Source organism: Sciurus vulgaris (genome assembly GCF_902686455.1).
Source record: "Sciurus vulgaris genome assembly, chromosome: 17".
NCBI classification, from domain to species: domain Eukaryota; kingdom Metazoa; phylum Chordata; class Mammalia; order Rodentia; family Sciuridae; genus Sciurus; species Sciurus vulgaris.
Window position 1 is genome coordinate 27577540 of NC_136478.1, and position 130083 is coordinate 27707622.

General features: G+C 53.2%; 2 protein-coding genes and 1 long non-coding RNA gene across 10 annotated transcripts; all 3 read right to left on the bottom strand.

Annotated features, from left to right (window-relative positions):
• Nucleotides 1-3371: 3371 nt before the first annotated feature.
• NLRC5 (NLR family CARD domain containing 5) lies at nt 3372-88730 on the bottom strand. 7 transcript variants are annotated; one of them, XM_079117754.1, is made up of 49 exons: nt 88314-88730; nt 56912-57028; nt 53970-54276; nt 52860-52907; nt 51437-51505; nt 48639-50310; nt 47528-47611; nt 47303-47386; nt 45919-46002; nt 45719-45808; nt 44606-44665; nt 43163-43228; nt 42698-42781; nt 40894-40977; nt 39938-40027; nt 37775-37843; nt 36937-37005; nt 36189-36272; nt 35784-35867; nt 34210-34299; nt 33069-33113; nt 32107-32196; nt 31047-31130; nt 27293-27376; nt 25202-25291; nt 24970-25032; nt 22991-23074; nt 22154-22237; nt 21641-21730; nt 21244-21312; nt 19749-19832; nt 19580-19663; nt 16928-17014; nt 15938-16018; nt 15120-15182; nt 14812-14901; nt 13114-13197; nt 12516-12599; nt 10274-10357; nt 8411-8494; nt 7930-8013; nt 7492-7575; nt 7326-7403; nt 6627-6710; nt 6473-6544; nt 6134-6217; nt 4826-4909; nt 4438-4521; nt 3372-3721 (listed from the first exon to the last, which is right to left on the bottom strand). In XM_079117754.1, the coding sequence occupies exons 3-49, from the start codon at nt 54262-54264 to the stop codon at nt 3685-3687; spliced, it is 5505 nt and encodes a 1834-aa protein (XP_078973880.1). In that variant the 5' UTR covers nt 54265-54276; nt 56912-57028; nt 88314-88730; the 3' UTR covers nt 3372-3684. The 7 variants fall into 7 exon arrangements, 6 of the variants coding, with proteins under 6 accessions (XP_078973880.1, XP_078973878.1, XP_078973879.1 ...); XM_079117752.1 differs by having other exon boundaries at nt 3372-3657; nt 88314-88725; XM_079117753.1 differs by lacking the exon at nt 88314-88730 and adding an exon at nt 62672-62762 and having other exon boundaries at nt 3372-3657.
• Nucleotides 88731-93742: 5012 nt separating this feature from the next.
• Nucleotides 93743-112903, bottom strand: CETP (cholesteryl ester transfer protein). The gene is made up of 16 exons (XM_079117758.1): nt 112244-112903; nt 111137-111251; nt 108810-108944; nt 108650-108720; nt 108345-108432; nt 107297-107366; nt 107006-107066; nt 104969-105060; nt 103741-103920; nt 102929-102979; nt 99710-99877; nt 96013-96149; nt 95471-95504; nt 94961-95033; nt 93981-94066; nt 93743-93826 (listed from the first exon to the last, which is right to left on the bottom strand). The coding sequence occupies exons 1-16, from the start codon at nt 112359-112361 to the stop codon at nt 93752-93754; spliced, it is 1554 nt and encodes a 517-aa protein (XP_078973884.1). The 5' UTR covers nt 112362-112903; the 3' UTR covers nt 93743-93751.
• A 1706-nt stretch (nt 112904-114609) lies between these two features.
• LOC306647813 lies at nt 114610-123733 on the bottom strand. 2 transcript variants are annotated; one of them, XR_013760177.1, is made up of 4 exons: nt 123477-123733; nt 116902-117416; nt 115781-115885; nt 114610-115624 (listed from the first exon to the last, which is right to left on the bottom strand). It is a non-coding gene; the product is annotated as an uncharacterized lncRNA (long non-coding RNA). The 2 variants fall into 2 exon arrangements; XR_013760178.1 differs by lacking the exon at nt 123477-123733 and having other exon boundaries at nt 116902-117797.
• Nucleotides 123734-130083: the final 6350 nt, after the last annotated feature.

Sequence of the window (130083 nt, forward strand, 5' to 3'; positions counted from 1 at the left end):
TTTACCTTTTGGATCCAGGGTTGGAATCTGAGCCCCACTAGATACATCCAGGGTGACCTTGGGCAAGTGCCACACTCTCTCTGTCCCTCATCTGTAAAGTGGGGAGATCGTTGCGGAGGTTGTAGTGATAGGTCTAGAGGTCAGGGATGGTGATTCTCTGTGAAATACCCAGGGAATCCAGAACTCTCCCCGGGGGCCTCAAGAAATTAGCCAGAAGATCATCATTGCAGCTGAAGAAAAGAGGTCCAGAGCCTTGTCTCTTTCTGCTCATGATACAGATGAGGAAACTGAGGCACTGAGGGCGTCAGAGTCACCAAGGGCTGGTTCAGTGACAGGTGCTGCCAGTTACTGACTTTGTGCCTTCAAGAATGTTAGAAAAAGCCCGTAGGGCTCGGTGTCCTCATCTGGGGAGGGAGGGTCACCGGGATTCTCAGGAGAAAACAAGAGGCCTAGGTGTAAAGGCATGGCCGACCCTCCAAGGGACAGCCTACTCTGGAGCAGCGGCTCTCCCGTGGCTGCAAATCAGAAGCACTCAGGGAGTTTGCTAAATGCTGTTTTTATCTTTTCCCTGGTGCTGGGACAGAGCCCTGGGACGTGCCAGGCAAGCACTCTACCACTGAGCTCCATCCCCAGCCCGATCCACGTACAGAAAGCTCCCCAGGTGACTCTGCTGTGCAGCTGGGGTTGCCGTCCCCTGACATTCCTCGGGGGAAATGCAGACTCCCAGGCTCTGCCCCAGAGCACTGGACCAGGATCCACATGTCAAAACGATTCAATGCGCATTACAAATTTCTGTAAGTGCAACTTCATAGCTTGGGAAGCACTGGCCTGGATGGTGGGTTTCAGGCAACAGCGGGAGGGAGGAGGAGAGAGAAGGCGATTGAGAGGCAGCCTTGAGGCCCGTGAAGATGGGAAGGGAGACACTGTGGCTCCCGTCAGAAAGACGGATGTTTAATCTGTAAAACCCCAGGAGGGAGGCCAAGGACAGAGTAGCACCACGAGCCTCTCCAGCTGGGCAGGCAGACCTGGGTGCTACCAGCCCCATCGTCTCCTTGGCTTACCCACCGTTTTGATTGACACTTACTGGCCATGGCTCTATTGTTCTTTGAATTTTGTTTTCATGTCTATATTTAAACTGAACACACTTTGGGCAGGGAGATTGGACCCCATTAGTGTCAGACAGAAAATGAGGCAGGTCCAGGAGAAATGCCTCTTAATACAACCATTAGGGCCCTTCCACGCCAGCGGGGTGGGGGCCAACTGGGCATCCGGTCCCAGGAAGGGGAGACAGAATTTGGGTCATAAGGTTTTTAGGTACACTTCTTGGACCCTCTGCCTCCTGCCTGCCTCCCTCATGACTAGGCTGATGGATGGTGCCATTTGGTGCCAGGTGTGCCCTGACCTGGCCCGATAAGGATGTCCCTGTGCAACCTGTGGGTGCTTGGCACTTGGCCAGAGGACTTTCTCCTCATTCATTCTTGGCGGGAGGCCGGGGACAACATGGAGGTCGGCAAAGATCAGGACCAAGCTACCCTGGTGAGCCACAAGCAGGCTGGGACATCCCCACCTCCTGGCCAGGTAGGAACAGCCCCTCACATCCCTCACCTTCAGGATCCACTGAAGTGATCTCAGGGATTGCCAGTGGGCTCTCCTGCCCTCCTGTGGCGCTCAGCTGTAACTGCACCCTCCCATCCTGGCTTCTCACATTGGCCCAGAAGGCTCCCCCAAAGCAGCACTTGCTCCCTGCCACAGGCAGGTCACAGGGAGGGGGTGCTGTTATTCTGTCATTTGGGGCATTTCTCCACCCCATATGATATTCAGCCCTAATAGGGAAATGGAACCGTCATGGAACCAGTGCTTATTTCTTGTACCAGGGACTTTGCACACCTGGTCTCCCTGACCTCGTCAATAGTGTGTGTGTGTGTGTGTGTGTGTGTGTGTGTGTGTGTGTGTGTGTGTGTGTGTGTTTCTGTCTGTCTGTCTGTTTCTACCCAATGTGCAGAAACAATTCCTGCCTTCCAAGATAGGCAGCAAGGAGTCAGGTCACGTTCCATTCCATGCCCACCTGACTACCGAAACCGTGTTCCTAACCTGCCACGCACCCATGGAAACCCTCCGGGCCAGGAATTTGCAGGCTGCAGCAAGGACCAGGTGAACTGTGAAAAGCAGGGGTGGAGTGATGGGTGTTGATAGAATGGGGAGTGGCAGGACTGCAGCACCCGAGGGGTGTGGGCCCCATCCAGAGGGCACAGCCACGTGGCCCCACACATCACCCTTGAGTGGGAAGGCTGGACCAGCCCTTGGCAGAAGTCAGAGTCTGGATGTGTGCGTCACAGTTCCAAATTTCAAATATAATTAATTTATAAAAAGGGTTTAATAGGATGCAAGTCAAATAAAAAACGTTAGGTTTTTAAACATTTCCCACTTCCATAACACCTCCTGTTGCAGAGTCTGAACTTGGACCCAGAGGCAGAGTCTGAACTTGGACCCCTGCCTCCCGACTCCTGGGCCAGCACCCCTCTCAGCACACCTGTTGTCCGCTCTGTTCTGCAGTCCCTGGTTCAGGGCTGAACCATTCCACCCTCTGGGGTAGCAGGGGACATCAGACTCAAGCTAGGTGCTGGAAGACAGTCGCAGATTGACCATCCTTGGCTCTGCTTGAAATCACAAGAATACTGTGGTGCCCCCAGAGACTCGCCTGGACCCCCGAGGTAGTGGACAAAGGCAGCAGCTTTGCCTAATGTTTTGCGAGTGCCCACCCTAGTGCCCTTAGACCGGGCTTTTTCCTTAAATAGGACAGAATGGGCCTGATCTCTCCCAAGGTCAGTTGGTTCTACCTGGACCTGGGTCCAGAGTCCTTAGAAACCCAGCACCAATGGGGGCAGGTCGCCTCGTTTACAGATGGGAGATGGGGAATGGAGGCAGCAGGGGACTTCATGCTAAGTCCCCAGGGTGGCCCAGAGCTCTGGACGTTGGTCCACAGGGCCAGACAGTACTGAGATAGTCTCTCCCCGGCTCAGGCGGGGAGTCTTCCTGGAGCAGCTGCTCTGGAAACACAATCTATAAATAAATGTTTGCTTTTTAAAAAGTAATAAATTAGATCCTGCACTGGAGGTCATCTGGCAGGCCGTGTGTCAGGTGACATGAATGCATCTCATGTGCCGTCTACGGCAGGGCCAATCGTGTGTCCTGCCACTTGTACTGTGAGGACTTGTGCCACCCACCAGGTGACATGTGACAAGTTCCCCACAGGACCACATGTCAAGAGTCCCTGCCTTGTGTGACCTTCCGTGTCACAGCAACATCATGACACCCTCACTGTGCCACACGTCCCCGCCGCTCACGCAGGTCGTGCCTAAGGCAGGGCTCCCAGTCCCCCAGAAACGTCCTCCCTGAGGGCCAGCAAGACGAGCCAGCCCTCCCGCTGGTGCGGGGCTCGGGCGCAGGACAGCCGGCTCAGGCTCTGAGGCTCGTTCCCAAGCCCTCTCTCCTGGAGGCTGAAGTGGGCATTGCTTGGCTGGACCCTGAGGGTCTTCAGAGGGCCATCAAGTACCCTGAGGGGCCTGGGGCTGCTTGTCAAAGAAGGTGAAGTCCAGCCTGGGCTCCTGGCTCTGCAGATGCTGGGCCACGTCAGGGGGGACGGGGTTATTCCAGAGGCTGCGGGGCAGAGACGGGCCTCAGCGCTCAGAACTGCCCCTTGTCCTCCTGCCTCCGCTCTGTCCTGCCGACAGATCAGGGGATGAAGGACCCCAAGCAGAAGAGCCGAACCGAGTTGTCCAGCAGAGGCCGTCAAGACCCACATGCTGCCTTGGGAAGACACTGTCCCCCACGCCCACCTCTGACTGCTCCGCCGCTTCTTCCCTGTGGTCCCAGCTCATATGACACGTTTGTGCAAACAAGCAAAAGGCTCCCTTCTTCGAGATACTTCACTTCCACTGTCTGAATCTGTCTTAATAGACTGACGCTGACTGAACGTGACACTTTACCTGCACCTACTAGAAATCTAAGGTGGCTATGATGTGAATGAGGTGCTTACATGCAGTGCCCTTGCTCAGTGTGGAACCTACTCAACTGTAGGTGGCAGTGATGACAGCTACCACCTAGGTGCTTCCTGCCTGGCAGTCTTGGTGCTTTACATGCTCACTTAGTCCTTACGACTACTCCAAAGTAGATACTACCATTATCCCCAGTTCACAGATGAGGACATTGAGGTTTAGAGAAGTTGAGTGAGGGATGCAGAGTTAACAGGACTGGCAAACAGCACAGCTGGGATTGGACCCAGGTCTGCTTGTGGCCAGATTCTTGCTGGAGTGGTCCAAGTCTCCTTCCATAACCCTCCCCCCATGCCCTGCCCTCCTCCTGCAGGAAGCCCCCTTGGATTGTGGGGGTTGATGGCGGCCTCCCACCCGCCAGCCCTGCCCTCCGCGCCTCTGTTACCGGATGACTTGGATGCCAGGCCCCTGGGCCAGGACTTCTGCCAGAAGCCAGGCTCCACAAGCTGTGATCTGATTCTTCTCCAGGCTTCCCAGGGGACAGGGGAAGGGTGGGGGGAGAGAGAGAGTCATGAGATGGGGGAGGGGCTTCCCTATGTCTCAGGCCAAGATGGGACCCCCTCCCCACACTACCAACATGCAACAGAGGACTAGTGGCCGGTGTAGCAGGCAGGCTGCAGGCTAGATCCCAGGGAGAACTAAGCTTGTAGGAAGCAGGCAACCAAGGGGGCTTCCTGGGAGGCAGGGGGCTGACCCAGTGGCCTCTGGGCTTTTCCGGGACGCAGGTCCCCCGCCCCGCAGCCCTCCCACCCCAGAGTGCTTGTCTCTCATACTCCACTCTCTTCAGCCGGCCCATCTGGGGCAGAACCTGGGCCAGCTCGGCCGCTGCCTCGTCCCCAAGAAGATTCCAGGACAGCCTGCAAGGTAGGAGCCCGCGGTCAGCAGTGGGAGAGCCGGGGGCTGGGGAGGGCTGTGTGTGCAGACGCAGGCGAGGCCACCTCCCTTGGGGACTTCTCCGGGCACAGGTGGCTCCTTCCTCTCTACGCATCCCGACTCCCCAGAGGGTCTGCCCTCAAGAACCCAGACATCTTAAGAGCTGGCTGTCCTGAGATTGCAGGCGTGGTCTGGAGCTCAGCCACCATGCCGTCTCCCACCAGGCAGGCGCCTCCTGGTGATTTTGCCACCCCGTGCATCTTCTGTATTATTATGTATGTCACTGTCATGCTTTTAAGTCAATCCTCTTTTTTTATACTTAAAAAATTAATTTTTTAAAAAGATTTTACTTAGAGACAGTAAGTAAAGTTGCTGAGGCTGGCTTTGAACTCCAGATCCTCCTGCCTCAGCCTCCCAAGCCACTGGCATTACAGGTGTGCCACCGCGCCTGGCTAAGAAATCAATCTCAGCAGGAAATGTGATTGCTGTCAATGGGAGCCCCGTGGGAAGGACCCTACGCGGAAGGCTGCCCACACGGGTAAGTACAGGACAAACAACAGTGGCAGCTTCTGGCTGAGACCCATGTCCTGCCTCAGGTGCTGGGGCTGGGCCCTACGCTCTGGTTCACAGGAGGCTGGCGGGCATGCGTTAGCCTCGGCTGAGACCTTCTCTTTGGTGCCGTGAATGCAGTTAAGACCCTTAGGATGCAAACCAGAATCCTCTTGGGATCGCCTGTGGCCTGTGTTTTCTTCCACACCTTGGAAGGTTCCCAGGCTACTCCCGGCAGCCTGGCTTGCCTGGTCCCAAGCCGGTGTGACTGACAAGGGGGAGCTGGGTCCAGCCAGTGTGGAAGGTGAGGGGCCAGGGCGTGGATCGGCTTAGGTGCTCTGCACCGCCAATGGTGGCTTATAAAGGGAGGCTCCATAAGCCAGGAGGGGCGCCTCCCACAGGGAAGCTCGGAGGTAAAGACCCCTCAGCGACAGTCCAGCCTCCTCCCCTCCCACCCTGCAGGCAGGGGAAGCCAAAGGCTGTGCCCCACACCATGAGGCTCACGCGGAGAAACTTCCACGAGAAGAGGTCTGGGCAAGAGCGACGTTCCCATTCATAGGTGGGACCGTCAGCCAGCCGAGAGGAGGGACAGGCTCTGGGCCACACGGCGTCCCCCCCCAGACGCCTGGCTTCCCGGCTCGGCTCCTCCAGGCACTCACAGGATTTCCTCAAGGGCTGGACAGAGCATGAAGCTGGCCACGAGGCCCTTGGCGGCCTGGTTGTCAAGGTCACAGGAGACCAGGCTGAGGGGAGAAGGGGGTGGGATGAGGGGGCGTCCAGGTGGGGGACAGCTGGAGCAGGACCCCGTCTGTGCGATGGGAGTCCAGGGAGCCACTGCCTGGGCTCAGGGCAGGTTGGGGTCCCCAGAATGCGCCCCTCCCACTCGGTCCCTCCCTCGCCGGTGCCAGAGGTCCCTGCCCTTCAAAGGCCCTCCAGGCACCAGGCTCCAGAGGGGCGCTGGCCCCCGCGGGGCCCGGGCAGCCAGGGAGGCTACTCACTCCAGCCTCTGGAGCTTCAGGAGCCCCTTGCAGAAGCGTGGGAGCCCTTTAGCCAGGCTGTTCTCCGCCAAGCTGGGGAGAAGGGGAGAGAGACTGTGAGGAGCCCCCAGGCCCCTGCTGGCCTTCCCCACCCCGCCTGGACGGTGCCCCTCACCTGATCTCTTCCACGCATGGGCATCCGTCCAGGGCCCGACAGAGGCTCAGCGCCCCCTCCGGACCCAGATGGCTGGAAGGCAGGCTGGCGGGAGCGGGGAGCGTCAGGAGCCCGGGTCCAGCTGTGCAGACTGGGGCCTTTCCAGAGTCCCCTCCCCTCGGCCCCCCGCCCTGCAGCACCGACCTCGGGCCTCCGGTTAACCACGGTCCCAGCCCCTCTCCACGGGCACCTTAAGTGCCCGGGCTCTGGGGTCTGAGGTCCCAAGTTCAAGGCCTGCTCCTTTGCGCATTAGGAAGGCAAGCTCTCCCTGCCTCTCCAGTCCTGAGCTCCCTTCCTGGAAGGGCAGCACGGGGACATCCCAGCCCCAGAGGGCTGCAGGCCCCCATGAGGTGGGCGCCCCTCCCACACAGCGCTTGGCAGACACCCTCGTCCCCCCTTGGAGACTGGCTCACAGGGCAGGCTGAGCTGGGGACATTGCGCTCTTTTTGAAGACGAGGAAACTGAGGCTCAGAGGGGCCAGGGCTCACAGGGGCAGGGGGCGGGTGGCAGGACCAAGCGGGGCTGGGCCTCCTGACTTCCCCACCTGGACACCAGAGGCAGCCCCAGAACATGCCATGGTTTGGTCTCAGCAGGAGACCCCCATTGCTCCCAGGGTCCCCTCCCTGTGACCCACCATGCCCTGGGGCAGGGAGCACTTACTGCAGGACCCTCAGGTGCTGGGGCAGTCCCCGAGCCAGCCCCAGGGCAGTGGGGTCCCCCAGAGCATTGCAGCCAAGCCTGAAAGAAGAGAGAAGGGGGGGCTGGGCCTGGCTGACCCGTCGGGAGCCCCGCCTGCCCCAGGGACATCCCACCAGGGCAGACTCACACCAGCTCCTCCAGCTTCCTGCAGAGAGGGAGGGACTCGGCCAGCTGCGCTCCCCCCGCCAGGCCGATGCCATTCGCTGAGAGGCTGTGGGAGGGGAAAGCCATCAGATCCTGACTCCCCTCCACGCCCGCCCGCCCTGTGCGCAGGGTCCCTGAGACCCCGCCACACACCGTCCCTGCTCTGCCAGGCCAGCCTCAGCCTGGTTGAATGCCAATTTCATGTGGGTTCTACGGGTCAGAAGGACCCACAGAACAGGGAGCGAGGCGGGGGGTTAAGGTCACACAGTCAGAGCCAGGACGTCACGTGTCCCCCTGCCCAGATACTGGGACTGGGGGAGGGGAGATTTTCCAGTGCTGCCTGGAACCAGGGGCTGGTGTCCTCTGGGAGCAGGGGTGGCCACTGTGGGCCCCTCTCCTCTTGGTAGGGCTGGCCACTCACTCTATCTTCCTGAGCTCAGGCAACTTTGGGAGGATGGCGGCCAAGTGCTGGGCCCCGGCATCTCCAATCCTGTTGTGGCTCAAGCTTGGGGAGAGAATGACATGACGATCAAAACACCAGCCTTCCACCCGCATCTCGTCCGCACCCACCTCCAGAACAGGAGCAGAGGCCGACGTCCAGAGAAAGGCCTCCGCTCACCCTGGGAGAGCCCCGTCACCCCGTGTTAGGTGAGGGTTCCCAACTTTGGGCTTCTGTTTAAGATGTTTTTCTCCTTGTTGTCTGACCTACATCCCTCTTGCTGCAATCTACTCTCTCACATTCTGTCTTTGGGTCTCAAAATTCCAGATCGGGCCATTGGTCAGGCAGCGTGGAGGCGCCAGAAGGGGACGTGACTAAGAAGCGGAGAACCTACTGGAGCAGCCCTTGTGCGGTCTCCCTTGCCAACGTTGACGAGGGTCCGAGGAAAGGACAAGCCACTTACCCCAGCTCCTCCAAGCTGGTGGCAGCTCTGAGAGCTTTGGAAAGGTGGCAGCAGCCGACGTCACCAATGCTGTTCCCGCTCAGTCTGGAGAGGCAGGGGACAGGCCCAGGGGCCTTAGACAAGCGCCTCAAGGCCTTGGCAGGTGCTGCACTGCCTGTGTGCGCCCAGGGCCTCGGGACAGCTCGCTCACAGCATCTGAGGAGGGTGGCAACTGGGACGGGAATGAATGTCCCCAAGGTCCAGGTAAGGACCGAGGCCTGGCGGTGAGCCACGACTGGCCAGACTCAGTGACTCGCAGGCAGGGCGGACGTGAACCCCAGAGCCTCGCCTGGCAGCAGATTCTGTGTGGCTCGGCTTTGCCGGGCAGGGTCTCTGGACAGCCGGCGGGAGGCCGGTTTCACGTGGGTCCTCCAGACCAGGCCGTCGGCTCTCCAGGTCAACGGTGCTCCCACCCAGGCGGGTGGGGGCTTTCCTTCCCTGCAGCCTGACCTGGCCCTGGCTCTTGCGCGTGTGGGGAGAGCAGACCAGAACGAAAGGGCCGGCCAGCTGCCTTAGCCCCCTGCACAGGAGCCGCCTGGAGGCTGTTTGTTTTCTTGTCCTTTGCAAATTAAAGCTGACTGAAGAGCCAGGGAATTAATTTGGGGCAGAATGACGGGGTCCTGTCCGCCACGCCCTCCGGAGCTACCCCACCCTCATGGGATCTTTCTCTCCACAGCAGGAGTGGGGCAGGACTTCGTGCTGCTGCTTTGATTTGAGGCCCCGTATTTACTATTTTGCAAAGCCACATCAAGAGAGTGGTATTTAGCCGGGCGCACGCCTGTAATCCCAGCAGCTGGGGAGGGAGGCGGAGGCAGGAGGATCACAGGTTCAAAGCCAGCCTCAGCAGCAGTGAGGTGCTAAGCAGCTCAGTGAGACCCAGCCTCTGTATTCTACCAAGTTGTTGGTCTGTGTCTTGTCAGGTGACAGGAGTTCTAGAAGATTTGTAGATATATTTTTCCTACTTTTTTACCCTGATCTGCTCCTAGGTACTTTTTACCATGCACATTTTATGTTGTTGTGTTTTTTTTTTTGTTTGTTTGTTTTTTTTTTTTTTGGCTGTTGTTGTTACTGAGGGTTTCTTTCTGACTTCTGGAAACTGAGGTATAATTAAGCCTTTCCCATCCAAGGCAATAAAGAAGTTCTACATAGAACGTGGCAGGTCTCTAGCTAGGCTTGGTGGCACACGCCTGTAATCGCAGCAGCTAGGGAGCTGAGACAGGAGGATCGAGAGCTCAAAGCCAGCCTCAGCAAAAGCGAGGTGCTAAGCAACTCAGTGAGACCCTGTCTCTAAATAAAACACAGAATAGGGCTGGGGATGTGGCTCAGTGGTCCAGTGCCCCTGAGTTCAATCCCCGGTACCCACCCCCCCAAAAAAAAGAGGGTGGTATTTGTTTATCACAGCGAGCAGAGTGGGAGTCACAGGGAGAGGCTGCCAAGTCTGAGCTCAGACCCTCACTTCTCAAAGTGTGCCCACAGCACCCAGACAGGCATCGCCAGGAACGTGCTAGAAACAAGAAGCTGGGCGCTCGTGCTGTGGGGCCTGGATTTGCATTTTAATAAGACCCCAAGGAGAAGCATGTGCACAGGAAGGGCTATTTGGGGACTTGAACCCAATCCCTCCAGGTCACTTCTGTCACCAGGAGGAAACTGGTGGCACCAAGAGGCAAGAGCAGTGGACGTCAACCTGGGAGGGCACAGCGATGTCCTCAGGAGGAGCCACAGAGGGTCCTCAGGGAGGTGCCTGGTGCTTCCCTGGGCCATGTCCCAGTGGAGCCAGGCAGTGTGACTTCCCGCTCCTTCCCGTGGGGTCACTTGGCCACTCACCGGAGGCTCTGCAGGAGGGTCATGTGGCTGAGTCCTTGCGTGAGCTTGTCCAGCATGGAGTCACCCAGCAGAAGGTGACTAAGGCTGGAAGGGAGGAGGCCAGATGAGCTTGGAGCACTGGTGTGGGGTCTGAGGGGCAGGTGGTGGCCCTGTCCGGTCCAGCCAGCTGAGGCCTCTGGCTTAGCAAGCCCAGGGACCAGCAAGACAGCCACTTGCACCCATGCAGTGTGAAGCCCCCCACTGGGCAGTCTAACTGCACGAACTGTTGGGGTCCCACAGGGAGCGGGTCTGAGTTCTGAACCCCACGAGACCCAGATGGATGTTAAGCAATAATGGCCATCGTGCCTCAAACAGATAATGGAACCGAGTCCTGGGCTCCGGCCTTCTGGAAAGGTTGTCTATGTCACCTCTGGTTCACAGACGAGGAACACTGAGGCTCAGAGACAGAACTCTCTCCAGGCTCCACCCAGAGCACAGCAGCACCCAGAGCAGACTCTCCTGGGCCCCAGGGCTCACCCAGCCTCGGCAGGAGAGGGAGAGTCACAACATTCACTGCTAATGACACTGCGCAGCCTCTGCTCGGAGCTCTTACCAGGCATTTTTTAATCCTCCCAATAACCCCAGGAAGACGGGACAGTTTTTATCCCCAGAGTTGAGGAAGCACACTAAAGCACAGAGAGGTTTAGGGATTTGCACAAGCTCACACAGCAAGAGTCGGACCCAAGAGGTGATCCACTGTCCTGGTGTGTCTAGAACTAGGGTTTTCCAGGACAAGCAACTTTCAGCACTGAGGCTGAGGCAGCCCTGGCAATTCAGAAGAGGTGATCACCCTACCGAGAGCTGACCCAGATGGCCTGGCTCCTAACCATTCTGCTGCAGGTGGACAGCTGGAAGAAGCCAGCTGGACTTGGGGGAGCTTCCCATGGGAAGAGACTCTCGAAAATGACAGATCTGGAATTCAAAGAGGCCCCTGATCACTAAGGAGTCATTCTTCTTTTTCAAAAGGGAAAGGACAAGTGCAGGCCATATAGCCCACCTCGTAGAGTGCCTGCCTCTCATGCTGGAGGCCTGGGTTCGAGTCCCCAGCACTGTGTGACTGTGGAAATCACAAACAAACAAAGGACATCATTATGCCCACTTCAAAGGCAGACTGGTGCTGGCACTGGGACTGTGCTTCTGGGGCCCCCAGCTGCTAGTCCTGGCCCAGGTGCCCGTCAATCTCTGTCAATGGGCCAGGGAGTTAATGAATGACCTCGTGGGGCCTCTAACTCCCAGACAGAAATTTCCAGAAAGCCACAGAGAAGCAGGCATGTGGGAGGAGGGCAGAGAGAGCCCTGTGAAGACAGTGGCCCTGTGGCCCAAGGCTTCTCCATCCTCCCCACCCCCCAGGATGAGCAGAGAGAAGCCAAGCAGAGGATTTCATTGCTGTGACAAAAAGTCAAAGGTGACTTTTAAACTGCATTTGAAACATATGCTGAGAAGAAACCAGAGAAAAAGTCACAAGTGGATTGTTCCCGGGAGGTTTCTTAAGGGAGCCTCATCTCCAGGGGATTCGATGTTCTTCGTAACTTCTTTCCGTCAGGATGGAACTTTTTATAACCAGGAGATATTTTTGGTCATCAGAAAAACTTCTGAGAGAGTAAAAGCAGGAAATGCTGCTCATTTTTTTTTTTTTTTCCCTCGATGCTAAGTGGGAATCTCTGTGGAGATTCTTTGAGGCTGGCTTGTAATCTGCATCTGGCCAGTGAGAACACTTTGTACTTAGAGCCACAGTGATTGGTTTAGGGGTGAGTGTGTGACCCAAGCTAGTCCAATGAGACTCAGTCGAGGGCCTTTTGTTATACCCATAGGGACAAAGGTGCTCCCTTTCCACTAAGGTGGGAGAAAATGAGCCAGTAGCTGTGGGACAGACTGCCTGAGAAGCAAGCCGACAGGGGACGGGGAGAGGGACCTGACCAGCAGCCAGCACCTGGATCCAGCCATACCTGAAGTCAATGTCCTTGTAATTTTCCATGACAAGCCAATAACCTCTTGGTCTGAGTTTCCTGAGACCAATTACCTTGATGACAGAGTCATCTTGGGAAAGGCATTTAGTAAAAGGTCTTGGGAAGGCATTTAGCTCACCTGGGTCCATCCTGCGACTTGACAGTCTGTGCCCACCAGGGTTCCTAGCTCCCCACACCCCTCCCTGCTGACCCCTCTGCGCACCTGCTCCCGCTCCCCATTACCCACGACCACTCACTCGAGTCTCTTCAGCCTGCACATCCCCTGCAGAGCCCCCATCAGTGCCCTGGTGCCCTCCTCACTGAGCCAGTTGCTGGAGAAGCTGGACGTAGCACAGGTAGGAGTTAGGGAGCCTGCCCAGCCCAGAGCTGAGCTACCTCCACCGCCCGGCCCGCAGGCTCCTGCAGACCCCAGCCAGCCTCGCTGCCCGGGCTCCCTGGGGGCATTCCTGTTCCCGAAGGCCTGGCTCTGGGGTCCCCAGGGCAGCCCCGCTTGCCCTGCCGTGAAGACACCATGAACAGGGCTGCAAAGAGGAAGCCGGGGACCAGGGACACGCGTGCACACACGTGACGATCCTCCTGACCTTAGCCCTCTGCACCCTGATGCCCACGGCCAGCCGAGGCAGAGCCCAGGTCATCAGCCTGATTTAAACGCGCGGCAATCCCAGCCCAGGGAGGAAGAGCCACTGGGCCAGCGACACTCCGCTGAGACCCAGAACACAGGGCCCCGCCCCACCGGGCATGAGCAGAATGGCTGGGCTGCCTCAGGAGACCCACCATCCTCCCCGCCCCCTGCCTCCCCTGGACCAGCCCCTCCCGGGTCACCCTGGGACTCACTGCAGCTCCTCCAAGTGGTGGCAGTGGCCCAGGCCAGATGCCAGGTGGCTGAGGCTCTCGGGGCTCACGCAGCTGGAGGTCAGCCTACGGGGATCAGAGGGCAGCGGGTCAGGCGGGAGCCCTGTGTCTCAGGCGCTCTGGAGGGCGGGCCGTGGCTTCAGGTGCAGGGGTGGGACCTCCTTGTCTTTCTACGTCTCTCCCACGGGGACCGATTAAGCCAGGATCTAGCTGGAGGCAAGTGCTTGGGTGGCAGGCACCGTGGAAGGTCGGCCGGGGCTCTTCTCCATCACTGCACTGCATCTTTAAACCAGTATGTGGTGGGGGCCAAGGACCTGTGGCCCCGGAGCATTGCTTCATGAGGAAAATCAGCTGGGTGGACTTTAGAAAAGCTTCATTTTGCAACCCTCGTACTGATGAGGGACAGACTGAGGAAGCAGGCACTCACGGTCTTGTTTGTTTTGTTTGGGGATCGAACCCAGGGGTGCTTAACCATGAGCCACAGCCCTGCCCTTTTAGTTTTTATTTTGACACAGGGTCTCACTAAATGAACGAGGTTGGCTTTCAACTCATGATCCTTTATAAATTTTTTTTGCAAAGGGGAAACTGTAACTTTACGCATGAAGAAACCTCTGAGACATCACCTTCAGCAGGCGACACAGCCTCCCCGGGGGGACACACAGACATGGTGCCCCCGAGGCTAGGCGCTGGGAACAGCACAGCACCGCTTGTGAGTGATTCCCACCCCAGGTGAGACTCTGCCTCTAAGCACAGGACTCAGCAGGGACACACAAGGTCCAGGATATTCTACAGAAAAACTGGCCTGTAAATGTCAGGGACAATGTCACAGTGGACACAGAAGGGCTGAAGATCTGTTCCAGATCCAAAGAGACTGAAAAAGGAAAGCCACCAAGAGCCATGTGTGACCTGGATTGGATCCAGGATGGGAGCAGGAAGAAATAAAGAACATGATGGAGCAATGGTGGAACTGAAGTGGAAACTGTAACTTAGAGGACAGCAGAATGTCCGTGTTCAATTTCCTGGATTTTACACTTTTCACCTTATTATGGGAGGGAGGGCCTTGTTCTTAGGAAAAGCACTGAAATATTTTTGGGGGAGGGGCATGCTGATGCACTTTATCCTCCAGATTGTTCAAAAAATGGGGGAGGGGAGAGAGGAGAAGAGAGAAGAGATGAGTTAACATGAAAAAATATTGACAAAAGGTGAATTTGGGTAAATGGTATATGAAGGGTCTCCTTAATCTTGCCTTCTTTTTTTCTTTTTTTGGTACTGGGGCTTGAAACCAGGTGTGCCTAACCACTGAAACTCATCCTCAGCCCCATTTTATTTTTTTATTTTGAGACAGGGTCTCAGTGACTTGCTTAGGGCCTCGCTAATTGCTGAGGCTGGCCTTGAACTCATGATCCTCCTGCCTCAGCCTCCTGAGCTGCTGGGATTACAGGCATGGGCCATCTTGACACTTTTGACTAGTTTGCAATTATTTCAAAAAGAAAAATAAAAAACAGCATTGGAAAGGGAATAACTCGGTCAGCCAGAAAGGTCTTGTCTAAGACCCCGGCCCCCAGCGTCTTCTCTAGACCCTGGGCCACCTGCCCACTGGATGGGAGACAGAGTCCCCTGGGCCCAGGGCTGGGGGATGCGGGAAGTGCCGGGACCCTGGGGGAAGTCTTATCTGCACACCGGAAGCTCCTCAGCTCTGAGACGGACAGCAGGAGGCTTTGCAGCAGGGAGCTGGCATTGCTGGTGTCACGGAGGTCAACCTGGGATAAGCTGGAGAGACCCAGAACGTTCCAGGGTTGCAGGCCGACCTCTCTCGGGGTCATCACACACAGAGCGGGAGGCCAGGAGAGGGGAAGGACCAAGAGAGCACCCGGGGCCGCTCAGGCCCTCCTGCCCTGGCCACAGGGAAGCCAGGAGGCCAGTGTCGCAGGTGGCCTGGGGCAGGTTCTGGTTGGCCTCAGGGCCTCCGCCTGCATTTCTGCACTGACCTGAGCTGCCGCAGCCTGGCACACGTCTCTATCAGCTGTCTGACAAGGTCAGAGTGAGCCAACCTGGAGGCAGATGGAGAGGTGGCAGTAATAACACCTGGTCCAGTAGGGAGGATTCAGTCTCCATCTACACGGAGCTTATGGCATAGGGGTAAATCAATGCCCGCAGTTTGATATTCAGTTATAAGAAGTGCTAAGAAGCAGGGGTCCAGATGGACCAGCTGGTACGGCTGTGCAGGTTGTTCAGTGCACAAGGGAGGGCACCCAGCCAAGCAGGTGAGTTGGGGCTGAGATCCAGTCATGCTCTATTCCCCAGAAGGTACCCATGCAAGGCTGCATCCACTCAAAAGTGGTGGCGTTTTAATTTCCAAAAATGTGCTGTATGGATTAGGGGTGCTGTGAATCTGGGTCTCTGTGAGAGTAGATAATGGGAAAATGTGACTCTTTTGGGGATCCGAGTGCCTCCTTGAGAGGGTGGCATTGAAGCTGCACCTGGAAGGGTGAGTAAGTGCAGCCAGGTGGAGTCAGAAGGTAGTTGAGAAAAGAACACTTTGGGCAGAGGAAACGGTCTGTGCAAAGACCCCGAGGTCAAAGAGAGCCCAGGGGCATTCAAGGAACTCAAAGCTGGGGGAGGTGATTGCAGCCGAGAACAGGTTTGGGTGCCGATGGAGAACACGGCAGGAGACCTCAGAGGCCTGGAAAGGCTGGGCATCAGAGGACTCTGAGCAGAGGCACGAGGAATCTTGGTCAGAAGCGGCCAGACATCCTCCGTCCCTACCACCAGATGCTCGCTTGGGGCCCCAGCAGCCGGGTCCCACCTGAAGGCCACAGCCTCTGGCTTCTCTTCCTGGCGAGGAAAGTCCAGCTGGACACAGAGCTGCTGCTGGGTCTCGGAGATGCTGCCGAGGGCAAGAGGAGCCAGGTGAGGTCCGCAGCCTTCCCTGGCAGGCTGAGCGGGGCCTGGGGCTGCCAGGCCTCCATCAGAGCTCCTGGGCCCTCTGCCCGGGTCCCTTCCTCCCAGCCAGGACCCGGATCAGGAGCACAAAGCAGTTCCTGCCCTGGGGGACACACCAAGAGTGAGCCTTGTCATCGGTTTTAAGTGACTAAGCAGAGGCTTTCCAGACCATGACAGAGAGCCCCTACAGGTATCCAAGGGCAGTTCCAGAACCTTCCAAGGCAGGTCAGGGCCACAGCGGGGAGGAAGCCTGGGGCAGGGACCTGTCCGCAGGCCACATTTGTACTCTGACTCGCAGGCTTTGCCTGAATGTCAGGCTTGCCAGGTGGGAGGTGCCTCTGGGGAGAGGGCTCAGGAGGTGCCTGAGTGTCCCTGGTCCCTCCCAGGAGAGCAGAGCTGTCCGAGCAGCTCACAGAGCCCTCGGGCCTCCAGCCCTGACGGGGGACACGGGACCCCGCTTTCTGGAGCAGGAGCTTGAGGCCAGGGAGGCACACAACGGGCTCAGAGCAGAGGACACCCAGCTGGGGTCTGAGGCCAGGAGGCACGGCCAGGGCCTTTGCTCTCAGCCGCCTTGCATCCTGTCACCTCTGGTCACAGAGCAACCCAGGGCTGCTCTCCATTACCCGCCCAGGCTCCCCGCCCGTCCCCAGCAGCCTTGTATCTGGGACGGCCTCCCTGCAGCCCACGCTGCGGCTTGACAATGGGTGTGGCCCTCAGGCAGGCCGGGAGCTCCACCAGGGACCCCGCTGTCACCCACTCGGGACCAGAGATCAACATCTGAGAGAGGATCGTCAAAAGAGGGTCCCGAGTGTCGTGGGACGAGGAAATCCGGGGGACCACCTTCCCGACTCACCGCAGCGCAGTGACGAGGCCCGAGGCCTGGGCGCAGACCTCCAGCAGGGCCGGCAGCCCAGCGCTGCCCACCCACGGCTCCTCCACCCTGTCACGGAGGGACACTCAGGTAAGGCCCCCGGGCCGCAGCTCACCTGCACTCTTGGTGCTGGTGACAAGCAGGGGACTTTTTTGGGTTTTATTTTAAAACTCTAGGATCACTCAATTAGGAAGAAGCATAACACGGAAATGAACGTCACCCTCCTCCTACAACAACGCCCGGCGAAAATGTTAAATTTTAAAAAATATCCATATGATGTTCACATGGCAAAGACAAGGAAACCACCCGGAATATAAAATGTGACCCTAATTTTATATTTAAAGAGGGAAAAGTATACCAAGAGAAGGAGGGAGAGGGAGGCAGGAGGAAGATACATTCAATATTTGTGGCAGTTGTTTAGATGGTAGACTTCACCTGTTTTTTATCTTATTTTTCTTTGGTTTTCTGTATTATATAATTTTTTTCAATACTAGGGAGTGACCCCTGGGTGCTGTACTGCTGAACTACAGCCCCGGGTGCCCCACCCCTTTTGATTTTTATTTTGAGCAATTCACCAAGGCTGGCCTCAAACTTGTGATCCTCCTGCCTCAGCCTCCCAAGTCACTGGGATTACAGGTGTGTGCCACCATGCCCGGCTATATTTTATAAACTTTTTGCAAGGTGCATTCATTTAGAAGGAAAAAGAGAATGATTTAAATATTCTTTCTTTAGAGTTACGTTACATTTTTTGAAAAACTATTTTCTTCTTTATGCTCTTCTGGATTTTCCACAAATTTCTACAACTAGTGCATGCTATCTTTAGGCTTAGAAAAGTTTTATTTTAAGATGTTATTTTTGGGTGATCCAACAATTCTGAGCATATGCCCAAAAGGATTGAAAAAAAAAAGACATGAAGACATTTTTGAACACCCATGTTCATAACAGCATTATTCATATGGCCAATAGGTAGCAGCAAACCTAACATCTCTCAGTAGATGAATGGGTGAACAAATTGTGGTCTACCCATATAGTGGAATAGTATGCAGTCTTAAAAAAGGAAGGTGTTCTGACACAGGCAACCCCAAGACAGAACCTTGAGCACATGATGTTAGGTGCTTAAGGTCAAACATGGTCTGATTCCACTTAGCAGAGGTCTCTAGAGTATCATATGTGTTCACAGAAAACAGAATGGAGGTTTCCAGGCATCGCAGGAAATGGAAGTGGGAATTATTTATTGGGTACAGACTTTCAGTTTTGCGAAATAAGTTCTGGAGCTTGATTGCTCGATGTACTTAACATTCCTGAACTGTCCACTTAAAAATGGGCGAGAGGGTACGTTTGGGACTGGGGTGGTGGCTTGGTAGCAGAGAGCTTGCCTGATATGCAGGAAGCCCGGAGTTCTATCCCCACTACTGCTGGGGCGCGGGGAGGCAAATTTTGTGATGTGTATTTTATTACACTTTTTAAAAACGGTGGTTTGGGAAACAACTGGATCTCCTGTGCCTTGTCATGGGCTGTGAGGACGGTGCTGTCCGGGAAGTCGATATGTGACCTCATCCCCTGCAGTTTTCGGTCTAGCCTCTAGCCGACAGGACAGTCAGGAGTTAGCGGGACCAACTCCACGGCCTCCTGAGAAGGTGACCGACAGAGCCGGAAGGTGGCAGTCTGCGGCACAGAGGCCACGACTGGAGAAACCAGAACAGTGAGCCACCCTGTGCAAATGTGGACTGTCCCGGATCCTGTCCCAACTGGGGGAGAATGGAGGCGATTTTAGACTAGACCAGGAACTGCTGTTGAGTTTCTTAGGTGTCCTGGCTGAACTGTAATGATGTAGAAAACGTCCTTGATTTTTAGAGATTCATGGTGAAATATTTAGGAATGAGAGTTCATGAGGTCCGTAATTTAAAATTAAAAATATAAGTGAATATGGAAAAATATCAATGGTTGTCTCACCTAGGTAATGGGATTGAGTCTTAAAAATTGTTTTCTCTAGCCAGGTACAATGGCACACAGCTGCAATCCCAGCTACTCAGGGAGGCTGAGGCCGGAGGATCAGAAACTTGAGGCCATCCCCAGCAACTTAGTGAGAACTTGTCTCAAAACAAATGAAAGTCTCGGGAGGCTGAGGCAGGAGGATCAATGAGTTCAAAGCCAGCTTCAGCAAAGCGAGGTGCTAAGCAACTCAGTGAGGCTCTGTCTCTAAATAAAATGCAAAACGGGGCTGGGGGTGTGGCTCAGGGGTCGACCCCCTCCTTAGCAGGTGCGAGCACCTGGGGTCAATCCCCAGTACTGCAAACAAAGACAAAACCTCTGCTTTCTGGTACGTTCTTTTTCTGAATGTTTTAAAATTACGGTGACTATAAAAGCGTTTGTTTTATGTTATTTTAACCCTTGGTTGGCTATCCTTTGGAACTTTGATTTCTTAAACCCCAAAGCAGGGCCCCACCCTGGGGAGGGACAGCTTCTCTGTGTGCCCAGGGGCGACCCTGGGACAGATGGGCTGGGTCTGTTCTGGGTCCAGGTGGTGGGGTTTAGGGTGCAGGAAACGGCCAGGGCCGTGGCTCCAGGGCCTGGACTCCAGTGCCCGCCGCCCCAGGCATGGTGGCCCTCTGGGGAAGGCGGGGAGGAAGGTACCTGAGGCGGAGCAGCCCTGCCGGTAGCCTCAGCAGACGCAGAAGGAGGGTCAGCTGCTTCAGGTCCAGGCAGCACCGGCTCAGCCTGGGGACAGAGGTCAGTCACTGGTGTGGATCAGGCAGGGTGCCCCACCTCTGAGCTGTCCCGGCGGCTGGGCCCGGTCACTCACGTGACATCTGTCAGCTGGTGGGCCTGGCTCAGGCTGGTGGCCAGTCTGGGCACGTGCTCTGACCCAAAGCTGCACTCGCTCAGCCTGAGGGCAGAAGGCAAGGGCAGGGCCTGGTGGGCCTGCGGGGCCACTGGCTTTGCTCCCACCCAGTCCTCCCAGGACCTACCAGGGGAGCCCCCACTGAGGCAAAGGCCTGGGCCAGGGCCCGTGGGAGGCTAGAGGCAGCTTCTGCTTTGGGACCTTCCTGTCTCTTTATGGGGGACTCCTGCCCCCAAGAAGGTGTTACTTGTTCCACAAGTAAGTCCCTTGTGGAACCCTGGACCTGTGCCAGCCCCCGGTGCCCAGGGCTGTGTCACGGATGGCCTGACCAGGCCACCAGCTGTCTGCACCCTCCCCGCTTGGTCAGAGGCCCCGGCTGGAGGAAGGCGGCCGGGATGTGCTCTCAGGGACCCTCAGCTGGCGCGGGCAGGCCAGGGCCATCGCTCTGATGGGACAGGACCTCTCCATATCGCCGGGAGGCTTCCAGGAGGGCCGGCGTGCAAGCTGGTCTTCAGGGGTTCTGAGAATCTTCTCTCAGAAGCAGCAGGGGAGACTGGCAGACGGAGGGCCCAGGGTGAGCAGTGGCAGGGTGTGCTCACGGACAGAGCAAAGGCCCTGTGGCTGCAGTGTGTGAGTGTGTGTGTGTGTGTGTGTGATTGTGGGGGGGGGGGGGGGTGGGGGTGGGGTAGAGCATGGTGGGAGGTGCTCAGACTGAGGAAGGTGATCAGGCAGAGGAATCTGAAATTTATCCTGGGGGCACTGGGGAGCCACCGAGGAGTCTAGAGCAGTAGAGTGGCATGGCTCTGTGTGTGTGTGTGTGTGTGTGTGTGTGTGTGTGTGTCTGTGTGTGTGTGTTGTGGAGGTCTCTCTGGGTGCTGTGGGGTGAATGGATTGGAGGAGGCCAGGCCAGAGGCCAGGGGACCAGTTTGGAGGTCATGTTTAGAGCCCAAGGACAAGCTGGTGAGGCTGAGAGAGACAGTCCAGGGCCCCAGGGATCATCATAAGAGCTGATCCCCTCTCCAGGGAGCCAGGCCTTTCCAAACACTTTATACACATTGACTCATTTGATACAATAACCCTGAGGGGCAGGTTGTCCTACGATCCCTAATGTACAGATGAGGAACTAAAACAGAGAGGTTCAGTGACTTGTCCAGGCTCACACAGCTGGGAAGTGGCCAGACTGGGAGGTATTCTCAGATGACTCCAGAATCTCAACCCCAAGAAACCTCAAGACTCACAGTTAGGGTGTGGCTACGTGGTTCAGGACAATGTAAAGGCCCTGCCTGAGTCAGGAGGTGTAGGGCACCTGGGGCAGATGTACGGGACCAAACCCAGGCAGAGAGCTTGCAGCAGACTGAGGGGGAGAGGCCCCGGTGGAGGAGGCCTGGAGGCCTCCACAGGCCAGCCTCCCCTTCCCCTTCTCTCTCCCACCCCCATGGCCCCCACCAGGGATTACCTAAGTGTCATCTGCTTGGTCTCCTCCTGCTTGGAGAAGTGAATCCAGAAGTCCTGCGTGGAGCCCAGGCTGTAGAGAAAGGAGGCCGGGAAGCACAGGGCCACCTGAGCTAGCATCCTAGGCACCCCGGGCACACAGGGACACAGAAGGAAGGGGCACTCCCACAGGGACCAGGTGGAGAAGCCACAGGCGGAAGGGCCCTGGCCGACCACAGGAGATGGTCCTCCTCGGGATGGACGGAGAGCCTTCCCTGACCCCAGGAACCCCCTGCACCTGGGCATCAGGGGTGGGAAACTATGATCCCCTGTCCAGAGAGAGTCGGGGCGAGTGACGCAGAGGGAAGGCTGCCCAGTGCGGGGTCCTGCGTCCCCGTCGCCGGGTGCTGGCGTGGCCTTACTTCACGGAGGCCTCGCGGACCCGCGGGTGGGCGGGCAGGGTCTCCAGCAGCTGCAGCACGCCTTCCCGGGAGACGCCGTTGTGACTCAGGCTAGGAGAGGAAGGAGACTCAGGCGAGAGGACCAGGCGGGACCTCCCCACACAGGCGAGTCCCTGGGAGCTGCGCCCTCCCGCCGCTGCCCCTGCGCCCAGGAGGGGGCTGTGAAGCCCCACAGGCAGCGCCCGCCCGCTGGGGCAGGGACGGGGCTCCCAGAGCGCAGGGCTCGGTTGCCTAGCAACAGGTCAGCGCGGGCTCTGGTTGTCAAGTCACCGAGGAGGCGGGGCAGGAGCGCGGGCGACTTCCTGGGGACCCTCTTCCTCCTGCGGCCACCCCTCCGGATCTGTGTCCCACAGAAGGACCCCTTTCCTTCCCGTCCTGGTCCTCTGGGGTTCCCCAGCCTCGCCCCCTACAGAGGCCCCTTCAGCCTTGGCCGGGAGAGTCCGCCTCCCGCTGTCCCGAGGCTGCCCCACTTACTCAAGCGACCCCGAGAGGGGCACCTGCGGCAGGTGTTCCAGGAGGCATCTGAGCCCGTCATCGCCCAGCAGGTTTGCCGAGAGGCTGCAGGAGGTCAGAGTGGTCAGGGTGGTCCTCGTGCCGCCCGAGGCTCTGCCTGCTCCCCGCGGTCCCCAGGCCACTGTGTCCACAGTCACTGCTACCCAACATCACCACACCGTCCCCGGCGCCAGCACCGGCATTGTCACCGCTCAGCACGGCGGTCCCTCACGGGAATAGCCAGCGACTCCCACGTCCCACTGCACCCCTCCCCAGTCCCAGCACACCCGTCCCCAGGCTGCCCGGTGTCTAGTGGCCCTGCCGGGGCCTGCACCTCAGGAGTCCCGGGAGTTAGAGAGAAGCCAATCCCCGTTTCCCCACCCTTGGCCCGTGTCAGGAGCCACCATCTCCAAAGGAGGGTAAATTCCAAAGGAGGGAACGCAGGGACCCAGCGGGCTGCTTCTCTCCTCCTGGCACCCTGGGAAACCTCCGCCACCCTTCCTCTTCCCCTTCCTGTGGCCTTGCGTGGCTTTAGCCACCGTCTCTGCACCAGTGCAACCAGCTGGGGCAACAGGCGCAGGCTCAGGGCCCAGCCGCGTCCCCTTCTGAAAGGCTCCTGGGCACCACGTTGGGATTGGGCAGGGGCGAGAGACGGTGTCCAGGGAAGCCTTAGGGACGTGACCCGGAATCTCACGCCCCTCCTGACAGCACGTCCTGAGAGGCGCAGGTGGGCGCACGAGCGACCCCGCCCACACGGCCCCGCCCACGCCGGCACCCCCAGCCCCAGGTGCCAGCTCCCGCCCAGCTCCGCCAACGCACTCCAGCTGGCTGAGGTCTCCGCACTTGCTCAGCAAGCAGCACAGGGGCTCCACGTGCTCCAGGCTCAGGCCGCAGCTCCTAAACCTGTGGGGCGAGGCAGGCGTCACGCGGGGGCCAGGTATTCAGCGGCTCAGATCCCCTCCATCCTGGCTGGTCCCGGTGAGGCCTCCCAGCTCCACCCTGGATCTTCTGACAATATCCAGCACCCCCTGCTCCCACTGCCACCCAGGTTCCACCTGGCACCCCAGTTGTGTTGCTGGAGATCAAACCCAGGGCCTCTGCAGGCTGGGCAGGGCTGTACCACCAAGCTGCACGCCCCAGCCGGTTCTTCACTTCCTAACCCTTTGCAGAAAAAGCTGCCTGCCCCTGAGCTAGGAGCACATGTGGGCTTGGGCCCTGTCCCTTACTGCTCTGTGACCACAGCTGGCAGCTGCCAAGAGTGAATATCCACGAGGTTCTTAAAATGGTTCAGTAACAGAGAATTAGAAACTGCTTTTACTAAAAGCACTGACTCTCCATTTGCGCCTGCCGGAGCCCAAGGAATAATAAAGACATCTCTGCTTCATTTTGTGTCTGTCTCTTTTGTTAAACGTTGGGCCAGGTCCCTGCTCACCTCTGCACATGAGCATGTCAATCACTCAAGGAGCATGCCATGGGTTTTCTAGCCCTACATTCACATACCTGTCCCATTCCCTTCAAGGCTGAGGACAGCGAGATAAGAGTAACTGAAGTGTTTTCAAGGTTTGCAGGGACATTCAAATGCCAGACCCTTGGAGTGGCACCTAGAAGTCTCCAGTCATTGTCCTAAATCTGTAGTCACCTTGGATTCCAGGAACAGCAGAGCCTCATGGGCAGATTGCTACCCCCCATAATGAGATCACCCTGCTCTATGGGAGCAATTATCTCACACCAGTAACCGAGGCCGCCCTGGAAGCAGGAGAAATCATCGCATGGGAACTGGATTGGCCCTCAAGCGACAAGGACATCTCCAGAGCTACCTTGCTGATGATGAGCAACCAGAAACTGGCCTGACCAGGGTGACCAGCTCCACCAGCTGTGTGAACCCCAGCCACTGCCCCAGCTCCCCTGTTCTGTAAAACCTCAAAGTTCCTGGAAGTCCCTTGAAGACAGATCTTTGGTCACTGTACCCCTATATCTGCTCTTCCCAGCATGCCCACGCTGGTTCAAATTCCTTTCTCGCCCTTCACTGCTGTCCATCTTTTTGATGGGCATATTGGGAGATGTGGCAGAGCCTGGTCTGCTGGGGCCAGGGCCTTCACCCAAGGGCTCCAGTGACCGTGCCTGGCAGGTGCTCAGCAAATGTGAGCTGTTCCTGATGGTCACTTGACAGCTCAGGAGACGGACAACCTTAACGGACGGGTTCCAGTCTCACAGGAGAGCTGGTGATATCGAGTAGGTACCAGAAATATCATCTCTGCATTTGGGGGTTGCTCTCTTGCTCCAGGGTTCTGCTTCCAGTTTGACACCTTCCTCCCTCTCCCCCGTGAGGCACCCATGGAGCCTGGGCTGGGCTCAGCAGGGGAAGGACCCTCAAGTCTATGGGGGCAGCTGCCCTGGGCACTGCTTCATGCAGCTTGGCAAAAGCCTGCAGCACGGTGGCTCCCTTCTGCAGCTGCAGACTCTGAGGGTCAGGAGCTAAGCTGCTTGCCCAGGGTGCAGGCTCTGATGGTCATTTGACAGCTCAGGAGATGGACAAGGAGGTGGGGCCAGGTTTGGACAGCAGGGAGCAAGTGGGTACGCCCCGCCAGCAGTACAGCCCCCGCGATCTGCCCAGCGAGCAGACTCCTTGTTTCCCTTCGGACGATCCCAGCTCTCTCTGGACCTCCACTTCTTCGTGTTGGGTGAAACAAGTCTCCCTGCAGGATCCTTCCGGTCTGCACTCTGGTGTGACCATCCGAGAGCCAGTCTACCTGTCCCCAAAGCCCATGGGGTGCTGGCACGTGGTTCAAGGGTCTTACCCACAGCACACGCCTCCCTTCTCCTCGCCAGGTCTGAAGTACAGGGCTGCGTGAGACAGGGACCTGGAGCAGACAGCACCTGGCTCAGCCACTGTGGCCACAGGGAGCTCCCAGGGGACAGGCGTCCTCCTCCAGAGCACAGCCCGTGACATGCTTCCCACCACCTTCACCCTGCCCCTCATACCCACCAACCCTCTAAGCCCCATCCTGGTTGTTGCAGGACGATGCTCACCTGAGATCCACCTTATGAACGCGTGGGCACTGGCTGAAGACATCGGCCAGCAGCAAGGGGCTTCTCGGGGACAGCCCTGTCGGGCTCAGCCTGAGAAGGATGGGAGCAGAAGCAAGATCATGGACAAGAAACCGGAGAAGGCGGAGGCCAGGGGAAGAGGGGAGTGGAGGGCTGGGGGCCCTGCGGGACAGCAGGGAGGGAGGCAGGGACTCGAGAGGGGCTCGGAGGCAAGCAGGCTTGGATTTGCTGTGACCTTGAATCAGTTACTTAACCTCTCCAAGCCTCGGCTTCCTTATTTGGAAAGGAGACCCAGTCGTGGTCTAGCTTCCTTTCTGGCGTATGGGGTTCCTTATGCCCAGCAGGCCCGCGCCTGGCACACTGCCCATGTGTACTGTTATTGTAAGGCTGTTGTTGGTGCCCACAGCACAGACTGCACAGGTGAGTCCTTACAGAGGGAGCAGCTTCAGGCCCTTGGAGGGGAGCTTCTTTACGTGAACACTACTGACATCTAAGCTCAATACTTCTTTGTGGTGGGGACTGTCCCGTGCCCCGTGGCATGTTTAGCAGCATCGAGAGCTTTATTCCTCAGAGGCCAGAGTGCCACTTGCCACCCCTAGGCATGACAAACTCAATATCTCCACTGCCCAGTGTCTCCCAAGAGGGCAGAATCAGGTCAGCTCTAAACCACTGCCTTAGAGAAAGTGTGCGGTCCGCCTTGCCCTTGGGGGCCCCCTCAGCCCTCCATAAACCCCATCTGTCTCCTAGCATTCTCCCAACGGCCACTGTGCGCTGGCCTCACTGGGCTCTATCTTGACTCTGTCGTGCCTCAGGGCTTCACACATGCTGTTCCCCCTGTCTAGGATGCAGTTCCTTGCTCTTCTTAACAAGGCTGGCTCCTTCTCTTCTTTGGAGCTGCAGCTCAGCATCCCCCCTCAGAGATGTTCCCTGTCACTTCTGCCTTCTTCTAACTCAGTTCTTCAGCCACTCATTTGCCATCAGGAAAAAATACCTTATTACTGGCTGCACTTGTCTTATTTGATTTCAATTTACAGATGGCTCGGCTCCCTGAGCTCCAAGAATCAACGACCTGATCATTTTCTTTCTTTTCTTAGCTATGACTCAATTGGTGCTTGGCTCACAGCAGATGCACAAACACTGTGAGTTGAGCAAAACACAGTTTAAGCCCTGGTAAGGGGCAGGCTGGCCAAAGACAGATGAGGAACTGGGACAGATGCTGTGTGACTTAGGCAAAGAAAAGCCCCTGTCTGGGGTGAGGATTCCCACCTGTTCATTTTAACCTGATATGTGATTAAAAAAAGCCCTTCCTGACCCATTCTGTCCAGGCAGGTGGGACCACAGAGGGGCCATGGGTTGGCCCCAGCTGTTGTGCAGCTGTGGACCTCTGGGCTGGTGCCAGGACTTCCTTGTGCCCATAGGACTGGAAGATAAGCAAGACCCCAGATGGGAGCCGTCCTGGGCATCCCAGACCCCCAGCCTTAGGAGTCAGGGTGCTGTTATTAATATTATGATTTAATTTCCTGTTGTATTTTTCCATCTCAACGGCAGCTGTCTTCCCCTCTGCTGGAAGAATATTTAAAGTAAATCCTTTAAAAATTCTAACCAGTCTCAGCTGAAATTAGAAAATAGAGTTTTAAATACTTTGGGAGAGGCTGCTTCAATTGCTCCCCTTTGACGGAGTTAGACGTGACCTTTACACAGCGGGGCGTGACACACGCGTGGCCTGCATCTCCTCAGGCCCTTTCAGGAGTTGGAGATGGTAGTTTCTTGGCCATGCTGTTCCATTCCTCAAGGGCTTCTGGAGCAACTGGCTTGTTTGAACCCCAGCCTTGGGGAAGGACTGGAGAATATTAGACCCATTTGTCAGATGAGGAAACTGAGACCGTGCAGGGGACAAATAGCTCCCCTGCCCCAGGTCGACAGAGAGTTAGGATAACACTGGAAGCAAATTTGCGTCCCCAGTTGTGCCAGATGAAACTGTGAACCTGCCCAAGGGAAGGAGGGAGGAGGAAGAGGAGACGGCTTTGTAATGCAAGGCCCTTGAGTGATGGGAAGCAGAAACGGTTGTCTTACTGCAGCAGGCGCAGCTGGGGGAGCCGGGGCAAGCAGTACAGCAAGGTCTCCAGGCTCTGGTCGCTCAGGTTCTTGCAGGATAATCTACAAAAGAGAGCATCCGAATGAGGAGGGGGAAGCTTCCAGAAAAGCAGGGAGTGTGGCCTCCCAACCAGGACCTTCTGGAGATGGGACTGAACCAGGGTTGCTTGACACATTCCCCACCACGCTGGGTCCTCGAGTTGGCCCTGGGGCTGGAAGCTCGCACAGATCTGGAAAATTCTGGGAAGGGCCAAATTCAACCACCATTGCAGCAGGACTCCCCGAGCCTTTAATACGCTGCTGTGCACTGTGGACGTCCAGGGGCTCCTTCCTCTACCTAAATGGACCAGCGGGGTCATCACCCGAGGCCATCTTAGAAGCCAGCCCGTCAAAACCCACCTTCCAGCTCTTCACTCATCCAGATGATCCAGCAGGACCCCCTGCACTCGGGAGAAGCTCCTGACACCTGCCCGTGGACCTCCGCTCCCTCCGAGCACCCTGGGATTTACACCTAGCCCTCAATGCTGTCCCCAGAAGCCTTTGGGCTGTGTGTTCTCCTGCCTCTTCCCCTGTTGTCCCAGTGGTCTGACTGCAGATGGGGACTCCTGGTGGGCAAGGCCCCTGTCCCCCAGAGCCTGGTCCTGGGCATGCTAGACAGTTGATGCCTGAATGTTAAATAACCTAAGAGTCCTTGCAGCGCAGAAAAGAGCCTGGAAGCAGCCTGGATGGAGTCTGAACTCTACAGAGGCCGGCGGAGCAGCCGCAGCACGGCCACGCCGCAGAGGGTCAGTGTCAAAAGACACAAACACAAACGCTCTGAAAAGAGACGATTGGGAGCAACTGGACATCTATGGGATGTTTGACGATTTTAAGGAATCACTGTTGATATTTAGGTCTGATAATGGTTTTGTGGTTATGTTAAAAACAAAGCTATGCATGCTGAAATCTCTACAGAGGCGCGCATAAGGTAACTGGGAACTGATTCAAAATATGAGCCCGGTGCAGCGGTGCACGCCTGTAATCCCAGCGGCTCAGGAGGCTGAGGCAGGAGGACGCGAGTTCAAATCCAGCCTCAGCAACTCAGGGAGGCCCTAAGTAACTGAACGAGGTGCTGTTGTTAAATAAAAAACAAAACAAAGAGCGCTGGGGATGTGGCTCAGTGGTTCAGTGCCCCTGGTTTCACCCCCCAGTACCAAACACACACACACACACACACACTCACAAACTCTGAGTGTGTGGGTTTGCTGAGGTAGGTGTAGGCCACCTAAGTGTCCTTGGCACTATTCTTTGCATTTTCATACGTGCATCAAAGTCTCTACAATAAAAATGCTGTTTAAATTAAAATGCGACTTTGCAGCGGGGAATCTGACTAACACAACCTTGGCCAGGTGATCAAGTTCAACATTAACAGCAGGAAGTCGAGGGCACCGGCCCTGAGAGGGTGTGCTGAGAAGAGAATTTGCCTTCGTGACATTCTTCCCCCAAGCCCAGGTTAACTATGAGAAAAACAGACAAACTTCAACCAGACATCCTTTCACAAAGTAGCTGACCAGTCTGCTTCAAAACTGCCAGGACAGGAAACTGCCAGGGACCAGAGGAGGCTAGGAGCTTGGAGTCTCAATGCAATATGGGGTCCCGAATGGGATCCTGGGTCTGAGCAAGAACAGGCATTAGTAAAAGAGCCGAAGTTGAGTTAGTGGTCACCTGCTGAGGTTGGTTTCTTCACTGCGACAGGCACACTGTGGCCCTGTGAGATGTTAATGGCAAGAGGATGGGGGTTCAAAGCCAGCCTCAGCAACTTAGTGAAGTGCTGAACAACTCAGTGAGACCCTGTCTCTAAATAAAATACAAAATAAGGCTGGGGATGCGGCTCAGTGGTCGAGTGCCCTGAGTTCAATTGCTAGTACTTAAAAAAAAAAAAAAAAATCTGAAACTCTTCTAAAAGAGCTTGTTAAAAAATGAGCTGGTGGCTGGGGATGTAGCTCAGTGGTGGAGCACTTGCCTAGCATATGTGAGGCCATGGTTTTATCTCTGGCACAGAATAAATAAATAGAATTAGATTCACAGGTCTTGATCTTCAGGGAAAACCATGTTGTAAGTTAGGAGTCAAAAACTAGCTGCAGAGAGATCTTTCCTGCATGGTAAGATCCCTGTCTGTCAAATGAAGTAACCCCCTGCCTCAGTACCTGTACATGTCTGAACACAGAGAAGGGTCTGGGACGGACTAACGCCAGGTAGTCAACATGGATTATCTCGTTGGAAAGGCTGGAAGGGCATCTGAGATGAAGCCAAAAGCAAGACATGGCAAGGAAGTCCTGGCCCAGGACTGCAGATACGGGTGAGCACCCCTAATCCGAAAATCCCAAACCCAAATGCTCCAAAATCGGAAGCTCTCTGAGTGCTAACTGACATGATGCCACTGGTAGAAAAGTCCACATCTGACCTCACGTGAGGCTGCAGTCGAAAGCGCAGGCCCGCTAACGACGTCTAGAATCACCTCCAGGGTATGGGCACAGGTGCATGTGAAACGTTAATGAATCTCGTGTTTGCCTTGGCCCTCATCCCCAAGATATCTCCTTATGTCTCTGCATAAATATCCCCAAATCTGGAAAAGTCCCAAATCTCAGACATGTCTGGTCCCCAAGCAGTTCAGTAACTGGATACTCAGTTCTGGGTAAAAATGGAATATGCAAATGGGCGTGGAGGAGATGGTGTCGTGGACAAGCGGCAACGTGGATCTGGTCAGAGAAAGGGGTGGTGTGGGCGAGGCAGACCGTCTTGAGTCCCTTACTTCAAGGTGATTATCGTAATACCGCGACAAGGACAACTATCGGCTGGCCACCGGCTTTGCAAGTGAGGAAGCCGAGGCCCAGGGTGTTAAAGTCATTTGCCTAAAGTCACCAGGCTTGTAGGTGGCTCAGCAAGATTCCTGGGTGCAAGTCCTCACTCACAAACCTGGGTGTTCCGGGTCAGGGAGGGGGTAGTCCTGGGGGTGTGGTACCCTGAGTGTTATGGTTTGGAGGTAAGGTGTCCCCCAAAAGCTCATGTGTGAGACCATGCAAGAAGGTGCAGAGGAGAAATGATGAAGAGTCTTAATGTAGTCAGCAAACTCATCCCTGATGGGGATTAACTGAGTGGGGCCTGAAGTGGTGGGTGTGGCTGGAGGAGGCAGGACTGGGCGTGGCTTTGGGTGTATATTTGTATCTGTTGAGTGGAGTCTCTCCCTCTCCTTCCTGATGTGAGCTGCTTCCCTCTGCCACACTCCTCCGCCATGTTCAGCCTCCCCTCGAGCCCCAAGGAATGGAGCCGGCCTTCTATGGACTAAGACCCCTGAAGCTGTGAGCCCCCAAATACACCTTTCCTCCTCTATAGTTGTGCAGGTCAGATCATTTAGTCACAGCGGCGAAAGAGCTGACTCAGACACTGAGGAAGGGTTTTTAGAGGTGACAGTCTTCAGCCAATAGGTGGGCCCACCTGGGTACCTGGGTGGGGACAGACGGGCTCCCAGGTGTCCTGGGTGAGTGGTGTGGAGCTGAAGGTCCAGATGGCAGGTCCCAGTGGGAAGGGCTGGGGGCTGCTAAGGACAACCAGCTCCTATCAACAGACCAGGGACCTCCCGTGGGTGAGGGCCAGCAGGGTCTGCAGGGAGGGACTGGGAGAGACTTCTGTCTCCTGAATGGGAAGCCCCACCCCGGTCACATGGCGCCCTCTGGGGCTGCGTCTTGCCACTTACTGGACTCCCAGGGGCCCTGGACACTGCTCCAGAGTGGCACAGAGGCTGACGAGGCTCAGAGGCTCCAACTGACACTCCTTGAGGCTGACAAGGGTTAGAGGGCAGGGCAGGGGATCAGAGGGCCCAGGGCCCTGTCCAGCCTGGGTCCCTGTCCTCCTCCCCAGCTGCAGGCTGCAGGCTTCTTCCTCCCTCCTCTCCCAGGGGTCCCCACCCCCACAGACTCCTGCTCCACCACCAGGACAACCAAGGCCTCTGATTGCCCAGCTGCCCGGCCCACATCCCTCCATCGCTCCACTGCCCTGCCTGAGCCTGGGCCAGCATCCTCACTCACCCGCACCATCTAACACCCTCTGGATTCTCCTTTTGCCTCCTAGACTTCCTCCCCACCCTTAAAGTGTCTCATCTTTCAACACTGCAAATCTGACCAGGCCTCTCCACTTGCTTAAAACCCTCTGTGGCTCCCTATTACCATTAGACCAAGAGCGAATGCCTTTCCCACAGCCTCCCTGTCCTCTTACACTCCAGCCACAGGGAAAGACTTCCTGAGAGCCAGGTGTTCCTTCTTCCGTCCCTCCTGCCTGGGGCACCCCTCACTCTCTCCTCTCAGTAACTCTGTTGGGGCCTCGGCTTAAGTATCTCTCTTAGGGAAGGACGCTGAGTCCCAGCTGGGGTCTCAGTGCCTGGGGACAGAGATGGGAAGCCTTTGAACTCCCAGGCTCCAGCAAAAGCCTTCTGCCTTTCTTTCCAACCCCACCTTTCTTGTACATGGTAGTTTCTTTGGGGAGAGAGGTAGCCCCTTTCTGTAAATAGCTGTCCCCAAAGCAGATGGCAACCCCAGGCACTGGCGACTGGACTTCCCTGGAGGGCTGGGCTGCCCTGACTGCTTCAGAGAAGTGTGCAATCTGGTCTCTAAGGGTCCAAGCCGCCCTGCCCCTGTTACCTTCTCTCAGACTCTCCTCTCTCTTTCCCAATTCCCAGCTTGGCCCTCCTGTTTCTACCCACTCCCTAACCCCCCTCTCCCATTGTGGTTACCCCCAAAACAAGAAGTGGGAGATAGTACCAGAAGCTCCTGCGGATGCTGCGCTCACCAAACCCCAGGGACTGGGCTCCAACCGGGCACTCTGGTGAAGAGCCACCCATCGATGCCTCTCTGAAAGGAAAGTTCGGTGCAGCCAGATTGGACCCCCACACCCGGGAAGTCAGGGCTGCAGGGAGTCCCACAGGCAATCAGCCACTCGGTCCTGGTCCAGCCTCTCACTGTACAGACCGGGACACTGAGGCCCAGGGCAGGGGAACCAGGGTGAGAAGAGCAGGCTTCTGACACCTGCCTGGGGGCAGCACAGAAGGTGCAGGGAGCCAGGACAGAGCCCCGCCCCGCTCTGCTCATGGACTTCGCAGTTCATGTGATTTCTGCCTCCATGTGCCCCCAGAGGTTCCTCAGAAACAGAGACCCTAGCTAGGGAAGCAAGGCCAGCTGACATGGCTGCCCCTTCAGACAGCCCACCTGACAGGGCGATGCTTTTCCCACCCGGCTCGCAAGCTGTGATGTCACTGCCCAGCTGGCCCCTTCCCAGCAGAGCCCAGGACGCCCGTCTCCACTAGGGGGCAGCCATGGACACCTGCAAAGTGCTAGGACCGTCCGGGTTGACCGCCAAGAGGTGGAAAGTGTTTTCAAGAGCACTAACGATTCTCAGAGTGTGGGAGAGCAGTGAGCACACGACACCCAGTCGGCAGAAGTCCTGAGATCAGCAACAGCTGCCCCTGTCACTGCCACACGGCAGCTGTCACAGGTAGCTGCTCAGTTCTGGTGGTGGTCAGGCCCTCCCAGGAGCACACCACCCTCCACCAGGGCCCTGGGAGGACCCGGGGCAGGGCGTTTCAGAAGCAGGTGAACTCCAGCGCACCTGACCGGGGAGGCTTACTCAGGCTGAGTGGTCAGCATGGGTCTGGGGGTGGGGACCCCTGGGGGAAATGGGGATCAGAGCAAGAGGGGAGCCCACCCCTGGAACACCCCCTCCTCACCTGCCTCTCCTGTCACCCTGCAGGAGGATCTGCTGGCTCTCCAAGCTGGAAGCAAAGAGGAGGCAGCTGTCTGAGAAAGGGCAGAGAACCTCCTTCCCGGCCCCCTGAGGCCAGGCCAACCAGGTAAAGGAGGGCTTGGGGACAGCCTGCTTCCTCAGTGAGTCCAGCAACCGGTAGGTCACGTGGGAGCACATGGCCATCTTACTGGATTCTCACAGTAAAACCGTGAAGGTGGGGGTTATTCCCAGTTTCACTCTAAGGTGAGGTGCGGACAAGCTCAAGGACCTGCCCAGAGATGCGTAACTGGGAGGCGACGGAGCCTGGCCCGTCTGCCACGCACCTCCCGTTCCTAGGGGTGCTGGGGTTGAGGCTCCTTGCCGACCCCGAGGGCTTGCACTGAGGGACAGGGCTGCCGCCCTGGCTGGTGTCTTCCCTTCTGTGGTCTCATCAGCTCCAGAGGCCTCAGGTCCCTGGGCTCCTAATGGCCACCACAGAGCCCCCAGTGTTCTTGTAAGTCCCTGAGAACAACTGGGGGAGGGGGTGAGGGCGGGCAGGTGGACTTTGTCCCACGGTGAATTTGGGAAACTTGGGTGTTTCTGGGACCCTATTCATCCCTCCATCCGTCCATCATCCATCCCTCCATCCACCCATCTGTCCATCCATTCATCATCTGTCCATCTGCCTACCCATTCACTCGTCCATCTGTCCATCCCTCCCTTCATTGGTCCCATCCCTCCATCCATTCCTCTGTCTGTCTGTCCATCCATCCTTCCCTCCCTGCCTCCATCCCTCCCTCCATCCATCCATCCCTCCCTCCATCCATGCACCCCTCCATCCATCCATCCATCCATCTGTCCATCCGTCTGTCTGTCCATCCATCTATCTGTCCCTCCATCCAACCCTCTATCCCTCCATCCATCCACCCCTCCGTCCATCTATCTGTCCATCCATCTGTCTGTCTGTCCCTCCATCCCTCCCTCCGTCCCTCCATCAACTGGACACCTAACCAGTTCACTGGACCTGGGCCCATGGAGGCTCTGAGGATGAGGGGCGGTGAGGAACCCAGATGAGGAACCCAGTTGGGAACTGACACCTGCGGGATGAGGGATGACACAGGGCTAGGGGCAGAGCAGCCACTCACCTGACGTCCAGGCGGGAGGCCCACTGCAGAGTAGACAGGCACTGGGACAAACTGGACACGGCACTCAGGGATATGCCATTCTCACTGAGGCTGCAGATCACAGGGGTGACAATGACGGAGGCCACCCAGGGCTCAGACACACCTTCTTTGGTCAGAGCACAGGACAGGGGGCTGGAGTGTTGCCCCTGGGTTCAGATAATGGAATCCACCCAGCCCCAGGTGCTCGGAGATCCGCCCCCGACTTCACTGATAGAAAGGGGAGCAGCGGCCAGGCAGAGGTCAGTCTGGACGGAAGTGACAAGACATGCTGGTGACAGAGCCCAGGTTGGAACCCGGTGCTTCCCTCTGTCTGTGACCCACCTAAGCAGTGCTCTTTGACCAGAATGGGGCTCGGCCTCCCCCTGGCGAATGAGGGGCACCCAGTGCAAAATGAACCATGGGGACCAGGCTCTTCCTTTCTTTCGTTGTCCCTTTGTCCCTGTCATGGGGCCTTTCATTTGCCATTGAACTTCCCAGTCCTCAGGCATGAGGACCCCAGCAGGGTGAGTGGGGCCCTCCCGGGTTCTGGCCACTCAGGCCCTGTGCTAGAAGGTCACACAGGGATGGGCTCTGCAGGCTCAATCTGCGTGTCATTTGCCTGCAAAGCAGAGGCCTTCCTTCCTGCCGAGGTGCAGGCCCCAGCAGGATCAGCAGCAACCTCCTTTCCTTGCCAAGCACGTCCCAAGACACGGCGTCTGAGCCAGAAGGGCACCCAGGCTGCAGCGCGCACCCCAGAGGTTGGACAAACGGTGCTCATGCCTACAGTTCATGTGTTTGCTGACTGGGAACCCAGAGTTCAGAGAGGTAGCAACCCACCCAAGGTCACACAGTAAATAGTAGCAAAGTCAGCCTGGACCCCAGAACCTGTCCTCTCACAAGGCTCCTCTCACTTTGGAGGAGGGGGCTGTAGGAGCCAAGAATGCCTGGGGCCTTCAGAGTCCGGGAACTTTGATTTGCCACAGGCAAAGTTTGGGGATCCTGACCTCTGTCCAGGGCTCCTTTCCACAGTGAACAGCTCCCTGTCTCCATCAGGTACTCAAGAGAGCCCTGGTCACCCCACTTGAGTGCCCTCTCTGACATAAATGCCCTCTTCCTACCCAGCCCAAGTCCCCCCTAACAGTCCCTGGCTGCTTCAGGGCCAGAAGTGGTCCAGCCGTTAATCACCTAACACTTCCCCCAGCTTCCCCTGTACTTCCCAAGATCCCCCAGGCCCTCACCCTACCCATGCCTGCCCTCCCAGGAGATCACGCAGAGCCACAGAGATGGGCTTGGGACGTGAAACCTTGAGTCGGAAGCTGGACTGCCAAGTCCTGAGGCCAATCTCCTCGTGAAAGAAGCTGTTGCTTAATCAAAGCTGAAGCAACGGTCCTTAAATGAGCACCTATTCTGTATTGGCGACTGGGTCTGGGAACTCACAGGCATTTTCTGATTTTAAGTTTACTGTAACCCCAGGAGGGTGGGTGTGGGACACAGAATGTTCCCACCCCAACCTGCAGAGGACCATCCCCAGAGGCTCTGCCTAGCTGGCTACTTACTTCAAGGACTGCAGGGGGCCCAGCCCAGGGAGCAGCTGGGTGAGCAGGGTCACCCCTTCATCTCCCAGGGAGTTGCCTGAGAAGCTGGAGGGGAAGGGAGAGGAATGGTTAGTGGGGGTGGGCAGGTGATGGCATGGGTCCTCTGCCCTGTCACTGGCTTCTCCTGAAGTTGGGGCACAGCCTGGGCTACCAGGCCGGGTCCCAGAAGATCTCACACGGGGCAGCTGGGGTCTCCCCCACGTTCTCTCCAGAGGTTCATGGACTCCTGGGGGGCCCAGGGGTGGGCTTCAGAGGGCATTGAACGTGGGGGATGTGTGTTTGGAAAGAAGGGCCACAGCTTTGATAGGACTCTCTGACTTCAGGGAAAGAACAAGGCCACGCCAACACTCCCACCCTTGGACTCACTCGAGGTGACCCAGGTGGCGGTTTCCTCCCAGCGCCTTGCAGAGCTGCTCCAGATGCTTGGTCTGGAAGCCACAGTGCGTCAGCCTGCAGCGGGGAGATCACAGCCCTGCACGCCCGCCACAGACGGAGGCCATAGCCCCGCCCCACGCCCACGGGGCCACGCCCACAGAACCAGGCTTGCAGGAGAGGAGAGACCCGAACGCATCTCATACCCAGACAGACAGGCCAGGGGACCACTGCACACCCCCAGCGCACCGCATATCTGTAAGACGTCACACACAGGCAGGGACAGAGACAGAGGGACAGGGGAAGACAGGTCACAGACAAGAAGACCAAGGGTGGTGGGGGAAGAAAGACTACGAAAGATGCAAGAATGAGACAGACAGACAAGAGGAGAGCTGGACAGGCAGAACGAGAGAAGCCAAGAGCGCTGGAGGGACCCTGCGCAGGCTGAGGCCCAGGATCCGGATAGGAGGGGCCCAGTGCTCCCTCCTCCCTGGCCGGAGTTCCAGTCTTCATCTGCTGGGACTTGGAGGGCTGGGGAGCTGGTCCCTGGGCAGTGGAAGGGGGCCGAGGGGGCTGCCTTGTGAGCCCCGTCTGGGTGGGCTACGCAGTGGGGTAAGAAGTAGGGGAGCCAGGCCACAGGTCCTCTGGGGAGCATGGGGGACTGGAGCTTGAGGTTTGGGACAGGCCTCAGGCAGAGGAAGAGGGACGTTAGAACCACAGGGGCCTGGAGGTCGTCGCATACCTGATCCTTCCGGAGCCCAGGGGTGGCTCACATGACAGAGGGGACATGAGGCTGTCAAGAAATGCAGCCCTGGAGGGACACACACCAAGGCCAGATAAGCAAACATCTCACCCCTTGTCTTCAAAGTCCCTCCCCAGCTGCATTGTGTCCACCGTTCGGTCTCTAGACTGGGCCTGGAGTCAGTGAGACTTGGGATCCAGTTTGGCCTGGGATGTGGGCCTGGGGTGTAGCCTGGGACAAATCCCTTGATAATATGGCACCCGTGAATCATCTTAGTTCAGAACTTGCTGCATACGTGGTAAATGCTCCATCAACCTCGACTGCTATTACCATTAATCTCATCATCCTCATCAGTGACATCATGGACGGTAGTGCCTGCTCTGACCAAGCCTTCAAAGCTCAGACGCTGCACAAGAGACCGTGGTGGACACAGGGAGGAAGAGCTGAGTCTGCTCGGGTGCGAGGCTAGGAGGAGGACATGCACTAACAGGGCCTCATGCCACCGAGAGCCAGAAGTTCTGACCGGCATCAGATCTACAGGCCAGACCGTCCTCTGGGTGGAGGTCGAAGGGCCTCAGACTCCTGAGCATCGTCCGGGCTACCCCAGTCTCTCCCCAGCGTGTGTCCACATCCTGCATCTCAGGGCTCTCTTCAAGCACCGAGAATGGAGAGGCGGTCTGTCCTTTGAACTTCTCCCTCGAGAGCTGCACCCCTGCCAGGCTTGCTCACTTCCTGTCCCTTTGTGCATTAGTTGAGGTCTTCCCTGCCATCTGCTGTGGAGGTCAGGGAGGGGTGGGTGGCCCTGACCAGACGGAGCTGTGGGGACGTTGCCTCCTACCTCTCCTGGGTCCCCTCCTGCTCTTTGGGCTCTTGGGTAAACGTGAGGACCGCAGTTCTGTGCAGCAGGCTGTGGAGAGAGGAGAGGGGTTGGGGAGGGAGAGGTGAGGCTTCTGGAGGGGCCTCTAGGAAGATCCCCGGCTCCAGCTGAACCACTTCCTCTGGCTTCCTCTGCCAGTTTCCAGGCAAGACTGTGAAAGAAAAATGAAATTCTGCCTTCTCTCTGGCTCAGCCCTCAGTGAAATCCTCCTCCTCTGCCAGCCGGTGTTCCTCCTGTGCTCAGACCACTCTGGGCTGAGGGTGCTGCCTCTTGTCCCTGGAGTATATCTCAATGAGCCTCGTTAACTTTTAGGATTGGGTCCTTCAAATCTTTTGCTTTTTAAATGCAATTAATTTTTTCTTGCAAAAATGGGAATCACAAATTCTCTCTCCTCCTCTCTTCCTCTTCCTCTTTCCTTTTTTCTTTTTCTCTTTCTTTTCTTTTCTTTTTTTTTTTTTTCAGGAGGTGGGTACTGAGGATCAAACCTAAGGGTGCCCTACCACTGAACTACATCCCCAGTCCTTTTTATTTTATTTCGAGGCAGGGTTTTACCAAGTTGCCCAGACTGGCCTTGAACTTGTGATCCTCCTGGCTCCGTCTCCCAAGTTACTGGGATAATAGGCATATGTGCCTGGACAACTGGGCGTTGTTCCCGTGTGCTTTATCACTGAGCTACATCCTCAGTTCTTTTTAAAATGTTTTAAATTTTGGGACAGGGTCTCACTAAGTTGCTCAGGGCCTTATTGAGTTGCTGAGGCTGGCCTCAAACATGTGATCCTCCTGCCTCAGTCTCCTGAATAGTTGGGATTATAGGCATGCACCACCACACCTGGCTGGTTTTTGTTTTGTTTTGTTTGCTTGTTTTTAAGGGATAGATCACCAATTGTAATTATGAATAACTATCGAATAACCATTCAATAATTATGAATAATCATTACTCATGGGAACAGATTGTACCATTCTTTCTACCCTTGAGTGCGTTTGAAAACTTTATCATAAAGATCATGAATTAAAAATTTCATGTTTCTTTAACACCCCATAGTCCTCCCTTCATATTAAAACCACATCTATGTTGCCATTTTTTTGTTTTTCATGGTTCCATTGAGCTCTTTTCCTTGCAGGTAACTTGTTTTATTTGACTAATATCCTACTATTAATCAGGTAAGTTACTCCCATTTTTTCCTATTAGAACCAATACTGGGGTGAACATCCCTGCAGCTAAAAGTGCCTGCACAACCAGCCCTTTTAATTTTGAGACAGGGCCTTGCTAAATTGCTGAGGCTGGCTTTGAACTTGTGATCCTCCTGCCTCAGCCTCCCGTGTGGCTGGGATTCGAGGAGTGTGTCACCACACCTGGTTTCATGATGATGATGATCTTCAGTGTAAGCTCCCGGAAGTGGGTGGAGTACCATTTGGAGACCTTTTACTGAACCATCATAGAGAGTGCACCAGGGTTCCTGACCCTCCACTGGGGGAGTCAGGGTTCCCTCTCTTCGAGGGTGTGCAGGCAGGGGCTGCTGTGCTCAGCTGAGAGCCTCGCATGAGTCTCCCTCGGCGCTGTCACTGCGTTGACGCTGGCTTGCGCCTCCTCCGCTCCCCAGACTAGACAGTGAGACTGTCAGAAATAAGGTTGGGCGGGGCTCCCTTGAAACGGAGCTGGGCCTGGGAAGCAGGGGGCCCCATGTCACTTGGCCACTGGTGCATGTGCTGTTAGGAGCTTGCTCTCAGGAGAGGCTGGTAAGGGACTGAGGGAGGCTCATGGAGCACGCCCTCAGCCAGGTCCCAGGGGGAGCTCTGGGCCACCAAAGTTACAAGGGACTAGAGACAAGGGGCTGCCCCTGCCACTGGCCACCCCTGGTGGGGATGGGGACATAACCTCCCAGGCGCCCCTGGCTTCCACCAGCCCTGGGTGACAGCACTGAGGAGACACAGGCTGTGAGCAGACAGAAACTGGATGTTGCTGCGCCTGCTGTAAGAGGGTCTGAGGGGCACCAGCAGCATGTTCCAGGGACCCTTGTGGCCTGGGGCCAGGAAGAATTGCAAGGGCTCAACACCACAGGCCAGCCTCGGGCGAGGGGGAGCAGGCACAGAGGCTGGCGGGGGAGGCTGGCGGGGAGCTCCCACCTGATATGCAGCGTTTCCAGCGTCTGGCACGTGCTCAGGGTGCTCAGCACACAGGACACGCCGTCCACGGAGAGCCCACTGTCGCTAAGGCTGTGGAGACGCAGAGGCAGCCATTAGCAGCACCAAGTTCCCCAGCCCCAGAGGGCCCCAGCCCGCCCGCACGACTCAGGAGCAGCTGGCTGTCACTCTCAGATCCTAACCAGGGGCCCTCAAAGGATTCTGGCCCAGGCAGGTGAGCCAAGCATGCAAGGCCTCCCCTGCTTCAGAGAACGAAGTTCTCCAGCCCGAGCTGAAGACCGGGCTCCGTGCTCCCAGGTCTCTGAACCCAGTCTCCTGCTCTGTAAAGCAGGCACCTTCGGAGTGCCGGTGCGCCAGGCTCTGGGTGTGCTCGCGATCTCACGAATCCCATCTTACAAATGGAGAAGCTGCAGCCCAGAGACACTCCTTGACTTTCCCAGTGTCACAAAGCTACGAGGTGACAGGGCCAAGCCTAGGCCTTGGGTGAAAGCCAACCACTTTTACCCCCCAGCACTGCCTTACCCCAAGCTGCACATGATCCTAACACCCCACCGCGCCCCAGCCGCACGCCACCCTGCCCCACCCCCGCAACCCAGCAGCCCAGTCCCCTTCCTTCTCATCTCAGCACCCTGACACCCTGGCACCCATCCACCCAAAGCCTCAGTTCTGCTCCAGTGGAACCTTTGCCCCCCACTCTGGTGCTGCTGAAAGGACAAACGGGTATACCAGCGTGAATGTGAGCACGCTCTCCAAGCTGAAGAGGTTGAGCAGCTGGAGTGGAGACAGTGGCCCAGGGCAGAGGCCAGGCCAGGCACCGTCAAACCATGGTGGGCACATCAGCACCATTGCTGCTGACTGTGGCACAGGGACCAGGGGTTGGGGGACCTTCTGTGGCTCTCCAGGGCCCTCCTGTCACCCAGGGGTGGGTGGCAACTCACTCTAGCTTCCTGGCGATGTGCAGCTGGGAAGCAGCCTCAGCCAGGAGCCGGCAGCCTTCATCTTCCAGCTGATTCCCTGAGAGGCTGAAACAGAGGGGCCTGCTGCCCTGCACTGTGTGGCAGGAGACCCTTGAGCCCCCTGCACTCTCACAGACTCTCACTGACTCCAGGCAAAGCATCTCTGCTCTAAATGGATTTTAACACTAGCTGGAAGGGACAGGTCACATCCTGCATGCCCAGCTATAGCCTGGGGCTCCTGCAACCTCTGACACATTTCATCTTCACAACAGTCCTCTGAAGCAGGCACCATTATTATCTCGATCTCTTCTTCACTGATGAGTAAACTGCGGCACCGCGTGGTTAACACACTTGCCCGAGGGTGGACCTGGATTTGAACCCAGGCAGCCTGACTTCAAGGCCCTATCAGTAGCTATACCTTTGTGCAACCTACGTAATTGCTTTTTGTGGTACAGTTCTTGATTACAGGGACATCTGACCTAGAATGTAGATCAGGAAAGGCTTTCCTAAGGTTTGGACTGCTTGTTGGAAAAGCCAGAAGAAATTCAATAGGTAAGGGGTAGAGGACAGATGGGGGTGGAGTTTCCTGGTAGTTGAAACAGGACTTTCAAAGGCCCTGTGGCACGGTACCTGTGAACACCTGAAAGGAGCCAGCGTAACTGGATGGATGGGAGACTGAGTGAGAGCGGCAGGATAAGATGAAGCTTGGGGGCTGGGGCAGGGTTTGGGACCCACGGGATTTTAGGATTTGTGTGTCATTTTGAGCAGCTGGAGGCAGTGAGGGGAGGCAGCAGTGAGACACAGACACCCTGCCAGGAAGAGGTGGCCTAGGTGGAAGCAGGGAAGCCCGTGGGGAAGCTGTTGGAGTCACCAGGTGAGAGGGGAGGGAGGTTTGGGCCAGGAAGCTGGATGAAGAGGCTGGAGGAAGGGGGATGGTCTTGAGAGCCCTTGAAGTTGGCCCAGGATGTCCTGGCTATGGGGCAGGGCAAGGGAGCTGGGGGAGTCTTCTCTGGGTGACTGGGGTTGCTGCAGGTGAGATCCCAGGGCAGGGGCAGGCTCCTGGTGACAGGGTGGGTATAAGTGCTCCATACCTTCTAATCCTGCCCTGGTTCTCCCCGTGGGAAAGGTCTGGAGCAAGAACTGATCACCAAACAAAGCCCTCACCCTGTCCGTCTGTCCTCAAAAACACCACGGAATCCCATCAATCCATCTTCGTGCCCGAAGATGTCCTAGGACTATCCTTTCAGGGCGTCCCTTCTAGTGACATGGCAGGATCCCTGCAAGCCCTGCCCTCATCAGCCCCCCACCAGGAGTCTCTCCGGCCTGAGGGGCGTGTATTCTCCCAGGTGCAGTGGGCAGCTCTGCTCTGCAGGTCTCGGCAACAGAGCCGGCAGGGGTTATGGGGGTGAGGCCCGGAGCCAGACCGTCTGGCTTGCACCCTCTCCTGGACGCTCCCTCTCCATGTGACCTTGAGAAAACTCTCCCTCTCTGCGGCTTCATTTCCTCCTCTACCAAACGTGGACGGTGGCAGGGTTTTCATCATTGTGATGAGAGGATTAAAACAGATAGGCACAGAGAAGCCCCTCGCCGGGCACCCAGCAGGGCAAGGGCTAAATAGTGGTAGCTGTGACCTGATCTGATGTGATCACATCTGATGTGATGATCTGATGCCTGAGGTTCCTCAGGAGGCAGCTGGCCCCTCCCCTGCACCCTCCGCCCAAAGGCAGCCCTGTCCCCTCTCCCCAGCCTCCCCCTGGCTCTTGCCCTGGGCTTCCCAGATACTCACTCCACTTCCTCCAGAGGCGGGCCTTCCAGGAGCAGGGCTATGAAGACCTCCACATTATGGACCCTGAGCTGACACTTCTGGAGCCTGGGGAAGGGGACAGAGGGCCTCAGGAAAGGAGCCATGTCCCCTCTAGCTCTGACTCCAGATGTGGGGTGTGCACACCTCTTAGTGACCAAAGGATCTTGGGCAAGGAAGTGCACCTGTCTACGACTCGGTTTCCTTCTCCCTTGAGTGGGAACAATGATGCATGCTTCCTAGAGCTTCCAAGGCTCACCCCGCGTGATGGGCAGAGGTTCCTGAGCATGGCGCCCAGCATACATCAAAGGCACTTTCAGTTATAGCCGTTGCTGCTCTTAGGAGAGACCCTCCTGATTCAAGCACGCCCCGTCCCTGCTCCCTGGCCAGGAAGGACAGTTACTCCCCAACACCACCCTCTCCTTCAGGCCGCAGATCCCACTGAGGTACCTGAGGGCCAGCCTTCTGTCCTTGGTCTCTTTCCTCTGGCCGTCTTTTTCCTGTAGGTCTGAAGTTCTGGAAAGAACCAATCACACATTGCTTGGGGATTGGGAGCCCAGAGCCTAGCAGACTAAGCCTTTCCCTCCGGCTTCCGGGGACTGGGGACCCTGCAGCACTGCCCTCCTTGAGTGAGACACAAGGACAGTCGCTGGACCATGCTAAGGGTCTGACTCCGCACAGCGGCAGAGGCAGAAGGTTTGAGGTCAAAGGAAAGCTTTATTCAAGTGTCGTGTGTGGCCTCGGGCAAGTCACTTCACCCATGGGAGCCCAGGTTTTCTCTTATGGTGGGGTGACAGTCTGTTACATACAGAGCTCTTAAAGGACTGAATGAGACAGCGTATGTTCACATGTCCAGCAGAGGCACAGGATGACGCTTCATAAGCAGAAGCTGCTAGTGTCCAGAACATGGTGATCTCTGTCATAGACACACATCTGTGGTCCAGGAGGCAGGGGGCCTGGGCTGTATGTAAGTGGGTCCCAGATGTGGGGACCACAGGGCTTCCGGACTCTCGGCTGCTGCACCCGGGGAGGGCTGGGGGCTGCAGGGAAGCTAGGACATGATGAGCCAGGTTTCAAAGCCTTCTAGATTGTTCTAACAGTGACAATGGAGGTGTGACTGTGCCATCGTGCCACGGGAGCCACTAGCCACCCAGGGCGACTGGGCTTTTGAAGTGTGTCAAATGGGACTGATGGGCTCACAGTTTCATTTTCCTTAATTCCACTTAATCTAAATGTAAATCGCCACAGGTAGCTGGTGGCTGCCATCTTGGGCATCCCAGCTCGAGACGGTCATGGTGCAGGTGAGGAAACTGAGGCTTGGAGCAGAGAAAGAACTTGCTCGAGGACTTATAATGCCACCGCTCTCTTCATCTCAGCCAGGGAAGAGTTTGGGGAGCTCCGTAGGGGTGTTTTCGGGAGGAAGCTGCTGCCCTCTCTTCACCTGTGCACAGCTGGAGCAGTCAGCACGTAATCTCCAACTGTGTGCCAGCAGCGTCCCAAGCACTTAAACGCTTTTTCTCATTTATTTCTCACGGTGATTCTAAGATGTAGGTGACTTCTCTCTCCTCTTTTTTCCAGTTGTAAGAGTTTCCCTAGAACTTTCAGCACCTAGGGGTGCCAGGTTAATAGTATCTTCATGTCCTTCCTGAGGGTCTGACTCACCCAGATTTTGGGGGTGCTATCTCTGCACAAGGGGCCAGATGTAGCCCAGGTTTGCTAGAGGAAGTTAAAATCCTTTCCAAGTCTAATCAGTAACTCATTCTTCAGTGCAGCAGAAGCACAAAGAATCTCCATATTCTAACTCTTTCTAGACTCCCTTGGCCACCTTCCCCTCAACTGCCTGAGCCCAGATCTCTTAGGATGGGCCCAGACCATGCCTCTCTGGCTTCTTACCTCTGTAGCTCTGCAGCTGTCCTTTCGAGTGGGGAAAGAAGGAAGATGAGGTCTGTCTCCCTAGAGGGTCAGATACCAAGTCATGAAACCCAGAGACTAGAAACCAGCCCGTCACCCCCATCTGCACATCCCTTCCTATTCCAAACATCCAGAAAAAGCCTGGTGTGGTAGCACATGCCTGTCATCCCAGCTACTTGGGAGACTGAGGCAGGAGGATTGCAAGTTTGAGGCCCGTCTCTTCAACTTATCAAGACCCTGTTTCAAAATAAAGTAAAAAATAAAAAGGATTCGGGATGTGATTCAGTGGTAGAGAACTTGCCTTGCATGTGTGAGGTCCTAGGTTCGATCCCCAGTACTGAAAACAAAACAAAACAAAACAAAACAAGCCAGGGAAACAATTTTTTACAAGAAATATGACAAAAAATGAGGGATTCTGAGAGATATTTTTTGTTTGTTTGTTTTGTTTTCGTACCAGGGTTTGGACCTAGGGATGCTGAACCACTGAGTCACTTCCCCAGTCCCCACTCCATTTTCTTTTTTTTTTTTTTTTTTTTTTTTAAGACAGGGTCTTGCGGTGTTGCTTAGTGCCTCACTAAGTTGCTGAGGCTGGCTTTGCACTTGCAATCCTCCTGCTTGAGCCTCCTGAGCCACTGGGATTACAGGTGTGTGCCACTGTGCCCAGCCTAGAGAGTTTCTAAAATAGGAGTTACAATGGCTTTCGGGTTAGCAAGCATGACACCTGCTGGGCAGAGGGTCTTGCCTGTGATCCTGACTATGGATAAAGTTGCTTCAGCACCATGGAGAGTGTCATGCAGCTAAGGATCCCATTGGCTATGCCTGTGCTTTGTAGACTTTGATTCCCCTGTCCATCATGCATGCACCCACCCATGCATCCACCCACCCATGCATCCACCCACCCATGCACCCATGCAGCCACCCACTGTTTGAGTTTCAGGTGCCAGGCCTGAACTAGGCTCTGGAGCTGCAGTAGTGAGTCAGACAATCATGCACACAAAGCTCTCCAGACTAAAGGCCTCCTCCTTTCCCCATTTCCCACTTTCTCGTCCCCTTTTCTAATGACTTCAAGGCCAGGATCCCATTCCTTTGGCTCACCTGACCTGCAGCACCCTAACAGTAGGGCACATGACTGCCACCTTCACCAAGGACAGTACTGTTGCTGCGGAGAAGCTGCTGCGGCTCAGGCTGCACAGTTGTGGCACAGGTGTCAGGAGTGGGTCCCCCCCGGTGAGTAAGGGAAGGGGACTTATGCCAGGAGAGTTGCTGGCCGGAAGAGGGAGAGGAAGACTGCTTACTCGAGCTTCCGGAGCCGCAGCAGGCGGGGAAGTATCTCCGTGATGCTGAGCACCTCCTGATCCTTGAGCTGGTTGTCCTGGAAACTGTAGGGAGACCAAGGCCCAGTCCCTCAGTCCTGGGGCTGGGGTCCTTGGACTTCCCAGTCGGCAGGTGACAGTCAAGGCTACCCTCATTTGGGAGACACAAGACAGGGGCTCAGGAATTGGGGGAGATCTGTTCCCTAGCAGCCAATAGGCACAGCTAGGAGGAAATGTCCTCCACCGGCCTCACTTCTGTCCCCCTGGTTTTTGTTTTTGTTTTTGCTTTTGCTAGTGTCCCATACCATCTAAATGACAGGCTGTGGGGGTCTCAGTATCCTAACCCTAGGACTTATGTCTAGAATGTGCCTGAGGCCCAGCTTCTCTAGGGCCTCCAAGGTGAGGTCTAGCAAGGTCTCCATGGGGATGCTGCATGCAGGTACTGCTTCTGGCCTCAGCTCTGACCTTGGCTCGCCAGACAAGCTATTCCTCTCTGACCTCACTCTACCCTCGTTAAGTGGGCTTGCACCCCAGCCTTGTTTGGGTTCCTAGCTGGAGGGACTATGAGATGAGTGAAAGCAGTAATGGATGATGGCAGAAAAGGTGAAGGTCACTGTCAATGATCAGCCAGCGCCCGAGAGATCAATATTCCTAACCCTTGTTCCCACCAGAGTGACCCCTGCATGAAGGCCCCCAGCAGAGGGGCAACAGGAACTGTGGTCCAGCCTATGTTCTACTCAGTCAGTGCTGAATCCTGGTGCCCGGATGTGCCTGCCTGCATGAGCAGCAGCTTCTCTAAATACCATAAAGGTGCCACTGCTAGCACCACTGGCACTGGCACCACCCTCCCCAGAGAACTCAGTCACAGACACAGGGGAGGGTGAATTTGTGTACCTGTGCTTTATTAGTTGGAGTGTGCCCGTATCTAAATGTGCGCATGCATCTGAGTTGCATGTATGTGCTGCACATGGGCACATCTACGAGTGGGCATGTACACTTCAGTAGGTGAGTGTGTACTTCTGTGCATGCTTATGTGTATATGTGCACCCATGTGAAGGAGTGTATTTCGGGCCCTTATGTGTAGACCAGTACCTGCATTCTGCCCACACACTGCCATCCCTTCTCCTAGGCTCACAGAAAGAGGGGAGGGAGCCTCAAAACTCATACTTCTCCAAGAAGCCCTGCTCTGGAGTCTTGAAATCTTGTGTTTGGATTCAGCCTCAACCCATTCTGAACCTGATACCTTGTTAAAAAATGAGATCTTGGTCAGACCTTGATGGAATATGCAGGACCCGGTCCAGAACCCAGGGGCGTCGTGGGAGTGACTCCTCTCCCCAGCCAGTGAGCCCTCCTGGAGGTCACTCACCTGACCTCTTCCAGCCGCGGGCAGAGGGGCAAGGCCTGCACCAGGTGGCCGATGCCTCGGGCAGTGATCTTACTTCCTGCTAACCTACAGAGTAAGCGAAGATGGTGAGGAAGGATGGGGTTGTGGGAGGGGGCAGCCTGGGACTCTGCCCTGCGTAGGACAAGTGCGGGGGGTGCCAGGCAGCCCTCAGATGAAGGTCTTTCTTGGTTCCAAGCCCTGGCTCACCCCAGCCTCTTCAGGTTCCCCATCGTCGGCAAGCTCCTAGAGAGGGCTTCTGCAAACGCGTCCCCGCACTTCCTGCTCTTAAAGCTGTGTGGGAAGAAGCGAAGTGGCAGAGGTTCAGTGCGGGAAGAGTTTTGAGGTCATCACCACCCTGTCCTCTGTCAGTGAGGGGACCACATTTGGTAGAAATAGTCGGTGTTGCCATTGCAGTTTGGTGGTGACAACGACAGCAGAGGCTGCTTCATCAAGGAATCCCTCCTCCACTTCATCCATGGAAACAGAGAACTAGGAATATGGTTTCTCAGCGGAGATGACACTTCTAACTGACTTGCAGCTCAAGTGGCCACGTGGCTCTTCTCTCCAATGGACTGTGGCAGGTGACGCCTAATTCTAGGGCTGAACTTAAACATAGTGGGCATGTCTCCTCCACGCCCACTCTTTCCCTTGCCTCAAGCCAGAGCACAGGTATGCCCAGGACCCAGCTTTGCCCATGCAGATAGGAAGACGATGGAGCAGCAAGGGTAAGGCCTGGGGCCCTGCATGACCATGTGGAGTAAGCCATCCTACCAACTGGGATCACTTACTTCTGCCTCTTCCAGGAGAGAGAAATGCAATTCTGCATGATGGAGTCCCCTGCACTAGGGGAGGTTTCCTCTGTGCCTTTTCTCTAGCTAATATAAATAGAGGGCTCTGGGCCAGGGGCTGTGCTGAGAAGTGTTTGTCATGCATAACCCCATCTCATTCTCACCCTGACCCTTGAATGAGGTGTAATTACAGACTCATTTAAGAAATGAAGAAACTCCAGCTGCCCCAAGGTCAGCGGCTGCACTCCAACACAGCCCAGATCAGAGGCTACAGCCATGACTGACAGAGAGAGACAGAGGGCCCAGAAACCACTGTGAGGAGGAGGATCTAGCTGGACTCTAGAGTCCCGTCAAGGCACAGTGGCGCTACCCCACCGGCACCAGAGGGTAAGGGGCAGACAAGGACCATTCTGTTTCCATATTCGACATTCACATCCGGTCTCTCTAGAAGGGGTCTGCCAGACTGGTTGACCTCCACTGTCACCAAGTCCAGTTCCCTGCAGGTCTTCCCTGGTCCTGCCCTTACTCACCTGAGAGTCTCTACCTGCCCACAGCCTATCAGAGCCTCAGGGCAGTGGGGCTCCAGGGAGCAGCCCTCAAAATCCAGGTGAATGGGGGCAGCTCTGTGCTCTAGGATGTTGGTCAGGGCAGCCAGGTCTCTGTAGGTCAGCGGGAAATTGTGGAAGGGGAGTTGATCGGGGAGGCTTTGGGCAGTGAGACCAGCCAGCTCAGCCTCCTGCGTCTCAGCCACAGAGTGACACATCTCCACCACCTTTGGTCCCGAGAGCTTGCGGGTGGCCAACTTCCTAAGCACCTGTATGACAGTGGCCTGCCTGGCCCCCACCCAGTCCTCATTCCTCTGAGCCATGTGCTTGAGGAAAGGATGGCAGGTGCGGGATGCCAGGCCCGCCAGGAAGGTGGGGAGGTGGTCTGAGAGGTTAAGTCTGGCTTTGGTTCGCAGAACCCAGTGGGAATTCAGAGTGACATGGCCAGCAAGTGTGTCTTTGTCCACTGTGGGGCTGGCCATCAGATGCAGGGCAGCAAAAAACTCTTGCAGGGTGAGGTGGGTAAAAGCATAGCCTGTCACCTGGTGCCCAGGGTTTGTGTGGACGCAGAAGGAGGTCAGCAGGCTGTGAGTGGCCCCAAAGGCCATGATGGCAGGGGGGATGTCTCCTGCATAGAAGATGACCTTCCCCGTCTCCAGTCCCCTCAGGGCCACCTCTCCCAGGCCCAGCAGGGATTTAGCAGGCAGACTCCCATGGGGGCTGAGGGTAAGCACCATCTGCATGTAGAGCTGGGTCACCGTGGGCAGGAGTGCTGCAGACTGGCCAGGGGGATTTCCAGAGAGCAGATGGCGGAGGCAGAGGCAGGCAATCTGGCACAGAACGGGCACCGCACACATGCTCTGGAGATGTCCATTTCCCCGCAGCTCTGCAAGGGCCACCTCCTGTGCTGGATGCTCACTGAAGAAGTGGCTCACGTACTCCTCCACCCGCAGTCCGTCAAAGCCCCACATGTGGACCATGGCTGCCTCGGTGGGCAGGCAGGCAGGCAGCTTCCCTGGACGGGAGGTGGCCATCACCCAGCAGCCAGGAAGCAGGGTACCACGGCAGAGGTCAGAGAAGAGGGTAAGGGCTGGGCTTGAGCCACCAGCAGCCACAGTGTCCTTGCTGGAGCAGGGGTGGACAGCCTCGTCCAGCCCGTCAAAGATCAGCAGGACGCGGCTGGCATTCTCCTTCAGATACTGGAAGACAGCATCGGGGCCCGACTCTGGGCTCAAGTAGAGATCAAAGAGGAGCTGAGGCAGCGTCAGGAAGCTCGTGAGCAGGTTCAGCTGGCGGAATTCAAAAAGGAACAGGGCCTGGAAATGGTCCAGCTGACCATCAGCCCACTTCCGGCAGAGCTGGCGGGCCAGTGTGGTCTTGCCCATGCCAGCCTTACCCAAGAGCACTGTCACCTGTGGGCCCTTGGCCTTGAAGTTGAAGAGGTCCTGGATGCTCATGTTAGTGCTATCTTCTGCCTTGGGGTCCCCCACAATGGCTCCCTCTCGAGTGTCTAAGGGTGCTGTGGCCCGGCTCCACTGCAGGATTGGGGGGACATAGGCTTGCTGGGCAGCAGGGGTCTGCCCTGGCCTGGGGAGTCCATCACCACACTGCCGCTGGGCAGAGGCCCTCAGGAGCTGCAGGTACTTCCTGGCTAGCTCTGTAGAGGGCAGAGAGATGCAGATGAGTGCAGGTGCTCCCCCAGGTCCCTTTACCCCCAAATTTGGCTGCTTGGAACCTCTAGCCCCGGTGGGGTAGGAATGGGTGGTGAGAAGGCAAAGGTACCATGAGGGGTTCTTACACCACCCAATTCCCAGGAGTCCACCCGCAGCAGGCTCCGGAAGCCACGGGCACAGGGAGATGGTAGGGGGACGCGTGGGTCGTGGCTTTCTTGATTCTGTGATGACATAAGTGTGGGAGGGACTTTTTGCACAACTTATTGGAGCTGCCTCTTTTTCAGGTGGTAGCTGAGTGCTCTGTGCCCCTGCCCAGCACCGTGGTTCTGTGATGCCCAGGGGTGGGCACTACAGCCGTGGGCCCAGGCGCTGGTCAGTAGGGCCATGGGAGCTGGGACTCTATCATCCAGGTGTTGACCTTTTAATTTCGGAGTCACTGGGAGGTCTCAGGTGACTAGGAAAGAACTGGGGCCACTGTTGGAGGACACTGGGGCCTGAGGTAATGGCCTGTTCTGTGTGGACGTGAATGCTCTGGCCTGTGGCTGGGTATGTGCGGGGGGGCGGGGGCATGTCCAGTTAGTGGGACAACTGATTAGGAACAGGGACCATTCTGGGCAACAGGGGGCGAATGAGTTCCCTCTCGTCTCTTTCCGGCTTGGCTGACCCTCACTATCTCCCCCAGGGCTCTCCCTCAGGGGGGTCCTCCCAGGCATCCTCGCCACTCCCCATCCCTGCTCACCCCAACTGGCCACTGCAGGCCCTGGGCCTGAGGTCATGCTGGTTCTTCTTTTGTGGCAGGCCCCCACAACCTTGGGGACACCAGGTATCCCCGGAAGATGCTGGCTGACAAGGCTGTGACCCCTGGGTGCTTCTAGCCCCTTCAGTGGAGCCCTATCTGGAGAAGCCCCCTTCCACCTGTTGAAGGATGCCCCCCCACCCCCCGCCATCTCAGCCCTCTCTGCCCAACATGACCTTGAATTCTTCCCTCCTAGAAGCTTGGAAGAAAAAAGGTCCTAGACCCTTGCCAGCCAGGGACAGGGTCCAGGGCCTGTGTCCAGGCCCCTGGGCAACCCAGTCCTAATGCCGGGTCCCTCCCTGCCCCATACCCACCTAGCTGTTGTTTCCTGCAGTGCTTCCGACGGGGTGAGGAACCACAGCTCTGGTGAGGGCGCTTGAGACCTGGAAAGAGCAAAGGAAGGGGTGAAGGGGTAACCGGGACCTGGGCAGCACATCTGGGGGGTTCCATTCTGCAAAAAGACACAGGTGGGCAAGAGCACCGTGCCCAGGGACTGTAAGAGGAGGGAGGGGTGGTTTGGGGAGGGGGTTCCAGGCCTCAGGGGCAGGACTGGAGGCTCCAGGCATCCGGGATACAGACAGCAGCCCTATAGCTCTCTGCTCTAAGCCCCAAGCACTACACGACTGTCTCCCACCAGGGAAGGGCCAAGCTCTGGGAGGCCTGGCAGGGAGTGAGGTGGCCCACAGGCCTGGCCAGGCCACGACCTGCGCCTGCGTTAGTCCCTCTCCTCATCACCAAGGTCCTCGCTCCCCTTATCTTGTGTGGATTTCCAAGGTCTCTCTAATGCCTTCTTAGAAGAGTGTGGGAAAGGAAGCAAGGAAACAAGAGGAGAGAAATGAGGGAACAAGAAGAGAGGGAGGCCAAGGAGAAAGCTTTAAGAAGGGAAGTGCAATTCTACACAGTAGTCACCCGCGACTAACCAGAGCAGCCCCTGGCGCAGGGCCCGGGCCCCTGGCCCTGCAGGGAGTCAGCTTCTTAGCTGCTGAATTGCGGAGGGGCACAGGGGTTCCCCAGAGGGGCTGGAACGGGCTTGAAAGTGTTTCAGTATTTTAACAAGTCCCATATCCGCCAGTGACTCACTGGCCGAATCTATTAATGATCCTGGTCACAGTCGTGACGATCATGCTAGTTTAGTAACAAGGGTCCAAATGCACCAGGGACCTGGACACACAGTTTGGAATTGTTGGGGGGCTGGGATTGCAAGGCAGGTGCTTTCTGTTAGCACTGACCCTGGGATGTGACTGCTGGGCCCAGTTGTAACAAAGCCAGTGCTGGGCCTGTGAGTCAGCGAGGGGTGCTGACCCCTCCCAGCTCTATCAGAAGGGAAGCCAGAGTGACCTGGGGTGGCAACTGAAGGGTCAGGCCTGAAGGGTCTGGGTGGGGAGGGCGGTAGTGCTTCCCGGTGGAGCCTGACCCTGGGGCTCTGCTTGACTCTGGGGTGCTGGCAGATGGGCCCCTGAGGCAGGGGGCAGGGAGGTGAGAATGGGCCTTCCCCAGATAAAGCCAGACAGGGGATTGTGGGGGTGCTGAGGGCCAGCACCAGCAGGCTCTCCTGGTGGCCACAGGATAGGCTCCTGAGGACAGGTCTGGAAAGTCACAGGTCTGGAGGAGGTGGGCTGGGAGTTGCCGTGGGGGCATGGCCCAAGAACAGAGGGAAATGGCAGTCACCGGCCACTACGGGTCTCCTCCAGGTTAAGATGGGGCCGAGAGTGCTCCCCGCCCCGTCCCAGGCCTCACCATGCTGGAGCTGAGGTCCAAGTCGGTGCCTCTCGTCCACTCCCAGCTCTGTAAGAGAGCAGAGCAGAACATGCTGTGGGGTGCTGAGATGCCTGTGGCCCAGCTCTGGCCTGGCGCCTGCTCAGGGCTGTGCCACAGGGTGGGTGCCCGGCAAGGGAGAAATAAGGTTGACACTCAGTGATCAGCTGGGGGGAACCTGAGGGCGGCGTGGGTGGAAATGTGGGCCTCTGCATGAGCGTGCAGACCTGGGTGTGTTTATGTGTGTCAGCCCACTGTGTGCATGGGCATATGTGTATTCGTATTTACACACAAGCATGTGTGTGTCCCTTGGATTTCCCACACCATCCTGTGGTCAAGCTGGGGTTTTTTGTTTGTTCATTTGTTTGTTTGTATTTTTGCAGCACTCGGATTGAATCCAGGACCTCACTCATGCTAAGCAAGTGCTCTACCACTGAGCCCCATCCTCGGTCCTTTTCATCTGATTTTGAGACAAGACCTCACTAAGTTGCTGAGGTTGGCTTTGAACTTGCCATCCTCCTGCCTCAGCCTCCGGAGTTGCTGGGATTACAGGTGAGAGCCATAACTCTAGTTATGGAGTTGTGATGGTGTTCTCCACGGGGTTCCTATTTTATATCCAAGGACACCCCACAATGGCTTCTGTTTCCCTTAGTGTTGTGCACACAGAAGATGTCCTAGCAATACATGTTGAACTGAACAGAGTTAAACCTGTTAAGAGTTAAACCTTGCCTATTGGTAGAGTTCAGAGGCTTCTCCCTGCTTCTGACCATGTTGCTGAAGAAAGTCTCTAGGCACCATGGGAGGTATGGAATGTCTGGCTTGGAAGGAGTCTCTTGGTCTTTCCTCTCCATGCCTGACTGGGGAGGGGTAAGGTTGCAGGAGGAGGCTCCAGGCTCCAGCTGATTTTGTGGCCTTTGGGGATTTGTTCTGGGGAGTGACTGGAAATAAGGAATTTTGTTCCTGGCTCTGCAGATCATCCTCTGTGTGTGACCTGTGTGGCTCCTGGGGCTTCCCTGGGCCTCCCTGGGCCTCCCGTGGCTTCCCAGGACATGGGGCAGGGTGGCTGCTTTGCACCCCTGTGTCCACCCTTACCATCTTTCTGGCCCCAAGTGCTCATCAGTAGCACCTCCAGGTCCAGAGGCACCTCCAACTCCATGCACACGCAGTAGATGAACGACTGCCAGGTGGCTGGTCCCTGGGTGTGCAGCATTCTGAGCTGCAGGATGACCCTCTGCTCAGGGTCAGGGGCCTCTTCACTGGAGTCTAGGTCCACGTTAGGGAGGAAAAACTTCATCTTGGTGCTCAGCCATTCTGGCTGTGTGCTCAGCAGCCTCATGAGCCAGCTACACAGGTTTTTGGTGCCCAGCTGGAGGCTAATGGGGTCCATGAGGAGCTGGCCCTGTGAGGACACAGAAGGCAGGTGAGTCAGGTGGTGCAGGTGAGCTGATATGATGGGCAGAACCAAGGGAAAGTGAGGTGGGAGAAGCCAAAGGGACATGAAGAACCAACCCCGTCTCTCAGCAGCAGGAAATAGGCAGGTAAGTGGTCTCCATGGAGACCGGGGGATGCTTCTGCTTAGGGCTCAGCTCCAGACATTCATCTGCTTCTTCCATATCCCCTTCCCCTGTGCCTGCAGCCTGGCTCTCTGGAATGGTTGAGTCCTTCCCCTGTGGATGGGCCCCTGAGGATCATTCTTGTTTCCATGAACCACTGTGCTACCCTTAGTCTGAGCTAACTTCATGGCACGGAAACACATAGTTATCTCCCCAAATTTGTTCTTCCTTTTTTCTTTAGTACTAGAACTCCCTGGTATTCCCTGGTGATCTAGAATAGACTTGATTTCCCCAACTCCCTCCTAGTTAAATGTAGCCATGTGAGTTTTGGTCAATTGGATGTAAGTGAAATGCTGTCTCTTTCCTTTTGCTTCTTCCTGATGGTTGGAATGTTATTGTGGTGGCTAGACCTTGGGTAGTCGTGGTGGATCATGAAGTAGAGGCCAGTGCTAAGGAAGGTGTAGGGTAAAAGTTGCCCAACTTCCCTGAACTTTGACCTCGGACCTCCATTACGTGACAGGAAAATACACTTCTATTCTGTTTAAACCACTGTTGTTTAGGGCTTTCTGCTGCTCACGGTGAACTCGAATGTTAGCTAATACAAGCCATTTCCTCTCTCTCTGTGCTAATTCTCCCCTTCTGAACTGGAACTCTCCAGTAACCTGCTGGTAGGCGTGCCAGTAGAGGCCAAGGGGCACTTTGACAAGCAAAAGCCTAAATAATGTGCAGGTCCTTTGATCCAGCAATTCCATAACCTTAGGAAACAACTGTGGGTATATATAAAAATTTTAACTACAAAGATGTTTGTTGCACGATTTTTTATAATAGTGAAATACTGGAAGCAACTGAAAATCCAACAGTTGGGGATTCGTTAACTAAATGTTAGACCTCTTACTTTGGAATATGCTGTAACATTTCCAAGAGAAACTTCTGGTATTATTTCCTCAACATCGGCACACACTGGGAAAGCACTGACTGTCAGGCATGGCTCTAAGGGCTTTCTATATCTCACCAAATCCTCACAACTCCAGAGATTACACTTCCAACTCTGAAAAGAGAGGCCCACTCAGGAGCCAGCCTTACCAACTCCTGCTGTGTGTCCTGATGTTTAGACCTCAGCTGTTCTCTGGCACCCAGTAGAGGCCCATGGCATGTGCCCCATCCCCTTTCTGTCATCCCTCCTCAACTAGACTAACAGCAACAGGTCTCTGATCAGACATGGGGCTTTCAAACTCATGAAACATGCTCATATCCATAATCCTCAGGCAGGGATCACTGTCTGAATTGAGCAGATGGAAAGACTCAGGAAGGGTAAAAGAGGTGCCCAAGGTCACAGTCAAGCATGTAGCAGAGAAGGATCACAAATAAGATTTCTCACCTCTTGGGCCAGTACATTTCCAAGGTCTCAGGGCACCAGACAAGGGCCAGTCCCTGGACTTCAGGGGGTCTTGAAACAAGGATGTGGCCGCAGCCTCAGGCATAACTTCTTTCCTGGGCTATGGTACCCAAGTCCATGCTGGCCATAAAGAAGTCACCCAGCAGCATCGTGCCGGGTGAAAGTGAGGGTGCTGGATGGCCAGATCTCTGGGGGCGCTCCTCATCCTCCCACTCCTCCTCCGCCAGTCTAACCAGCCTTCATTTCTATCGCTGATGTCCCATTCCTTGGGATAAGACATCCAGTTGTCTAAGGATAACCATTTGCCATTGTGACTTTTATGGGAAATAGCCTTGAGACGGAGGACGGCAGCACAAAGATCCTTGGCCAGAGTTGGGGGAAAAGGGGTCCTGGCCCAGCTCTGTCACTAATTCCCCATGGTAGGCATCAAGGCTGTTTACAGTTGCTCTCAACCTCTTTCTGGGCCATTGATAGGATGACACTACCTCACTCCCTTGAACTTGGGCATGGCTACAAAACTTGCTTTGACTAATGAAATGTTTAAAAAAATATTTTTTTTGACTCATGTCACATCTGTGTAGTCACTGGAAGAGCCAGCATGTGATTCACCATGTTCTCTCTTTTCCTCTGCTACAGGGATCAGCAGTATTTCATGTCTGCTCTTTTAGCCTGGGTCTGGAAGGCAGGATGATGTAGAATGGAGCTCCCAGTCCATTAACAGTGGACAAGAAGCAAAGAAGAGGAGATAGTAACTTTCGTTGGTGTGGGATCTTTGAGGGTGTTTGTTACTGCAGCACAACCTAGCTAATACTCTCATAGTGCGACCTTGTGTGAGTTTCTTTTTTGTGTGTGCCTTAGTCGCAGCATCTGCAAAATGGGTAGATTAGATGCTTGAGGCTCTTCATGATTGGCTGTGTCTGATGATTTTCACCGTCATGCTGAATGGTGGCTAGGAGCAGGTTTGAGGTGTTTTGGGAGCCCAGGATGAGTCTGGATAGGAAGTGGTTTTGGCAGCAGGAAGAGAATGAAGGAGTAGATGGGAGGGAGAAGGACAGGAGGGGAAGAGAAGAAAAAAAACCACCTACCTGGCTTCTTGGTTCATGATAGATGTTCTAGGTCCTCATGGAGAGGGTCTCAATGGGTGTCTGGGCCCTGTCTTGTCCCTGGAGCTGGGCTTGCAGGTGTTTCCATGGTGCAGGTTCCTAAGGAGAGAGGGAGACAGGTTGCTCTGTCCACTCTTCCAAACTCCAAAAAGAGCGCTGTGGAACGCCAGCCTGAGCCCTGCCCCTGCTGTGCTAGGTACCTGGCGACGTGCGGCCCAGGAAGGCCCCTCGACGTCATGGGCAGGTTGAACTCTTCCCCAACCACAGCTCTGTCTCCGGGGTTCGCACACCTCAACCCTAGCCCCCCCTGGTGTCACTTCCTGTCCCGCCTGGCGTAGAGCATGCTGCTCTCCCCCCTCCAGCTCAGAGCCCGAGTTTTCAGCAGATTTATCTTGACTCGTGTTCATTCACATGAAAATAGAACAATCCCCATTTCATATGCTAACTTTTCCCCCACATCAAACCCCCAGAAGGTTGGGCATGGAGGCGCACACCTGTAATCCCAGCAGCTTGGGAGGCAAGAGGACTGCAAGTTCAAAGCCGGCCTCAGCAACTCAGTGAGGCCCTAAACGACTTAGAGAGACCCTTCCTCAAAATAAAAAAATAAAAGGGTCTGTGGCTCAGTGGGTAAGCACTCTTGGATTCAATCCTTGGTAACAAAAACAGAACAACCCCACCCCCGAGAAGGTTGGGATTTACAATCTTCTTTCTTACCATCCACCTGTGAAATGTGAGGAATGCAACTAGAAAGTCCCAGGATTTTGGAGAAATCCACATAAATAGGGCACATTCTAACATGACAGAGATAAGCACTGTGATTAGAAATAAGAAAAGAGGTCTCGTTGGAGAGGTCCTGGGGTACTCAGGATATTTTTTAATGCAACGTTGCCCAATTCTAACTGAGGAAGGGACCCAAGAGCATGAGCGAGTGGAGATCTGACCTTGCTGTGGACTTGTGTCCTCCCCACAGAGAGACCCAAATCCCACTGTGACAGCATCTGGAGGTCGGGCCTTTGGGAGGCGACCGGGTTATGAGGGTGGACCCTCAGGGTGGGCTTAGTGCCCTGCAAGAAGAGACAGGAGAGCTCGCCCTGTGTCTCTGTCTCCGCCTGTGTCTCTTTCTCTCTGCCATGTGAGCGCCCCGTGTTCTGTCTCCACCTCTGTCTCTTTCTCTCTGCCATGTGAGCGCCCCGTGTTCTGTCTCCACCTCTGTCTCTTTCTCTCTGCCATGTGAGCGCCCCGTGTTCTGTCTCCACCTCTGTCTCTTTCTCTCTGCCATGTGAGCGCCCCGTGTTCTCTCTCCACCTCTGTCTCTTTCTCTCTGCCATGTGAGGACACAATGAGAAAACAGAGTCAGCCAGCCAGGAAGAGGGCCCTCCCCTCACCATGCGCTGGCACCCGGCCTGGGGCTTCCCGGCCACTGGAGCCGGGAGAAGTGCATTTCTGCCCTCTCGGCCACCCAGGCTAGGGTGTGCTGTTACAACAACCTGAACTAAGAAATCTATTTGTGACCACAGGAAGTACAGTGTCGACTGAAGGCAATGCCACTTGAATTACAATAGGACACTTCACAGAGAACTCGATCACATGACATTAACTGTCTTTTAGAGAAAAAAGGCAGGTGAGACCCGTTTATATGCCTTAAATATTTCATCATAAAACATTTTAAGTTAGGATTGGACATAAAAGGGCAAACTGGGTGTGTAGACCAATGGTAGAGCATGTGTTGAGCACACAAAAGGCCCTGGATTCAATCCTCAGAGTGCTCACAAACACACACAGACTCACACACACACACACACAGATTGAAGGTAATTTTATCAAAAGACTACTTACTGGGAAGGACAATCAAGACTTGGCGGGGGGTTTCCAGACATCATGAAGCCTATTATAATGTTCCTATTATTAACACTTTAATGTACTTGGGTTAAAAATTGACAAAGGAATGGAATAGAGTCGGCATGAGCCTCACATTCACCTAAAATATACAACTTACGCAATGGCATTAAAAGAAAAAGTGGGGAAAGTACGTGACATTTAAAAGATCAACTACCCTCTCCACAATAGCCTCAAAAAAAAAAAAAAAATACTGGGAATCAATCTAAAAGAGGTGAAAGACCTCTACAATGAAAACTAAAGAACACTAAAGAAAGACATTAAAGAAAACCTTAGAAGATGGAAAGATCTCCCGTGTTCTTGGATAGGCAGAATTAATATTGTCAGAATGGCCATACTACCAAAAGCACTATACAAATTCATGAAACTCATTTGGAAGTATAAGAGACCCAGAATAACTAAAGCGATCCTGAGCAGGAAGAGTGAAGCAGGAGGTATCACAATACCAGAACTTCAACTCTACTATAGAGCAACAGTAACAAAAACAGCATGGTATTGGCACCAAAATAGGCAGGTAGATCAATAATAAAGAATAGAAGATACAGAAGCAAACCCACAAAAATACAGTTACCTCAAACTTGAGTAAGATGCCCAAAACATAAATTGGATAAAAGACAGCCTCTTCAACAGTGCTGGGAAAACTGGAAATTCATATGCAGCAAAATGAAATTAAACCCCTATCTCTCATCCTGCACAAAACTCAACTCAAAATGGATCAAGGACCTAGGAATTAGACCAGAGACCCTGCACCAAATAGAAGAAAAAGTAGGCCTGAATCTCCATCATATTGGCTTAGGACCAGACTTCCTTAACAAGACTCCCAAAGTGCAAGAAATAAAATCAAGATTCAATAAATGGGATGGATTCAAACTAAAAAGCTTTTTCTCAGCAAAGGAAACAATCAGTAATGTGGTGAGACCCTGCAGAGTAGGAGAAAATCTTTACCACGAGCACTTCAGATAGAGCGCCAATCTCCAGAATTTATAAAGAACACAACAAATTAACATCAAAAATACAAATAACCCAATCAATAAATGGGCCAAGGAACTGAGCAGACACTTCACAGAAGAAGATATACAAGCGATCAACAGATATATGAAAAAATGTTCAACATCTTTCATAATTAGAAAAATGCAAATCAAAACTACCCTAAGATTTCATCTCACTCCTATTAGAACGATGATTATCAAGAATACAAGCAACAATAGGGAAAAAGGCACACTCATACATTGCTGGTGGGGTTGCAAATTGATGCATCCACTCTGGAAAGCAGTATGGAGATTCCTCAGAAAACTGGAATAGACTCACCATTTGACCCAGCTATCCCACTCCTTGACCTATACCCAAAGGTCTTAAAATCAGCATACTACAGTGATGCAGGTACATGAATGTTCATAGCAGCTTGTTTCACAATAACTAGAATATAGAACCAACCTAGATGCCCTTCAGTAGATGAATGGATAAAGAAACTATGGTATATATACACAATGGAATATTCCTCATCCATATGAAAGAATAAAATTATGGCATTTGCAGGTAAATGGATGGAGTTGAAGAACATCATGCTAAGTGAGATAAGTCAATCCCCCCCAAAACCAAAGGGCAAATGTTTTCTCTGATAAGTGCATACTAATACATAATGGGAGCCAGTAAGGGAAAACTGTATGAACTTTGGACTGTGCAGAGGAAAATGAGGGGAGGGGATGGGGGTGGAAAAGATGGTGGAATGATACTGACATCATTACCCTATGTACATGTAGGATTACACAATGGTGTGACTCTACATCACGTACAACCAAGGAAATGAAAAGTCATACTCCATTTGTGTACAGTAAGTCAAAATGCATTCTGCTGTCAAGTATAACTAAATAGAGCAAACAATAAAAAATGCAATGTGAAAAAAATTAAAGTTCATGGTAAGATGAGCGTTTTAAGTTTAAAGAATTTTTTTTTTTTTTTTTTTTTTTTTTTTTGGTACTGGCAATTGAACTTAGGGTTGCTCAATCACTGAGCCACATCCCCAGCCCTATTTTATATTGTTTTTTTTTTTGTTGTTGTTTTGTTTTTTTGTATTTTATTTAGTTCCTTAGCACCTTGCTTTTGCTGAGGCTGGCTTTGAACTCTCCATCCTCCTGCCTCAGCCTCCCGAACTGCAGGGATTACAGGTGTGCGCCACTGTGCCTGGCTTAAAGAATTATTTCTAATTAAATAGTTAATTTTTTTTTCAAAATGAGAAACATGAACTCATCGCCTTTCACACCCACAGAGGACAGCTATGAGAAAAAAGACAGACAAATGTGGATGAAGATCTGGGGAAACAGGAACCTTGTACATTGCTGGTGGGAGTGCAAAGTGATATAGTCACCTTGGAAAGCAGTTTGGCAGTGTTTTAAAAGGACTAAACCCAAAGTCACCTAGGTCTATACCCAAGAGATGGGAAAATATCACCCCCACAAAAACTTGTTCTTAAATGTTCATACAAGTATTATGAGTAACAGTCAAAAAGTGAAATCAACTCAACCACCCACCAACTCATGAGTGGGTGCACAAAATACAGCATACCTGTATAATGACATGTTTATTCAGCCAAAAAAAAAAAAAAAAAAAAAAAAACAACGGTTATGCTAGGTGAAAAGAGCCAGACGGAAAAATCTCATATGATTCTATTAATGTGAAGTGTCCAGAAAAGGCAAAGACAAGGACAGAGCCAATGAGTTGATTAGTGGTTGCCAGGGTCTAGGGTAGGAGTAGGAATTAGTCTAAGTGTAAGAATCTAAGACTCTTACAGCACTGAGGAAAAAATGCCCCCCAATGGCACCCTGGTGATGGCTACAGGCTCAGGAAGTTAACTAGAAATCATTGACCCATACACATAAAAGGGGTGGGCTTTATGGTGGACAAGTTACCCCTCAATAAAGCTGCTAAAATAAAGCAATATAAATTAATATACTAAAATAAAAATATTTTTATCATTTACTAAAAGTATTTTCTGTGTAGGAAAAATAGCAATGAACAAAAGGAAAGTCACAAACGTCACACTCCCCAATGGTGAGCTGGTTGAGATGCAAATCCTTCTTTCTACTGCTGGAGGGGTGAGTATTGGGGTTTTAAACCCTGCAGAGGGTGCAAAAACTGCCCTGGAGCCCTAGGCAGATCACCCAGCTTCACTCAAAGCTTACCTTAACCACTAGCACGCACCCCTTTGCTTGGGGGTTAGGAGTTAGTACCCGCAGCCAATGACTGACAAGAGCTGATGTACTGACACCCAACTCCAGCCCCTCTCAAGCAGGGCAACTCCATGTTATGTGGGCATTCAGCACCAATTCCCTGGCTTCCCCAGCAGCATGAGACTCTGGCTGCCCAGAGCATTCAGTTACTGGACAACCTGACTTTGAGAGGTTTTTTTTTTTCTTGGATCACCTCTCAAATAAACTAGTTGTGCTGGTTTCAGGGTTTGTTTTTGGAAGAATTCAACTGAGATCAAGGAAACTTGGCAATGTGTATAAAATTACAAATGCACATGTCCTTATGAACATTTGCATTCATAGAACTGTAACTGCAAGACATCCTTATATATGTGGCAACAAAATAAATAAAATAACAATAATGACTTAAATTTTTTGAGAGGCAGTAGAACTCATGGGTTTTCCTGTAAAATGCTTAGAACCTACTGGACATACAGAAAAGGTCTCTGAGTGACACATGCTTTAAGTGCTCACTGTGCAGAGGAACCGTGCCAAATGCTTTCATATGCCATCTCACTTAGTCTTTGCCACAGACCTTCAAGGCGGGTACTTAACAATATGTCCATTTAACAGGGGAGGAAACCAAGGCTAAATAACTTGCCCAAAGTCACTGGGATTCGAATCTAGGTAGTCAGAATTCCTTTATACAAAGACAAGGATATTGACCACTCTCTTGTGTTAGCCCCAGATGACTGGAATAAAAGCAAAAATTAATCAATAGGAAATAAATTATGATACACCATTATTAAAAAGGCACTTTAAAGAAAGATAGCTAGGTAATATAATGATATGATAAGAACTCCAAAGTATTCTAATGAATAAATTCAAAATATATTTCATGTGCATGTAAATGTTTTAAATGTGTGTATACATTTGCATACACAGGGACCACCTCTGGAAGGTCACAGAGGAAGCTGGTGATGGCTGTAACCGCAGAGGAGACCTGGGGGATGAGGACAGGAGGGAGGAGAGTCCTTTATCATGCTGTCCTCTTTTGGACCATTTGAATTTTAAAATATGTCCATTTTGATTTCCAAAACCACACAAACATTTACATTAAAACCTAGAATAGCCAGATACAGTGGTGCATTTCTTAATCCCAGTGACTCAGGAGGCTGAGGCAGGAGGATCACAGTCCAAGGCCAGTCTCAGTGACTTAGCGAGACCCTAAGCATCTCAGTGAGAGACCCTGAGGGCTGGGGATGTGGCTCAGTGGGTAAGCACCCCTCGTTTCCATCCCCAGTACCAAAAACTAAAAATAAGACCTAGAATAGCCATTTCCTCAAATGGGTATGGAACAGAAATACGATGAGTGAGCACAAGAAATGATCGGTAATGGCTTGCACAAATGAAAGTCCCCTACATAATGCAAAATACTAAAACCGAAAAAGGAAGACCACAGACGGGGTTCAATTCCAGCACTCAGTGGATTGATGTTCGAATTGAAAAGTAATTCATCCCTGTCAAGGACACAGCTATCCTACTTGTTCATTTAACATTTGTGTGCGTATTACAAGGATAACACTATATTTCCACTGGGAAAGTCGTCACAAAGTTGAACAGACAACGTGATATGCCTTTGCTAAATGCCCTGTGCTAAACTGCTTTGGGGATGACCTCATTCTCACAGCTCCATTGATGCCTCATGTGGATTTCAAGTCCAAAACTGAGCTCCTGATCTCTCCTCCCATACAGCTGCCCAGGCCACCTTCCCTGCTTCCCTGACCGGCAGCACCACACTTCCTTGATTCAGGTCAACAACAGCTCGATTTTCCAAGAGTATTCCAGAGTCTTGCTCTCTCCCCGGCTACACCTTCTCACCTGGATTCCTGCACAAGCCTCCTACCTGCTTTCCCTTCTGCCGGTCCTCAACAGCTTAACACAGAGCAAAACCAAAGTCCTTCCCGACATGACCAAGGTTTGTTTTGTTGTTGTTGTTTTGAGACTGGGTCTCACTATGTTGTCCAGGCTGGCCTCAAACTCCAGGGATCAAGCAGTTCTCCTGCCTTAACCTCCATCATAGGTGGGAATCCAGATGCCCTTTCAAGAATCAAACTTAATAACTTAATTTTTCCCCATTATGTTGATTCATTTATTATTTTTATTAACTTTTAGCAATTAATGTTTTTGAAAAAATTTGCTTATTTTCTCAAGATGTTCAAAAATAGCATAGCTCACAATTGCATAAAATATCTTTCCCATTTTTTTATTAGTGCATTATAGTTGTACAAAATGGTGGGATTTGTTGTTACATATTTGTACATGCTCATAATGTAACAATATAATTTGGTTAATATGATTGCCTAGTATTTCCCCTTTCCCTACTTTCCCTCCCTCCCTTGGTCCCTTTTCTCTACTCTCTGATCTCCCTTTGATTTTCATGAGATTCCCCCAGCCCACCTTTCTCTTCCTTTTTCCTCTCTAGCTTCCGCATATGAGAGAAAACATATGACCCTTGACCTTCTGAGTTTGTATTATTTCACTTAACATAATATTCTCAAGTTCCATCCATTTTCCTGCAAATGCTACAATTTCTTTTTTCTTTATGGCTGAACAAAACTCAATTGTGTATATATGTGTATATATATATATCACATTTAGCAAAGGCATATTACGTTGTCTGTTCAACTTTGTGACGACTTTCCCAGTGGAAATATAGTGTTATCCTTGTAATACGCACACAAATGTTAAATGATATATATATATGTGTATATATATATATATATCACATTTTCTTTATCCATTCATCCATTGATGGACATCTAGGCTGGTTCCATAGTTCCATAGTTTGGCTACAGTGAATCGTGCTGCTATAAACATGGGCATGCAGGTATCACTGTAGTATGATAACTTTAATTCTTTAGGCTAAAAACCAAGGAGTGATATAGCTGGGTCATATGGTGGTTGCATGCCTAGTCTTTTGTGGAGGCTCAAAAGTGATTTCCATAGTGGTTGCACTCATTTACAAGCCCGCCAGCAGTGCAATAGTGTTCCTTTTCCTCCACATCCTCTCCGACATTTATTATTGTTTGTTTGTATTCTTGATGACTGCGATTCTGTCTGGAGTGAGATGAAATCTCAGTGTAGTTTTGATTTGATTAGTTTTTCCCTAATTGCTAATGATGGTGAACATTTTTTTTCATGTATTTGTTGGCCATTGGTATTTCTTCTTTTGAAAAGTGTCTTTAGTTCACTTGATTGTTTATTAGTTGGGTTATTTGCTTTTTTGATGTTTTTTGAGTTTTTTATATATTCTAGAAATTAATCATCAGTCAGAAGAGTAGCTAGTGAAGACTTTCTCCCCTTCTGTAGGTTCTCTCTTCCCATTCTTAATTGTTCCCTTGGCTGTGAAGTAGCTTTTTAATTTGATAACATCCCATTTGTCAACCCTTGGCATTATTTCCTGAGCTTTAGGGTCCTATTGAGAAAGTTGTTGCCTGTGCCTATATGCTGGAGTGTTGACCGTACATTTTCTTCTATGAATTGCAGAGTTTCTGGTCTAATTTCTAGGTCTTTGATTCATTTTGTACAGGCTGAGAGATAAGGGTATAGTCTCATTCTTTTACATATGGAAAACCAGTGTTTCCAGGACCATTTGTTAAAAGGGCTGCCTTTCTCCAAAGCATGTTTTTGGCACCTTTGTTAAGGATCAGATGACTACATTTGAGTATTTATCCCTGTACCTTCTATTCTGTATTATTGGTCTCTGAATCTGTTTTTATGCCAGTACCACGCAGTTTTTGTTACTATAGTTTTGTAGTATGATTGGAAGTCAGGTATTGTGATGCCGCCAACATTGCTTTTTTTGGGCTTAGAATTGCTTTGGCTATTCTGGATCTTTTATTCTTTTTTTTTTTTTAATTTAAGAGAAATGAATTGCTTATTTTTATCAAAACACTCAATTTATTTTTTAAATTTTATTTTTACAGACTGCATTTTGATTCATCATACACAAATGGGGTACAACTTTTCATTTCTCTGGTTGTGCACAATATAGATTCACACCATTCGTGCAATCATACGTGTACAGAGGGTAATGATGTCTGTCTCATTCCATCATCTTTCCTTCTCCTGCACCCTCCCTCACCCCTCATTTGGCTCTTTTATTCTTCCAAATGAATTTTAGGACTTTTTTTCCCCCCTAGTTCTGTGAATAATGCCATTGGTACTTTGATGGAGATTATGTTGAATCTGTATATTGCTTTTCATAGTATGACCATTTTAACAATATCAATTTTGCCTATTCATGAACATGGGAGGTCTTTCCACCTTCTTGTGTCTTTAATTCTTTCTTCAGTGTTCTATGGTTTTCACTCTACAGGTCTTTCACCTCCTTGGTTAGATTTCTTCCTAGGTTTTTTGTTTTTATTACTTATTTATTTATTTAGGCTATTATGAATGGAATTGTTTTCCTGATTTCTTTCTCAGGGGATTGATTGTTCGTATATAGGAAAGCTATTGATTTTTGTTGTTGATTTTGTAACCTGCTACTTTGCTAAGTGTGTTTATTAGCTCTAGCAGTTTTTTAATGGAACTTTTTGAATCTTATAAGTGTAGGATCATATCATCTGCAAACAGTGATAATTTGGCCTCTTCCTTTCCTATTTTTATCCTTTTTATTTCCTTTTCTTGTCAATTGCTCTGTCTAGAATTTCTGATACTATATTAAATAGGAGTGGTGGGAGTGGGCATCCTTGTCTTGTTCCAGAATTTAAAGAAAATGCTTTCAGTTTTTCCCCAATCACTATGATGGTGGCTTTGGGTTTGTCATAGATAGCCTTTATGATATTGAGATAGGTTTATTCTATCCCTAGTTTCTTCAGTGTTTTTATTATGAAAAGATACTGAATTTGGTCAGTCTTTTTCTGCACCTATTTATATGAGAATTAAGTGATTTTTGTCCTTAATTCCACTTATGCGATAGATGACATTTATTGATTTGCATATGTCAAACCATCCTTACATCCCTGCGATAACACCAGCTTGGTCATGAATGTAAAACCTTCTTGGGGCTGAAGTTGTGGCTCAGTGGTAAAGCACTTGCCTGGCATGTGTGAGGCCCTAGGTTCAATACTCAGTACCACATATAAATAAGTAAAATAAAAGATTCACTGACAACTAAAAACAAATATTTTTAAAAGAATTCTTCTTAACATATTGTTGAATATGATTTGCTGGTTTTTCTTTAAGGATTTTTTGCATCTAAGTACATCAGAGATATTGGTCTGCAGTTTTCTTTCCTTGATGTATCCTTGCCTTGTTCTGGTCTGGGTACGATACTGGCTTCATAAAATGAATTTGCAAGTGTTCCACCCCTTTCTATTTCATGGAATAATTTGAGGGGCATAGATATTAGCTCTTCTTTAAAGGTCTGAGAGAATTCAGCTGAGAATTCATCTGGTTCTGGGCTTTTCTTTGTTGGAAGGCTTTTTATTACTGCTTCTATTGCATTGCTAGTTATTAGTCTATTTAGGTTTTCTGTGTCCTCTTGATTTAATTTTTGCAGGTTGTATATCTAGAAATACATCCATTTCTTCTAGGTTTTTCAATTTATTGGAGTAGAAGTTTTCAAAATAGTCCCTCATGATCCTCTGGATTTCTGTGATGTCTGTGGTGATTTATTCTTTTTCGTCTCTAATCTCATTACTTTTGGTCTTCACTCTTTTGGTTAGTTTGAATAAGGGCCTATCCATCTTATTTATCTTTTCATTCATTAATCCTTTGTACTTTTTTTTTTTCTTAATTCTCAATTTCACTGATTTTGGTTATGATCTTAATTATTCCCTTCCTTACACTGGTTTTGGATTTAGTTTGTCCTTCTTTTTCAAGGGCCTTCAGAGGCACCATTAGGTCATTTAGTTGGGATCTTTCTGATCTTCTTAAGTAGCACCCATTGCTGTGAATGTCCCTTTGAGAACTGCCTTTTTCTTGTTCCAGAGGTTCTGCTAGGTTGTGTCACTATTCTCACTTGATTCTAAGAATTTAAAAATGTCTCCCTTCATTTCTTCTATCACCCATTCATCATTCAGAAGTGTTATTTTTTAATCTCTATGTGTTTATATAGTTTCTGTGGGCTTTTTGTTGTTGGTTTCTAATTTAATTCCATTATGATCTGATAAGATGCAAGGAATTTGTATATATATATATAGTATTTGCTAAGAGTTGCTTTGTGGCCTAAAATTGGTCTATTTTGGAGGAGGTTCCATGAGCTACTAAGAAAGTGCATTCAGCTATTATTGGGTAAAATATCCTATAAATGTCTGTTAAATTCATTTGATATGTATTTTTTCCAAGTCCAAAGAGTCTTTCCTGAGTTTATGTCTGGATGACCTATCTGTTAATGAGAGAGGTATATTGAAATCACTCAGTAATATTGCACTGAGATCTATCTGAGATCTTAATTTGAGCAGTCTCTCTCTCTCTCTCTCTCTCTCTCTCTCTCTCTTCTCTCTTGTTGAGGATTGAACCCAGGGATGATTTACCACTAAACCATATCCCCAGCCCATTTTATTTTTTAATTTTGAAATGTAGTCTCACTAAGTTTCTTAGTGTCTCACTAATTTGCTGAGGTTGGCCTTGAACTTGTGATCCTTCTGCCTCAGCCTCCTGAGTCACTGGGATTACAGGTGTGTGCTATCATGCTCAGTTAGTGTCTCTTTTATATAATTATGTGCACCAAAGTTTGGGGCATAAATATTTATTATCATAATATCTTCTTATTGGATTGTTCCCTTTATTAGCATAAGTGACCCTCTCTGTCTCTTCTGATTAATTTTGGCTTGAAGTCTACTTTGTCCACTATGAGAGTAACTCCTTCTTGTTTCCAGGCTCCATTTGCATGGGATATCAATTTCAATATTATCACTTTCAGCCTGTGGTTGTCTTTGTCTGGAGATCTCTTGCAAACAACATGTGGTTGGGTTTTTTTGTTTTTTTTTTATTCTTTCTGTCAATCTTTATCTTTTAATTAGAGATTTGAGACCATTTATTGATTTCTGTCATTTTGATTTATTTCTAATGTTTAATTTGGTCCTGTTTCTAATTTTCTTAGCTACCCTTTAAATGATATTTGTTCATTTGTGAATTCTGCAGTTTGTTTTTGATTTCTTCTGTGTGGGGTATTTCTTTAAGTAAATTCTGTAGTGCCAGCTTAGTAGTCATGAATTCTTTTAGTTTCTGCTTAACATGGGAGGTTCTTATTTCCTTGATTCTGAAGGAAAGTTTTGCTGGATATAGCAATCTTGGTTGACAGTTGTATTCTTTCAGAACTTGGAACATATCATTCTAAGCCCTCCTGACTTTTAGAGTTTGTGCTGAAAAATCAGAAGCAATTCTGATGGGTTTGCCTCTAAATGTGACATGATGGTTTTATCTTAAGGCTTTTAAAATTCTATCCTTGTTCTATACATTAGAAATTTTACTTACAACGTGTCATGGAGAGGTACTCCTTTGATCTTGTTTGTGTGGGGTTCTGAATGCTTCCTAACTGGATGTCCATATCGGTCTCAAGGTTTGGAAATTTTTCTGTTATTATTTTTCCTGAAGAGGTTTCCATTTCATTAGCCTGCATCTCACAACCCTCTTCAATTCTAATGATTCTTAAATTTGGTCTCTTAATGTTGCCCCAGACTTCTTGTATATTCTGATCATGGTTACTTCTTTTCTTTTCTTTAATGCTGTCTGAATGTTCAAGGCTGGCCACTTTGTCTTCCAGCTCTGAGATTCTTTCACTCTATTAGGGAGACTTTCAAGTAAATGTTTTATTTGATTTATTGTGTTTTTCATTTTCAAGATTTTGTTTGGGTCTTTTTCAATATCTCTATATCCTTATTGGATTTCTCATTCATATCCTGTACCGACTTCCTTGATTCCTTCAGTTGTTTTTCTGTGTTCTCTTGGAATTCATTGATAATATTTACAATCATTCTTTGGAGTTCTTTTTCTTTTGATGCTATAAATTTATTGTGGTTATAAAATTCTAAACACCCATAGAAACTACTACATTATAATTATTTTACATTTATTATATCAAGAGAGCTAAAGCAGGTGAGAAATCGGAATTCTTTATCTGATATTTTATCCACTTCGACATCTTTGGAGTTGGTTGCTGGTAGATTATGAACTTTAGGAGGTGTCATGCTACCTTTTTTCATATTTCTTGTATTGCTCTGTTGAGTTTCATGCATCTGTCAGGATGGATTTGTCTCCCTCTTTCTCTTGCCAATGTGGCCTAGAGTAATCTAAAGTGAGACTCTGTTGGGGGCTGTGTTATGTTGGCGGCGCCGGGATGGCGCCTGATCACATTGGCAGCGAGGAGGTTAATTGACATAAGCACACTCAGGTGATTTTCTCGTCCACGCACACAATGTATGTGCATGTGTTCTCGAGCACTAATTGCCTGCTCGGAGCGCCTCGCCTAATCTTTGCGTAAGAGGCGTGGCCCTGCTCTCCGCCTCCTGGAGGTGATATAAGCGTAGGCGGAGCGAGACAGAGACACAGCAGCCATTAGCAGGAAAACAGCAGAAGAAGACACACGCCGCAGCAGCGAGTAGGGGCAGGGGCGGAAAGCAGATCGCGGAACGGAGAACTGAGACGCATCACTAGGGCACCTTGGGTGGACGTACCCTTAGTTCACAGGATGCAGGACTTTAAGGTGTAGCAAGTCTCTTCCTCTAAGCTCTAAGCAAAGCTTGTCTTTCTCTCAAAGTTTCTCTCTTAAGCAAAGTCTCTTTCTCTCTGATAAGCGGGCTCTCTCTCTCTCTCTCCTCTCAAAGCAAGTAAACCTCGTTTCCTTTATCCTCTATAAACAAGCAAGAAAGCAGTGCACTAAAGAGAAAGATAGAAGTGCCTCAGTTTCCACTCCACCACCCATAAGACCCGTGCAAGTTGTTGCTGCAAGCGGTCACAAATATCCATGGATTTTGGAACCGCAAAGAGCCAGCGACAAGACTCACCCATAGGTGTTCTGTCCATAGACATTATGTTAATTCTCTGTTTTGCTAAAGCAGTAGATGTCCATGAATGGGACCTGAGGGCCCGCCCCTAGCCATTCCTATTTGGGGTCTGGTCATTAGTTTGGGTTTTTGTCACTTCTATTCTTTATATTGAAGTATAGCTGAAATTCGAGTGTCATTAATTTATGTGTGGAGCAAGATGCACTGTCTTTTGGCCGAGTTTAGTTCAGTAGTAGTCTTTACTCTATGAACTTGTAGTTTCCCTGAAGGTTCCCAGCACCTCACAGGATAAGGGAAGCAAACAACAGCAACAACCAATACAAACAATATACAGCATTAACATAAGTATCCAGTGCCTGTTATGACATCCACAACACTAACACCGCCAAAACAGGAATGGTGGGTCAGCAATTGCCAACAGCAAAAACAATATGTAACCACAAATTGAATCTGACATTAAACAGTAGGTGTCAAATATGTCATCCACAGCACCAATGATTGCAACATGATGACTGGTTGGGCAGGAGTTAGATAAAACAAATAGTTTTACAAGATGGTAAAAATACAGTTCATTAAGAGAAAAGAGAAAGTGCAATAGGAAGGAGAGATGAAGATGTACAATGAAGAGAGAGAATGCAGAAGAGATATAGTGAGTGATGGTTATAAAGAAGGAGGAGAAAAAATGAAAAAGGGAGACAGAAAGACAAGAGAATTTGACTGTTAGCAGAAGAGGAAAGGAGAGAGAGAGAGAGAGAGAGAGAGAGAGAGAGAGAGAAGCAAACAAAAACAAAACAAAAAATTAAAAAACCAGACCCCAAACCCTAACCTTCAAAAGGAAAAGCAAGGAAAAACAACTGTTTATAAAAACGGGAAAAAAGAAACAAATAAGTACACATTTATATATCCACAAACCAATGAGCACAGCAAGCGCGCGCACGCACACACATACACACATACAGAAAAATGACTGTTAGTGAGAAATGAAAGAATTATCTCCACTGAGGTGATCAAACAGCCAGGGAGGATGGAGGTCACTGCCTGTGCCCAACTGTCTTCCCATTTCTTCTTGGGCTGTGTACAGAGAGGGGCTGGCTGGGGGCTGCTGACCCCTTCCTCTTTTTGTGTTGCAGGGGCCTAAAACTGAGGCTGGTTGAACTAGCTCTCAGCTTCCCTTCTCACCAGCATAAGGTAGATTGGAGTGGGAAGTTCCGTTGATCAGAACTGTGTCGGCATAAACAAGGTCAGTCCAGGGCCCAGGATGGGGCTGCTACAGAGTTCTGTGAGTGCAGTTCTGGTGGGTGGAGCTCAGGTTGAGTCAGGTCTAGGGGCTTTGTTGGGTGGTATCTGCTCTAGAGAGATTAGATCAACACACCCCTGGGGCTGGCAGATACCTATGTCTTCTGGGATTCTGACTCTCAGGAGCCTCCCAGAAATTTTACTCTCAGGACAGGAGAGCCAACCTTCCACAGGCTCTGCTGCTCATGAACACAGCCTTCCTGAGCTTAGTCCCTGGGTGTGTTCATGCCACCTGTCCAGTTTCCTGACCCTCTTCAGCTGGACTCAAAGGGAGAGCAAGCTGAACTCCCCTTGTGACTTGACTCTCCCTGGGTGCAACCCTCTCTGTGCCCGTTTCACTCATGTTCTGCTGGGTACAGAGGCGGCGCTGGCTGGGCCGGCGGGGCAGTGTTTGGTGGGCTCTCCCGGCTCCAGCTCCGGCAGGAGCAGCTGCAGCACGGCCACCTCATGATGGCTTCCGCCGTGGCTCCCACTTTGCCAGCTGAGAAATACAGAGCATTTTTTAAATACCGGTTCTCTGTACAGCTCATACCAGTCTCGGAGATCAGGAACAGGTCCTTGTTCCTCCGTGTCGAAGAAATGCCGAGGCAAGCGTAGACAGCAAGTTTTATTGAAGAAGAGGACAGAGATAAACTTCTCCAAAGAGAAGGGCCCCAGAGCTGGGTGCCCATGGGGGGTGTGTCTTGCTCTTCTATAGCCCTCAGATCCCCTCTTCTTAATTATGGTCTTGTCTTTCTTCCCCGCATGCTGTGACCAAGGGAAGGGACACAGAGGTTAACTGTGAGCACCTCGGAGTGCCCAGGAGGAGGACCACAGAGGTTGACAGCCCATTGTTCTGATCACCAGTGATAACCAGTCCCCGTCCTCTCTTGACCCCACTCACTCATTACCTACGATGACTGCCTGACCTCCACCCCCTGCCTCGGTTTACGGAGGAATGTGACATATCCTGCCCACTGGGGCCAGGCGCAGCTGCAGGCAGATGGCTTTTTGGCAAAGAAAGCATGTGAGGGGTCAGCACGGGGGGGCTCATTTTATAGAATGATTCTCTTAACCTCGTGTTCCCACCCTTCTCATCCACCTGTCCCCTCACACAGCCACTGGGTCAGCTCAGTTCAGGCTGCTCTTCTGATTGACAGGTTTTTCTGCGACAGATCTGCCCATGGTGTTTCTCCCTATGTCCTCCCCGCCTCTGTGCTGTCTAGCTGCGGCTGCTGTGGTCATCCTGGCTTGGCACTAGCACACTCTTTCCTGTTCTTTGTTCAAGGCACCCAAACCTCTGAGACGCTCTGACTGTCCAATACTGAATTTTAGTGAAGCCCCACCTCTCTGAGAAGCCATCCTCTGGCTGCTCCAATCCTGAGTCACAGAGACAGAAAGGCGGCCTTGCTCTGCTCTGCCATCTTGAATCTCCCCTCTGGCACTTTCTCCTAACTTTCATTCGACCTCCTCATGTCCTCACATGTAATGCAATTTATTTTACTTTGTCTTTTTCTTTTCATTAGATTTGTCAGCAGTTGCTCTCTCTTACATCTAAAAAAATAAATTTAAAAGATTTATTATTCTTCTAATTGTATATGTTTGTGGCATAGTGTGATAATTCAATATATGCATAGAATGTGTGATGACCAAGTCAGGGTGGTTAACAGTTCCATCTCCTTAAACTTCTCTTTCTATTGACTTATTCTTCTAGAATTTTCCTTTTTCTACTTTCGTAACTTACGCCTGTTGTTATTTAGTTGTTTAAATTTATGAACTTTATTGCTTGGGTCATTTCTAGTCTTTTTCTTTTAAAAAGTAATAAAAGAAAGTACATTGGGCTAATTTCCACAAATTTATATCTAGTGTTTATATTGTTAAGTAGATAATAATTATAATTTGGAACTGAGTCATTTCATGGAGGGTTGTTTTTTAATACTTAACATTAATCTTTTGTTTTACTATACTGTATGAAAAATAGATTTTTCTTTTGTCCTTGGTATATGATAAATGTTTTCAAATTTCACAGCATTTTAAAAGTATTTAAAAATAGTTTCAGTTGTTGATGGACCTTTATTTTATTCATTTATTTATATGATAGGGCTGAAAATCAAACCCGGTGCCTCATACAAGTGAGGAAAGTGTTCTACCATTGAGCCACAACCCCAGCCCAAAAGTATTTTTTCTTAATAAAGATGGACTTCAATCTATATATCTATCTCATATTTATACCACAATACCCTACACTGGGTCAAAATTTACAAAGTAAAAAGTTAAACTCTGAATGGAATCAAAAACAATGTTTAACATAACAATTCACAAAGCTATAGACATTTATATTTTTCTATATGGTTCATATATTTTACAACAAAAAAATTGAAGGTATTTAAGTTCTCAAAACATAGGAAAAAGTATTTAAAAATAATTTCAGGGTTAAAAGTGTAGCACAGTGGTAGGGCCCATGCATAACCTCTGAGGCTTTGGGTTTGATCTTAGCAAAATAAATAAATACATACATAAAATGAAATAATAAAAAATTCAAGGAGTTTCTTGCTAAGCACTGTTAAAACTCAGAAATCATAAAAGAAAAATGAGATGAAATCAGACATAAAATTTTTGTAGTACCAAAAAAAGACCCACAAATAAAATGACAAATGACAAATAAACTAAAAAAAATCCACTAGTTATATCATAGATGCAAATGTTTTTAATTTATTAAGAGTTAAATGTTTTAATATATTAAGAGTTAATGCAAATCAATAATAAAAAGACCAATGACTGATAGTAAAGAGGATAAAGTTTCCAGAAAAGAAAATATCCATGGCTCTTAAATGTATAAAAAAAACACAGCCACATCAATGTTTATAGCATCTCAGTTCACAATAGCTAGATTGTGGAACCAACCTAGATGCCCTTCAACAGATGAATGGATAAAGAAACTGTAGTATATATACACAATGGAATATTATTCAGCTACAATAAAGAACAATATTATGACATTTGCATATAAATGGATGGAATTGGAGAATATCATGCTAAGTGAAATAAGCCAATCCCAAAAAACCAAAGGCCGAATATTTTCCTTGATAAGTGGATGATGATATATAATGGGGATTGGGGGGTGGGGGGGGGTGAGAGAAGAATGGAGGAACTTTAGATTATGTAGAGGGAAATGAGAGAGAAATGAAAAATGGTGGAATGAGACAGATGTCATTACCCTATGTACATGTATGATTACATAAATGGCATGAATCTATATCATGCACAGCCACAGAAATGAAATGATGTAACCCATTTGTGTACAATGAATCAAAATGCAATTGGTAAAAAAAAAAAAATGTATAAAAAAGATGTTCCATCTCATACAACATGAAAGAAATACATACTAGAACTAAAAAAGATATGCCATTTCCTAGCTCTTAGATTTGCAAGGTTGCAAATTAGCAGGTACCCTGATGCACTACTAATGGGCCTATTAATCAGTATCTCATCTACCCAAATGGCAAATGCCATATAACCACAATTAACAATTTCGTATCCAAATATTTTACCTTCAGATATATCCAGAATGTGCAAAATAACATATGCTCAGAGATATATGACCTTGTTTATAGTGGCAAAAAATTGGAGGGGAAAAGTTAATATCCACCAAAGAGGACATGCTATATTTAAATTATGATAAATCCATACAAGGGAATCCTGTGTAGCCATTGAAAAGACAGAGGCAGAACTATATGAGATGATATAAAACAGTACCCAAGACATATTGAAAATAAAAAAGGGACAAAGTTCAGAACAGGGCGTAGATATGCTGCACTTGTGTGAAGAAGAAATAAATGTGCATGTTTATGACATTATACTACATTAAAAACTTAAAATAGGAGTTGTTCCCAAGGAGGAGAATCCTGGGAATTTCATACTAGACCCGGGCGCTGTCTAATCATGCACTTCCTCTCAAACTCCAGTCTGGTATTATTTGTGCCTCACCCTCCGTGTTCCCCCATCCCCTCCAGAACAGAGGTATGACATGTTACTGTGACCCCCAAAAGCTGGAGCACACTGGGCACCGGGAAGGTTCAGGATGAAGGGCCAAACGGCCCTTCCACCCTCTTCCCTGGCCCTGGCCCTCCTGGCCCTCCTGTGTGCCTGTGGTCCTGCCCAAGGGACGCGGCTCACACCCCATGCCCTTCTCTTTCCCCATCCAGCCTTGAACTCTTGCTGCCTTCTCAGGAGGGTCTTCCTGCAACCCTCCTCCCCAGGCCAAATTCAGTTCCCATCCTGGTTTCATTCCTCAGCCTCCCCGTCTCCTCTGTTGGAGGTCTTGCCACTCTGCAAGTCGTTCCTCTGGGGCTGGCCGCGTCCCTCAGCAGGCTGGCGGTGCCTCCAGGGGGGCAGATGCAGTGCCTGGTCCCAGTTAAGAGTAAAGGCTTCAGCCCGAGGGCCCTGGATTTGAGTGTCTGCTAGTCACCAGCTGCATGAACTTTTATAGGCTCCTTAGCTTCTTGGTACCCTCAATGTCCCCATCTGTAAAACGGGGATCCTCTGGGCCACATTCCAAATTGGGGGTTCTTCTGGAAGTTCTTTTCTGAGGCGGATCGGGGAGGCAGGGTGTGCCGGCAGAAGCTAATCAAGAGCGGTTCAGGAGGTGCCTTGCTTCTGTCTGACCTTGGGGAGATCTGGAATGTGGATGATCTCAGGTGGGTCCTACCAAGGGGCAAGGTTCTGGGCTGTACCTGGCAAGGTGTGAGATGGGACCAGAAGGCCGTCCATGATGTCCGGCAAATGAGAGCAGCTCAGCGGCCCTTGGCTATTCTTAGCCTTAGCATCATTGTTCATGTTTCCTCTGCCTCCCGGGCCCCAAAGGGAGGGAAGAGAGGATGTGAGTCACAGTCCGGAGCTGCGGTCCCTCTGGCTCTTGTCCTCCTCTGGCCTTAGTGAGGCTGTGGCAGGGGAGAGGCAGGACCTCTGCCTCCTCTCCTGGGTGGGGATCTCTACCTGCCTCCCCTGCTCCCCTGGGGCTGTTTGCAAGGGTCGGGTCAAGAAGCCCCGTCCTTGCAGAGCTGGCAGAAGAGACAAGGTGGAGAACACACAGTGGGCAGGAAGGGACAGAACTAAGAGGCGTAAGCACTAGCCTTGGGGGAGAAAGGATGCGGCTCACCGGGTTGACATGAAAGGCACCCTGGTCATGGCTGGGGACACTTGGGCAGAATTGCCTCAAAAAAGAGAAAGCACTGCTGAAGTTGGTTTCTGGGGATGGGGTCAACAGGTCAGGGCCTGTGGACCCTTGGATAAACTCTAGCCCAGCGTCATCAGGTCCTCTGGAATCCCCCATGACAAACTCTGCAAGGAGTGGTGACAGAAAACCCAGGACAGGCTGATGACAGGCTTTGCCTAGAAGCAAAGGACGGAGCTGAAAGTGCCTGCCAGACCCATTTTAAAGGTGGGCACTGAGGCCCGAGAGGAGGCCTTGGCACTCCCCGCAGACGGAAGCAAAGAGGGCAGAGCTGCTGCAGGGCACCTTCCTCACCTCAGGGAGGCATCTGGAGAGGTACCAGCCATGGTCCCCCCTCACCCAGGAAGCTAGAGCGCAGGTAAGGCGTCCTTGACACGTGCATACATTTCCATGGGGGCGACGATGCCGTGGGCGGGGGATGAGTGTCTCTTTTAAAGCCCTTGCATCTATTGTCCCTCACAGTGACGGGGCCTGCAGGACTTCAGATGCATGGTCACAGTACTTTACAGAGGAGGCTCCTGATGAGAAGGGACCTGCTTGGGTCACCAGCTAGTGTCCCAGAGCAGGAGTTAATGCTTCCTTGCAGTCCTCGGATGTAGAATGGGGTGTCCAGGGGTCTGGGTCCTGGCCCACAGGCCCTTCCTCCCAATACAAGAAGGCCTCTCTCTTCCCATTACAGGAAACCCCAATTCTGGGTCCCAGACCACGACGTAATGCCTTTGGACCACCTCCGTCCTCCAGCACCTTCCTACTCAGAGGCCGAGGCTTCCCACAGAAGGTTCCCCAGGGGGTCCACATGCTGCCTCCTGCAGGACAGGGACCCCAACCTGACCGGCACAGCAGGCAGCCAGGGTGGCCTTGTCTCTCCCGTTCAGCCCTGGCCCCTCAGGTCCCGCACGCACAGGAAGCAGCTGGTGCTGGTGAGGTCTAAGGAGGGGGCTTCTGCCAACTCAGTGTGGAGTCCCCTGATGCTCCTCCTGGATCCTGCAACCAGTGGTTCCCAAACTTGTCTGCATTTCCCATTTACAGGTTGGGGTGGGGGGAAGTCTTATAGAAATCCCAACACACCTCATTATAGACCCAATGCAGCACAATCTCGGGGGTGGAACATGCACCCCACGTGCCTCTGCTGTGCTGACAAGCCCCGGGACCACTTCCTAGGCTTGGAGTGACGCCACTTTTCACTCTCCTGGTTCCCTTGCATTGGTGTCCTGATTCTCCAGCAAACCAGACCCTGCAGTTCCTGCCCTGAGCAGCCCCAAAGGCCCCGGGGACAAGGCCACCAAGGCAGACATATCTGGATGGAGACCCAAAGGCGGTGCCCACCTTGGCCTCTCTGCTGTTCCTTGGCACATCAGGCCCCAGCTCAGTGGCTCTGCCAGTTCCTCTCTTGCAGCTGAGGGCTCAGCACTTCCACACAAAAGTGAAAATAAAACTGAGGTTTGGGAATCCCCTCCTCAGCGCCACACACCGGCCTGGCACGGGGGTTCCAGAAGCATCTTGTGCTGGCTTGGAAGTTGAGGCAGGGGACAAAGAAAGCTCGAAATATAAATGAGAGAAGTCCCAGATCCCCAGGTTCAGGCTGACAGCCTGGAAATTGGCTTTCCATTGTGCAGGACATGCTGTCAGTGACTTCCGTCCACCCTTTGACTCTGTGAATAAACTTCTTGGCAGAAAGTCACATGAAGAGCCACACAGCTGGGACACAGGGCCCTATAAATTGAATGTCTGCATTTCCCTCAAATGCATGTGTTGAAATTCTAACTGCCGATGTGATGATTTTCAGGGTCGGGGTAGGTCTGTGGGAGGAGACAGGGTGGAGTCCTGGTGAACCAGATCCACGCCTCCATCAAAGTTCCCAGAACACTCTCTGGCCCTCTTTCCATTACAGGAAGACACAGTGAGGAGCCTGTGAAACCCAAAGAGGGCACTCTCCAGAACCCTGCCAAGCTGGCACCCTTGTCCTGGACTTGAGTCTGAAGTAGCCTCTCTGGGCCTTGACGTTCCCCATCTGCAAAGCAGGAATAATAACAGTACCTACCCCTTGAGGTTGCCGGAGGGCTTAAATGAGTTAATATGTGTAAAGTACTTAAAAGCACCTGGTAGTTAGCAAGGCTGACAGAAGAATCATTTTTATGATGTGAAGGCTTAGAGAAAGTTCGAGAAGGAACACAGCAAATCGTGGCTACCTCTGGGAGACAACAGAGGTGGGCTGGGAGCAGCCAGCAAAGGAGATTTCCACCTAGCGGGCAAGAGTTTGGCTTTTTGCAAGAAGGCGGAATCATGCATGATCTGTGTGGTGAAGATGGAGGCAGTTTATTGAAAGTGAAGCAGACGGAGCTGAGCAGTGAATGGGAAACAGGGCCCTGCAGAGTTAGAAGAGCGAATTTTTTTGCTTCCAGGGTGGACCCTTGAACACTCTCTCCCACCCTGACCACCAGTGCCAGGTGCGTGGGGCAGAAGAAAGGCTTGAGGGGTTGGCGCATGGAGACTTGATGCTGGGCCCCACTATCCTGACCAATTTGCCTGGTCATGTGGGGTTTGCATGCTTGTAGGTCAAGGCTTTCTACCCAGCTATCTCCCAGGGGTCTGTGGAGTTGGCAAGAGTCTCTGGGGTCAGAAGGCCTGGGTTCTGATTTCAACACTTGGCATTGGGCAACCTCAGGCAGGTTTCTTAACCTCCTTGTGCCACAGTTTCCTCATCTGCTAACAGGGTGACAATTATACACATACCTCACGGCGGCACTGAGGGCTGGAGACATGAATGTATGCAAAGCACAGTGAAGGCCACGCCCAGGCCACAGCCCCGGCTTCCAGCACAGGCGGCACCACACTGTGGCATCCCACCTGCATCTGCTCACTGTCCCCCAGGCCCACCTGCCCCTGCCGATGTGACCCCCTCGTGCACCGAAGAAACAGGCTCTGTCAAGTGAAGAAGCCCAGAGCAGATTCAAAAGCCAGGCTGCCGCTTAACCGAATCCTTGCAACGGCATCTTCTAAAACAAAATGGCCATTTCAGCATATCTTTATTCTTTTTCTGCTTAAAAATACAGCCAAATGTATCTTCCATGGAGACATACAGCGTGAAGTTTTCTGGCGATCTCACCCTTTGGGGACGGGTGTGCAAAGTTTACGACTCTTATCTGTGCCCGAGGACTGTCTTCTTTCCTTTCCTTTTCTTCTCTTCTTTCTCTCTCTCCTCTCTCCCCTAAATTTCAATCAGATCATCACTTCCTTAAAGTCAGTCTGGAAACTGCTTCACTTTTAACTTCATTTTTTGAAGTATCATTTGCCCTGAGCTGAGGGAACCTCCAAAAAGACACCCACAGAAAACAAAAAACCAATACAGGGCTCTGGCCCTGCAGCTGGTGCGGCTGCCTGTAGGTCTGAGAGGTTTTACGGATGCCCGCCACCCCTCTGAGACTTCCTCCCTGACTAATCAGGAAGGATTAACAAGAACGGAAAAGAGAACAGCTTTCCCACTTTAAGATTCAGTTCAGGCCAAGGGCCAGCCATGCACCTCCTGAGGCCACCTTGACTCCTACTGGGTGAGTCCTGAGAGGGGAAATGTCCTGTCCATTTCATTGAGAGTATCTTGACGTCCAGAAAGGTACCAGACACCTTCAAGAACCAGGAGCACATGAACTGCAAGCTATTCATTTCTTTGAACAAGATACTGTGATAAGATCTGAGTGCCTCAGAGAACCAGCTCCTGACGGTACCAACACCCTTCTGTTCCATGTCCCGAGCAGAAGAGACCCCTCCAAAGCTGGTGACAGGGTGGTTGTGATACAGGCTCCATCCCTCCCCCAGAAGATGGATGTCGGGATCCAGTAGTTCCCGGCGACTGAAGCTCCTATACATGGACACAGTCTTTTAGGATCTGGCAATGCGATCTCAATCACTTTACTAAAGATCCACACATCCCTTGAGAAGTCCACCTTGAGAACCTAGCCTCAGGAAACAGTCTGGAATGTGACCTGAGCTCTGGCTCCAAGGGTGTTCCCCAGGACATTGTCTACAGTGGATGTCAGCAGGACGGCTCTTTCTTTCCTCAGATGGACAAAACCAATTCAGACATCAAGTTCTGGCCTCCCCACCGGCCCTGGAATTCCTGGGGTGTTGCAATACCCTGGCCTCCTCCCGTCAGGACTCCTGTTCCAGAACTTTGTGAAATCACATGCACAAAATGCACCCGCAGGAAGCACGCTGAGCTCAAAAGCAGACTTCACCCCTCTTCACCTTATCCCTCCCTGCTCTCCACTGCCTTCTCTTCCTCCTCCTCCTTCTTTTTTCCACCCGCTCTGCCTGGTTCCCTCTTTCTTCAGTATTCATGGTTCATGATTCCCTGTGTCACCCCACTGAGTCTTCTCTCCAATGTCCCAAGTGTTCCTTACGAGAAGGCCACACCTGGTGTCTCCCAAACACGCCCCACCCCCGCCCCTCACATATCTGGTCTTGCGCTGCAGTCACCACACGCCCCGGTCATACATATTTATCTACTTGTTTACCAAGTTTCTATCAGCCTTGGCTCCACCGAGTGGCACTTTGCTGTGCTCCCAGCTAGCCCAGCACCTGGAGTGGCACCTGCCATGTTGTGGGACTGGGCAGACATATGTGAATGGATTTAAGCCTTCAGGGCGGAGCCAGAGCTGGTGTCTGGGCTGCTGGCTCCCACCTCACCCGGAGCAGGGGGCAAACTCAGGCTGGAAACACCCTTCTGTCCTCGTACTTCCAGGAAGTTTTCTGTGTGGCCCTGCCTTCCCCTCCTTGCTTCTCTCTCCTCTCCTCCTCCCTTCCTTTTGGAGCAAATGTAGCCCCCAAGACACAGGCTGCATGCAAAACAGTCTCCCCACTACGTTCTGGTCCCTGCTGCCACCTTGCACTCGGGTCCCACCTACCCCAAACACTACAAAGTCAAGGTATTCCCTGCTTCCTGCACTTCCTGCCCTAAGAGGAATATCCCATATCTTACTTTTTACATAAAACAGAAAATATTCCACATGCAAAGGAAGAAAATGAGACCAAATCTAAAATATCTAACAATGATGACTACACTCAGCCATTCTGTGGACCACCATGCCTCCATTTAAAACGATAGTGTAACACTACTGTAGACGAAGAGCTAATTTCCTTAATGTACAAAGAACTCATAGGGCTCGATAGGAAAAAGATCGACAACCTAATAGAAGAGTGGGCAAGGACGTGAACAGACGATTATGGAAAAGGGCCACCAAGCCACGCAGCCTGGTCCTTGCTGAGAAGCAGCAGCAGAGAGGTGGGGGCGGGGCACCGGGTCAGGCGGGAGCCCAAGTGGCACATACCAGTCCTGGCCACAGGGAACCTGCCAAGTCAGCTCAGGCCAGAGGCGTGGCAGGCAGCACCAAGGTGAGCCAGAGAGAGCTGACCTATGGCCAGGCCTGGGCACAGTGCAGAAACCTACTGCAGAAGCCCATTCCATGCAGCGCCACTGCTCTGGAACCCCATGCACGCACCATTGGCACAGTCTGCCTACCTCAACCTCCTGGGAAGCAGCACCTGCAGATGAGCAGCAAGAAAATGGAAGTGGGGCAGACCTGATGGAAGTTTGTGCTCAAGAGTTAACCAGTGGCTGGGGGCAGTGGCACACGCCTGTAATCCCAGAGGCTTGGGAGGCTGAGGCAAGAGTATGTGAGTTCAAAGCCAGCCTCAGCAACTTAGCAAGGGACTTAGCAACTCAGCGAAACCCTGTCTGTAAATAAAATATAAAAAAGGGGCTGGGGATGTGGCTTAGTGGTTAAGTGCCCCTGGGTTCAATCTCCAGTACCAAGAAAAGAAAGAAAGAAAGGAAGGAAGGAAGGAAGGAAGGAAGGAAGGAAGGAAGGAAGGAAGGAAGGAAGGAAGGAAGGAAGGAAGGAGGAGAGAGAGAGAAAGAAAGAAAGAGAGAGAAAGGAAGGAAGAAAGAGAGAGAGAAAGGAAGGAAGGAAGGAAGGAAGGAAGGAAGGAAGGAAGGAAGGAAGGAAGGAAGGAAGGAGAGTTAACCAATAGGGCTAATACCTTTCCTCATTAGCATAAATTTGGACCAATGGTGTTGACCCAAGTGCTACATAAACCCCTAGATTAGCACACCCGGAGGGCAGCTCCTCTTGGGTCCTCTCTCTGAGCCAGAGCTGTTTTATTCACACTTGAGCAAATCGTACTCCTACACTTGGTCACCTCGCCTGGGTACTCCATTCTTCGAATTCACAAAACACTAGCCCAGAAAGAAGAAGCTCGCAGTGGGTTGCTGGGGTCTGCTCAACGCTGGGAGCACAGCCCACCATTAAGAGTGCAGCACGCTTCCCGGCCACAGGGCCACCCGCCAGCAAGAGTTTCTTGGGTTTCAAGATGAGATATGAGGAAAACCGCCATTATTCATCTCCTAGATTTGCAAATATAGAAAAGTTTGATAACATACATGCTCTGAGGGCATGGGCTGCGGGCACCCTCACACTGAGCTGGTGGGAGAGAAAGTGAGCACTACCCTTAAGGAGGATAGCTGGTCCCATTCATCCAAGTTCAAACCGTACGCCCTCTCCAAGCTGCAAGCCTGCTCCTGGATTTCCTTCAAGATTGACTCCCACATATGAAAAATGAAGTTTGACCAATGATGTTGATCACAATACTGTTTGGAATTGCAAAAGACAGGAAAAAATCTAAATGTTAGGTCAATGACACCTCAGTCATGTGGGGAAAGGCTATGTAGTTGTTAGAAAGAGAGGGCTGGAAGTTTTGGTCAGTGGCAGAGCAACCACCTAGCATGTGCCAGGTCTTGGGATCTGTTCTGAGCCGTGAAGAAAAATGGCAGGATTGTGTTTGTATAGAAAGATGTCCAAATTGCATTAGGAAAAAAAAGTGAACCCTCTATACCACCATTTATGAGAAGGGGAGAAATCTACGGGTGTGTGTTTGTGTTATGTATAGATGTGTACATGTATGCACACAGATGTGTATGCGTGTGTGTCTGAGCATCTTTGGAAGAAGACACAAGAACGTGATAACACTGCCAGCCTTTAGAGAGGGTAACGGTGTGGCTGGGAAACAGGAGCGGGAGGGAAGCATATTTTTATTATATACTTACATACATTTTTCATTTTTTTTCTATACAAATGTTAGCTATTGATTTTTTTAAGTTAAGTGATATCATGGGATTTAATTTTCCTTTAACATGTAATCCTATATTACTCATTTGTTTCTTCTGGTTCCAGGGAATAAACTCAGGAGTGCTTAACCACAGAGACACATTCCCAGCCCTTTGTAATATTTTATTTAGAGACAGGGTCTCACCAAGCTTCGGGCTTAGGGCTAAGTTGCTGAGGCTGGCTTTGAACTTAGTATCCTCCTGCTTCAGACTCCTGAGCCTCTGGGATCACAGATGTGCACCACAGGGCTCAGTCCATAATATTTACTCTAAAAAGTGAGATTTCATTTTTGTTTTTATGCACGAGTCCGTTAAAAATTTGATCAAGCACACACAGAACAAAACTGGAAATGACTCATACAGCAGTAACAATGCCGCAGAGTATCAGCTTCGTGTTACCTCAGTCTCTTTGGAGTTCCTTTGCCACATGGCAGAAGAGCCGCTAAAAACCTTTCTGGAGAAGTGTCCCATATCTGGGATAAGTTGAAAGACTTTGGGGCAGCGCCTGGGATGGAGCTGGAGCCCAACTGTGGTCAGGTTTGGGACAGGCAGGAAGAATGAGTGGACTTGTGCTTCCCTTGGCTGCCCGGCTCCCTGCCCCAGGAAACTGGCTGGTTTTACACCACAGTTAACCAGGGTGAGAGGCTGATGGCAGAGCAGAAGAGGTGCCCACGATCAGGTGGCGTGAGAGCTAAGTTAACTCCATCCCCACCTCTAGATACAGGAAGCCTGGGCTCACCGAGGGCTTCCTTACAGAGCCAAATGAGGGTCATGCCAACTTTGCCCAGTTCTCAAGGACCCAGGAAACCCGAGGCAGCACGTGGGTTACATAATCTTGCCTGTTTTGTGGGTAACATGTCCCATGAACAGCCAATGTTGCCTTCTTCACCTCTTCTGCCTGGTTTGGGGCACATTGGATGATTTTCCAGGGTAGTCTAAAGGGCCAAAGCCTTCCTTCTCCAGACAGCCTGCATTAGCACGCAGGATGAGCAATTTTCCTGAATTATTTTCTTTCAAATCGTGCTGTAGACTCAGTTTCAGTTCAATAGGTTTTAGGTCCCCAATCAACATTCAAAAAAACAAGTCCAACAAAGAAAGAAAACCGCTTACATTCTCAGAACACCTACAGAATTTTCTCTTCTTGTTTTTTGCAGGGCTGGGGATAGAACCCTGGGCTGCAAACATGCCAGGCAAGCCCTCCATCCCTGAGCTACATTCCCAGCCCCCAAAAGTCTTACAGTGTCTGTGCTGGCATTGGTTTGCATGATCCTTAGTCCAACTGCATGTGGCAGGTAGAGAAGAGAAACTAGGGCAAGGCATTAGAGGTGGGTAGCAAGGTGCCAGGAAGTGAGTGGGCTCAAACGGCAGAAACCCAGCAGTGGCGCATGCTATAATTCAGGGACTTGGGAGGCCGAGGCAGGAGGATTGCCAAGTTTAAGACCAGCCTTGACAGTTTAGCAGGACCCTTAGCAATTTAGTAAGACCCTGTCTCAAAATGAAAAAGTAAAAAAAAATGAGACAAAACTGGGGATGTAGCTCAAGGTGAGAGCACCCCGACTTCAATCTCCAGTACCAAAGGAAAAAGAAAAAGAAGTTTGTTCTCTCACAGTTCTGAAAGCTAGGAATCCGAAATCTGGGTATGGACAGGGTCAGGCTCCTTCTGAAGGGTCTACAGAAGGATCCTTCCATGCCTCTTCCACTTCCGGTGGTTGCCGGAAATTCCTGACTTGTGGGTACATCATCCGATCTCTTCCTCCACCACATGGCTGTCTTGCCCAGGTGTGTCTTAACATGCTGATCTTCTGTCTTACCGGGGTACTAGTCATATTTGCTTAAGGCCAGCCGATTCCAGTATAACCTCGTTTCAACTCGTTATATCTACAACAACCCTCTTTCCAAATAAGGTCACACTCTGAGGTCCTGGGGGTCAGGACTTCGCCTTTCTCAGGCGACACAACTCAAGCCACAACAGAGGGAGAAGACATACTAGGAAGCTTTTCTGGACTCTCCTCAGAAGGGTGGGGATATGGGTGTTGAGGTGCGGGGAGACAGGTGTGTCCCGTCCAGGAACGAGAGTCACCATCATATGAAACAGTACTTTAAAATGGACCAAGAACTGGTGTACCTCGTCTCATTCAATCCATGGAGCCAACTTTGAAGGATCTATTATACCCATCCACAGATGAGAAACCAAGTTTCGGAGCGATGAAATGCAAGGTATCGAGAGATTTAGTCTGTCAGCCTCCCAGGCCAGGTGCCTGCCCACCTGGTGCTGTTTCTGTAGGCAGCACAGGTAGACATAACGAATGGCCAGTCCAGGCTACGGGCCAGTAGGCTGGCGGAAAGCGTGCTGTGTGGGGAATTCATATTCACTTCCATATCAGCCTTCCCTCCTCTGTGCTCTCAGCTGGAGTTCGTGCCTAGCTAGCTAGCTAGTTAGTTAGTTAGCTAGCTAGTTAGCAGTATGGGAATCAAACTCCAGGCCACTGGGCTACAGCCCAGCCTAAGCCTGGTGCATTTCCGGGCTTATTTCTTCTCTAGAGAGAAGGAGAGTCATTCAGAGGGAGATGAAGTTTCAGGTACTGATTGGGGTCCACTCCATCTTCCTCCCAGCTGTGAGAGGCTGGGAACTTCCATGTTTCAAACTGCTTTTTATGCCTATAGAACTCCCAATCTTTAAAAAAGAAAATGCAAAAACCCCAATTTATAAAATGCATGCAAACAGCAATGCAGGTGGGGTGGGTGGGGCCTATCTAGAACCTTCGCCAATGGCTACCCCAGCTAACTCCAGGTCCTGACTTTCTGAGGGAGAAAAGCAGTTGGAAACCACATGGAAAAGCGAGTCACCAAAACGACAGCCAAGTGCATTCCCTGTCACCTCTGAGTTAAAACAGTCATTAGAAATAGGGGAGACCCGACCTTAAGGAATGGTCAAAACCTTGAGAGTACACTCACGGTATAGAAGCTGTGTTTAAAAGACTCCTTATGTTTTAGTACATTCTCAGATATTTCCGTTGAAATGCTATGATGTCTGCCATTTGTTTCCAAATAAGGGGTGATAGAGAGGAAAGCACAGCCTAGGGCTGTTGAGCCTGGACCACGAGCAATGGATCCAGGGGCTTCCTTACATCAAAACCAGCAAAACCATATGGCCCTTCCTCATCCTATTCCTTCTGCTATTTTTAAGTCTGGAATTTTCTGCAATGGAAAGTTTTCTTTTCTTAGGCCCAAAAGTATGAATTGTGCATAATGAACAGTGCGACCATGTAACTCTGCATGAAGCCATGACAAGTTCGAGAAGAGAAAACGGTGGCTCTGGGAGGCAACAGGTCCCCCCACCCCCACCCCCCCGGAGCGGGACTGCACAGCCGCAGGCCATGTCCCCCAAGCGGGGCGCCCGACCTGCCATCCCCCAAGCTGTGGGACAGCGGGCTGCACAGCGCAGGGTTAGCGACACCCCTTCTGTCCATCTGCCACCGGACACTACCTGGCCATCGGCATCGGCGCATCCCCATCCCCAGATCTCCGGCATCCGCTCTTGCCCTCTCCGCCCTGCAGACCTGGGAGCCCCAACCGCCCGGCGCCCAGCGCCCTCGCCCGGGACCGCAGCCCCTGCACTCACCGCCGCGCTCCCGGCTCGTCCGCGCTCTGCAGGAAACTGAAAGCAGACGCCGGGCGCAGCGGGCTAGTGCTTGGAACCCGCGGCTGCTGCCGAGAAATCACGTGGTCCGAAGTGCCATCCCTGAGGCGGGTGCTGGGGGCGGGAGCTCTCCGCGGCACCCCAGGCTCCTGCCGCGCTCAGCACCCGGCCCCCAGACCGCCTCAGCAGAAGGAGGGTCCAGGATGTGAAACCCAGGTGCAGGTGAAGGCGGCTCACCTGCGCGGCGGGCAGGGGAGTAAGCGTGCGCAGGAGTCCCTTCCCCGTGCGACTTTGGGGAGTGGAGCAAAGGGAGGAGATGTTACTGCGCCGGAAGGGGCACTTAATGAAGGGGCACTTAGAGTACAGGGGTCCTGAGCGCTGGCCAGGGGTGTGCGCCTGGATGAGCCTAGCAAAGAAGGGAATAGCAACTGGTCTTAGCGGAGCCGGTTGACCCAGGATAAACTTCATCTATGTGCGTATCTCATCTAATCCTCAAAGTAGCACCAAAACACAGATGAGAGTGTTAGCCTGTTTTACAGATGAACAACTGAGGCTCAGAGAGGACAGAGGTGAAGGACCCTGACCAAGTCACAGAGGAACCACTGGCAGAGATGAGGGAGAAATGGAAAGAAGGGGTGCAGGGAGAGAGGAAAAGGGGGGCGCGGAAGGGGCTGAGAGAAGGTGAGTGGGGTCAGGGGCCAGTCCCGAAAGGCCTTTGACTCTTGTCCGGAGATGGGGCACTCCCCTCGCCCTGCAGAGGACATGCTCATCCTGTGGAAGGCTCTGCCTGCTCGGAAGGCCACTCACCCACCTTTAGTGACAGCCCCAGGGTGAAGCAGCCTCCACTCCCAGTCCGCTCAGTGCCCCAGGCCAGGCATGCGTCCGGGGGTTGAGGGGGGCACTCCAAGACAGGGGTCAGAAGCAGGACCATTGGCATCAGACACCCTGGCTAATGCCTGACTCTCCCAACCTCAGTTGTACCCCCTGTAAAATGGGAATGATGATAAAATCCCTCCCCACAGACTGGCTGTGAGAATCTGACCCAGCCAACCTAAAATTGGGACCGGTGCAGTATGTGCCTGAAGCCCATAGCCGTCCTTGTATTTCTGTCTCCTCTGCAAGCCCTGCATCCCCATCACACTTGAACCTCCGCCTTCCAGGGACCAAACCAGACCGCCAGAAATTGCACTGCAGCTGGGAGTGGGCAGGGCGTGGATTTTGCTGTTGATTGCTTGTGTGTGTCTCCCAGATCTGACCCTCCTGGTTGTGTAACCTCAGACAGAAGCCTTGACAGCTCCCCGCCTCGGTTTCCTCATCTGTCAGATGGGGTGTTTCCAGCCTCCCAGGCCACTGTGGTTGGTGTGTGGACTGGATGGGAATGTGGGGCTGTCAGTGGTGTGCATGGAAGTGATTGACTGAGACCCAAGATCAGGGCTCAGCTCCTGTTCATTGAGCACCCAAGATCTGATCAGCCCCACTCGAAGTCCAAGGAAAGACTCTGGCCTGCTTCCCATGCAGGTAGGATAGGCAAATGGACACATGGACAGATAACCACCATCTAGAAAGACAAATGTAGACCATTTTTAGACACTTTTCATCTTGAACAGCCCCATAAGGAGGGTAAGACAAAGATTTCCAACCCATGAGGCAGATGAAGAAATGAAGTCCAGATAGGTCAAGTTAGTTACTGACGGTCACATAGCAATCAGGATCAGAGCTGGGTCTTTCCCACCTTAGGGACATCGGGCCTGTCAAGAAGAGTTCTGGGAAAGATGCTTTCCTAAACCCTCCCTGCGCTCAGCCTGGCGCACGGTTCCTGGGGTTGACAGTGTACAACAGTCCTCTGGTGTTAATTAAATGGCCGTCTGTTTAGGAAAGGCCCAGCCTGTGTATGAGAACCAGCTCAAGGCGCAGTGGGACTGAAGGGAGGGCAGGGCCTGTAGAGTGCCACTCACAGGGCGCTGCTGACGAAAGCGTTCCCTGCCGTCAGCAAGATAGGTGGGGCCCCGCACCCAAGCAGGAGGCGGCCCGTGCCAGGCGAAGGTGGGAGGTGACCACTGGAATGGACCTGGCATCTTGCAAACGATTTGCATATTTAAACGCATTTTGGTGTCGGTGGCCAACACAAACCACTCAGCTGGCTGCCTGAATGACTTGTTTGTCCTCTAAGGCTTGGATGCATGCCAGGGTCAGCTGGTAGGCCCACACATTTCCCATTTGTCCAAGGCCTGGTCCCAAAGCCCTCGGTCCCACCTTGCCCAGATAGCAGGATGGGCTTCCCCTGGGCCCTGGCCTTGGGAAGCCCCTCTCAGCTCCCTGGAGCAAGCAGCAGATACAGACGTCCCCTGGGTCGGGGCCAGGAAGACGTCCTGGTGTTTTGAGACAGGTCTGGGTCAGAACTTCTAGGGTTGGGGGAGGTAGCAGGTTTGTCCTGTTCTGGCAAGATGCTCTGGGACCCACAGCTCCTCTGCCACTTATTCCCCTTGGACCTGGGGAGACACCAAGGATGGAGAAGGAAGCTGGAGAAATAACTGCGTTCCTTTCAGGAACCGGGATGAGCCCCGCGGTCTCCCTGGGCCCCAGCTGGACTGGGATTTGTGAAGGTGACGCTCCATAGGACTTCTCTGTGTGTCCCTGGCGATGGTAAAATTTTCTGTCCAGGGAAGGAGTTGCCAAGTTCTCCTGTTGTTTTTGTAGCACCCAGGGAAGGCTTTGGGTCTTCCCAGCACCCTCAGGAAGCGCTTCCAGGAAGAATGTGGCCGCTGACTTGTGTCATTGCCTAAAGGCTAACAGTGCAAGGCCTGGAATTCCCAGAGTGGCCCCCAGGGGCTGGTGGGCTCTTTCGGCCAGGAGTCCTACCCTGTGTGCTGTCCTGGCTGGCTGTGAGTCAGACCCTTGCTCTGGGTCCTGAGGGAGGAAGAAAAGTAGGCCCAAGAGCCCTGGCTGGGGACAGGGGAGGCATTGGAAGAATCCTGGTTCAGAGGCTAGCCCCTTCCCCTCAAGAGCTCTTAAACCTGACGGCCATCCCCCTGCCAAGCACCGCCTGCCAAGTCCTTGCATGCTGGCTGTTAAAATAAGACCAGGCCCCTTTGCCACCTCTGCAGTGTGGACCCTGCCCGCTGCCCTGGCCTCATCTGCCAGCCTTTTCTTTTATTCATTTATCTATTATTAATTAATTATTTATTTTTGTGGTACCTGGGATTGAACTCAGGGGCAATTTACCATTGAGCTACAGCCCCAGCCTTTTTTTATTTTGAAACAGATTCTCACTCGGTTGCTGAGGCTGGCCTCAAACTTGTGATCCTCCTGCCTCAGCCCGCTGAGTCCCTGGGATTATGTGAGGGCCACTGTGCCCGGCTTTCTCTGTATGTTTCTCTGGCCTCTGTGTTTCTTCAATCTGTCACGGTTCCCTCTACTTGAGGGACTTTGCACATGCCAGCATCTTGCTCTGTGTCTTAGTCCATCCCCTGTTGCTGTAACAGAATACCTGAGACAGGGTGCTTTAGAAAGAAAAGTTGATTCGGCTCACAGTTCTGGAGGCTGGGAGTTCAGGAGCGTGGCACAGGAGAGGGTCTCCTGCTGCTTCAGTGCTTGGAGGAAAGAGAAGTGCAAGTGGACATGTGACGGGGCAAACATGAGAGCCTTGCTTGCAAGAGTCTGCGCCCTGGTCTGGAGAACTCTCTGCGCGGTGAGCCCTCTCACGGCCTGGTCACTCTTAACAGCCCAGCAACGTGGCTTTCCAGAGGGGGCAGACCACATTCCAGCCATCCCATCCCACTCCAACAGTGTGTCGGGGGTTCCCTTCACACACCCGGGTCGAGGTGGCCGCGGGAAGCCTTTAGGACTCTAGCCTGGGATGGGAAGAGGAAGAGCATTATAAGCCGGCTGGAAACACACTCGGAAGATGTTTCTCCTCCTCATTAAAGTCGGATTTATTTTCCTTTTTGAGATTCCATCCTCCTCCTCCTGGACCAAACGCCAGACCTCTGTGTGCCCCTCCCTCTCCCTATCCTGGGGGTCCGGAGCCTCCCGCCCTCCCCACTTCCTGTCCAGCATCCCAGGGGACAGAGACTGCTTGAGACCCTCACTTCAGGCCCACATGGGAAACTGGTTGGAAGAGGAGCTGGGACCTTTGGTGGGTGACCAAAGGACCGGAAGGTCCCGGGCTCTGTGGGGCAGGAGACGACAGGGCCTGAGAGGGGCTTCCTGCTATCCGTTTCTAGGGCTCTTATCCAGGATTCTGGAGAGAACTCAGGGACAGTCACGGTTGCCTGGGATATCTGCTCCATGAGTGACATGCGTTAATCAGGGAGTCAATGAGTGCATCGGTGACCAGATAAATGTCTCAGGACCTGTCACTGTCCCCTCTGGCTCTAGCACTCTTTGCAAATCCTCCTCAGGCTTCAAGCTGCATCTCCAGTGTCCCCTCCTCCCCTGGTCACCGGAAGAGGCGAGGGTGTGTTTGTGTGCCCAGGCGATTGTGAGCTTCCCCAGTGAGGAGTTCACCGAGGTGCCCCAGCCAGGGCTGAGCACGCCGCCCAGGCTCCGGCACCCAGGACTTTGGATTCTGGAGGGTGGGCAGTGCAGGGTGGCGACCCAGCCGGGATGAGGTGTTCCCTAGAGGGTCTCTGTGCCTGGGCCCCCTGCCCAGGTCATGCTCCAGATCCAAGCCTGGCACCGCAGCCTCCCGCTCAGTCTGTGAGCCGCTCACGACCCAGATCACGACCCGTCTGTTTCCAGGCTGCATGATTACGACATTCTTTGGCTTGCTCCTGTGGCCCCTGATGGACACATCGTCTGTGTCTTGGCCACCTCAGAGCCTCAGGCCTGCCAGGTTCAGGCCATGGTGGTACGCATGGCCGACTGCTGTCTGAACGTGGGAAGGAGTCACTGGGGGATGTGTGGGTCACTGACGCCTGAGAGGGGGCCTTGATCCAGCCCTGGAAGGGTGGGAGGACTTCAAGGAGGGGCACCTTCCAGGGAACTGGCTTGTCAGGACTGTCCAGCAAAGGGGGCAGCACTGTTGTGACAGGGACAGAGGGTCTGCTGAGAGTGGTGGATTCCAGGGTGGGTTTGGCAGATACGCAGGGACCGGGTCAGGGAGAAGCTTGAATCCAAAGTGGGAGGTTTGGATTTCTCCCTCCAGGCTGGGGACTGAGCAGGGTTTGGGAACAACAGCTGTGGAAGGCTGACGGAAGGGTGGACAGCCTGGGCTGGGCTTGTCAGATCCGTCTAGCAAAGGGTGAACGTCCCGTCCCCACCCTGCCCCAGGGTCCCCAATCCCCTGAAGGAGGACCTCATAGCTCCTGGACACAGTATTTTAATGACAGCAGGACTCCATCTCCCTCGCAGCCCCGGCTCTGATGGACAGGGACGCCAGGATTCCAGTGAGCTGGGCTCAAGGCTCTGGTTGGAGGCCGCTAGCTCAGACTCTGGAGGAAGTCCACCAGCAGGTGCTCTGGGAAGCCAAAGTCCATTTGCAGCAGCAGAAAGCCCTGGAGAGAGCGGCAGGTTGGGCTGGCTCCCAGGCCACCAGGAGGAGCTGGGGAGACCCCTCTGCCCATCTCCCCAACAGCCAACAGTCACCCCAAGGAAGCTGCCTGGGGCTGTGTCCCGGGAGCTGGGAGCTGACGGGGAGCGTGTACTCACATCGCGAGGGATGATCTCCGGGTTGATGATATCAAAGAGGTCCAGGCCTTTGCTGTTCATGAGCGCTGTAAGTGTCTCCTCCAGCCCTGGGGCAGGGGAGGGAGCCCCAGTCGGCCCTCCTTGGGGAGCAGGGCCAGCCCCAGGCTTGTGGCAGTGGGTGACCTTGGGACCAGTTCTCTGGATCTGCCCTGCTTAGCCGACCCCTGGGGAGCAGCTGCCACTCCCTAGGCCAGCCCTGGACGTCAGGCCTCCCCCACGGAGCTGCTAGGTGCTCTCTGCAACCACACAGAGCGGTCTCCCCAACAACCAGTTCAGTCCATCCCCCATTTTAGCTCCATGCTACAGATGGGGAAACTAAGGCTGAGGAAGACCGAGACAGTCAGCCGGCATGATTCCTGCTTCCATTCTTTTCCTCGTGGACAAGCAGATATTAACAATGAAGGCCAGCTTGCCTCGTACACCCATGGGGAGGGGGCACAGAGCTCTTGGCAGGCCTTGTCCAACATGCAAACCTTACTTCTGTGCTGGTGTCTCAGGTGCTGCTATTAGAGTCACTGCAGAGGGACAAACATCCTACCATGTCAGGGTCCAAAGGGAATCTGGGGACCATGAGGCTGATCTTCTCATTATATAGAAAGGTAAACTGAGGCTGGGCTATGACAAGGTCGCAGCCTCCCGGGAGCCAAGCACAGCCTTCTCTCTGCCACACTGGGTTGCTGTTAGGAGTGGTTTCGGCCACCATGTGGGTGGCAGAGGTAATACTCTCAAGGTGAGCCAGAATCAGGGGTCCATGTGTCTGGCCAAGTCAGTGGCCTGAGTTGCCACCAGCAGGGAGGGGAGCGCTGTGAGGGAAGGGATCCAGGACCTCTAAGTGTCCATGGCTGGAGAATGAGAGGCCCTTGGGGCTGCTGGGAGGGGGCGGAACCTCTGCACTCAGCCATCTGAGAGGTGTGGGGACAGGGTGAAGTGTCCACACTTACGAGTCATGACCTCAGGGATGCCCACCGTGGGGACCATCGACCGCAGGAAGCTCTGGACCGACTTGGAACTGCTCTGCCAATCAGAGGCCCACGGTGAGTGCTCCCTGGGAGCACAGCCGTGATCCACAAGCAGATGGCCACACAGTCTGGGGGAGCATTCATCCAGGTGCCCGTGAAAAACGACATCCCAGCCCTCGCCTCCCGCCTCTCAGAAACGCCCTTCCTGCGGGTCCTTCCTGGCCCAGGGAGGGCTGGGGCTGTGACCCCATTCCACGGAGAGGACAGTGAAGTCCAGGGAGAGGCCACATGCCAGCACTCTCCTGCCTCCTCAGCCCACACTACCACGATCCCATTCCTGCACTGTGAGAGCGCTCCCCACAGACACAGCAGAGAGGAGGGTCACCGCCACCAGGAGGGAGCATCTGGCCCATTTCTTTGGATTCGATGGCCTGGTTTCATTTAGGACCCTCTCTCTGAGCCCTACAGGGCTTGTCTCCCAAGCCCACCTACCTCAGTGGTGCTGGAAGCAGCCTTTGGTTGAGTCCTGAAATGAAAAAGAGGTGAGAGAGAATTGGACCCTGGTTGGGCTCCTCCCCAGAACACCCCCCAGAAAAGACACCCTCAGAATCTAAGTGCTTCTGTCTAACAGTTAAGGCCCTGGGTACGAGAGGCCTTTGGAGCACTCTCAAGATCTGCCCTTTCAGCTGGGCGTGGTGGCACAGGCCTAGAATCCCAGTGGCTCTGGAGGCTGAGGCAGGAGGATCTCAAGTTCAAAGCCAGTCTCAGCAACTTAGCAAGGCACTAAGCAACTGTCCCTAAATAAAATACAAAAAAGGGCTGGGGATGTGGCTCAGTGGTTAAGAGCCCCTGGTATCAAAAAAAAAAAAAGATTTGCCATTCCAGATGCCAGGCCCCAGCTCAGGTCCCCTCCCACCGCGAGGCCCTCCCTCGTTCCTGTGGTGTCTCTTCCTCCTAATCTAGACTCTAGGGAAGGTCTCTCCCTATGGTCAAGCCAGAAATCTGCACTTCCCCACCAGGTCCCAGTCCCACACCTGACGGCAGAGGGCGGGGAACAGGTTTGCTGAGTTGACTGGCCCCCCTCCCCTCTCTGCTGCTCATACTGGACATCCAGGAGGCGTAAGGACAGCTTCTTCTTGGCGTAGGAGGCCTGGACTGTAGTGACGATCTCCTGGGGAGAGAAACAGATCTGCAGTGTGCCAGGGGCCTCCCTGAAGCAGAGAGCGGCCCTCGGGCCCCAGGCCTCCACTGCGCTGGGGGCCAGTTAGAGGGGTGTGGAGAGCTGTGGGTCCAGGGAGTCTTGGGATCCAGCTGAGCTCCTGGTCTTCTGAAAAGAGAAGGAAGGTGGGTGCGACGTGGTGGCCAAGTGCTTGCCTAGCAGGCTCCCGGCCTCTGCTTCTTCCCCAGCACGTAAAACCAGGCCAACCTAGGAAGTCCCCCACCGGCCGCACTGGCTCGGGACCCAGAGCCTCGACAGCACTTCCTCTCCTGGCTTCTGGTTGTCCCACGTTCCCAGTCTCCTCTGGTTAGTCAGGAGCCACTGTGGACCAGGGCTTCCCCAGGGCTCACTCTTCCACCTCCAGAACGAGGCAGTGCCTGGGCGCGAGAGGCTTCCTCTGCCTGAGGCTGGATTTACCTGCATTTTCACACTCTGGGCTTCAAACCCACCAGGTTGCTGCTGCTCCACGTGTGGTCCTTTGACCAGCATTGTCAGCACCAGGAGGGAGGAATGTGCTGGAAGTGCAGATTCTCAGGCCCTGCCCCAGACCTATAAGCTGGAGACCCTGGGGGACCCGGGAATCTGTGCTTTCCTAACTTCCCGGGGGATGCCCACACCAAAGCAGGAGACCTGTGGCTCCAGGTGATTCTCAAGTAAACTGATTTTCAGTTGAATTTGCACTAGCACTTCCTCAACCATGGTCCGGGGCAAAAGTAGAGGTGATCGCCATTTGATCCAGCTATCCCACTCCTCAGTATATACCCAAAGGACTTAAAATCAGCGTACTACAGTGACGCAGCCAGATCAGTGTTCATAGCTGCTCGATTCACAATAGCTAGATTGTGAAACCAACCTAGATGCCCTTCAACAGATGAATGGATAAAGAAAATGTGGTGCATGTATACAACGGAATATTACTTAGCCATAAAGAAGATTGAAATGACGGCATTTGTGATAATGGATGGAACTGGAGACTATCATTGCTAAGCCAATCCCCCCAAACCAAAGACTGAACGTTTTCTCTGATATGCAGATGCTACTACACAATAAACGGGAGTAGGGTGCGGGGTGGATAGAAGTTCATTGAATTAGACAAAAGGAAAGGAAGGGGAGGGAGGGGGAGGGGTTAGGAAAGACAGTGGGATGAGTCGGACATAACTCTCCTACGCTTATGTATGAGTACACGGCCAGTGAGACTCCACATCATGCACAACCGCAAGAATGGGGTCCTAATTAGAGTAAGGTAGACTCCATGTAGGTATAATATGTCTAAATGCACTCTACTGTCCTGTGTGCCTAAAAAGAAAGAGCCACTAAAGTCGAGGTCATGCAGCCTCTTGTTTGGCTAGCTCGTTGACTGTCTCTGCCCGTCACATTGTAAGCTTCCTGAGAACCACAGGGCCTGGCCCAGAGGAAGAACTCAACAGACGTGGTTAAAAATCAAAGAATGGATGAGTGTTCCGGGGGTGCAGAAACTGTCAACTCCCTATAAATGCGATGTGTGACCTTGAACAAATGAGCTACTGGACCTGGCCCTCTGGAGACACCTCTGTTTGGTGGACGAGTGGCCCATCCTTGGGGGCCGCTCCCTGCAGGGCTTGGGTTCCGTTGGTCCACACCAGCCTCGTGCCCTCTCTCTGCCCCCACAGCCGTCATGACGTGGACTCCCCTCCTGGCCTGCCAGCCTCACGACGTCTCCTAGCATACCTCCCTGACCTGCGACTCCTTCACCCCTCAACAGCCACACCGGGATTCCCCTCCGCAGGCCCCCAGCAGGCCCCCTGCTCTCTCCTGGCCCCTGGACATCTAGCCAACACTGCCTTCTGGAAACACCCCCTGGTGGACACAGGCTCCTTCAGATGGCTGCCGTCCACCACCAGATTCACAAGTAAGAAGAGAAGTTTGGGGTGGGGGCAAAGATGGGAGAGGATTACTGGAAATGCTGGGCGGGGGTGAAACAGGATGCCCGGGGAGGAGGTGTTTGTTGTGATCTGCAAAGATTCTCTGCTGGATCAAAATCCAGTGAGGCTCCAGAACCTTCCCCTAGGACCGAAGTGTGTTGCCTGTAAACCCAGTTGTTGCAAGAACTCTGCTCAACCAGTCTAGCAAGAATCCCCACCCCCAATATCTGATCGGCCTCCTATTTGATCTGGTTTCTGATCTTCCACATCTCCCAGGTTATATCGGACCACCTTCAGCAAGAATCCTGTTTGTCCCTTTCCTATCCCTGACCCTCTCAGGACACTGCAAGACCCCCTGCGGTGGTCTTGTCCATATTGTCCCCATGGTGCTGACCAAAATCCACCTTAGCTTTCTCAAGTATTATCAAATACATTTTTCTCGAATACTCTCAACTTTTCAGATTCTTAAATAACAGACAAATAATTAGAGAAATTTTAAGAGATTTCCAAAAAGCTGAATACCGCCTGCTCTCTTGGATTGGATCTTGGCACCGAAAAAGGAGACCAGTGGAAAAACTGGCGGGCGCCCTTCTGGAGCTGGGCTCCTGGTTGTGTTCCAGTGTTCTGGCTGAGTCACAACACACGGGGCATCTGAGAGACGTCAACCGTAGGGAAGCCAGGTGGATGGCAGGTGTCCCCGCCATTACCCATACATTCTTTACAACTTTCATTCGAATCTGAAATTCTTCCAAAATAAGAAGTTGATATAAAGTAAAATGCCACCGTGAACTGTGCCCCGTTCTCTCCTGTCAGGGAGTGTGGTGTCTTCAGATTTCTCTATGTCCCACCATGTGCCCGTGTTACCTTTGTCTTTAGTCTCTAGTGCATTAAGGAATATGGAGCAGCCGGGCGTGGTGACGCACGCCTGCCACCCCAGCAACGGGGAGGCTGAGGCAGGTGACGACCTGTCTTAAATAAAAAATAAAAAGGAGCTGGGGCGTGGCTCGGGGTTGGAGAGCAACCCCAGCACCAGACAGGAAAACAAAGAAGAAAGAAGAATCGAAGCGTTAAGGGCATACGAAAGAGCATCAGGATCAGCCGAGCCGCGATTCCTTAGTTACCATCACACAATCAAGCAAGCTCCGAAACCTGAAAGTTGTTTTTTTTTAAGTTTGCCTGCAAAGCCTGGCCATCCCCACGGGGGGCCTTGTGTCGTGTTTCCCTTGCTCCCCTGAATGTCCATGTGTGGGTCGTGGGGTCCCCGCCCGCCCGTGTTCAGCGTACAGACACGCTGCGCTCCTTTTCTGCGACGCACAACATTTTGCATTTGGAAACCCACATGGCCTAGTGGATCTGGGAGGAGGGCTGAGAACCTAATGTGGCAAACGCCTGCGTCCCGCCCCTGGAGGAAGAGAACAGCACCCAGGCCGGTGACACCCTGCCTGTGTCATATGACCTTTTCTTTGCCGGGCGGTGTGTGCCGGCAGGTGCCCTACCACTGAGCCACACTCCGCCGGGTCTTGTTCGCGAGGGGGCGAGAAGACCGCAGAGCCCCTGTCCCCCTGCCCTGGATGGACAGGTCCCTGCTCCCTCCCCCTGCGCCCTCCTCACCTCTTCAAATGTGTGAGCCACAGCACTCTGGCCATCTGGGTGGGGGAAGAGGAATTTCACCACCACGGAAGAAGTGACCACGACGCCCTTGTTTTGACAAGCAATCTTGGGCCTCTTCAGGCAGTAGACGGTCACTTGGGTCTGGCTGATGGGGGTGTTGCTGAACAGCTACGGGGAGACAGGGGTCCATCAGAACAGCTGTCGCCGCTGCCCTCAGAGAGGAGAGGGATGAAGCTGACCGGGGGTCCCAGCACGGGGAGAAGAGGAAGCAGCCCCAGGCCGGTTCCAACTCCAGGAACCCTAGGCTGTAGCACTTCACACATTTGCCAGGGGGACTCGACAGCCAGACGCGCTCCCTTCCTGACCCTCGGTTTCTTTTCTGTGTGCTAGTGAGGCTGCTCCTTCCTGTCCACCTCTGGCGTGCGGGAAGGATGCCTTGGCTTGGCCTCCGTGCTCCCGGCTTCACCTGCACAGTGGGGAGAATGGCACCTGCCTCGCAGGGTGTGCGTGAGGATTATATGAGATCATCCAAGAAAGCGCTGCATACTGACCTCCCTTCTGAAATGTCCCCGGATCCCACTAGGTTTCAACCTTGGGCCAGAAGTACAAGCACAGCAGAGAACCAAATAGACCTGCAAAGCTCAACGCTGATCAGCTAAATGTACATTTTCAACTGGTAGGCAGTTTAAAGGAGAGGTAGACCAGGCTGTGGCCCAAAGGCCCTCAAGAGGGGATCCGATTGGTATTCAAGAAGTGGGGAGAGGACTTCTCTGAGGACAAGGAGGAGTCAGATGGGACAGGGGGAGGGAAACCTTATAGGCAGAGGGATCAGTACACGCAAAGGCCCTGGGGCCGGTCAAAACAAGGAATGGAGAGGTGGCGAGTGAGGCTGGGAGTGTGGCCTGCAGTCAGCTGCATCTGCCCACAGGATCAGCAGCCTGTGGGACTGGGCTCAAGGGGGCCTCAACCAGGACATCACTGAACCAGTGATACTTTACAACAAAGGACTTTATTTAATACATAGCTGAGCTTGAAAGAAAGGGGCCATCCCTGGTCCTGGAGAGGAAGGAATATGATAAGGTGAAACCATAAGCAACGTGGCCCCGAGAGACAGGGAGGAGGATGTGGCTTCAGACCACACCGTCCAGGGGTTTTATGTCCTCAGAGAGAGATGTAGAAGTGGAACTAAACCATTTCCTCTCAGTGAAAAGGACACTAAAAATCCTCCCTTGTCAAAGAATGTCCCGGGAGTGCTGGGGTCAGGGAACAGGGGGTTGATCAAAACCCAAGCCGCACTCAGGCAGGACTGAAGGATGATCTGTACCATCAGCGTGGAGCAGGGCTTCCCGGGTGGAGCTATCAGGTAACACATCCACGACTAACACATGATGTCGTCTTTGGGGTCCCTGGCAGAAGTAAATACCAGACTGTCCTCTTACATCTAACTCAAAGAGGTGAGGACCCCAGGGCAGAGCTGCCCACAGAAAAACCAGATTCCACCAAAGATGAGCTTGTGGATGGACAGGAAGGACAAACCACACAAGGAAACCCACCGTGAGGGGTCGCGAGCAAACCCAACCAGCAGGGTGAGGACCCCAAGAACTGGACCTCCTGGCAGAAAGTACAAAGTGAACATTTTAAAAAGTGATTAAAGGAATAGAGCCGCAATGAAATGGTGGTGCTCTGGGGTGGGAGAGAAGAGAGATTTTTAAAATGACTAAAATGTTATTATAAATAAGTTATCGATGTCAAAATGGGAAACTCAGTGGATGCATGAATGGATACGACCTAGCTGTAAGAAGAATTAGTGAATCGGAAGAGCTATTTGAAGAAACTATCCAGAATTTAGCAATGGAGATATCAAAAGATGAAAAAATATGACAAAGTAACCAACAGACACAGAAGATGGAGAGAGGGTCCAACATACATCTAACTCAAAGAGGCAAGAATAAAGAAAACAGAGGAGGGGCAAGAGTTGAAGGGAGGGAGACGTTCTAGAGCTGAACAACGACGCTGTGCTTAAGACCACTAGATGGAGAGCAGACAGGGGCCAGGCAGCATGGACTCCTCGAGGCCAGGACAGGGCATCTTGCCCTATCCCAAGACTCCGATCCTTTCTCTTTGATGCATTTTAAGCTGGCAGGTGAGTGAACAGTTTTACTTCTAGAAAAGGTTGTTCTGCGTGCCGTGGAGAACAGACTGGCAGGGTATCGGGATGCAGGACCTCCTGCAATTGGAACCCCACAGGACTTAATGGCGGCCAGGCCTGGGGTGGAGGTGGAGCAGAGAAGTGGACAGAGTCTATGACAGTGAGGACATGCGTCAGGCGGGACTCGTAAGGGGGATGGGAGCGAAGGGAGGGTGAGGGAACGCAGAAGGTTCGTGCTTGGAAGGAGGGAGAGGCGTCTGCAGGGCTGGGAACACTGGGAAGGCGGACAGCCATTCCCAGCGGGACAGCCAGTCCAGCGGGAGGACCACAGGAAGGAGCGGGGGAGTGAGCAGGAAGCTGGGAGCAGGAACTGAGGGACCAGTTTCACTGGTGCCACTGTCCAGCCGTGGGGCAAGTAGCGTAGTAGGAGTTACCGGGTAGTTACTGAGTCTGTGAGGAGGCGGCGGGAAGGCTGGGGCAGCTGGAGATTCAGCTGGAGGACCGTGGGGGAGGATGGAAGTCACTGCAGGGGGCGGGCGAGGGAGACCAGAGGCTGCAGGAGTTTTCCCAGGGCTGGCGAGGGTCCCTTCAGGGCTGGGGACTGTGAATTCATGGTGGAACCCCCCACCGAGGAGAGGGGTTAGGATGCATGGCCAGTCAGCAGAGCGGGCAGAGGCCGTGGCCCCCAAGGAAGGGAGGGGGAGTAGTCAGAGGCCTCGCCCTCTCGCCAGGGCCTGCTGAGCCTGGGGTGACCCTGGGCGCCAGCCTCCTGCAAGAACCTGGGCTGGGTAACAGGGCAGGGGCGTGGAGCAAGGTCCCAGGGCCAGGGCAGCTGGCTCTAACCCAGCCCTGCCACTCACGGGGTTTCCCCGTGTGCAGACGGGGACCGCGACGGTGCCTCGCACTCAGGCTGCCGAGAGCACGGGAGGAGGGGTCCAGTGCGGTCCCAGGGCCCTGGACACGCTCAGGCCTGGCTGTCCTGATGGCCACTGCTGCTGCAGTGACTGAATGGGGACTCCTGAAGCAAAAGTAGGACTGGGGTGCAGGAGAAAAGGCAGCGGGGCAGTTACCTCCAGAAACATTTCCTGGTCGGTGTTGAAGCCATGGGTCTCCAGCACTGCCTAAGAGAGGGAAGGGGCAGAGACGGGCGAGAGGGTCAGGCCTCTGAAGGAAACTGCAGGAATGGGGTGGGGTGTCAGGCGCTGGACACACCCCCAAACCAATGCCCAACCCCCCAGACATGATCTGACACACTCTGGGCAGGGCGTGGTACAGAGGACCCTTGACCTGACTAGAGGCCACACCCAGTCTATGTCACCTTGGGGAAGTCTCTTCCCTTCTAGGGCTTCAGTTTTCCCCTGAATTCAATGACAGTCACAGGCTGGAAACCATATAAGCATTTCTAGTATCAAAGAGTACAGACTTTGGAGTCATCTCTTCCACGCTGTGTGATCTTGGACAAGTTACCTGCCCTCTCTGAGCCTCGGTGTGTTTTTGTTATTGCAAAGTGGAGGTATTGAGAGTACCTACCCCACAGAGTGAGTGCAAGAAAAATGCACTCATCACTGATAGTAACGGCACCTCACGTTTGTTGCACAGTTCCTACGTGACAAGCTATATCAATGCCTGCATCTGCCTTTTTATCTATTGATCCTCCAACTAATCGATCCATTCGCCCAACACAGAGTAGGCCCTAATCAGTGCTGGACCTGAGCGTGATGGCTGCAGCTTAGATGGTTCCTAGCTCCTCGGGCATCACCCAGAACCTCCTCTGTGCTCCTCATGCGTGTGCACGCACAACACCACACACACACACACACACACACACACACATACACACACACATGGGGGTGGGTGTTCCAGCAGCCCACCAGCCCCTCACCTTGAACTCGTCCCCCGTCAGGCGGAGCATGAGGCGGCCATCCTGGAAGGCGGCCTTGGCCAGGGAGTCAAGGACTTGCTCAGAGAACCAGAAGTAGAGCATGCGGGAGGCCCCCAGCAGGCGGGGCGCGAAGGCGGGGAGCGGTCGGTCCTCGGAGACATTCTTGTAGACCAAATGACCCTGGAGGAAGCAGGGATGCTGGCTGCCCCTCTGATGTCTCCGCTGGAGGCAGCTCCAGGGGACTGAGAGGAGCCACAGGGAACATCCAGCCCAGAGGACCGCGGGGAACTGAGGAAGAGCTGCCCGGGATTCTTCCAGCTCGGCCTTCATCCATCTCGAGGGCCTACTGCGTTCCCAGCAGCACAGGGTGAGGTGGTCCGACAGACGTGGTCACCACCCTCAAAGCCGAGGTTCAGGAAGGACCACGGGCAGAGTGGTGGCCCTGGGCCTCTTCGCTCCCACCCGGCCAGCCTGCGCACCAGCCCTGCACCTTCTGGGACCAGCTGCAGACTGTCAGCCCGCCGGCCCGGCTCCTCGGACTCAGCCAGCCCGCCAGTGGCCAACGGGCCTCGTGGGCAGCCACGAACTCCCTGCAGTGTTCTTTTCTGGGGTCAGGCGCCCTCAGAGACACGGCTGTTTGTTCCCTAGGATCCACTCCGCTGCAGAGTCCGCGACACCGGGTCTCTAGCCAGGCTCACAGCTGCCTGGAGTACGCTTTCCGTTTCCCTTGCAGCTAGGTGTGACCGAGGTCAGATCACTGGATGTGAGCAGAGTAGTGTGGTGGCCAGGCCAGCAAGACCACGGAGCCTGCATGCCCAGCACCACAGAGGTGCAAACCCTCCTGGACCTGAGCAGGAAGTGAATGTCTGAGGGTTCACTGCCGTTGCTCTGGGCAGCTCTGCTACAGCAGCAGAGCCCAGTCCCGAGGAGCAGGGGCAGAGCTTCCCTAGATGCCCCAGGGAGCCCGCTCTCCACATCCAGTGGAGATGGGAAGCCAAACAAGCTTTCCAGAAGGAGCTGGTGCTTTGCAAGGACCCTGGAGCCAGGAGCCTGGTGCCAGCACAGGGGCTCAGACAGGGAAGCTACTCGCCTCTTTGCCACACCAGGGAACACCTGCAGAACACCTGTGCCTTCCGTGGGCTGGGGGCAGGCCACAGGACACAGGTGAGGACAGAGCGTGAGGAGCACCCAGGGAGGGGAGTCCCGTCCCCGCCTCACGCACACCCACCTTGTGGTGGGACTCCAGGTGGGTGGCTGTGACGTCAGGCGGGCCTGTCAGGGAGATGTCCACCCCGATGTCTCCATCTGAGAGGATGCTGGCTGTGGGAGAGGAGGGGCAGGGGGAGCGGCAGGACGGGGAGCTGGCCTGGTGCCCTGTCCCCCTCGCGCACAGGCCCCGCCTCCTGACCCTGCGCTCCTGGGTAAAGTGGGTCCTGGGGCATCGGGTGCACTTTTTCAGTCTCTTTTCTCAGCTCCTGTCTGGCTGGCTGGCGCCACACGCAGGAGTCCTGCAGCACTGGCTCAGCTCAGGGGTCCAGGCTGGAGCCCCAGCCCTGCCCTCAGCTGCTGGGTGGCAAGGGCAGGGGGCTGACCGAGCTGATCCTCGTCCTCCCCTCCAATGGCACCATCTGCCCCAGGGCTGTGTCCTTATGGTGACAGGGGTCAGCAGACTTTTCTATAAACCACCAGATGGTAGCGCACGAGGCTCTGCAGCAGCTAGGTCCCGGCTGTGGTACGTTCTGCTGCAGCAGCGTACAGGTGCATGGGCGTGGCTGTGTGCCAATAAAACTTTATTTACAAAAGCAGACGGCAGCAGTGATTTGTCCTTGGGCTGTATGTAGTTCAAAGCCCTGGAACAGACCCGGAGGGATGGAGGGCCGCGTGGGTGACGCTGTGCTCCCGCCCCTGATGAAAGTCCCTGGGCAGCCTGGGCAGTCGGAGGCCCTGTCCCTCTCCCTAGCTCCCCACACTCCAGGGTCCCCAGGCCAGGAGGGGGATGCGGTTCTAGTCACCTCTCAATCTGCTCCCGGTGGTCCCAGGAACCTGGATGCCCACGCTTACCTGGCACTGCCTGAGGTCTCCCCTCCCACCACCCTGCAGCGACCCAGAGGGTCTCCCGATCTCGGGGGGGGGGGTTTCACTGTGACTCAGTTTCCCCATTGGCTGAGCACCTGCTCTGTGCCAGGGACTCAGGACCAGGCATGTGCCCTTGGCCTGGCAGGGGAGGTCCCAGTGTGACTCAGTGGCTGGAGCGGGGCTTGGGAAATCACTGCAGGGCCCCGTTCGGATGCCTCTCCCCTACTTCCCAGATTGGGGGTCCTCTTAGGCCCACAGATCAGTAAGATGGGGGTCAAGGGGTCACCGGGAAAAGTCCATAGCAAAAGCAAGTCAAGCTCCTAGGACAGCGAGTTCAACCAGCCACCGTGCCATTAGTGTCACTGGACAGGACAGTTTCTCCTGCTCTTAAGCACCTTCTCGTCCTGTCTTTGGTTCCTTCCAGTGTCCCAGGAATGTTCCCATCGGACAGAGGAAAAAACTGAGTCCTGAGTCCGTCCTTCCCTTTCTTGGTTCTGGGGATTGAACGCAGGGGCACTCAACCACTGAGCTACATTCTCAGCCTTTTTAATTTACTTTTTGTTTTGAGACAGGTTCTCACGAAGTTGGCCTTGAAATTGCGATCCTCCTGCCTCAGCCTCCCTGTGGCTGGGATTACAGGCGTGGGCCACAGTGCTCAGCCAGTCTTTTCTTCTACACTGCACAGCCTTAGGGGAAGCTGCCCCTTAACCAGAGCCCCATCAGAACCGGAGGGAAGAGACACCCAGAGTGGTGGAGTGCTCCGTCGCCATACTGCCTTCTTCCTTGTCTTCTATCCATGTTGCCTGAAATGCACTTGACACTAAGCTTGGTGATAAAGGTTTTGGGTGCTGATAATTAGGAACAGCAATGGCCCAGGTACTGTCTTATACTTCATCCTTACATTTTTTTCACTCGACTCTCACAGCTACTCTGGTGAGGCAGGTGCTATTACTCCTTTTACTAATGAGGAAACTGAGGTTCAGAGAGGTTAAGTCACTGGCTCAAGGTCACACAGCTCATGAGGCTGTAGCTTCAAGGGGAAGCAACCTGCCATAACTAATCACCAAGTGTCACAACCAGATAGGGACCAAGAGGCCCAGAGCGGAGGGGAACAGTCCCAAGATCACAGTGCCTGTGGGTCGTTTTCTGTTCCCATCACTGCCTTCTGAGGCCTGCAGGCAGAACTCACCCGCCCTTGTCTGGACAAAGTCGGCCATGATATTGGAGATGACGTCGATCTCTTTGCAGATCTGGGGTGGATAGGGCAAGCAGCTTACCAGGCAGGAAAGAAGACCAGAGAGGAGGCAGGGTGGTGCCTCCCTCCAGCTGTGTGGGGTGGCAGTGCTGGGAATGGGCACAGGGGACTAGCTACATTGGGGAGGGAGGAGGGGGCACCTTCTCAGGGAAGGGCAGGGAGAGGAGGTGGGTCTGGCTCCCAGCCCTGACTCCAGACCCAGGTACCACGGCTGGCCTCACTCACCTGCCCCTTCAGGACCAGCTTCAGGGTCAAGGAGATGACGCTTGTGAACAGCTGCTGGATCCACCCGGGCCTGAGGTAGCAAGAGCTAGTGAGCCTCCAGCCAGTCCCGAGCATCCGCCGAGCACTTCCTGTGTGCACACCTTTGGGGCTCTGCTGGCCTCGGAATCCTCAGGTCGCTTAGGAGGTGGGAATTATCATCCCCAATCCACACTGAGAACACTGAGCCCCAGACAGAGCCTCGGACATGAGCATCAAACACATGGTCACCTCGGAATCCCTCAGGAGGCCCATGTCATGGGCCGGGTCCAGATTCATGCATGTGTCTGCTCCCCAGCCACCATCCTCCTCCCGCCTTCCAAGTTTGCCACTGGTGTGAGACTGGGCCCTCTCTGACCCTCAGTCCTCCTCTGTGCAACGAGACTATTCACAGCTCCTTGACAGAGGAGATTGGTCAGGGCAAAGAACCACACCCCGGAAACAGGAGCTCAGGCCCTGGATCAGAGGATGCTGGTTTCAAAATGTGCTCCCACCCGCCTGTGGCAAGTTGTGCGTCTGCAGCGAGTTACTAAGCTCTACTCAGCTCGGCTGCAGGTTCATCTTGATTCAATAGGATGCCTGGGATGCAGGAGGTGAGGAGTGGATGCAGAGCGTTCCTTTCCTTCCTAACGCAGGCCTCGGTTTACCCACATGTGAAAATGGGGATGATAACAGAATCTATCTCCTAGCCCCGGATTGTGTGAGAACCAAGTCACTCATCTACGCCAAGCTTTTAGAATCACCCTTGGCCCATTGTATGTTTTCAATAGCTGCTACTTTTCCATTCTTTGAGGTTGTTCTGATGGGGAGGGAGCGAACCCCACCGAACGTACTGGGGGACCCTGGAGCGGGTGTGCGAGCAGCAACAGGATGGGATGCAGGCAAAGATGGGAGCGCAGGGGCGGGGCGGGGGAGCAGAGGCGGGGCTAGAGGCGGGGCTGGGGCGCAGGGGCGGGGCGAGAGGCGGGGCTGGGGCGCAGGGGCAGGGAGGGGGAACGGGGCGTGGACTTACTCGCGCTCCCCTTGGAGGTGCAGGAGCAGCTTATGGAAAGACAGGTGGCAGCTGGCGGCATTGGTCCGCACTCTGCCAGAGTCAGAGGCTGCAGAGAGACCCCAGGTCCTATCAGGGCAGCCTGGGCTGCTGAGCAGCACCCACGGATGGCCTGCCCAGCCGGGAGCTCCCCCACCCTGCAAACTTCCCAGGTCGGGCCTCCTTGACCACCTCAGAACTTCCTGCCTGCCCTACCTTCCTGCTCTGCTGAGGCCAACCCCTGGAACTTGGCCTCCCTGCCTCCCCAGAGGGAGCTGGACACCTACTCAGCTGGGTGCTGATCCGGAGGTCGGTGGCGGAGTCGATCTTGAAGTCAACAGCGTGATCAATGTTCAACCTGCAAAAAGCCAAGGACCCGGGACCTTCATCCTGCCCTATGGCGCAGAGGGGCTGGAGAGGGGCACGTCAGCTGACAGGAGTGCTTACCCCCAGGCGCTCGTGTACCCGTAGTTCAGGGTCCCCTGGAAGATCACGGACGCGTTCTGGATGGAGATGTCGATGGACTGGGCTTCCACCAACTCCACCTGGCTGCTGGCGATGGACAGGTGACTGACCTGGATGCTGGGAGAACCCGGGGGAGGAAGAAAGGGCATCGCGAGGTCAGGGAGGGGCAAAGGGGACACTGTAGCACGATAAAGTGAAAATCCTCAAGGCAGGTGGGGCGGGACCCCCGGCCACCTGGGTGGCTGCTCTGTCATCGCAGGGTGCTGGGACACAGAAGAGAGGCGGGAGGAGAGATGGGACATGCAACCAGGGAGAATGGCCAGATATACCACCTTGCCGGCGTTGGAGAAGGAGGGCCCAGACCAAGGCTGGGGGCAGCCTCAAAAAGGCAAGGAAAGAGTCGCCAAGAGGGAGCCCAGCCCTGTGGACACCTGGATTTTAGCCCCTTGTTGGATTTTAACCGTTCCACTTGAGGATGATAAGTGGGCGCTGTTCAGACCCCCTGCATGCTGGGGATTTGTTAGCTGCAAATAGGAAATGGGTAGAGTGGGCTTCAGGATCCCTCAGGGGCAGGGGTGAGAGTGGAGGCCCCGCTGGGAATGGGCCTCGGCAGGCCTGGAAAAGCGGAGCCCAGCCTTGGGGGTCTCGGTGGGCAGGATGTGGTCAGAGGTGGGGGCTCAGTGGGGACCCTTAGGGAGGGAGCAGGGAAGGAATGAGGAGCCAGGGGGACACCTTGGGGCCTGCGTGCGATGTCCACCCTGCTCTGCTGTGCGATGTGGACAGGCTGAGAGCAGCATCATGCCTGGAGCAGGTCCTGAGGGGCCACTTCCCTGCTCTGTCCCCATCACAGCCCCTGATGTGATCACCGTGCTATCTCCACTGAGCAGAGATGGAAGTGTGGCTTCATGAGGCCTCTGGAATTTGGTCCTGGGTCTGTCCACCCAAATCCTGTGTTATGACCACAGTGATACACTGTGACCAGCAACCAGAGGCCAGGCATCCTGTCCTCTGCTCAGTTCTGCTCCTTTCCATTCTATTCCTCTGAGACAGGATGGCATACAGGATTCCCACTGTGCAGGGTGCCATGGCACACGTCTGTAGTCCCAGCAGCTCGGGAAGCTGAGGCAGGAGGATCAGAGATCAAAGCCAGCCTCAGCAAAAGTGAGGTGCTAAGCAACTCAGTGAAACCCTGACTCTAAATAACATACAAAATAGGGCTGGGGATGTGGCTCAGTGGTCCAGGGCTCCTGAGTTCAATCCCCAGTACAAAAAAAAAATTTAAAAAATAAAAATAAAAAATAAAAGAGAGAGAAAGAGAGAAAGAGAAAAGCGTTCTCAGGGTACCCGTTCTCCAGCTCCAACCAATATCCACATCAAGCTCAGCCATCACAGGTTGGCTCTTCCCCACCAGGCCTGCTGCCAGCAGTCCACGTGGGTCTATTCTAGGGCAGTCTGGTCTTAGGACAGTCCCTCTTTGAACAGCTCCCGGGCATTTGGCTGTCTATCTCTGAGCTCGGCGGAAGGGTCCAGGGCGGTATTCTCCTCGTGTTACAGAAGGGGACGCACCGAGAGCCCTGCGGACACCTTCACCTCCTCCCGCCCTGGCCCGGCTGCAGAAGCCTTTCTAACAGGAGGCGAAGCCAGACCGGCTGTAGCTTAGTAGCGGAGCGCTTGCCGGCGCCCGAGACCTGGGCTCCACCTGAGCGCCGCCCAGAACAGAACCAGCCGCGTCGCCAGCGCCCCCTGGTGGTCCTAGGCGCGCACGGCTCCCGGACCAAGGCACAGGCCTGAAGCAGGTCCACCAGGTCCAGCGTGTTCTGCCCGGCTGGGGAGGAGGCCCCTGATCAGTGTCTGCCCCATCGTGGGACTTCAGACACACGGAAAGACGGACCGGCTCTGAAGTGCCAGGAAGCGGGCCGTGTTCCTGAGCTTCGTGTTCAGGTCGCGGCCTCGCTGTGTGACCTCCAAGCAGCCTGACCCTCGGAGCCCCTTGCCCGCTTGTTGAGCAGGGCCATCGGGGGCGAGAGAGGCGGAGCAGGTTTTGCACGTAAGGGCAGCTGGTCCATCGCCTGCCCTTGACTGTTCCCACCACGCCATGTCAAGTCAGGAGACAATCTCCCAAGGAGTCTCTGTCCCCTGCCTCAAGTAAGGTGCCCCAGGGAAGACACCATCTTCCCAGGGCAGCGGGAAAGGGCCTCCCAAGGCCTGGACCTGTTAGAGGGGCCGGAGCCCTCCAGTCAGCCCCCACGGGGCCCTGGGCCGGGCGGGGTCCGCGGGGAGCTCCTGCTGCCCGCTGCTGGGCCACTCACCTGTGCAGACCGTACTTGATGCGGCCGAGGAGCATCAAGGCCTTCTCGCCCGTGATGTCCGGGTAGCTGGCCTGCTGGAAGGCCGTCTGGATCACCTTGGCCGTCTCCTGGTTCACTAGAGGGGAAGTGGAGACCCAGGCTGGCCGCCCGCTCAGCCCCAGCCCAGCCTTGGCCATGGCTCGGCCTCTCTGGGATGACCCCACCTGCCAACAGGGCTCAGAAGGGTAGAAGTCGGGTGGCAACGCCCAGGGGACACAGAGAGCCCTGACCCCTGAGCCCACCCAGAGATCTTGCTCACAACCTAGCCTCTGGATGCTACGCACAGGCACCCCACGATCCTAGTCAAAATGACAGCCCCAGCCCCAGCTTCATACTGACCCCAGCCACACTCAGACTGTGCTGGGAGACCCCTCCCCAAAACAATTGAGTCTAGGATCCTGGGTCTCACAGGAGAGAGTCTGTTAGAGGTCGTATCACTGAAATTCCCTGTGCTTTTATTGTATTGAGCAAGAGGCTGAGGCTCAGAGAGGGCAATGAAGTCAACCAAGGCCACACAGCATTAGGTGACAGATCCTCACTTGCTTGGACTCATACTGATACCTGACTCTGGCCATAGAATGACTTTCAATACCAATGACACACTAACCCAAACCTTGCCCCCACATCTGTCCTTCCAAAGAGGCTTTCCTCTGAACTCCAGAGAACTGTGGGTCCCAGCCCCAGAAACGAATCCCGCGCCTGGCTGTTGGCTCTTCCCCAGCCATGTCCCTGCTGGCTAATGGCCCACGTGGACCTGTCCTAGGGCAGTCTGGCCTCTGAGTCATTCCTGGTTTATTGGACTAGGACCTCCTTCAACACTTCTGCGTCTCCGACCCCTTGTGACAAAGGTCCAGGAGGGTCTTCTCACTTTGCAGAAGGGGAGGCTGCTCCTCCTCATCAGGGAGCTGGAAGGGGCAGTCAGCAGGGACAGGAGAGCCCCGCTCAGCCCCCTGGCCGCTGGGCTCCTCGCTCTGGCAGGCGGCCCTGCTCCCGACCACGGTGGGTGTCCTTGCAAAGGCCCCGGGCTGCACAGAGGAGGCCGGGGCGGGAGGCGGGTGCCGTACTTACACACCAGGAGGGCGGGCTTGGTGATGCGGCAGGCAATGCCCGCCGGGCACGAGCTGCCTCTGGAGCAGGCATGGGCACTGCCCAGCAGGGCCAGGGTCAGCAGGACAGCGGCCAACATGGCTCTGGGCAGCTGGGCAAGTGGCGCTGGCGGGGCCGCCAGCTCCTCTGTGCGCCTGCCCAGCCCCCACGGGACGTGAGGCACTTCCGGGCAGCAGGGTCTTTCTGGCCCCCGGGATCAACCTTTTCCTGTCCAGCCCCTCAGCCTCCCCGGGTCCAGCTGGACGTTGGGCGGGAGTGGCCCTCCTCTGGCGAGTCCCCTGGCCGCCCGCACTGGGTCTGTGGCCCTCCTGCCACCAGGATCCTGTCATCATGCCGTCCGACGGCCGTGACGGCTTCCTGGAAGTCTTTCTTTGGACTTCAGTGTCTCTAAGAGCAAATGTCACCTCCCATGTGTCACCAACAGAAAGAGGCCAGAGTACAATGGCCATCAAACAAGACGCTCAGTTCTTGCTGGACACCTGTGCCCCGGGGTGACCCAAGCCGGGGGCCCCCTCTCCTGTCGACCAGGACTCGGCTGGAAAGGAGGGAGCGAGGCGGGAGGCAGAGAAGGCGGCACTAACCTCTCTCGATGTGATTCAAAGACTGAACTAGAACACCAGCCTCCATCTGCAGCCCCGGGGCCCCTGTCTCACTCTTCAGAATGTTCTGGCTGAGCACTGCATGTAGCCCCCCTCTACTATCTTAAGCAAGAGTCCAAGGCACAGAGAAGGCAGGAGAGCCGCTGTGGTCACACAGCAAGGGGTGGGAGAGCGTCTCTGGCCTGGGCGCTCTCTTCAGCCCCAACCGGGACTTCCAGGCCTCTGCCCCTCCTTGGGGGTTCTCGGATCCTGTCTGAGGGGCTCCCCGGGAGCGCGCCCCTGGGTGCCCAGGCTGTGTGTGTGATCGCGGTCGCCTGGAATCAGAATTTCCTGGTGTCTGGACCCTCGGCTTACCTGGGCTCCCCTGTCCCGGGCTTCAGAGGACGGAGAGGAGGAGGAGGAGGAGCGGCGCTGGGAAGCACCTGCCGTCGGTCTCGCTGCTTGCTGAGCAGCACAGCAGCCCCTGGACCCCTGCGAGGGGGTCAGGAGTCCCAGTGACAGGTGACACACAGGTGGGGGGCCCCGGGGTGCCATCCTGAGGCCTGGGCACCTGCCCCCCGGACACAGGAGCCTGGGGACAGGTTGGAGCAGACCTGCCCCTGCGCCTGGCCCCACCTGTGCGGGGCTCGCCTGCCACGCCACGGCCTCAGTGCCGAGGCCCGGGCTCCGCGGCCTCCCTCTGCCCTCAGCCCTGCCGGGCCCCTGGCCACAGTCTGGTGCTCGAAGTTTCTCGTGCTGCCAGTTTTTCATACGAGTTGGACTGACTTCAAAACTATGAAACAGGCACCTGCTCACCCGACGTGGAGAGAGGGAAACCAGAGGCGGCGGTCCTTCCGCTCTGAAGCCGCCTTAGCTGGGGCGGTGAGCAAGGCTCTGGCTCGTGCGTGATCGTTCAACCCACACGCTTCTCCTGAGCACCTGCTGCATGCCGGGCAGGAGTCAGGAGGGGAACATGGCAGCCTGTCCCTGCTGGCCCACATTCCCGCGGGGACGCACGCATGGCCCGGGCAGAGGCCCTCCTCCCAGACCCAGCAGGATCCCCACTGTCACTGAGCCACCACAGGACGGTGGCTGCCATGTGTCCTCGGTTCTTGGCACACAGTAGGTGCTTAATAAGTGCCTGTTGACTGGAGGAGGAAATGCCCAGCACTCACTTTATCCCATCCTCTCTGCAAGGCTGTAAGTAGCTATTATCTCTGTTTCTCCATTTTACGGGCAAAGGGTCTGAGCTCAGAGAGGTTTGGTAACTATCCCTAGGTAGAACAGCAGATGGATGTTAGAGTCAGGGCATAAATTACAAAGCCTGTGTTCTGCGACAGTCTATAAAGTGCTCTGAGCAGTCGCCCCCACACCTGCCAAGAGCCCGCTAGAGCAGGTGGTCTCCACACCGTCCGCAGCAGTCCCTGGCCCACTGAGCCTGGGCTTCCTCATCTGTAAAAGGGGGAAATGTCCATGTCTGCCTTTTCTGTCCCGGGAGATAAAGGGAGGGGGCCACGGCGAGCCTGGCTGGAGGGGTTCACAGCCTGGGGTGGGGCACAGGCTCTGAGCACACCGGCCTTCTCTGGGCAGAGCCGGGTTTCTGGAAGACAGGGCGGGGCTTCCTGTGTGGTTGAATTTGTCACCTGGATGTCTTCTCTTTCCACACGTCGCACTACACGGTGTTTCACCCACATCTGGGCCGTGAAGTCCCCTGTGGTGACTGGGGCCAAGTGACTGCTGCCTCGTGCAGGGTGCCCCGCCCCAGGCAGGGGGCACGGTGGGCGGGGTGGACTCAGCTCCTTCTCAGGGGTCCCCCCATCCCCCGCCCCGCGTTGGCTCCTAATTGGGGCCCAAAACTGCTCAGAAGCAGCACAGAGCAGGGCCGAGCCCCACGTTTCCAAAAGCTCAGAGAGGTCAGTCTACTTCACCGGGACATCCAGCCTCTGAGGTTTATACCCAGAAAAGTGACGAGAGATCCCCGCAGCCGAGAGGTCGGGTGTCCACCGGTCTCACGGGGTGAGTACTGGGGTGACGGTCCAGCCAGGCCTGCCGGCACCCCCACCCAGGCCGAGCTGGGGGACGCCCATTGCGCCAGGCCCAGGAGGACTTCCTGGCGGCTATTGTCCTGGCCGTTGTTTATGTCCACTCCCAGGGCAGGGAAGGGCAGTGACCGAGAGTGCCCTGGGCAGCGCTGGTGGTCAGCGGGAGCGAGGAGGCGGCCCCACCCTCCCGTGCAGCCTGGGCGGGGCCCTGGCACCAGCCCTGGGTCCCCCATAGAGAATGGATTAAAAATAAAGCCCAACCCCCTCCAGCCAGCGCAGCCGGGCACCCTGGGCCTGGGACTCTTAGCGACAGTCCTGCTAGTATCAGCTCTCTTTCCAGCCGGGTGTTTTGGGGTATCACCTACTTTAATCCCTTTTGTTTTTATTCCATTTTTTACTGTGGTGAACTTAAATTAACCATTTAATTAAAGCGACCATGTTAGTTATCTTGAAGAGTGCAGTTCTGAGGCATTTAGTACCTTCACCGTGCTGGGCAGTGACTGATATGGTTCCAGAACATTCTCACCAGCTGGAAATGAAATCTCATGCTCAGTTGGCAGTGGCTCGCATTCTGTCTCTTTCTCCAATCTGCTTCCGCCTCTGTGGATTTGTCTCTTCGGGATCATCATGTAATGGAGTCTTAGGACACGTGACTGGCTCTTTTCACTAGCATGCTTTTGAGGGGCCTCCACCTTGTGGCACGCACCAGCCTCCACTCCTTTCTGGAGGAGAAGGTAACCAAGAGTGGACGGATGCACAGTGGAATATTACACAGATGTGAAAAGGAAGGGAATCCTGACTCAGGCTGTCACATGGCTGGACCTTGAAAACTTACACTAAGTGAAATAAGCCAGACACAAAAAGACAGCTCCCCTTACCGAGGAATGGAGAGCTGACAGTCAGGAGTTGAAATGAGATTGTCGACAGGGCTGGAGGCTGGGAGAGGGGAGCAGGAGTCGTGGAATGGGAGTGGAGTTTCAGTTCTGCAGGGTGAACGGAGACGAGGTGAAAGTCATTAAGGCCACAAGCTGGCACGCTTCACGAGGAGCGAGACGATGTTATGTACATTCTATCACCATAAAAATCAGAGTGATGCAAAATATGCACAACGACCGAAGCGACGTTTGTAAAGACTAAATCACTAAAGGGTCACTGCTGAGTTTTCTTCTGGCCTTAGGCTCCCATCAGGCTGGTCCCAGCTGGGTGGCAGGGCAGGGTGAAGGCCCACTGACCCCAAGGTCCTCCTCCACCTACCCAGTGAAGCCACGTTCGCAGCATTGGAGGAGAGATCCAGAGAGGAATTTGTGGCACAGCCGGACCCAGAACCCAGGAGGAAGATCCCATCCCACCAAGGGGGACTTCCTGTGACCCAAGAATCAGCCCGACGTTGCCAGGGAACACCAGAGAAGGACCAGATGGTGACTTCCCGGGAGCAGGTGTGGTTATGGAGAAGAGAAGCAGGTGGCAGGAGGGACAGGTGCCATCAAGGAGGAAATGGACCTAGTGCGGGGCTGGGAGAGAAGATCCGACTGGCCTTTGGCCCCGGACGAGGACTTGTGTCTAGTGATTTGGGGTGCTGGCCCTACACCTCCAGGCAGGAGGGGGCTTGGGTTGAAAGCAGCTGTGGCCCAAAGTGGACCAGAGCCCGCTGAGAGTCCCGCCCTAGGGGACAGGGGACGGTACCGTGCCCCTCCCAGAAATCCTGAATCTGCCTCCAGAGGGTCAGCCCAGGGGCCCCTCCTGTGGTGTCCATGTGGCTTGTTCCCTCTGAAGCTGGACTGGGAGTTCAGTCCCCAGCGGGAAGTATGGAGAAGGCGGAGACTGGAGACTTCCTCTGATCCGGTGCTTCCCCGGGGGCTTTGGAGAGCTGACCAGGGCCAGGTCAGATCCTCAGGTGGCCCGCGGCCGGCGCTGGCAGGTTTATGAGGAGAGCCCCGCCCGCCCGCCCTCTCTCTCCCTCTGCCCCCTCCTTTGATCCCGAATGTGAGCCCAAACAAACCTGGTTTCTGTCTCACTTCCCCAGCCCGGCCGTGTGTCCTTAGCAAGAGAAAGTGGACACCCACAGGCCTCTAGAGAGGCAGAACAAGGGGTCAGCCAGCTGGGACAGGAAGGCCGGGCCCCAGGCTGCAGGGAGACACTCGCCTTTGACTGGCTTGTCGCCAGGGACTGAGGGTGGGGCCGGGCATTCCTGGGGCAGGTCAGTGACCTGGAGAAGCCCAGGACTGAGGACAGAGCTCAGCCATCGTTACCCTCAAACGCAGGTGGGGTCTCAGACCAGGGGCTCCAGCACCCGAGGCAGCTCCTTCAGCCCCAGGAGCGCTGGAGGAGCCGGCCTACCTGTGAGTCAGCTGTCAAATGCTCAGGAATTCTGCAGGGCAATTATTAAACATAAGGCTTATTCAAATCAGATCATCCAAACTCAATGTGTGGCGCACATCTGTAATCCCAGTGATGGGGGAGGCTGAGGGGGGAGGATTGCAAGTTCAAGGCCAGCCTCAGCAACTTAGCAAGACCCTGTCTCAAAAAAAAAAGGGCTAGGAGTATAATTCAGGGGTAGCACACCCTTGGGCTCCACCTCAAGTTAAAAAATAAAAATAAAAAATTGAATTATACAAATTACAATGAGACACATTATATTAAAAACAAGCCAGTACTCAAATCTTATCTCTTCTAATTTATGATGTTATTACAGTTTACTATTGTTAGTGCTCTGGGGGTCTTATCTGTATGGTGGGGGTACCTGTAAGATGGTGTGCGACTGTGGACCTCTTATTAGTTCTGCATTCAATAATGTCACATTGGTAGCTGGAAATTACCCCCCAGAAATGATGGAAGGCTGCAAATCAGGCTGCTCGCCCCGCCCGCCCCCAAAGAACCAGCTGTTGACCTTTCCCAGCACACCACCCAGGAGTCAGGAAACCAACCTCTGACCCGCCACCCAACCAGCGCTCAGGGCTGAGCTCCGCCCTCAGGGCCCAGCTCCGCCCCCAGGGCCCAGCTCCGCCCTCAGGGCCCTGGCTCCTTCCGCGGGCGGAGCCTCCCCTGCCACTAGCCGGCAGGACAGTCTTCCAGGAAGCTTGCCCTGGCTACTTTGCCTGGACTTCTAAACTCTTTCTGGCCTTTTCTGTTTATATTCACACAGTTTACCTTGTATTTTGGCCTGTCTCCCCGTCCACCACCTTGTAGATTTTTTCCTCCAGTTAATTGATTTATTGCAAATATAATTCAAAATCATTTATAGAAAAAATTCAATGCCACCAGCAGTGGATGAATGTGCCTTTTCCCCCACATCCACGCCAACACTTATTATTGCTTGTATTCTTGATAATAGCCATTCTAATTGGAGTGAGATGAAATCTTCGGGTGGTTTTAATTTGCATTTATCTAATTACTAGAGATGTTGAGCACTTTTTCAAATATTTATTAATTGCCTGTATGTCTTCTGTGAAGTGTCTGCCCAGTTCCTTAGTCCAAATATTGATTGGGTTCTTTGTATTTTTGGTGTAAAGTTTTTTAAGTTCTTTATAAATTTTGGAGCTTTATCTGAAGGGCATAATTTTTTGAATACAAGCAATAATATGCGTTGGCATGAGTGTGGGGAAAGGTACACTCATTCTTTGCTGGTGGAGTTGCAAATTGGTGCAGCCACTATGGAAAACAGTATGGAGATTCTTCAGAAAACTTGGAATGGAGCCACCATTTGACCCAGCTATCCCACTCCTCAGTTTATACTCAAAGGACTAAAAATCAGCATACTACAGTGACTTAGCCACATCAATGTTTATAGCAGTTCAGTTCACAATAGCTAGATTGTGGAACCAACCTAGAAGCCCTTCAATAGATGAATGGATAAAGAAACTGTGGTATATAAACACAATGGAATATTATTTAGCCATAAAGAATAATATTATAGCATTTGCAGGTAAATGGATGGAATTGGAGAAATTCATGCTAAGTGAAATAAGACAGTCCCTGTAATGTATAAAGCTGCTCCCCCGCCCATCAGGTGCAGTAATTTTCCCCGCCTCCCAACCACTTGTCAATCTGTGAACATCCTAGCTAGCTATTGGTTCATCAGTCAGTTTGCAAGTATCCTTCTCCGATATTGGTCCCCTGTTAGCCCATCGGAATTCAACTGTTTTACTGCAGCTTCCCCGCCATCTTTTCCCATCCTTCTGTCTGTCCTACACACTTTTCTCTATCCTCCTGGCTTTCCACTCTCTCTAGCGCGCGCCCTTTCTTTTCCTCTCATTTTCCCTCTTACCCTGCAGGGAGACACTGTTTGCTTAATAAATTCCCTTATGTGATTTCCCGAGTCCGGCGTAGTTCTGTGGAAATTCCCTTACAGTCCCCAAACACCAAAAGCCGAATGTTTCCCCTGATCAGTGGATGACGATACATAATGGGGAGAGGTGGTAAGAGACGAACGGAGGAAATCTGGAATGTGTAGAGGGAAATGAGGGGAGGGGAGAGGGAGGGAGGAGGAAAGATGGTGGAATGAGACACATCATTACCCTATGTACACGTATGATTACGCGAACGGTGTGAATCTACATCGTGTACAACCATAGGAATGAAAAGTTGTACCCCATTTGTGTACAGTGAATTAAAATGCAGTCTGTAAAAATAAAATCGTAGTGGCTGAACTGAAAAAAAATTTAGATAACCTGCCTGCGGTAGTGCACGCCTGTGCTCCCAGCAGTGGGGAGGCTGAGGCAGGAGGATCGCGAGTCCAGAGCCAGCCTCAGAATTCAGTGAGACCCTGACTCTAAATAAAAAACAAAATAAGGCTGGGGATGTGGCTCAGTGGCTAATTGCCCCTGGGTTCAATCCCTGGTACCTCCCACAAAAAAAAAAAAAAAAAAAAAAAAAAAAAAAAAAAAAAAAATTCAAAAAAGCAAAAAAAAAACTAAAAATACCAATCCAATGATCGTCCCCACCGGTGACAGCTGCTCTTTACTCCCCGGTGGTCCCTTCTCTTTGCACTTACGTGGGGTGACTACTTTTAAACAGGATCTCACCATGCAGATTTTCTGTAAGTGCCTTTTTACCTACTATCTCATGACACTCCCTTTACCGAAATCAGTCCTATTTACAAGATCTTCAGTAATTCGCATTGAACTCCACTCGGCGGCCGCACCATGATTCCTTGATCCAAACTGCAACGTTAAGTATCTCTTGCTTTCAGCCGTGTGCCCCGCGAGTGGTCCTGGCTGCGTGCCTGCCTCTGCATGTGCCTTGGCCCACAGCCTGGGCTCCTCGTTCCTCGGGTGAACTGCTCGGTCGGCTTGCTGGGAATTGCAGGTCGGGGTTTTCCACCCCAGTATCTGATTTCTTTCTGAGTGTGGGAACAGGCGCTCACATCCTGTCCTACCTTTTACAAAAGTGCTGTTCCATGTCCTGCTAGTTTAGAGTTATGGTTTTATTATTGTTGTTATTTGCTCCTATGCCTGTTCCAGTCATCCGAAGCCTGTATGAGTTTCCTGTGGCTGCTGTAACAAATCACTTGACTATTTAAAACCACAGAAATTTGATCTCACACAGTTCCAGAGTGCAGAATATATATTCTTAAAAGTATTAAAAAGTCTGAAACTGAGAGCCCTGGTCTGAGATCAGGGTGCCTGCAGGGTTAGGGTTAGGGTTAGGCTTAGGTTAGGGTTAGGCTTAGGTTAGGGTTAGGCTTAGGTTAGGGTTAGGTTAGGGTTAGCATCAGGGTTAGGTTAGGGTTAGGTTAGGGTTAGCATCAGGGTTAGCTTAGGCTTAGGTTAGGCTTAGGTTAGGGTTAGCTTAGGGTTAGCTTAGGCTTATGTTAGGGTTAGCATCAGAGTTAGCTTAGGCTTAGGTTAGGCTTAGGTTAGGGTTAGCTTAGGGTTAGCTTAGGCTTATGTTAGGGTTAGCATCAGAGTTAGCTTAGGCTTAGGTTAGGGTTAGCATCAGGGTTAGCTTAGGCTTATGTTAGGGTTAGCATCAGAGTTAGCTTAGGCTTAGGTTAGGGTTAGCATCAGGGTTAGCTTAGGCTTAGGTTAGGGTTAGCATCAGGGTTAGCTTAGGCTTAGGTTAGGGTTAGGTTAGGGTTAGGTTAGGCTTAGGTTAGGGTTAGGTTAAGATTAGCATCATGGTTAGCTTAGGGTTAGGTTAGGGTTAGGTTAGGCTTAGGTTAGGGTTAGGTTAGGGTTAGCTTAGGCTTAGGTCAGGGTTAGCTTCCTCTGGAAGCTCTGAGGTGAACCTTGCCTCTCCCAGCTTCTGGTGGCTGCAGAACCCCATGGCCATGGCCACATCACTCAGTCTGTACCTGGTCCCTTTGACTTGCACTCTTCTGTGTCAAACCTCCCTCTTCCCCTTTCTGTAAGGTAATCTCCCATCCCAACCTCCTTAACTGTATCCCATCTGTGAAATCTTCCTCCCCCCGTAAGGTAAATTCACAGGTTCCAGGAATTAGGGAAGGCTATCTTTTTTTTTTTTTTATTTTTTAGAAGAAATTATTCAGCAGGCCACAGTGTCATTGAAGGAGAAAAGGATAAGGAGGTGTCCCTCAGTCACCACAGGGGTTTGGTCCCAGGCCCCTGTGGATACTAAAATCCTCAGGGCAGTATTCACCTGTAAATTGGACCCAACCTCCCGCCTACTTGAAGTTATGAGAATACAGAAGCCAATGCCAATCCTGTGTACGTGAGAGGCCGGCTGTGGGTCAAGGACTAACAGCCAGGGAAAGGAGTGGACTCGCAGTCAGTGGGGCGCCTCCGTGGCATGGGTCTGGAAGAACGCAATGTTTAAAAACGCGTGGATTTTCTTCACCTGAGGCTGGCTGAACCTGCAGGTGCAAACTGCACACGTAAGGCGGGCGCCTCAGCACGGCTCTGTTTCTGTAACGCAGACAATGACGGCGGAGCCCCAGCCCCGTCGTGTGTGCGTTGTTCTCTAGAGGATCATCGGAGGGACAGACCCTCGGTTCACTTGGTCCTGAAGAGGGGCAGCCATGGGGAGACGAGTCAGCCTGAGGCCCCTGGGGTTGCCTGGCTCCTCCACATTTGGGCACAGGGACAGGGAGGCCACTGTGCCTCCTCTAAAGAGGGGAGTTCCTGAACCCCTGAGCCCCAGCATCTCCTGCTCTGAAACGGGGTGAGCGGTCCCCAACTCCCAGGGTGGTGTGAGGAAGAGAGAACCCAGCACCTGGGAAGAGCGTAGCACTGCGCCTGGCCCACACTCCTCTGCCTCTTCCCGGGAGCTTGTCACCACCTTCGCTGGCCTGGCAGGAAGCTGCTGCCCACCAACACTGTGTGCCCCAGTGAGGCTTTGGTCCTCTGAGGCTGGCAGCAGAGGGGACAGCCCATCCTGGAAGCTGCACTCCTGGACGGTGCCCACACCGAGCAGGGCTTCAGTAAGTCTTTGCAGCTAGAAGGAAGGACGACCAGAGAGTCCTGCTGCCACCACCAGGCTGCACTACGGCCCCTTCGTGCTGGCAGGAGGCAGTGGCAGTCCTGGACATGAGGACATCCAATCAGAAAGGCTTAGGCTAGCCTGGCGAGGCGGCACATGGCTGTAATCCCAGCGGCTCCGGAGGCTGAGGCAGGAGGATGGCAAGTTCAAAGCCGGCCTCAGCAAGGTCCTAAGCAATTTAGATTCTGTTTCAAAATAAAAAAAATAATAATAATAATAAATTGGGCTCAGCGTGTGGCTCAGTGGTTAAGTGCCACTGGGTTCAATCTCTGCTACAAATTAAAAAAAAAAAAAAAAAGAAAAAGAAAAAGAAAGTGAAAGTCTTTTGACTTCAGCTGTCCACCCTGGAGCCTTGCAGGGGGCGACTTTCCACGAGGCCAGAAAGCGCCTGGGAGACTATCAGTGTCTGAGCAGACTTAGGGCTGCGAAGAGAAGACAGGCAGCCACAGAGAGGGACCCAACGGAGCCGAGACTGTAGAGGGACCAGCAGAGGCTAAGTCAACCCTCCTCCCAAGTATCAGCATCTGGGAGCCCAGACCACTTGGGCAAGGAGGACCCCATCTCCCAAGAGCCCAGGAGACCAACTGGAGTTGCCCCCTGGGGCCCCAGCACACCCTATAACAACAGGTCTGCTTCCTGAACCCCAGCCTTCCAGAAAGCCTCAAGCGGGAGCTACTAGCTCATGCAGAGCCCTGGAGGATGGGGAGATGCAGACAGGGTGGAGGGAGACTCAGAAAGCCTTGGTGTCAGGCTCAGAGCAGACCCTGCCCCACCCATTTCCGGGACTCAGGAGAGTCTGAGGCTGCCTGGGAGGAGCCCAGGGCTGGCAGAAGCAGCCTCCACCCAGCCACGTTCTGCCCCCTGGTGGCTGGTGACCAGGCAGCCCCAGGCTTCCTGCCCAGCCCAGTCACTCTGGAAAGTGCTGGAAGAAGGAGAGTCTGCACTCTGGCATGCAGAAAGCCACGTGCACATGTGTGTGTGCATTCACATGTGCAGATGGGCACAGGCCACCTGGACACAAAGCCCGGTTACCTCTGCCCTGCACGCACACAGGTGCCCAGGGCCTCCACCCCAAAGGCACAGACACGTTGCTGTCAACCTCGCTTCTAGAAACCTTTCCCTGGGGTCTGTACTCACAGAGCGTTTGGTGGTTAGTGCTTCCGCATGTCCACCCTTCCGGAACTACGGTCATACGCGGGGGACTCATTCCCTGACCCTGTTAAAACGACTCGCCTTTTTACTTAAATGTACTTTAAGTGGAACTTGATGTTCTCACTTTAAATGAAAAAATACATTTATCTAACACATCTAAACATGACGCAGGTGCTGAAGCGTTCCTCCCCCAGCGTGGTCCTGTGGCTGGGGCGCCTCTGTCGCTTTTGAAAGGCACACCACCGTCTCCTTGGAGCCCGTGAGCCCTGTGCAGCCGCAGAGCAGGTTTTACCTGTCGTAGGGATCCAGGACACAGGCGAGGAAGCAGGAGCCAGCGGTGCTGTGACTTTGCCCCCTCCTCACCGCCAGGGCCCTCCTCCCCACCCCCATTGCCCTTCGCTGGGGACAGACCCTTCCCTGTCAAGCCAGCCCCAGCCAGAAGGCTGTTGTCGGACCAGACCACTACCTTCCCCACCCTGTTGGCATTCAGCCCCACCGGGAGGTGGCACCTCACCACGGACCCACCCCCCAGGGCCCCAGTCACCTTCCTGACCCCAAAGGCCCACCAGGATGTAAACTCCACGGGGGTGGGGACACCTGGCGCCCAGGGAGTGCTCGGCACTGACTGTTGTTATGTTGTGCGTGTGCCGACGTGTGTGAGCGCGTGTGCACGCAGGCGCACATGCTCACGTGGATGCAGTGGGCCTTCGGGTGTCCAGCCCCACAGCCAGCTGTCAGACGTCACCAGGTTGGAGGCAGCCACCTGCACCCCACCCTGGGCCCCTCTGCTAGTAGAAAAAGACCCGGCAGGATGCAAACCTCACGCGTCATCTCAGCTCTTCATTCAGGGGGCTGAATGGTGCCGCGGACCCGCTTCCCTGGTGGAAAGTGAGCCACTGAACAGAGAAAGGGCCCCGGTCTAGGCAGGTTATTCTGAGCGGTGGTCTCGTGAGCGTATGTCAGTTTTGCTTAGTCAGGAATGTGGGCCCTTCGGTCAAGGTCTGTGGACGGTGCCTGAAAAGGATCTTGCTTTGGAGGAGATGACGCCTCCTGGAGACTGTTTTCTTCTGAGGATGATGAACGTCCTCGCCCCCCTGCGGCCAGCATCTGGGAAACATCTGGCTCGGAGATGAAGGCTGTCAATGCACGACCTTCGTCCTTACTCCCTTGTCCTTTTCTCGGGCCTCATTCTTTTGGGAACTTCTTGTTCTCCACCTTCATTACCCTCCCCACCTAACTCCCACCGCTCCACCTGGTGGCCCGCTCCCCACGAGGCCTGCCCTGCCTCCAGTTGGCCCAGCTGCCCCTCCGGCAGTGGAAGCGGGCCTTCCCTGGAGCCAACCCATGGGCCTTTGGCCTCAGCACAGGTAGGAGAGGCCCCGGCTCTGAACAGGTGACACAGCCCGCCCAGAGCAACTGCACTAGGAGCATGCACACGAGGGCCAGGAGCTGCACACCGTGACCTCTGGGGCTGGGACCGGCGTCTGGCAGTGTTCTGCCAGAGAAGCGGAAGCGCAGAAGGCTGTGTGCGTGTGTGCTGTTGAAACTGGCTCAGAGCATCATGGGAGCCGACTGGGAACCACAGGGGAAGGCTGGGACCCTGGGCAGGGGCTCCAGTGCTCCTCCTCCACGAAGCCTCAGCGGTACGACTAAGGAGGAGCTAACTGGATGAGGAGCCCCAGGTAATCAAAGACTGGCCTCTCGACTGACAGCTGGGTGGAGGTGTTGCTCACCAATGCAGAACACCACTGCCACAACAGCTGGGGAGCCCTGGGCAGCTGGGCCCAGCCACCGTGCTGTGGCGCACGCCTATAATCCCCACAGCTCAGGAGGCTGAGGCAGGAGGATCACAAGTTCAAAGCCAGCCTTGGCAACTTGGCAAGGCCCTAAGCACTTAGTGAGACCTGTCTCAAAATATAAGACCAGCTAGGATGTGGCTCAGTGGTTAAGCACTCCAGGGTTCGATCCCTGGAACCCCAAAATACCTAGCCACCAACACTCCAACCCTACGTCATCTCCAGAGAAAGACAGTCACGGAGTCCTGCTCCCACAAGGCACGCAGCTCACACCTGTAATACCAGCGGCCTGGGAGGCTGAGGCAGGAGGACCATGACTTTAAGCCAGCCTCAGCAACTCAGCAAGATCGTTTCTAAATAACATATAAAGAAGGACTGGGGATGCGGCTCAGTGGTTAAGCACCCCTGGGTCTAATCCCTAGTATCAGTCAATCAATAAAAGTAGAGTGGTCTTACCCACATCAATTTAAAATTTTTTTTAAAAGTCCTACTGCCATCTAACATGATCCGCCTGTCCTGCATGTGGTGGAAAACACGCCAGTCCTCTCCCGAGAAGAGGATGCAAAGTCCCTGGGTGATGGTCACTCTTCTCCCTGATATCCTGTAGCTTAAATCCTGCAAGGTAGAGTTAACTATTATTAATGCATTTTGTGTTAGATGATAAGGGCATGAGAGAGATTATATGCATGTACACATGTCTGTAAACAAGTGGTTTGTAACTTTCATAACAAAATCAGGAAGGCAGGGTCATGACAGCTGCGGGTCTCCTTTCCGAGGCGGGTCAGAGGCGTGGTATCCAGAGCCTGTCCCTTCCACTGCCTATTCTGCATCCCTTTTGCCCTTAGCCAGCATCCCAGGCAGGGGTGCCTCTGTCTGTCCGGGTGACCCAAATCATTATTCCTTATGGGTCTGGGCCATTAGCCTCCTGGCTCAACCGGGCCGCTAGATTCCCTGTGGATAAGAAGGACAGTGCGGCCCCACTGTCCGATCTGCCGAGGGGTCTCCACATCCTCTTGCTTATCTCCACTGCACAGCCGCAGCCGGATTTCCTCTCGGTAATCAGGATCCGTCAACACAGCCTACGCAGTCACTCCCTCCTCGGGCTGTCGATTCAGAGGATGAGGCGCACAAGCAGCCGGCTGCAGTCTTAGCTCCCAGTTCCATGGAGCCATTTTTGGACCTTCAGGTGGAGATGTTCCTTCCTGTCATGGGTCAGTTAGGTTTCCCTATCTTGATCCGTTTTCTGTTGCTCTAACTGAATGCCAGAGGCTGGGTGTTTTTATAAAGAATAGAGGTTTATTTAGTTCATGGTTCTGCAAGTTGGGGGACCAGTGTCAAGATACCAGCATCTGGACGAGGGGCCCTCCTTGCTGTGTCATAACATGGAAGAGAGCATCACATGGCAAGAGCACGGGAACTGTAAGCTCCTGTCTCTCTTCCTCTTCATATAAAGAAACGAATCCTGAGGGCCCCACCCTCATGACTTCATCTAACTCTAATGACCTTCCCAAGGCCCCACCTCCAAATGCCGTCAATATACGAATTAGAAGATTTAGTTTTCAACCTAGAACTTTTGGGGGACACAGTCAGACCCTAGTGCCCCCCAAACTCACATCCACCCAGAACCTCATAATGTGTCCTTATCTGGAAATTGAGGTCTCAGCAGATCTAAATCCAATGACTGGGAAGCGAAGACTCTGCCCTTCTAAGAAGCCACGTGAAGGCGCAGAGGCACAGAAAGGGACTAAGGCCAGGAGGTAAGGGGGCCAAAACTGAAGCTAGTGCAGCTACAGGCTGGAGAGCGCCAAGCTAGGGGAAGGCACGGGGCAGGTTCTCCTCCAGAGACCTGAGAAGGAAGCACCCCTGCCCACACCTAATGCCAGACATCAGGCCTGCGGAACTGAGGGAGAATCAACTTCGACCGTTTGAAGCTTGTGGGAACTTCTTAGGGCAGCCCTGAAAATCTAACATCCTCTATACCAACTAAGACCTCTAGGCCAACAGAACAGAAGAGAAAGAAGCCAACATCCTGCTCGAGGGCCACCAGAACTGATCCTGGCCTTGGCAGAAACCATGCCATATATGGGATTCTGGTTCAGAGTCCGATATGTCCTCCACAGTCTGCTGGTGGACAGAGTCCAGGCCTGCCACTTGGCTGGCACTGTCACTGAGTCTTCAAAAGCTCATTCTGCTGCTCTATGAAGTCCCTCTTTCAGGATATTGAGCCTATCAGTTTCTTTGGGCTTCCATAACAAATTATCACAAACCGGGTGGCTTGATAGGACCCAGACTTGCTTTCCCACGTTCTAGGAGCTGAGTGGAAACTGGGTGTAATCAGGGCCATGCTCCTTCTGAGGTGGCTGGGGGAGAAGCTTCCTCGCCTCTTCCGCTTTCCGATGGCTGTCGGCAGTCCTTTCACTGATTAACTGCAGGCAGCATAAGCCCAGCCTCTGCCTCTGTCTTCCTGGGCTACTGTCCCTCTATGTCTGTGTCCAGATTCCACCCTTCTTTGCAGGCCATCCAGTGGGACCTCATCTCAACTTGATTATCTCTGTGAACACCCTGTTCTCAAGTGGGGTCACATGCACAGGTTCCAGGAGAACATATGTTTTGGTAGACACTGTTCAGTCCAGTACCATGGGAAGATGACAGGCCAGCAAATTCCACACACATGGGCTCATTGTCACACTTCATTTGCTGTGAAGTAAGTTCCTTGATCAGAGTGTTGTGTGGAGCACCATGACGGTGGGTAAGACGCTTGGCCACGTCAACAGGTGACAGGCTTATCAGAAGCACTGCAGGCAGGGAAGGCAAACCCAAGTCTAGAGAAGCTTTACACTGGCAAAAAGCCACTGCTGACCCTTCTGCCACAGAAGAGGTCCAGTGTAGTAAGCCTGCCACCAAGTGGCCAGCTGAACACCTGGGGATGGAGCTAGATCAGGGACTTGGCATCCATCTCAGCTACTGGCAGACTGGCTGTGCCAGGTCAGCCTTGCTGAATTGCTGGGCCTGTGCACCACCTACATCCCCCGCCATGGTCACTTCATTCGTGAGCCCATTGGGCAATGACAGGAGTGGCTGGGGAAAGACACTGACTAGTATCCATAAGCAGGTCATCCCATGCACTTGATTATTAAAATCCCCCTCTGCTGAGCACCCTTTAGTGAGAATTTACGTGGGACACAAATATCTTCATGTTCTTCGCCTATTCAGGTCTATCTATATGCCTCTTTCCCAGTCCACTTGCCACCAGTTCTCAATCGTGTGCCTTCCAAGTCCCCGACCAGTTAACCAAATCTCCAGCCACAGCCCATGCGTCAGTATACGCTTGTGCCTCTGCTATTTCTCCTTTCAAGCAAAGTGAGCCATGCCCTGCTCAAAGTTCAGCCCACAGGGAAATTCCCCTTCACCACTTCCTTGTGGATGTTAGGGTTTGAGTCTTACATGTCCCCCAAAGGCGGTGTGTCAAAGGCTTGATCTCCAGCTGATGGCGCTATTGGAAGGAGGTGGAAACACCAGGAGATGGCACTGGAGGCGTGTCCTTGAAGGGTCTGTCTTACCCCAGCCCACCACCTCTCTACTTCCTGGTGGCCGTGAGGTGACAGCTTTCCTCCACCACCATGGCCTAAAAGCAAAGGGGCCGGCTGACCTTAGACTGTCACCTCTGAAACTGTGGGCCAAAATAAACCCCTCCTTCCTTTGTTTTTCTCAGGTCTTTTGTCACATGATGAAAATCTAACACAGGGAGGCCTGGAAAGGGGCCATCGTGCTACCCATGTCCACTTTAAGGTGGTGCCCAGAATCAGGCCCGAGTCTTTTCTGTCAACTAATTGTAGGGAACTCCCGACGCGGCCATAGGTACAGACTGGGAATGAGGAGGGAGTGTGTCAACGGCATTTGGGCCACTTCTTGTGACTTACCTGTGCCTTTAGGATCTGATCACATATATTCGTCCCACTTCTGCTGACTGGAGCTGCTGTGCGTGCCCAATCTCATGGCGCCATGGATCGTGAGAGGCAGCTGTGATCACGGTCACGTGTGGTTCAAGGTGAAGAGCTCAGTTCCTACTATGGGGCAGCAAGTTACTTTTTTCAAAAGGAGGTCTGTAGAGGAGGGGGCTTCGCTTCACACCTGTGCTGTGCCTCACTGCGGGGCCAGCCGGAGGCTCCAGACAGCAGCCCCGCCTGCCTCTGCCACTTCAAGCACCGTCATGCTGCCAGTGGGCCAGTGATGTTGTGGAGCTCCTAGAATTAGTGCCAGTTTAAAGTCTGTGCCCAGTAATTCCCCAAATTGTAATTGTTTCCTTTTGCCCAATGCAGATTCACCCTGGTAAGAAGCTGTCGGCTCCTTTAGTGGGGATGCTGAAAGATCAACGGCATACAATTCTGCCACTGTAGCCGGGTCCTTCCTCAAGGGGATCCAGACTCGCCCTCACCTGGGTTCTGGGCCTAAAACTGGTTCAAGCCTGGGAATTGGTTGAGGGGCTGTGACTGGTTTTATGAATCAGGTTCAACTTTGTTCACTTGACCTAGAATTTTCTACTATATGAAGTAAGAATTAGTAGACTGTCCATCTCTCCCTTCATATGGACACCATATGAATCCATCGGCCACTGCCACAGGTCTCTGCAAGTTGGATCATTTGGATTACTGTCTCCACTCTACTGTCCCATGGGATAATCACACCTATCAGGTATTTGGTTGCCAAGCACTGCCATCTGGTCCCTGCCCCTCTGGCCCCCAATCATTCCCACTGTATTCAGATATAACAGTTCAGTGGCAGAAATTCTCACTGTG

Coding starts and splice junctions, on each gene's coding strand:
- CETP (XM_079117758.1), bottom strand. CDS start 112,361: ATGTTGGCCGCTGTCCTGCTGACCCTGGCCCTGCTGGGCAGTGCCCAT. Junction 99,878..102,928: donor ACCAGGAAATGTTTCTGGAG/GTAACTGCCCCG, acceptor GTCTCCCCGTAG/CTGTTCAGCAACACCCCCAT. Junction 94,067..94,960: donor CATCCCTGAGGTCATGACTC/GTAAGTGTGGAC, acceptor CCCCTGCCCCAG/GGCTGGAGGAGACACTTACA.
- NLRC5 (XM_079117752.1), bottom strand. CDS start 54,264: ATGGACCCCATTAGCCTCCAGCTGGGCACCAAAAACCTGTGTAGCTGG. Junction 40,028..40,893: donor CACATCGCCAGGAAGCTAGA/GTGAGTTGCCAC, acceptor GCGTCTCCACAG/CCTTAGCGACAGTGGGCTCT. Junction 37,006..37,774: donor CAGGAGGGGACCCAGGAGAG/GTAGGAGGCAAC, acceptor GTGTCCCTCCAG/GGCTGCATTTCTTGACAGCC.